The 144,179-nt window shown below is 42.7% G+C and overlaps 1 protein-coding gene and 1 long non-coding RNA gene across 10 annotated transcripts; one reads left to right on the plus strand and one right to left on the minus strand.

Annotated features, from left to right (window-relative positions):
* Nucleotides 1-25,491: 25,491 nt before the first annotated feature.
* LOC108176879 (uncharacterized) lies at nucleotides 25,492-28,428 on the minus strand. Of its 2 annotated transcripts, none has more exons than XR_016231930.1 (2): nucleotides 28,290-28,428; nucleotides 25,492-27,116 (listed from the first exon to the last, which is right to left on the minus strand). It is a non-coding gene; the product is annotated as an uncharacterized LOC108176879 (long non-coding RNA). The 2 variants fall into 2 exon arrangements; XR_001793633.4 differs by lacking the exon at nucleotides 28,290-28,428 and adding an exon at nucleotides 27,271-27,410.
* INO80D (INO80 complex subunit D) lies at nucleotides 26,770-101,697 on the plus strand. Of its 8 annotated transcripts, XM_089329980.1 has the most exons (12): nucleotides 27,216-27,323; nucleotides 46,504-46,560; nucleotides 53,898-53,990; nucleotides 54,110-54,356; nucleotides 58,337-59,082; nucleotides 69,933-70,041; nucleotides 81,615-81,839; nucleotides 85,470-85,579; nucleotides 87,936-88,069; nucleotides 92,376-92,593; nucleotides 93,340-93,497; nucleotides 94,934-101,697. In XM_089329980.1, exons 4-12 carry the CDS (start codon nucleotides 54,139-54,141, stop codon nucleotides 96,070-96,072), a joined length of 3,057 nt encoding a protein of 1,018 aa, XP_089186106.1. In that variant the 5' UTR covers nucleotides 27,216-27,323; nucleotides 46,504-46,560; nucleotides 53,898-53,990; nucleotides 54,110-54,138; the 3' UTR covers nucleotides 96,073-101,697. The 8 variants fall into 8 exon arrangements, with proteins under 8 accessions (XP_051705182.1, XP_051705180.1, XP_051705185.1 ...); XM_051849222.3 differs by lacking the exons at nucleotides 27,216-27,323; nucleotides 46,504-46,560 and adding an exon at nucleotides 26,770-27,173; XM_051849220.3 differs by lacking the exon at nucleotides 46,504-46,560 and having other exon boundaries at nucleotides 27,176-27,323.
* Nucleotides 101,698-144,179: the final 42,482 nt, after the last annotated feature.

The following is a 144,179-nucleotide window of genomic DNA, read 5'->3' on the forward strand; positions in this document are numbered from 1 at the left end:
GCCATGTTGTAAGGACACTTAGCTTTCTCCTTGGTCTCTAGAAATAGTGTTACTTTTGGAGAGGTCCCATACAGTAAGGAAGAGGCTTTTCAGCAACCACATGACTGAGTCCCAACAGTCAAGATTACTGTAACTGAGCATTTCAATGCAACCCAATAAAATTTTTGAGCCAGAAGGAGTCTCAAGCTTCTGGAACCTTTTTTTTTTTTTAAATTAGGCAGAGTTAGAGACAGAAAGGTCTTCCTTCCATTGGTTTATCCCTCAAATGGCTGCTATGGCCAGGTGCTTCCTTCTGGTCTCCAATGCAGATGCAGGGGCCCAAGCACTTGGGCCATCCTCCACTGCCTTCCTGGGCCACAGCAGAGAGCTGGACTGGAAAAGGAGCAAACGAGACAGAATCTGGCGCCCATATGGGATGCCAGCACTGCAGGCGGAGGATTAACCAAGTGAGCCACTGTGCTGGCCCCATTCTTCTGAAATCTTAACACACATTGAGACAGTAAGTGTTTTTAGCCACAAAGTTTATTATGCAGTAATAGATAATTCAAGGAAAACTAATACTTTATGATTATAACTTTGCAGATCATATGGGATTACCCACATGCAGTGACTGCCACACATGGGATTTCAAAGGGTTGACTGTCTAAACTCAACAATTCTGAAGGACCATTTTAGCCCCCTAGCTTGGCTTAGGCTATTGGAATGCACTGGAAGTCAACTTTCCTTTCTGACTGCTCTTGGCTTTCCCTTCTTCACTTGAGTGTTGACCTCCAGGGAACTCTAATAAATACTCAGACTGTTTTCTAGGGAATCCAAGCCATGACAATCATCCTTAATATCTGTGGATGTCAGGTATCTGCTCCAGTCATCACTATCAGCCAGCAAGAAGCAGGTGAAGGAGAAGAAGTAGAGGAGACACACTGAACATTTTATTGACATGACTTGGAAATTGTAACTTCCTCTTGTCATAGGTAGGACTCAGGCTCACATACCTGCAAGAGAGAAGGCTGGGAAATGCAGCCATCTACCCAACTAAAATACACAGGGATTATACAGTTATCTTTTGCTGTGCAACAAACCACACCACAACTTGCTGGTGTAAACAAATATTTTATTCATAAGAACTCATGGGCGCAGAATTCAGAAAGTACAGAACAGAGATAGAGTTGAGTCCTCTTCCATAATGCCAGAGCCTCAGCTAAATGCCAGGAATATTTTGGGATGACTCGAACATCTGGGGACAGTATCCACTAGAACAACCATGGCTGCAGGATCCATTTGCCAGATCTTCACTCATGTGCTCAGCTCCTGGGTTTGAATGGTGGAATGACATGTACAGAGGGGAATGTCTTCCAGAGCTTCTATTTTTAGCCTATCCAGAATGGCAGTCTTGAAGTAGTTGAACCTCTTTTAGGGTGGTTTGGGGCTCTGAGAGCAAGAATATTCCCAGAGACCAAGGAGGAAGAGGTAAGGCATTTTACGATAACAGGAATTAAACAGTATCACTTCCAATGAACTTCATTGGTCAAGCAAGTCTCAGAGCTCACCAGGATTCAAGGGCAGAAAACATACATACATCTCAACTCCTAACAGAAGGACTGTTAAAGAACTAAAACTGCCACAGGGTAAGAACAGATACTGGGGGACAATTAGTCCTTGCTAAAGGCCCTGTAATGTGTATTACAGTAATGAAGAAACAAAGAGCTAAATTATAAATGAAAAAATGAGATCTGTATAATACAGAGTTGAGGCCCTTCCCCTTGGCTGAAATCCTTACAACTTAAATAAAGCTCATAACTGAAATGGTCTTTGTGAGGTTTAGGCTGTTCATAGAAGGAAATGATTCTTTGCTAGGTTGCTTATAGATTGTCCATTGTGAGTTGCTCTAAGTCCAAATGAAGTTAATATTCTTTTAAGATATTTAGTATTATAATTGAATATAAGAATGAAACCCAAACTAGTTTTATAGCTAGTTTGGAACATAGCTAGCTATATTCCATTCCCACTCTGCAGGATTTAGTAGATTCTTCAGTAAGAGACATCTTCCAGACAGTGTACTATACATTATTAATGTAAATTATTTCCTGAATTAAAAAAAGAAAGCAGGGGCCAGCGCTGTGGCTCAGTAGGTTAATCTTCTGCCTGCGGCACCTGTATCCCATATGGGTGCCAGTTCTAGTCCTGGTTGTTCCTCTTCCAATCCAGCTCTCTGCTATGGCCTGGGAAAGCAGTAGAAGATGGCCCAAGTCCTTGGGCCCCTGCACCCACACGGGAGACCCGGAAAAAGCTCCTGGCTCCTGACTTCGGATCGGCGAAGCTCCAGCCATTGTGGCCATTTGGGGAGTGAACCAGCAGACAGAAGACCTTTCTTGTCTCTCCCTCACTGTCTGTAACTCTACCTCTCAAATAAATAAATAAATAAAAGCAGTAAGTCACAAGACACAAACCAAGCCTACTGAGATTTTTTTTTCTTTTTTTTTTTTACAGGCAGAGTGGACAGTGAGAGAGAGAGAGAAAGGTCTTCCTTCTGTTGTTCACCCTCCAATGGCTGCCAAGGCCGGCGCGCTGCGGCCGGCACACCGCGCTGATCCAAAGGCAGGAGCCAGGTGCTTCTCCTGGTCTCCCATGGTGCAGGGCCCAAGCACTGGGCCATCCTCCACTGCACTCCCGGGCCATAGCAGAGAGCTGGCCTGGAAGAGGGGCAACCGAGACAGAATCCAGTGCCCCGACCGGGACTAGAACCGGGTGTGCCAGTGCCGCTAGGTGGAGGATTAGCCTATTGAGCCATGGCGCCGGCCCTATCAAACCCTTCCAAGATTTCAGGATTTTCTTCATGTTCCTACCAGTGGAAGACCTTACCCCATTGTTCTAAAACATAAGCATCTACTTTGCTTCCAGGAAGTCCAGGGATAGTGTTGAATCTAAAAGTCCCCATAAAATATAACTTAATTCCATTAATCCCAATTTCCTCTGCCATGACCAAAAAAACCCTGCCTGGTTTTTTTTTTTTTTTTTTTTTTTTTTTTCACCTTTTTAAGCTTGGATGCAACTTGCTCTTTATCCAAGGTGTAGTGTTACATGGATCAAGTTAAGCAACAATAGGACATAACACCTTCCCTGTAGCTCCCCAAACCACAGTGTTCCAGACATAAAGTGGAAATTAGTTGTTTACTTAGCATAAACTTAGCCATAGGCTTTCATGGATGGGGCTTGTTTTGTATTTGCAAATCCAGAGGGAATAGACTAGGGCAAAGTGTATCCCTGGGCAGCAGCATTCCCTTAGGAAATTGGGATTACTCCTCAGTAATCCCTTGTGTGTGTTCTTTGTGACCTATACCCTCCCCTTGTTTACCCTTCACTTTCCTAGCTACATGTATATGTCTATTTCTTTTCAGACCTTTTGTTCCATAGGAGATGGGATGGGCTGCTTACTCTTACCACAAATGTCTCATGTTTCGCCTCTAATGTGCTTACCTAATAGTTTGCTCTCACACCATTTCCAATCATATGTCAGGTGCATTTTCTAGAGCTTTAAATTTGTCATTGTCATCTCATGTGTAAAAGTGATAGACTTCTAACCAAAGTTTACTTTTCTTATACAGGTCCCTCATTTGGACTCAGATTACAAAATATACTGATTTTTGGTAGAATTGGAATGGTTTCTCATCCAGAAATGGGATAATAGAACAAATATCTTGGAGTGGTTTTAAGAAAGTGTAGGGGGCCGGTGCTAAGTGTAGTGAGTTGAGGCACCTGCAGTGACAGCATCCCATATGGGCGTCAGTTTGAGTCCTGGTTACTCCACTTCAGATCCAGCCCTCTGCCATGGCCTGGAAAGCAGCAGATATGGCCCAAATGCCTGGGCCCCTGCACCCACATGGGAGACCCAGAAGAAGCTCCAGGCTCCTGGCTTCAGATTGGCTCAGCTCTGGCTGTTGTGGCCATTTGGAGAATGAACCAGCAGATGGAAGACCTCTTTCTCTGTCTCTGCCTCGGTAACTCTACCTTTCAAATAAATAAGTAAGAAAGAAGGAAAGAAGGAAAGGAAGGAAGAAAGGAAGAAAAAAGAAAGAAAGAAAAAAAAGAAAGAGTGCTACCCTGTATAAATCTATTGAGAGCCAGAAAAGAGAAATCTAATAATTTTAATATTTTGGGCCTTGAGAGTCCACATCTTATTCCATTGTGAACTGTTTGGTTGGAGTTCGTTTTTCCATTTATGTTTGGGATGTAATTCAATATATACATGTATAAGAGGAGCAATTTTCAGAAATAAAATGAAAAATGGTGTAAATGGAGGGAGGAACATTTTTGTTAGAAAAGTCACCTAAGATCATTAGAAGCTTTTACACTTCAAATACAGCTATTAGCTTAATGGCTTTATGGTTAAGACTACCAAGTAAGGGCTGTTTCTACTCAATATTATATCCTAGGCAGTACCCAACATTCTTAATGTGAACATTCTGATGTTAACTCTGATTATTTCACATGATCCTTATTGCTGAGTAGAACATATCAATGGCTCACTCCTGGGGATAACAGGTAATTTTCCTCAGACACCAAAAAACTGATTCAGGCACTGGGCAAGGAATTTTACTGAGCAGGTCCTGCTGCCCAGGAAGAGCTCACGCCTTCCTCCTTGTGAGCACGTCCCTCTGACTCAGCACAGGTCACACAATGCATGGTTGATAAGTTAGTGTCTCTGCTACTGTCTCTGATGCAGTCTAGCGTATGTCCCATTTAGTGGCCAAAAAGAAGCCAGATATCAATTCCCTATCAAGCCCATAGTTCTTACCCTAGTCCCTTTCCTCTGCACCAAACTAATAGATCAAAGTGCTGGTCAAGGGGCTGGCAATATGACACAGCAGGTTATGCCAATTATGACACTGGTATCCCCTATCAAAGCACTGGTTTGACCCCCAGCTGCCTTGCTTTCTGTCTAGCTCCCTGCTAATGCTCCTGGGAAGGCAGTGGATGATGACCCAAGAACTTGGGTCCCTGCCACCCATGGTGGAGATCCAGATGGAGTGCCTGGCTCCTGGCTTTGACCTGGCCTGGCTGTTGTAACCATTTGGGGAGTGGACTATTGAATGGAAAGATCTCTTCTCTCCAAATGGTGAGTCCACTATCAATTAAATTTTTTTAATTATTAAGCAGGTTTGATCATTAATCAGTTATATTCTTAAAATCAATCACATATCATGCTTTCTACTTTCCTTCTCCTAGCAACACAATCATAATCATTAACTATTCCCATGTATTCACCTGTTAATTCTGGTGATTCATGTCAGCTTGGTAGCTACTGTGATTCCCACATAGTTTTCGCTCAGATATTGACTAGGAAACACTTTCTTATTCTTCAGGATACTACTTTTAATTTTTTAAATTTGTTGAGAAGCAACTTAAATTTTTAAAAACTATTTCCAAGTGATTATTAATTCAGTAGAAAGTAGTCACATAGAAGTAGATGCTGATAAAACTTACTTTCAAATTATACAAATCTACTTTGAATATATCTTGCATTATATGTATTTTATTTGAAACACAGTTACAGAGAGAGGAGAGACAGGTATCTTCCATCTGCTGGAAAATGGCCTGGCACTGAAGCTAGGGGCCAAGAGCTTCACCTGGGTCTCCCATGTGTGTGTCAGGGGCCCAAGCACCTGGGCCATCTTCCACTGCTTTCCCAGACATATTAGCAAGGAGCTGGATCAGAAGTGGAGCAGCCAGGACATCAATTAGCGTCCATACAGGATGCTGGTATATTGCAGGCGGCAACTTAACCATTATGCCACAATGCCAGCCCCACATAAAAAGAGTCTAACACTAGCAATGGTGAACTTGAATCTGTAAGTTCAGCCTGGGCTGTTGCAGCCAATTGCAGAGTAAACCAGCAGAGGATCTTTCTTCCTCTGTCACTCTGCCTTTCAGATGAATCTTTAAAAAACAATTTATTTTTTTCTTTTGAAAGATTTATACATTTTATAAAAAAATTTTTAGAAGATTTATTTGAAAGGCAGAGTGACGGACAGAGGGAGAGATCTTCCATCTGCTGCAAGTTCACTCCCCAAATGCTGGCAACACTCAGGGCTGGACCAGGCCAAAGCCATGAGCCAGAAACTGTTGAACTCTGCCATGAGGGTGGCAGGAACCCAAGTGCTCAGGCCATCATTCACTGACTCCTAGAAGCATTAGCAGGAAGCTGGATTTTAGAAGTGTGGGACTTGAACCAGCAGATATAAGATATGGTATCCCAAGCGGGGCTTAACCCGCCGCACCAAAACACCTGGCCTTCCAACAGAATATGTACAACATTTGGCTGTTTCTGAAATTTCTATTCCTGTCTGTTTCACAATTTTCTGAGGTTATAGTTTTTCAGCTATATTCCACAGTTGGGGAAAATGATCAAGTTATGAGTATGACTTGGAGCAATCACTGTCTCCAATATCACTGAGTAACAATACTATGTGATATTATACACATTGATTGGTGTGTTAGGGGATAAAGCTGTAGAAGCAGCTGTGGCTCTATCACTTACCAGCTCTATAATCTCTTATTATTACCTATGCAATAGGGATGTTGATGATGATATCTACCTTAGAGAGTTGTTAGGAAAGCTAACTTAATACGTGTATAGTACTGTGCGGGAGTAAGTGGTTAACAATTATTAGTTGTTATTGTCACTGTGTCAAACATTTAAAAATTCTTCTAGGAATTTCATCCTTTAAAAAAGAATGAATGAAATTAGATACCAAGAATCCTCTGATAGGGTATGCAACCAATACATACTACAGTACTAGAACAGAAAGTCTTAAACGGCTTTTTGCAAACAATACTTTATATCAAAAATTTAATTTCTAGTCAGTTGAAATAAATAAAAGGGAAAACTTTGCTTTTGAAAACTACCTCCCAGACAGAAAATAAGTATATAAATATTGGATGCTTGAGTTATGTCCTGAGGTTAAGCTACTAAAAGCAATATCCCCATATTTTGAATCATGATTTACTACATCTTGCTGTTCATCACCAATATTTATTGCAGTGTCTGGCACAGTGAGATATAAAATAAACTTTTACTCAGTGGATAAATGGATAAAAAGTAAATGTATTGACACAGGCAAGAATACAAAGAGAACATTTAAGTTTTTTTCATTTAGCTCTGGCAATGTAACTCCCAACCAATAACATGAATACAAGTTATAAAAACTTAGCTCTTCATGGCAAGTTACAATCATTGCTTTACAACTGGGTATAATCCACTGCTTTTACAACTGTGAACAAATCTCTGCTGTTGGTGACAAACATGAAGGAGGACAGACAAACAGATAACAGGAGTTCTTCACTGTTGTGAGGACAGATCAAAACCAGTGTCCTACAAATGGAGGATTAATAACATTTATGAAGGAGTTAGACAAATATGCGAATCTATTACGCTTTTTAAAAAGGCTACTCACTGGGCTAAGAAAAGGTGAAAAGGAGCATGTTCAAAAAACATTTTCTTTGGACTGATTTACATGGACTGATTTCCCATTAGTCCAAATATACTCATGCAGTAGGGAGAATTATGGCTCCCAAAGGTGTCTATGCCCTAATCCCCTGAAACCATGAAGATGCTACCATGTGGATGGCGAAAGGAATTTAAAGAATGTGATTACAGTAAAGATCACAAACTGGGGAGAGGAGCCTGAATTATCCAGGTGGGCCCAATGTAATCAGAAAGATTCTTTAAAGAGTGAGGAGGAGGGTCAGAGTCAGAGGGAGATGGCTGGCTACAAAGATGGACAAAGGGGCCGTAAAGTGAGGGATGCAGGTAGCTTAGATGCTGGACAAAAGAGAGGAAACAGATTATCCCCACAGCCTCCAGAAGTATGCAGCCCTACTGCCATCTGAACGTTAGCCCAGCATAACTCATCTCAGACTTCTGATCTCCAGAGATGCAAGATAACAAATGCATGTTGTTTAAAGTTACAATTTTTGGGGCTGGCGCCCCAGCTCACTAGGCTAATCCTCCACCTTGCGGTGCCGGCACACCGGGTTCTAGTCCCGGTCGGGGCATCGGATTCTGTCCCGGTTGCCCCTCTTCCAGGCCAGCTCTCTGCTGTGGCCAGGGAGTGCAGTGGAGGATGGCCCAAGTCCTTGGGCCCTGCACCCCCCAAGGACTTGGACCAGGATAAGTACCTGGCTCCTGCCATTGGATCAGCGCGGTGCGCCGGCCGCAGCGCGCTGGCCGCAGCGGCCATTGGAGGGTGAACCAACGGCAAAGGAAGACCTTTCTCTCTGTCTCTCTCTCTCACTGTCCACTCTGCCTATCAAAAAAAAAAAAAAAAAAAAGTTACAATTTTTGGTCATTAGGGCAGCAAGTAGAAACTAGTATCTTCAATAACCTACATTAAAGTTATGAAGACATTAATTTGTAGCAAACAGAAGCTTTCTTCTTTTTTTAATGAATCCCATTCATTTTTTAAAAAGATTTATTTATTTATTTGAAAGGCAGAGTTAGAGAGAGGCAGAGGCAGAGAGAGAGAGAAAGGTCTTCCATCCGCTTGTTTACTCCCCAGATGGCCCCAACAGCTGGAGCTGGGCTGGGCCAGCTAGAGCTGAGCTGATCCAAAGCCAGGAGCCAGGAGCTTCTTCTGGGTCTCCCATGCAGGTGCAGGGGCCTAAGGATTTAGGCCACCTTCTATTACTTTCCCAGGCCATAGCAGAGCTGGATCAGAAATGGAACAGCCAGGACTTGAAACAGCACCCATATGGGATGCTGGTGCTGCCGACAGGGGTTTTAACCCACCGGCCCCCAAACAGAAACTTTCTAAATTAGAAAAGTGATTCAGTTGGGGCCAGTGTTGTGGCATAGCAGGTGAAGCCACCACCTGTGATGCTGCCAAACTTCATGGGTGCTGGTTTGTGTTATGGCTGTTCCACTTCTGATCCAGCTCCTTACTAGTGGCCTGGGAAGGCAGGAGATGATAGCCCAAGTGCCTGGGCCATTGCCACTCACATGGGAGACCTGGAGAAAGCTCCTGGCTTCAGCCTGGCCCAGTTCTGCCCATTGAGGGCATCTGGGCGGGTGGGGGGTGACCTAGTGGATGGAGGATGTCTCTCTGACTCTCAAATCTTTTTTTTTTTTTTTTTTTTTAAGTGATTCAGTTATTCTGGGGAGCTGGGGCAGGAAAAACTAGAAGATTAATTTAGAGCATCTTAGGGTGCAGAAAGTAAAGATGTGTTTAAAAGGATGATGGCACAGGCAGATGGCACAGAAAGAAACCAGAGCGAGCTCCCAATGAACAAAGCTAGAAATATCTGAACAACAAAATATGGTTAGGTAAGATGCCCGCATCCCAAATCATAGTACCTGCATTTGATACCTGGCTTGAGCCCCTGACTCCAGTTTCCTGCTAATGTGGGATCCTGGGAGGCAGCTGTGAGAGCTCAAGTAATGGGTTCTTGCCACCCATGTGGAAGACAGGGATCCAGTTCGAGTTCCCTGCTCCTGGCATCCCCAGCCATTGTAGATAACTAGTTCACTGCATGAACCAACAGTGGGAGATCTCTTTTTCTCTGATTCCCCACTCCACCTGTCTTTTCCCCTTTCTGTCCTTCTGCTTCTCAAGTAATTAGTTATTAAATTTTTTTGAAAAAAAGATAGTATTGGATTGTAATTGTCCAAATAAAATACATATCCACAAATCCAGAGTGATATAAATAAAAAATGGAGATTGGACAATTACACTAACAAATGGTAAAACTGGTATATGAAAGTTTAAAGGGGAGCAAAATATCTTACCCAAATAATCATTAATTACATATGGAAAAGCATTAATTTTATAGTGGAGAAACCCAGAAGATACCACTTTGACCACGTAATTAGGGTTTGGATCACTGGTGTGGTAGGCAAAATTCTAAGATGATTACCTCCTACCACTGGTATTTATACCCTGCATAGTGCTTGGGAGAGTGAACATGATTTATTTTAATCCTGTGACCAGGTTATAAGGTATGCACACCTGAGTTTAGGAAGATTGTCAGTTTGGGCTCAACCTGATCATACGAAGTGTGGGTCTGGAAGCAGAGATGTGAATTGGGAGAGGGTTATACACAGGGGAGACTCTCCTGCTGCCTTTTTGATAGAGTGTCCCTGTAGCAAGAACGTGGGTATGGTCTCTAGGAATGGAGCGTGAACTCTAGCTGCTAGCCAACAAAAAGACAGCACAGTGCAGTTCCATGCCATAATCTCCAGGAAGTGAATGCTGAATACTTAGCTATCCCCAAGGACATGGAAAAGGCCATGACTCCGGATGGAAATGTGGCCTCCCTTCACTTCAGCTGCGTGAGGCCCTAAGCAGACAGCCAGCCATACCCTGCCTGGACTTTCGACCTCCAGAGATTGTAAGATAATAAATGGGTGTTGTTTCAGGCAATAGAAAACTACACAACTAGTAATAACACATAGATATTATGTACTCCCTAATAGGACTTCATGTCTGAAAAATCTTTTTTCTTTAGGATTTATTTACGTGAAAGTTAGAGAGAGAGAGACAGAAAGAGAGAAAGATCTCTCTTCCATCTCTTGGTTCACTCCCCAAAGGGCTGCAATAGCCAGGGCTGGGCCAGGTTGTACTTAAGAGCCAGAACTTCATCCAAGTCTCCCACATGGGTATCAGGCCCCTAAGTACTTGGGCCATTCTCTGCTGTCTTCCGAGGCACATTAGCAGGAAGCTGAATTGGAAGCAAAACACCCACTAACTCCCAAGTAGCAACTTAACCTTTGTGGCACAATGTCAGCCCTGTCTGATAGTCTTGCAATATACATTACCTTGGGGGCAAATGTTGTGGCACATGGGTTAAACTGCCACCTGGGATGCCCACATCCCATACTGGAGCACCAATTCAAGTCTTGTACATCAGTTCTGAAGCAGCAGCAGATGATGGCTCAATCACTTGGGTTCCTGCTACCCACATGGGAGACCCAGATGGAGCTTCTGGCTCCTGGCTTTGGTCTGGATAGACATTGCTGTTGTGGGCATTTGAAGAGTGAACCAGTAGATGGAAGATCTCTATCTTTGTCTCTTCCTTTCTATCTCTCTGCCTTTCAAATAAATATTTTTTAAAAGATATATTTATTTATTTATTTGAAAGGCAGAGTTACAGAGAGGCAGAGGCAAAGGGAAAAAGAGCTCTCCCATTTTCTGGTTTACTCCCCAAATGGCCACAACAGCTGGAGCTGAGTGGATCTGAGCCAGCAGCCAGGAGCTTCTGGGTCTCCCATGCGGGTGCCGGGGCCCAAGGACTTGGGCCATCTTCTTCTGCTTTCCCAGGCCATAGCAGAGAGCTGGATCAGAAGTGGAGCACCTGAGACTTGAATCAGCGCCAATATGGGATGTCAGCTCTGCAGGCGGCAGCTTTACCCACTAAGCCACAGCGCCGGCCCCCAAATAAATAAATCTTCAAAAAAGAAAAAAACAGAAAAAACCACTTCAGAGTCTGTAGTTTACTTAACAACAAAATTACAACAAAACAGACCTGGAGTTATTTCTCTCCAGAAATGGGCTAGTCAGTGTAATCATAAGCAATCCACTTGCTAGCACTTCTTGTTTCCAATTGTTAAAATGAAAAGTGTTTGTAATATGCTTTAAGCTTTTCATCTGAAATACTAACAGCATGTTGCTTACTGTTTGCATTTTAATAACTCTGTTTTCTTTTATGATCACTTCATTTTTGAAGAAGTGGTGTGCTTTAACAGCATAACGATTCTCAAGCAATGGGACAGATTAATGGGAATGAATATACTTATGGATGTAATCCAAAAATGAAAACCTGGACAACTCAATACATGGCAGAGACTTTTTGGTATTGCTTTCACGTCTGTTTTTTGTTTTCATTTCCAAATAAAGAATTAGCATGTATGGCATAATATATATTTGAGTTTGTCCTTGGATCCTGACATTAGAACCCCCAAAACTCATGATTTCCTGAGTGACAGGAGTGATGGGAATCTTTTGCTCCAGTATTTGGTCTTCATCCGCAACTCCTGACACAGAGCTCTTAAGGCCCTCTGGAATTCCCTGAGTGACAGGAACACCCTTTCTGCTGATGAGATAGCTCCTCATGGGCTCCTCGACAGCTTCAGCATGCGGCAGTGCACCAGAAGGCCCAAGCCTTGATTAGAAGTCTGGCAACCTGTAGCCCAGCCTCTTCTCTTCTGAAGAGAAAAGAGGGCCTGGAGACTGAGTTAATAATCAGTCATACTTACAGGAACAACCGCCATAAAAATCCCCAAATGACAGTTTGGAGAACTTCTCGGTTGGTGCCCATATCAAGGTGCAAGGAGGGTGGGGTGCCCAGGGTGGACATGGAAGCGCCGCATCCCTCTAGGCCCTCTGCCAGCACCTGCCCTCTGCAGCTCTGCTGCTTGGGCGTCCCTGAATTGTATATTTACAAAATAAACCAGTACATTTAAATAATAAGTACTCCTGAGTTCTGTAAGGCATCCCACCAAATTATCACAGAGAATGCAGGGAAGTTGTGGGAACCCTTGGCTTCAGTTGGACAGATTTGTGAACAACCTGGGGACCTGACTCTTGTGACCGGCATCTGATGGGAGGGCAGTCTTGTAGGACTGAGCCTTTAGTCCTGTGGGGTCTGATGCTAACTCCGGGTAATTAGTGCTAAAATTGAATTATAGGCTACTCAGTTGGTGTCCAGAGTTGGAGGATTGGTTAGAATGAGAAAATCCCCATACATTTGGTGTCAGAAGTTTTGTGAAGAAAAACAGCTCAGCAAGTAAAACTGTAAATATACAAAATCCTTTCACACAGCTTAAAATAATTAACAGATAAACAAAAAAGAATTAACAGAAAAACAAAAAGAAAAAAGAAACCAACCTCAGTAGCATATTATTCTAACAACTTGCTTTGGAGAGAATAGAAACTCTTTTCCAATAGAAAAGAAAGTGACAAATGGTCTTAGAGCTTTCTAAGGATGGCTTGGTGAGTCTACTTCCCTGCAACTTTTTCTTAGCTGCATTTCAGAGATGGATACACGCTGAAAGAACTGAAGAACCATGCATCACATCACCCATGACCACTGCAAGTACTCAGAGTTTACTGCTCATAAATTATAGGTAACATAATTCTTCCCTCCTTCCTCTGTAGAGACAGACAGAATGGCTACCATCCAGATCCAGCCTGGCTTAACGGCCTCCTCTGAGGTTTATGTTAACATCATTGTGGACTGAGCAACAGGAAGCATCTGTGTATCCTACCACAAACTGAGATGACCCATCCTTTCCCCACTGGAAGATAAATTCTGTTAGTATTAAGTTATCTAATTGTTCTTGCTTTATATATATAAAACGCTTAGACATATCATAGTGATAACGTCTGAAATAACTAAAGTGATTTATAATTATGTAAAGATTTTAGTTTTTCCCAGTCGGTCAATACTGATTCTTATTTTTTCTCCTATGATTTAAAGGAAACGTGTTACGAAAGCTATTCTTGCAAATCTTTTGTTCGAGAACAATTGATAGTGGAGTAAAACTCGGGGAGCAATGTTGGTTAACAACTGTTAGGTGACCTAGAGAAGCAGATGGTATAACTGATTGAGTCCTACAAAATGGAGAAAGAGAATACTGAAAGATATTTGCTTTGGGGGCTGGTGATAACGGGTAAAGCTGCTGCCTGTGACACAGGCATCCCACATGGGCACTGTTTCACGTCCTGACTGCTCCACTTCTAATCCAGCTCTCTGCTAATGGCCTGGGAAAAGCAGAAGGTGGCCCAAGTGTTTGGGCCCCTGCCACTCATGTGGGAGAGCAGGATAAGCTCCTGGCTTGGTCACTTATCTCTCCCTCGCTCTCTGCAACTGTGCCTTTCAAATAAATAATACATCTTTAAAAAAATTTTAAAAAGATATTTGTTCAAATATGCTAGTTTCCCCATAAAAGGCAATAATGACAACCATATTTTTTCCCTTTTGTATATTTGCTTTTTACTCCAGGTGATTCTATCATATTCTATTTTCTGATCTGTAAAGTTAGTCATTTAAAAATACCTAAAGGATGCATATATTTAAATATTTTTAGCAACAAAAAATGCAAGATGGAAATATCCCACCAGCAAGGAAGAACTAAATACTTCACATCACTCTCAGATTTTTAAATAAGATTATAACATGGCAAATTAGAATATAAAGCTTGAGTGTTACTGAAATGATTAGAAGTATACAGATATTTTGCTAAATCCCCTTGGACTTCTTTGGTGATACTAATAGCAAGTCCACACTTGCTTCCTCAGAGCCATTCTCGTTTGACCTATCTAGAAGCTCCATCTTAATTATCAAATTATCTCAAAGGGATCGTACTTCTCAAGAACACAAAATCTCGGGGCCAGAGTTGTGGCACAGCAGGGTAAGCTGCCGGCTGCATCCTATATGGGCGCTGGTTCAAGATTCAGCTGCTCCACTTTCAATCCAGCTCCCTGCTAATACAACTAGGAAAGCAGTGGACGGTGGCCCAAGTCCTTGGGCATCTGTACCCACATGGGATATATGGATGAAACTCCTGGCTCCTGACTTTGCTATGGCCCAGCCCTGACCATTGTGGCCATATAAGGAATGAACAAGAGGATGGAAGATTCTCTATCTCTTCCTCTGTAACTCTGCCTTTCAAATAAATAAAATAAGTCTTAAAAAAAGCAAAATCTCAAATATTCATTGATTTGAATAGATATTTAGTAATATTATGGTGCATATTTTGTGCCAGGCTCTGTTCTAGATACTAAGTGAACAAAATAGACAAAATCAAATCAAAACCAAAACCCCTAGACATGGAATGTTTTCTATTTTTGAAGGCAGGCTCTATATAAAAACAAAGCCTCCCTAAAACAACGACTATCTCCTATCTTGACAAATCTAAGCCATGCGAGGGCAGGGGCTATGCTGCCCCAATATCCTCACCACACTGCATGCAGTGCACTGTGGATGATTCATGATACTCCCTGAATATTTAAACAGAAGATTCTTTCTGCTTAAGTTCAGACACCATCCTGGTGCTTTGCCTGTTACATCTGACCAGACTTTTCTGCTCAGCTTTCACAGTCCTGGGAGTTGGAACCTACCCTACTTCTTTATTTCTGCCACCTCCCAGCATGTACCTTCTGGACTGCCAAGACCTGCTCACTCTTACTTGGCTCATCAATAAAAACTCTTCTCCAGTTAGACTGAACAAACACTGACCCATAAGCTTCAATATACTAGTCTTGGGCTGGAGATTTTCAGGCACCTTACTTAATGTACATGGGCACTCTGATTGGTTTCCACAAGCAGTGAGTGAGGCTCAGCTTCTGATAGTGGCCCACTGTCAACAAGCAATTGAGCTGCAGTCCAGGTCCTGTCGCACCCAGCTGCCCCTAGCCTCGGGAAGCCTTCTCTCTTCACTCTGCCCTCTCCACTCCTTACTATGAAACCTCAGTTGTTTTCTGAGTTCCTCTATGTGTTATTTATTCATTCACCTATTTTGCCACTGGATGGTAGCTCTCTGAGCACAACTGCATATTGTACTTTCGTTCACTTCCTCATAGAACCTGCCACCGCATTGTGTCCAGCAAGTACCCAATAAATACTTCACTAACTCATAAAAAGCTAAATGTTTAGTCTGAGTTGTCTATTTTCAACTGTTAAAAGGTTAACCTTTGAAATACTTCCAACTCTGACAATCTTTGAAAAAAACTTCCTATGGTCACAACTTACTATGCAGAAAACAAAAAAAAAAAAAAAAGAAAAAGAAAAAAAATCCACAAAGATACTCAAATACTCCTCTTAAAATTCAAGAGTTATCTTTGACTTACAGGAAAACAATTTAATGCTCATTTGATCTTTCTTAAGATTTTTTTTAAAGATTTATTTACTTATTTGAAAGTCAGAGTTACAGAGAGAGGAGAGACAGAGAGAGATCTTTTATCTGCTGGTTCACTCCCCACATGGCTGCAATAGTCTGTGCTGGGACAGGCTGAAGCCAGGAGCCAGGAGCTTCATTCAGGTCACCACTTGGGCCCTCTTCCACTGCTTTTTTCAGGCCATTAGCAGTGAGCTCAATCAAAAGCGGAGCAGCTGGGACACAAACCAGCACCCATGAGGGATGCCGGCATTGCAGGTGGCAGCTTTACCCACCAAGCCACAATGCTGACCCTTCTCCTTCCTTTCTTCACCTCAATCACAATCCTGTTCAATTTATTTTTTCCATGCATAAAAGCCCTACTATTTCCAAGTTTTCTTCCATTCTCTTCACCATACCATGTCCCTATGGATCTTCGCTGGCTCCTTTGGGTCTCTGAGGTAGGGCAACCTAAGCTGCACAGACATGCTACATTTTGATGAGCTACCTTAGCCAGGCAAATGCATTCTGGTGAGTCAACAAACTTCCCATAGGCATGTTCAGCAAACACCCTAAATAGCACTCTGGTCTCAGAATTAGCCCTTAAGGCCTTCAGATCTGGTTGAAAAGCCCATGAGAGCATTTCAGACATGGAAAGCCAAGACACTGCGGCAAAAAAAATGATCTACATGAAGGATCTCTGTGAGTGAGATCCTGATGGAAAGGTTTTACCTTTCTCTGAAGGGAGGAGAGAACTTCCACCTTGCTTATGGCCCTGTCTAAATACTGAAGGAGTTTGTGGACCCAAAATTTTGGCTTCCATAGCCTTGGCAGCTCATGACAAAAGCCTCGGAAGCCTCGGGTGATCACCAACATCATAAATAAAAGTGTCAATTGTTAAATCAACAACAGGAGTCACTGTGCACTTGCTTCACATGTAGGACCTCTGTCCTTAATGTGTTGTACAATGAGAATTAACAGTAAAACTTGTCTTCAAATAGTATTTTATACTTTGTGTGTCTGTGTGGGTACAAACTGTTGAATTATTTACTTAGTATAGAGTTGATCTTCTGTATATAAAGATAATTAAAAATGAATCTTAATTAAGAATGGCATGGGAGAGGGAAAAGGAAGTGGGATGGTTTGGGGGTGGAAGGGCAGGTATGGGAAAGAACTGCTATATTCCAAAAGCTGTACCTATGAAATTTATTAAATAAAAGCTTTTTAAAAAATGATTAAAAGAAATCTAACAAAAATCATGCACACAAATAGTAAATAGGGTTCTAATTAATCTGATAATTATTATTTAATACTTTTGAAATTTATTTTAGAGCAAGGCTCCAAATTCTTCTCAGTTTTTATCCTGAAGTTCTACTTTGATTCCAGACACTTTCTATTGAGTCCAGTGAAAAGAAACTGGAATTGACAGGTATGGATTGGCTGTTGTGTATTAGGTATTATATTACATGTGAGCCTATAAGTCATCTCATTCAGGCAATGTTAAGAATGAGGGCGGTAAGGTTTGAGAGACCAGAGAACTAGCCCCAGTTTTAGTTAGTACATAAATATTAGCCCCAGTGTTTAGTTAGTACATAAATATTAGCTCTGGGGTTCACTCATGGTATTCTGATCTAGGCTCCATGCTCTGTCTACTATCTAACATTGTATGTGAGGCCGGCACCGCGGCTCACTAGGCTAATCCTCCGCCTTGCGGCGCCAGCACACCGGGTTCTAGTCCCGGTCAGGGCGCCAGATTCTGTCCCGGTTGCCCCTCTTCCAGACCAGCTCTCTGCTGTGGCCAGGGAGTGCAGTGGAGGATGGCCCAAGTACTTGAGCCCTGCACCCCATGGGAGACCAGGAGAAGTACCTGGCTCCTGCCATTGGATCAGCGCGGTGCGCCGGCCGCAGCGCACCGGCCACGGCGGCCATTGGAGGGTGAACCAACGGCAAAAGGAAGACCTTTCTCTCTGTCTCTCTCTCTCACTGTCCACTCTGCCTGTCAAAAACAACAACAACAACAACACTGTATGTGAATTCTAAAATAACCTGGGGCCAGTGTTGTCTCATATGGGCACTGGTTTGAGTTCTGGCTGCTCGACCTCTGATCCAGCTCCTTGTTAACGCACCCGAGAAAGCAGCAGAATACAGCCCAAGTGCTTGGGCCCCTGCACCCATTTGGGAAACCCAGAAGAAGCTCCTGGCTCCTGGCTTCAGGTTGGCTCAGCTAAGCTCCGGCCGTTGTGGCCATTTGAGGAGTGAACCAGTGGATGGATGATACTCCCCCCTCCCCCTGTCTTTACCTTTCTCTGCAACTCTTTCAAATAAGTAAGATAAATCTTATTTTTTTAATTTTTATTTATTTATTTATTTATTTTGACAGGCAGAGTTAGACAGTGAGAGAGAGAGAGACAGAGAGAAAGGTCTTCCTTTTTCCGTTGGTTTACCCCACAAGTGGCCGCTACGGCTGGCGCGTTGCGGCCGCCGTGCTGCGCCAATCCGAAGCCAGGAGCCAGGTGCTTCCTCCTGGTCTCCCATGTGGGTGCAGGGCCCAAGCACTTGGGCCATCCTCCACTGCCTTCCCGGGCCACAGCAGAGAGCTGGACTGGAAGAGGAACAATTGGGACAGAATCTGGCTCCCCGACTGGGACTAAAACCCGGGGTGCTGGCGCCGCAGGCAGAGGATTAGCCTAGTGAGCCGCGGCACCGGCCAAGATAAATCTTAAAAAAAAAAAAAAAAAAAAAAAAGGGAGAAGAAGAAGAAGAGACAGAACAAGAGAGAAAAGAAGAAAGAAAATGGGTGAGAGAGAGAGAGAGAGAGAGAGCACGATCTCTTTACTGGCTCACTCCTCAAATGGCTGTAACAGCCAGGTCTGGGTCAGGCCACAGCCAGAAGCCAGGAGTCAAGAACTCCAACCTGGTCTCCCACATGGGTGGCAGGTGCCCAAGTACTTGAACCATCTTCTGTTGCCTTCCCAGGCACATTAGCAGGGAAACTGGATTGGAAGCAAGTAGCCAGGAACTGAAATGGCATTCTGACATGGGATTGCTGGTGTTGCAAGTGGTGGCTTAACCCGCTGTACCACAATGCCAGCCCCTGCTTCCTGACATTTAGCAGTACTGCCTTTGGGTGTTTGCTAGCAAACAACAAGAAACAGCATCTGACTTTTACACACGTTTACTTACAATGTGCTGGAGACCAAGCCTGGTGCCTTATACCATCATACCATTCAATCCTCAGAACACACCCTGGGAGGTAGGTACTGTTGTTATTCCTATTTTTAAATATGAGGAAACTGAGAGGTTAAGGAGCTTGCACAGAGTCACGTAGAAGGAAAATGGTGGAGCTAAGTTCCTAAGCCCAGATGGCCTTGACTGCAGAGCTCAAACTCCTAACCATTACAGCACCTCTCAGGCAAATAGAAAAAAACCCAAACACCAAATCTCCTCCAAGTCTAGAAAACAGGGAATTAAAGAATAAGGTCACTATAGACTCAGGTTGGCATCAGAAGGCTTTCAGGGACAAGACTCTAAGCAAGGCACAAAGCAGAGTGGGATTTCTTGGGTAAAGCTGAGAACAGAGAACAGCACAAGAACGGAGCCATCCAATCACAGCCACCACTCGCCAGGTGGAGCACAGAAGGCATCAGCCAAAAAGCAGTAGGCCAGCTGATTTTTAGTAGAATCTCAGTCTGCTTCTGTCCCCTTGTTTCCTTCTTTCCGGTTCTCCAGATCCTATGGTGCCCAGATACGTAGAAAACAGAAATTCCAATATAAACAGAGTAAAGCTAAATAGGACCGAACTTTCAATTATTGACTGAAGTCTCTTCTTTCTTCCCAGTGCACTATAAATTTTCTACCTTTGATAACATTTCCTGTTTGAATATAAATCAAGCCATTTGAATTGTGTAATAGTTACTCCTGGGGCCGGCACTGTGGTGCAGTGAGTTAAAGCCCCAGCCTGCAGCACGGGCATCCCTTATGCACACTGGTTCAAGTCCCGACTGCTCCACTTCCAATCCAGCTCTCTACTATGGCCTGAGAAAGCAGTAGAAGATGGCCCAAGTCCTTAGGCCCCTGCACCCACATGGAAGACCTGGAAGAAACTCCTGGCTCCTGGCTTCTGATCAGCTAAGCTCTGGCCACTGCAGTCATTTGGGGAATGAACCAGCAGATGGGAGACCTCTCTCTCTCTCTCTGGATCTAACTCTTTCAAATAAATAAATCTTAAAAGAAAATTGTTACTCCTAATTTTATTGGAATGAGAGTACTTCCCCCTCATGTTCTCACTCTTAACTATTGAATTCTCACGGTATTTATTTATTTATTTATTTTTTTGACAGGCAGAGTGGACAGTGAGAGAGAGAGACAGAGAGAAAGGTCTTCCTTTGCCGTTGGTTCACCCTCCAGTGGCCGCCGCGGCCGGTGCGCTGCGGCCGGCGCACCGCGCTGTTCCGATGGCAGGAGCCAGGAGCCAGGTGCTTTTCCTGGTCTCCCATGGGGTGCAGGGCCCAAGCACCTGGGCCATCCTTCACTGCACTCCCGGGCCACAGCAGAGAGCTGGCCTGGAAGAGGGGCAACCGGGACAGAATCCGGCGCCCCGACCAGGACTAGAACCCGGTGTGCCGGCGCCGCTAGGTGGAGGATTAGCCTAGTGAGCCGCGGCGCCGGCCTGGAATTCTCACTTTTTAACAATTACGTGGCCAAGATGTTTTAGTATAGAGTCCAAACTTATTAATGGGCTATATGCTAAAACATTATTGTACATTAGTTGTTTGGAACTTGTAATTCATTTTCCCATGGAAACAGGAGTCAAGTTCCAAGCAGGTCTACAAAAGCTTGTTTAACCAGAAAGGTACGCAGCAGAAACGAACACTGTCACCTCTATGTTCACCTCTGCCTGGTATCCGGAGGTCTCATACTTCACCGTGTCTGCTAACCACACTTTTGCAAATTTTTTTACTACTAAAAATTATAGAAAAGGCTATCAATTTCTTTAAATAAAAAAAGTAGTAATTTGAAAGGTGAGAGAAAGAGAAATTTTCCATTTACTGGAAGTTCACTCCTGAAATTCCTGAATGGCTAGGACTGGACAAGGTTAAAGTCAGGAGCCCAGAACTCCATCAAGGTCTCCCACCCGGTGGCAGGAGCTCAAGTATTTTGGCCATCATCTGCTGCCTCCCAGACTCATTAACAAGAAATTGGATTAGAAGGGGAGGCGAGGGGTCACTGTTGTGGAGTAGCAGGTAAAGCCTCTGCCTATGATGCTGGCATACCATATGGGTGCCATTTGAGTCCTAGCTGCTCCATTTCCAATCCAGTTCCCTGCTAATAGCCTGTGAAAAGCCAGAGGCAGAGTTACAGGCAGAGAAGGGAGTGAGAGAGAGAGAAATATCTTCCATCCGCTGGTTCACTCCCAAAATGGCTACAACAGGAGGGGCTGCGCCAGAAGATTCCATCCTGGTCTCCCACTTGGGTGGAGTCCATGTACTTGGGCCATCATCAGCTGCCTCTCAGGTACATTAGCAGGAAGCTAGATTGTAAGTGGAGTAGCCAGGACTCAAACTGACACTCCCTGATATAGGGGGTGAGGGTCACAAGCAGTAGCTTAACCCAGTGTGCCACAACGACTACACCAACTTCTTCTTCTTCTTCTTCTTTTTTTTTTTTTGATAGGCAGAGTTAGACCAAGAGAGAGACAGAGAGAAAGGTCTTCCTTTTCTGTTGGTCCACCCCCAAAACGGCCACTACAGCTGGCGTGCTGCGGCCGGTGCACTGCGCCGATCTGAAGCCAGGAACCAGGTGCTTCTCCTGGTCTCCCATGAGGGAGCACAGCCCAAGGACTTGGGCCATCCTCCACTGCACTCCTGGGCCACAGCAGAGAGCTGGACTGGAAGAGGAGCAACCGGGACTAGAACCCAGGGTGCCGGCGCCACAGGCGGAGGATTAGCCTAGTGAGCCACGGTGCCAGCCCGACTACCCCAACTTCTAATCACTTCTAATTCTACCCAAATCCAATCTTTAATATGGCTTTGGGAGTTTCTTTTTATTAATCATTAGTAAATACAGCTTATTGTAGATGGTCATTTTTCTTAACAGTCAGGAGCCAATGTAATGGCCCCAAAACATCTACAGCCTGGGTGGCAATATCACATTCTCTGCCTCATCCATAACATGAGAGGTGGTGCCAGGGACACATTTTGCCCTGCTGCTGACACTATTTGCTCTCTGTTAAATCATATGGCCCTCGTGAGGATTTTTTTAAGAGATTTATTTATTTTTTTGGAAGTCAGAGTTACACAGTGAAAGGCAGAGAGAGGTCTTCCATCGCTGGTTCATTCCCCAGTTGGCTGCAACAGCTGGAGTGCGCTGATCAGAAGTTAGAAGCCAGGAGCTTCTTCCGAGTCTCCCACGCGGGAGGGCCCCTGGCCCTCATCAGGATGTAAAAACTGAAAAACAGGGGCCAGTGCTATCGTGCAGCTAGTTAAAGCCACAGCCTGCAGCGCCAGCATCCAAGGGCACTAGTTCAAGTCCAGACTGCTCTATTTCTTCTTCTTCTTTTTTTGTTTTTTAAAGATTTATTTGTTTGCTTGAAAGGCAGAGTTGGGACCAGCACTGTGGCGCAGCGGGTTAACGCTCTGGCCTGAAGCGCCGGCATCCCATATGGGCGCCGGTTCTAGTCCCAGCTGCTCCTCTTTCAATCCAGCTCTCTGCTGTGGCCTGGGAAAGCAGTAGAAGATGACCCAAGTCCTTGGGCCCCTGCACCCACGTGGGAGACCCGGAAGAAGCTCCTGGCTTCAGATTGGCATGGCTCCGGCCGTTGCAGTCAATTGGGGAGTGAACCAGTGGATGGACGATCTCTCTTTCTATCTCTACCTCTCTGTAACTCTGTCTTTCAAGTAAATAAAATAAATCTTAAAAAAAAAAAAAAAAAAAGAAAAAGAAAGAAAGAAAGAAAGAAAGAAAGGCAGAGTTACAGAGAGGCAGAGGCAGAGAGGTCTTTCATCTGCCGGTTTGCTACCCAGATGGCCACAAGAGCCAGAGCTGCACCAATCCAAAGCCAGGAGCTTCTTCTGGTCCCCCACAGGGATGCAGGGGTCCAAGGACTTGGGGCATCTTTTACTGCCATAGCAGAGAGCTGGATTGGAAGTGGAGCAGCTGGGACTCAAACTGGCAGCACCTTAACTCACTACACCACAGTGCTGGGCCCTGCACCACTTTTGAGCCAGTTCCATAATGCACCTGGAAAAGCAGTGGAGGACAGCCCAAGTCCTTGGGCCCCTGCACCCACATGGGAGACCTAGAAGAGGCTTCTGGTTCCTGGCTTCGGCCTGGCCCAGTCCTGGCCATTGCGGCCAATTGGAGAGTGAACCAGCGGACGGATGATCTCTCTATTTCCCTGCCTCTCCTTCTCTCTTTCTGTAACTCTGCTTTCAAATAAATAAATAAAGCAAACTCTCTTGGTTTCTGGTGTGTAATCTAGTAATAGTTCTCAGGTCTGTGTGCCTCTGGATTAGGTGTTAGAATTTGGAAGACTACCTGCAGAAGGCTTATATATATTTTGATTGTAGCAGATTCTTTATTTCAGACATTTCATACTCAGATAATCTACAGCTATGATGCAAATATCTGCAAATACAATGCTTATCTCAGAAACACTTTGTTGTAGGGCACAGTAACCACAGTAAAACCAAAACCTTTGTTTTAGGTAGAAACAGTACCAATGAATATTTTCAAAACAATAAATGCTTAAAGTTAAAAAAAAAAAGTATGTGTATATCTAATTTTAACTGCATGGTTTTCAGGCTGTGACTGTACCTCACTTCCATCCTGCACTCCCAGCTCCTCGGGAGTTTTTGTACTAGTTAGAGACTCTTGGTGTGGCTTTTGACTCTGCCTTTGGACATATTAAGAAAAACACCCGTATGATTAGGGAAGGTTCATATTCTTACTCCTTCCCTCCAAAAAACACTAAACACTAATAACCATGCCAACTGTCAGTGTTTATTTTAAATACTTGGTGATTCTATCAGCAAACAAACATTCACCAATACAGGCATGACTTCACTGCTTAAAGACAATTCTAATATATTAAACACGCATATGTCTTTCACTTTAAATCCATGTAACAACCTGTGGGTAAGATCTTTTAAGGATCTAGGTGGTATTTTCTTAATAACATTATTATAAAGAGGTCAATTTTACAAGACTAAAAACCATTAATACCAAAAAGCAGAGTCTAATGTAAAAACATGAAGGCAAGTGCTTCCTATTTCAACAAAGGCCCTACAGCTCCTTGTGAAGTTAAGGGACAGCAGAATAAATAAGCCAGTGCTTAACCACACACTGCTCAATGGGATCAGGAAGAAAGTCTCAGAGTACATTTCAAATAACAAATATATTTACCTCTGCATTTCTCAAAACAACTGACAGATTTACGTATTAGACTTCATGAAGGTGAATATGCGACTGATTGCCAACAAGGAATGAAGAGGGCTCCAAGGGCTGGTGACTCAAAGTTTGGTTTAGGCAAAGGACAGGTGGCAGAAACCTAGTACTTCCAAGCAGAGAGCACCGAGTTGCGGCAGGCACCTGGAAAACTCCAGGGCAGGAGAATTTAGAATCTGACAAGAAAGCTTTAGCGTCAGAAGGTCCACCCTCCCTGACAAGGAAAGACAGTTTAATGAATTGTTTTTAAAAAAGAAGAAAACTATTTTTGGGCACTTTTGGGAGAATTAAATGAGAATACATGCATAAAACATCCACTAAGTTTACTAAAATGCATTAGACACTCAATGTTATCCCAATTTGAGTAGTGGGAATTCTGGGTGGAAAAGGCGGCTTCCCAGATGTTTTCAGTAGATCTGGTAGCACTTGCAGCTTTTGGAAATCAGCGATAGCACCTGAAATGAGTTCAACGGAATCCTGAAATAAACCCTGACCAACTACATTCACCAATATTACAAACTTAATGGGATTTCTTTTTTGGCTCAGCTGTAATCCCCCAGGTTTTGGCTATGTGGCTCAATTGATGGTAAGTACCATGGATTGTAGTCGTGTACAACTCAAACTTCACAAAGAGAAAAGCATTGAAATGCAAAGATTATGCAGCATAGCCTTATCCCCTTGATAGACATCATGCAAACAAGTTTCTGAAGTCAAGAAAGGAACTACACAAAAAGGTGCAGACAACTTAATGCAAACAAATACATCTTAATTTCACGAAAAACTCAAAGCACATCTGTAAAGTCATGTCACAGAAAGCGAAAGCAAGTTGTTACCAAACATGATTTTCCAAGTCCACCACAGGCCTATGTTAAGGGAAGTAACTTCCTTGCTATGACCTATGTGTTTATCTCCAGATGTCAAGAAAACATTGTAAATATAACTTCACAACTGACGTTTCTAACGTGATAACATCAGTTAACTCTACTTCAGTTACTTTGTTTTTTTCCCATTAAAGAAGGGAAAAATAATCCACAAAAGGAAATGCAGAATATTGAGGGCTATATTCACATTTAAATGATAAAGATGAGATTCCATGGGCAAATAATAAAGAAATTTAGAAGCTCAAGTTTAAACACTTTGGAATATACTATAAATTAAAGAACTTATTCTACTGATGAGAGCCACTGATATTACAAATTTATTCCCACTAGGTTAGCCACATGTCTCAGAAAAACAACTTTTAGTACAGATCCAATTCATCAGTCTCTGTAGAACACACAAAAAGATAGTCTGGTCATTTTCTATTACTCTTCTCTTTCTTCACAAAAATAGAAATAAAGTCTCTGCCATTCATTCACCTCCAGTAAGAGTCAGCTGGAATTGATGCAAATGGGTAGCACCTTTCTCTCTTCCCTATGTGTTCCCTCCACACGGATTAATAACTTCGATCCTATTTATCTTTATGCCTTGACCATTAAAGAAAAGTAGATGCATGACATCCATTGGAATATATCAAAAGTCTCATACAGGCAAGCAGCACATGTGAGCTTTTGAAATATTTCAACTCTAGCAAAAAACAGACACATTTTTCAATTCTGTGACACAGGAAACAGCAGCAACATGTGTAAAGCACTGAAGATCCAAACTTTAAAAAATCTAAATAAATTTAAAAATCAAGTGTCTGGCTGTAATTTTTTTTCAATGAAATCCTTAATAAGAAATTTTACTTAAAACCTAAAGCTATTGTTAAAATCTATTTCAAGGTTTACAGTAGTCTTTCTTCACTGGCAGACTGTAACAGAATTAGGATTATTTTCAGAAAGGCGAGCAGTTATCCACTGGAGGAGCAGGGATGCATTTATCCCCAGTGATCCCTGCTTTTATTTGCATTGTGAAAAATCAACAGCTGTATTATGCCTTTCTGGACAGTCAATAGGTTTTATTTACATTGCTTTGAGAGGAGACAAAAGACATCTCATTACAACTGTCTCATAGCAGTCTCAGTTTTGAGGGTAATATGTAACACCAATTTTTACAGATAACGCATGGAATCATATATTTACATATACAATAGCAAATAGACAAATAAAGTGATTGCGAAGTCTCTAGAAGTACAAATTTATAAACTGACTACCAGACACCCAACTTAGACCTGTACTGGAGAAAAAAAATCATTATTAGCCTGAGAAAAAAAAATTAAGATACCACATGGGAAAAAATAAAGAGAAAACAGAAAATTATAATCACCGGAAAACCTGTGTCTTGCAAAGATTTCTTTCCATCAGAAGATGCAGAAACATTTTTCCCCCTGGAGCCCACGAAAACGGTTCTCCTGCACCCCCAGTTGCTTCCCTGCTTTCTCCCCCTGTTGCCGGTGTAGACGGCCGGTGTGGACTTTTTTCCAGAGATGAGAAGTCGAAGTTTGTACTTTATCGGCAGCGGGTGCACTTTTCCCCCCGGCCCCCCTTTGCTCTGCCTCCAAGATGGTAGGAAAGTTGTCGTTTCGGAGGGCAGAGGAGCCGCTCTCTGGTGTTATGTCCTCGCAGTGCCTGTAGTGGTGCTGTAGGAGGCTGCTGCCTCTTCTTGTGCAGCCCCGGCAGCCCTGCCTTCTTGGCTGGAGAGTATATTCAGGGATTTCCCCTTAATAATCACCGACCCCGGGAGCACTTTTGAGTTTCCAAAATAAAAATATGATCCTCACCCCTCTTGCTTGACAGGGAAAGGCTCTCTCCGGAGCCCAGGGGGGAGCAGTAGCAGCGGCAGCCGAGCTTCCTAGTCCATTGCCAGCGCCTCTCACTCTGATCTGTCAGCCCAGCCGAGGGAAAGGGGGGAAGGAGAAAAAAAAAAAAGCAGCTGAAAGGTAAGCAGAGGCGGCCCCAGGCCCGGCCCACATCCCCGGGCTCCCGTAGGGCGGCGGGCTGGGCCGCGCAGGCAGGGCGGGCGGCGAGCGCGCTTACGTGAGGACGGGGATTCGCCGGCCCACGCCAGGCCCCGGGCGGAGAATGAAAGGGTGAGTGGGGCCGGCGCCGGGCTGGCCGGGGCCGGGGCCCCGAGGGCCTTGGGGGCGCCCGCCGGCTGCCACGGCTGGCGGGCGGGGGTCGAGCCGGAGCCGGAGCGGGGCGAGCAGCGCGGCCTGTACGGGGCAGAGTCGGGGTGTGCAGCGGGAGGGGGGGCGCCGGCTAGGCCTCAGGCCGGCGGGCCCCGCGGCGGCCCCGCCCTGCCCCCGCACCCCGGGCCTCCGCGAGCCCCCGTGGGTCCCCCGGGGCTTCGGGGCGGGACGGCGGCGCTGCGGGGCCGAATCCTGAGCCGGTCGGGAGGCTCTCGCAACGGGGCGGCAGGCCTGGGCTGCTGGGCGGGGGCTTCAGGGCCTAGGAGTGGGGAATGGGCGCACGTTCCCTGAGCCCCCGGGTCTCTCTCAAACGTCCCCCGGCCCCCCGGATTCCGGTAATAGTTGAATTTATTTATCCCCCTCCTTCGCGCTCCGGGCGGCCAGGCCGGGGCGGGGCGGGCGGCCTTGGCGGGCGTGGGGTGGGGTGGAGGGGCGGTGTGGAGTCAGGTGCAGCCGCGGCCCGGAAAGTTTCCTTTTAGGCCCGAATTGGGGGCCGCCCTCTCTTCGGGGAGTCCTGGTCTTCGCGCTGGGGACCCCCGAGGGCGCGGGGGCGAGCGCTCGGCAATTTGGAAACTCCGTGCCAGTTCCTGTCCGTGGAAGGTACCCCGCCCCTGAGCCCCGCGCCCGCGCCCCACCCCGCTCCCCGCGAGCCCTCTCGGGGCTGCAAACTCCAGCCCGTTCCCCCCGGAGCCCCTCGGGTTGGGGAAGAGGGCCTTCTCTTCCGGTTTGGAAAAGTTTTCAAGGGATTTTTTTTCCCCCTTAGCTTTATTAGTTAGTGACTGGGCTTTTGGGGGTGGGAAGAGAGGAGGTAAATTCAGGTGGTGTTTCTACTGGACGGTCTTCGCCAGTCGCCGTTTTAGCTCTTACCCCACAAACCGGGGCTGTTTTATTCTGGTTGAGTGTCCACCCTCCTTGCATCCTGGACCCCTTTTGGGTCCCCAGTCCTCTTTTCGGGACGGCCCTGGCGGAGAGGAGGATGTAGGGGGCAGCAAGGAGACTGTCAGTGAACAGGGGGCAGGGCCACAGGATTTCTGGAGCAGCCCCCAGATGGAGGAGTGTCCCCTCCTTAAGTGGTCACTGTCCGGTAAAGCCAGCCCAGGATCGGAAGCCGAGTGGAGACCCTGGTTGTCAGAGGGCTGAGACGCTTTCAGCGTTGGGAGGAGGAAGGGGAGGGAGAGGAGGTGGGCAGGGCAGCTCCTGAGAGCAGGTCTGCAGTTGAAGGATCAGTACTTTGTTAGATTTGTGTGATATCCTCATATCCGACCCTGGAAATAGGAGCATGAGGGTTTTAAGGAAATTTCGACATGTTATTGCCACAACTCAGAAGGGTCTGTGCAAGAGCCCCTTGGGGGACCCGAACTTAGCTACATTTTCTGTTGCTGTTTTTTCGTTTGAATGGATTCAATTTTAGTTTTTTTTTTGGTGTCCTGAACTCTGAAAGTTTTAGCAAAAATGTCATTTGAACTTCCAAATCGAGATTTCCCGCTTTTCAGCGATAGGATGTTCCCTGTGGCTCCACTTACCCCCTTCTGCTTGGGTCTTTAGTGTTGGAGTTGAAATGTTAATGTCTCCTGGCCGCCCCCAGGGTGGGCGTGTTGGGAGAGGTTATCTTTACTGTTTGGCCCTCTGGGTTTTTAGGTGAACCCAGGGCGTGTGTTGTGTTGTGTTGTGTAGTGGGATATGTGTATGGGCGCTGCTTGGTAGCAGGCTAGAGGTCCTCCATGCCACTGTGCACTGGTCTGCTGTGAAAAGCTGCCACTCACTCGCCAAGCAACGGGTAACCCAGGACTTGGGCAGTGCCAACACAGTGACACTGCTGATGTGACTCCTATCAAGTGTGTCTGTCTCTTCCTCTTGTATGCCTAGAACAAAGCTCTGTTTCTCCACAGTGATAGCCAGTTAGCCTGTGCTTAAGAAAGTCTTGATATTTGAGATTGTATTGATTGGATACAAAATGCAAATTACATTTCATGGTTGTTTTAACTTTATTGATTAATTGAAATTGCTTATTGACTTGGGCGTTTTCATATGAATGTGTACCAAAAATCATTATTTCTATTTTAGTTTACCCTTTTTAGAACATACTGGCTGGAAAAAAATCATTCTTTGACTCTCTTCCTAGAACATTTTAAGATTTGAAAAACATTTTACTTATCATTGCATAAGGATTTGATATCTTGTGGTGTATTGTCAACTTTGCATTCTGAAGTTTTAGGAAGCTGTGTATGTGTAATGCAAAAAGTTCTATGCTTTTCCCCGTCCAGGTCCCAGGCATAAATTAGTTTCCTAGTCTAACTTCCTCATAGACTACTCTATTCCTGAAGGAATGGAAGACTTGATGTTTTAAAGCTTACATTCTGTTTGAAACTAATAAAAGCCTTTCGGGGCAAGTATTGAATTAATTTGAAATTGCTAAGGAAATATACTATCTTTACTTTTTAAAAAATAGATGTTTTAATTTTAAGTATGAAATAATCAGATTTTTCTTCCTTTGAAAGGTCTTAAAAGGTAATTTGTATATTCCATCCAAACTATCTTTCTCAGCAGATCATGTTGTTAACTATTTTTAAAGAAATGAACATTTTCATTCAGATGGATTTGAACATTTTGGAATACCTCAAATTAAAAATGCCATTTAAAAAAAAAGTGCTGATCCACTCCTTCTGACCTAAGCTGCCCCCCCCCCGGGGGGGGGGGGTTAGCTCTCTGCCCTGGTTTGGAAAGGTGATGATAGATCATGGAAGATCACTGATGGCTGAGTGCAGTTAGAGAGCAGTGTTCTCAACATGCAGCCCCCTCCCCGCAACACACACACACACACACACCTGGTCACTTACAGAAACAGTTGGTGAATAGGGGAGGCTGGGCTGTGCAGATGCCCCAGCTGTATATGCTGTGGAGTTAACATCGAAGTCCATTTAATGTATCCCAGTTCTTCTCCGTGCTTGTCAAAACAGTCTCGTTCCCACTCCTGTCCCAGGGGCCCTGATCATGACTAATTTTAGACAATGCTCTGGGCTATTCCGAGACACTTGGGGAGATACTCAGGTTAAAAGGTGAGGCCGCCCTCCTTGTGCTAAAAGTGACTGACTTCTTGATTCTGATTCTTTCAGAGAAGCCCAGTGTTTGGTGAAATTTTATTTGTAGCCTGGCATCCTGCAGTCAGACATTTGGACTGGGCTTTGAGTTCTGATCTCTTGCTCTTCCACTGGGCTGGTTCCTTCATCTTTGGTCTTTATCTGGAAATGGAAAGAAAATTCTTTGATGTAGGATTAGATGAGATAACCATGTGCTTGGCTTGTAATAGGTGCTCATTAAAAGTTAATTCCCCCAGGCTTTCTTACCTTCAGAATACCATTTCTCTCATTTGTTTGCCATTTTCTTTTCTTCTTTTTTCTTTTAAGATTTATTTTATTTCTTTGAAAGGCAGAGTTACAGAGAGAGAGATCTTCCATCTGCTCCATTACTCCCCAGATGGCTGCATCTGCCAGGGTTGGTCCAGCTAGAAGCCAAAAGCTTCATCCAGGTCTCCCATGTGGGTGGCAGGGGCCCAAACTGTTGGGCTGTCTTCAGCTGCTTTCCCAGGCTGGTTAGTAGGGAGCAGGATTGGAAGTGGAGCAGCTGGACCCATATGGGATATAGGTGTCACAGACAGTGGCTTCCCCTGTTACGCCACTGCGCTGGCCCCAGACATTTTCTAACTAACACAAGCTCATATTATATTTGTTGAGGAGACCTACTCATCACACTCTGGAGATGACCATGTGTTTTCCTTCCCTTATTGTGTGAGCATGGTGAAGAGCCGCAGCATAAGCTTGGGACCTTCCCTGTGAAAGCATAATTTTGCTTTGGTTCAAAGTTTGGACTCCAGAGACAGATTGGCTTTGATTCCTGACTATGTGCTCTTGGGTAATTAAAATGACTTGATCTCACCAGGTCTCAGTTTTCTCTGTGAAAGGGAATAATAATAGGACCTCCTTCCTAGGGCTGCTGTGAAGAGTAATTGCAACTAAAGCCTTTAGAATGGTTCCTTGGGTAACCGTTCCATAATAATTCCCTCTAAAGATTTTAAGTATTCTTGATCTGAATGTTTGATGAGTTCTTAATATATATATATATATATTTTATTTATTTATTTATTTTTTGACGGCCAGCATGCTTTGGCCAGTGCTGCGCCAATCTGAAGCCAGGAGCCAGGTGCTTCTCCTGGTCTCCCATGCGGGTGCAGGGCCCAAGCACTTGGGCCATCCTCCACTGCACTCCCTGGCCACAGCAGAGAGCTGGCCTGGAAGAGGGGCAACCGGGACAGAATCCTGTGCCCCGACCGGGCCTAGAACCCAGTGTACCAGCGCCACAAGGCGGAGGATTAGCCTAGTGAGCTGCGGTGCCAGCCAACTCAATATATATTAATAATACTAATAAGTATCTGAGTACAGATAGGATGTTATAATTACTTCTTTGGCTCAAATAACATTTCTGTGCAAATGAAAGACTGTGCAGTATATTTGTAGACAGTTTCAGCAACAGGAAGTTAGCTGTTGGATTCTGTGAGTTGGCAAATTTAAAGGAATGCCAAGGGTCCTGGGCAAGGGATTGGGCAGGGGTGGCTTCACTCCTGACCCTTCCATTTACGTTTTTGAAGTATCCTGTACGGCTTCCTAGGCGCTGATGTCTTTGGCGTTGGAGTTGAGGCCAAGGCAGGAGTTGGCTTAGGCTGGATTTGCTTGCCAGTGTTGGTTCATTCATTTAACAGACTAGCTTCTTTCTGATAGTTCTGCCCTCAAGGAGCTTTTAGTCTATTAGAGAAATGGGCTGTTATCTCCACCACTGAATGAGAATGAAGACATTAGTCTGGATGGAGGAAACCTATTTTTCTGTTCTGGCCTCAGGGCAAGCCTTAGAGTGAGAGCTTTGCAGGGCTGTTCATCCTAAGTGAAAGGGAGGAGTTAGACATTCCAGGAGGTGTGACCTGCAAGTATGAATAAATGCCTAGGGACAAAAGGCTATTCTGTGTTGCAAATTGTGGCTCAGAGTATATGGCCCAGAAGTTGGAGAGTAGCAGAATAAATAGAGGAGAGGTCAGTCGGGCCAAATCGAAAGGAGTTCGTGATGGGTAAAGGAATTTAGGGTTCTTTTAAATTTATAAGCAGACCCCAAAAGGCCTTTGGCCAAGTAAATTATTTGCAGTTTAGAGGATTTGAATTGAACGGAAGAGTGCAGTAAAGGAGGACCAGGCTGGAATTGGACCAGTGAGGCAGCTACTGAGAAGAGATGGAAGGGCATTTGAACTAAGGTGATGGCAACGGAGATGGGAGGAGGCAAGTGGAGGCCCTAAGCGATGGGGCGGGGGGGGGGGGGGGGGGGGTTGGCTACTGCATGCAGGTGTGGGAATTATCCTCACATAGAAGTGAGGGACCCAGATACTGGGTTAGTGGTTATTGGTCTTGGACCCTCTCCAGAAACGTGCACTTATACACATTGACAGTTGTATATAAAATTTGGATAGTAACCTCTAATCTTGGGGTTGATATAGAATAAGAATTATCATAGAAGCCTGTAGAAATGTTTTGTTTGACTTAGACATTTTGAGTGTGACTTTATCGCTGCTATTTCGTAGAAGGGAAACATTTATAAAATGAATTTGGTCAAGGTCTTAACAGCTTGTGTGCTTAAAAGTTTAAATGAACTGCTGATATAAAAAAGAAATTAGAGATTTTTGTGGGAAAACTTGGGCTTTTATCTTTTGAAAAGTTGGAAGCTCTGGAAATCTTAGGTCTGCATTTTTTTTTTTTTTAATTACAACAGCTTGCTGGAACTTGTTAGAGTCAGAGCCTTGAGACAAGATAAGTTTTAAAGTGCCCCAGGTCCACTCCCGAGGCTCCCATTGGTATTTCATCTTGCACCCCAGTAAAATCAGATTAAAAGAACCTCCAGACATTGACATATAAGTGTAGGGGCAAGAAAGGGAAAGCCACTGACAGAGCAGCCAGAAAGGAGAAATTCTGAAGAAAGGGAAAGTGGTGAACAATGGCAAATGCTGCAGAGAGGTCAAGGAAGGGGAAAATGTAGGTGGAATTTAGTAACAGAGAGCAGTTAGCTTCAGAGTCTTAGAACAAAAGAGTTTTAGGATTATAGCTACAACTTAGTTTTTCTTCTGTCTTCCCGTCCTCCAGTGCAGGGTTTCTGTAACCAAAGAGAGTGACTATGACAAGCATAGGAACTCAGAGAGCATTTATTTGTTAGTATTAACTGGATCTAATAAATGCTGTGACCAAATCAAGCACTGCTCATCCTGCTAGTATTTTCCAAAGAACATCAATGCATAAATTCTCTGTAGAATGTAGAATATATTTTAATATTAGATTTTAATATGGATTGCAGGAAACCCTAGCCCCAGGAAGGTGGGAGGGGCTGAATTATTGGAGACTTAACACTGTACCATTCAAGAAAGCACTAGCAGCTAGAGAGTGCATCTTAGCCCCGCAGATTCCAGATTAAAATGATAATATTAATAAACTACTACTTACTGCTTCTAATGGTAGTTGACAATTAGTGATTGCTGTGTGCTGGGTACCATGCTAAGCACAGTTCATGAAATAGCTAATTTAATTCTCCTAAGCAACTCAATGAGGTATATACAATTATCATCTTACCTTTACAAATGAGAAAACTGAAGCCTGAATAACTTGCCTGAGGTCATATACCTAGAAATTAGCAGAACCAGATTTGAACCACATCTCTGGTACCTGTCAGAGCCAATGAAAGCTGTCCACTGTTGCAAGAATTATCCTTACCTTGCATTAATCAAGTCAGGAACTAGAGTAAAAGGCTGTTCAAACTATTTTAATTTAAATTCATAATGCAGACTTGTAGAGTGCTGTTTGAGCATAGTATTTGGCACATAATAAACATTTAATAAGTATTTCTTTATTAAATACTCTAATTTGAATTTCATTATAATGAATATTGTTTATATTTTTGAGTGATAAGCAGTTTTCTCACCCAATCATATAGATATATTTTCATCACTTTCACTCTAGTTATACTTTTTCATATTGATTAGTGGATGTTAACTTTTTGAAATAAATATTGTTGTCTGCTTAATTGCATTTGCATGTTTGTGCTCCATCAAGTTGAATTAAATTTAATTTTGAAAGATTTCTCATGAAGAAACATGTATTTTGAGAATAAATGTGATTTTTATCAGTAGCTTATTCCTTCTGGAATAAGTAAATATTTTTTTCATTTGTATATTGGGAAACTAATATTCTGAGAGTTAAGGTTGATTCTAGTTTTTAAAAAATTGTAATTTGTGTTGTAGATCTAGGTTCTTTAAAGGTGGAAGAATATAAAATTACAAAGGGCAATTAGGGGAAAGAGCTGTGGCAGTGAAGTGAGCATGCCTGTGAAACAGGATAGTCAAAAGAACCATAATGACACACAGAGAATCCACATGGAGGCAATACAGTAGTGGTCCCAAGGAGAATAATGTTCATATTTTTGTCAAATTGTTTTATGGCTATTATTGGAATACTGAAAGGACTGTTGGCTGCTCTTTAAAAGCTTTTCTTCCCTTTCTCCCTGCTAATGTCTTACTGTGTGTTTGCAAGAAGAAAGAAACTATGGAAATGAATTGTTTTATTTTCCAGTTAAACTCAACATAAAATATCAAGGGAGATTTTTTTCCTTAAAGATTTTACACCTAGCCATATTTCCTCCCCTAAGTTCTGATGTGGATGTGTTTGTTATGGAAATATTCTTTCTGTGGGACTTGATTATTGTCTGTTCTCCCTAATAGTTATTTCTGCTTTTTGGTAATAATTAAATGTGAGTGCATACTCTGCTGCTGCTCTGAAGTACTTAATTGCCTGCATGCCCTCCTTTAAGGGAATATAGATCCGTTTATATTCTAAGCCAGTTGCCTCTAGAGCTGATGATGATAGCTGCTAGACCTGCTAATAAATTTAGTCTAAGATCTTTTTTCTTCCTTTTTAAAGTGCTGTTCATCATGTGCTAAAAGTTACAGTCTACTGTTAGCTTTTTGTCTTCGTTGATTAATGTTGTGTTTAAATATTAGGGTCTGTAAGACATTTGATTAAGATTATGTGGACTTAGGTGTCTCCTTTCTTTATATTTTATACTGACTGACAAGGTGAAAGTGAAGTGAACTTCACCTTGGGGGAGATGTAAGGGTGAAGATGTAGGGGTAAAGAATGAAAAAAATGCGGGCTTTTTCTTGACAACTGCCTGAGGGCTTTTGCCATGAATTTTTTTTTACTTGAAAACCTATGTAGAGAAGACCAGAAGACCAGTTGGTAGACAGAGTGATTTTGTTATTAAGATTACACTCATTGAGAAGGAAGTTAGTGTTTCACACAGAGGTCATTTCCCCTGCATTCCTGCTTTTTGTGCTATATGAAATGAGTCTGAATATTTAAAAATATAAGTATAGAGATTAAATGAAGCTTTTAAAGGAGGGATTTTGCATCTTCAAAAGGAAGATGCAAAAAATAATATAAAGTTGGCTTTTATGTTTTATGTTTGTTTATGTTTATTTATTTGAAAAGCAGAGGGACAGAGACATCTTTCATCCACTGGTTCACTTTCCAAATGACAGCTGGGACTGGGCCAGGCTGAAGCCAGGAGCCAGGAACTCCATTCAGGTCTCCCATATGGGTGGCAGGGACCCAGTTACTTGAGCCATCAACTGCTGCCTCCCAGGTAACATATTAGCAGATAGCTGGATCATAAGTGGAGGTGGGACTTGATTCTAAGCATTCTGATATGAGATTGGGTGTCCCAAGCTGTCACTTAACCTACTGCTCCATAATACCCACCCCAAAGTTGGCTTTTTTTTTTTTTTTTTTTTTTTTTTTTTTTTTTGACAGGCAGAGTGGACAGTGAGAGAGAGAGACAGAGAGAAAGGTCTTCCTTTGCCGTTGGTTCACCCTCCAATGGCCGCTGCGGCCGGCGCACCGCGCTGATCCGATGGCAGGAGCCAGGAGCCAGGTGCTTTTCCTGGTCTCCCATGGGGTGCAGGGCCCAAGCACCTGGGCCATCCTCCACTGCACTCCCTGGCCACAGCAGAGAGCTGGCCTGGAAGAGGGGCAACCGGGACAGAATCCGGCGCCCCGACCGGGACTAGAACCCGGTGTGCCGGCGCCGCTAGGCGGAGGATTAGCCTAGTGAGCCGCGGCGCCAGCTCAAAGTTGGCTTTTAATAGGACTTGACAAATATTAAAAGGGAGCAAAAGGGGGCCGTCGATTGGCTCCGTGGTTGAGTCATCCCTTGGGACACGTGTATCCATCCCATCCAGAATGCCTGTGCTGAAGTCTCTGCTCCGCTTCTAGTTCTTGCTAATGCACACCCTAGAAGCAGCAAGTGATTGCTCAAGTACTTGAGTCCCTGCTATCATTGTGGGTGACTCAGATTTAGAATACTGGGCTTCTGATTTGGGCCTGGCCCAACTTTGACTGTTGTGGGAATTTGGGGAGTGAGCCAGTGGATGAAAGATCTCAATCTCATTCTCCTCTCATATAAAATGAAAATCTTAAATACTGAAAGATAGGAGTTGTTGCACAATGGGTTAAGCCACCTCCTGCGAGGATGCCATCATTGCAATCCAGCCCCCTGCTAATGTGCCTGGGAAGGCAGCTGCCTGGGCTGTTGCAACCATTTAGGGAATGAACCAGCAGGTGGATGATCTCTGTGTAACTCTGCCTCTCAAATAAATCTTTAAAAAAATTAAATATGAAGTGGGAAAGAAAAATTAATCACAGATAGATATAGAAAATTAAGATTGAAGAGAAGTTTTGATAAAGTCTTGAAATTAAACTCTTATAATTTCATAGAAGTAGAGGTGATTAGGGAGAATTTTGGCGCTTTGTGAATAAATGCTCCAGGTAGTTGAACCGATTAGAAGGAAGTTAATTTGGCAAGACTGCTTTAATGAGTTTGAATGTTTCTTTTTCCCCTTTTTAAGCATTTTATTTAAGAGTTTTAAATTTACAAAACAGAAATTGTGAGGTGGTAATACATAGTGTTCCTATATACCCCTCACCCTATTTTACTCTATTAATGTCTCATTTTAGTATCTTTGTCACGATTAATGAACCATACTCTGCTTCCCCTATTTTTGTCTAAAAACCTGTTACCCCTCTCATCCCTCCTAGCCTCTGGTAATCAACACTCTATTTTCAGATTGAGGTTTGTTTTGTTTTGTTTTTTAATTTTAACTCCTACATACGAGGGAGAACGTGACATTTGTCTTTCTGTATCTGACTCGTTTGGTGCAACATGATGGCCTTCAGTATGATCCATTTTGCCGCAAATGACAGGATTTCATCCCTTTTTGTAGTTGAATAATATTCCATTGTGTACACATACAATATTTTCTTTATCCGTTCACTTGATAATGGGCACCTTGGTGAGTCTGAATGTTTTTGAACATTACTTGCTCATAAATATTGGTTTGCAAAATTATATGACATCTTTTTGGTGAAATGTTTGATGTTACTTTATGAGATGCACTAAAATGCTCAAAAATTTTAATGCTTATAAATTATACTTTCTCGTTATGACTGTGGTTATTAGAAATAATTGTATTGACTATCTGAAGTACCAATTTAGGAGTTAAAAATTATTTATAATCAGTGGGTAAATGTGGTAAAACATTTGGGCAGAAAGTCTGTAATTAAGAGTTACTGACACAGATTGTATTTATGTATTCAGCATGTACTTACTGAGTACCTATTAAGCACTGGGATATAGTGATACACAGAGAACTGTTAGTTCTTCTGGGAGTTATTCGCTAGGAGGGAAGACTTCACAACAGCCCATTAAAGTAGAATGTGAAGAATGCCCAAACAGGGAAGCACACACGGTACCTCAGGGGGCACATGACTCAGCTTTGGGCGCCTACATGTGGTGACAACTAAACTGTTCAGAAGCGTTAGCCCAGGCCTGGCCAGAGAAGGGGGCACCGGTTTGAAAATCTGTTATTCTAGACAGATATACCAGGCTGCCTAGGCTTGGTGGGACCAGAGGAACTGGGTGCACACAGAGCTCTGAGTAGGTCTCCTCTTGATTTCCTTTTTTTTTTTTTTTTAAGATTTGTTTTGTTTGAAATTAAGAGTGACTGGAGGAGAAAGAGAGAGAGAGATCTCTTCTACCTGCTGGTTCACTCCCCAAATGGTTACAACAGCCAGGGCTGGGCCAGGCCAAAGCCAGGAGCCTGGAACTAACTTCTAGTCTACCACATGGGTGACAGGGGCCCAAGCACTTGAGCCATCACCTTCTGTTTTCCTGGCCCATGAGCAGGGAGCTGGATCAGAAGCCGAGTCGCTGAGACTCAAACTGGTGCCCCAATATGGAATGTAAACATCCCAGGTGATGCCTTAACCTGCTGTGTCATGATACCCATACCAGTCACTTCCTTTCTTTTGAATGCATCTCATCCTCCAAAGGCCTAAAATTGCTAATATATCCTCCACAGCTACTGGGAAAAATGATGGACTTTTCATAGTGTTTAATAAGTAAACATGTGCCATGTGGATTAGACATGGACAAAAATGCATTAAATCAAGTTTAGCAACTTTTTTTTTAGTTTATTAAAGAATCAGAGAAAGCAAGTGAGCTATGTGCATGCCTATCTGCTGGTTTACTCCCCAGATGCCCCCAATGTCTGAGGCTGTGCAGCCAAAGCTGGGGTGGGAGTCAGGAATTTAATCCAGGGATCCTATGCCATTGTAGGGGATAGGGCAGGAGCCGAATTACTTGAGCCATTACCTCTACCTCCCAAGGTCTGGCATTGGCAGGAAGTGACAGTAAGAGCTAGAACAAACCATCAAATTTAGATATCCTGCTGTGGGTTGTGGGTATCCTACCAGCATGTTGAACCACTGGTCTCAGTGCTGGCTCCAGAGAAGTTCTAGAGCATATTGATTCTTTGAAAATATAGTATGTAAGGGGGAGCAGCATTGTGACGCAGCACACCGCTTTTGATGCCAGCAGCTCATATTGGAGCACCGATTCAAGTCCCAGCTGTTCTGCTTCCCATCCAGCTCCCTGCTGAAGTACCTAGGAAGGCAGCAGGTGATGGTCCGCGTACGTGGGCGCCTGTCACCCGCATGGGAGAGCAGGCTTTGGCCTGAACTAGCCCTGGCCATTGTGGCCATTTTGGGAGTAAACCAGCAGATGGAGGAGCTCGTACTCTGTCTCTCCCTCCCTCTCCACCTTCTTCTCTCTCTCAATGCTACTTTGCCATTCAAATAAATCTTATTTAAAAATTAAAAAAAGTAAGAATATTTAATAAGTTGTGTTGTAAAAATTAGTATATATATGTATATATACAAAAATTCAGAAAATATTTCTGATTAATGATGGCAGAGTTCTGACATCTCTGTTCTCCCCACTGTAAGGTTGTTTGAAAATAAGGAGAACAAGGAGCAAAAGGCTCGAGATCTTTGAGAAACTACCAGACCGTGTAAGAATATATGAATCAATGCTACTAAGCAGGCCCAGTGAGGGGAGCAGCTTACTCCCAAATAGGCTTCACACCCTGAGGCCAAAAAACCAATAACCCCCATGCTTGGAATGGCAAATCTGGGTGTGTAGGTTTGGCTTCCCAAGTGGCAGGAGAGGTGGGGCTGAGTTACAGCCTGTGCAGTCCTACCATTCTTTTCTGGAAGTTCACACAGGAGAGACCAGCAGCAATCAGCCTTATAGCTGCTCATCGTAGTCAGTTGAAGAGAAAGAATGCCTAAATTATCACCCCATTCCACCCCCAAATCTGAGCCTTATAGGCCCTTATGGGTTAGGGAAACTAGTCCAACATGGAATTAAGGCGCAAGGGAAGAGAGTTTGTGATAAGCATTGTCTGAAGCAGCAGAGCAAGTGAAAAGTTGTGAACAAATAGTTCCCAGTGGAGGGAGGTGGGAATGGAGTAGCTCTTCCAGTACAGGAGTTTGAGGATGAGATATCAGAGCTTAAGAAATACATGAAAAGACAACAGAAAGACAAAAAGAGTGAGCTGATAGAACCAAAGTAGATACAAAATTAAAGAAAAACACAGTCATTATAAAATAAAGGCCGCTTTCAAAACAGCAGATATACACAGTAACTGATGATAATGGAGGCAAGGTTGAGAAATCTGAGCAATCCAAAATGGAAAAAGTAAAAATTAAAAAAGTGAATGATAGGTAAAGAGTACAATAAATTTAGAATATCGGTAATGGATACCTCTGAAGGCATCAGAAGAATAAATGAAGCAGGCAGAAAATGTTTTAAATTGCAAGGAAAAATAGGCAGCCTCTATTTTACAGGGAGATTTAGGTTTTTCCAGTGTTATATCTTAGAAGACAGCTTACAATATATACAGTGGTAGCAGACTTAAAAAGTATGACCCCTTGGGGCCACCACTGTGGTGTAATGGGTTAAACCACCACATGCAGTCCCATATGGGTGTTGGTTCTAGTCCCGGCTACCCTACTTCTGATCCAGCTCCTTGCTAATGTGCCTAGGAAAGCAGTGGAAAATGGCTCAAGTGTTGGGGCCCCTGTACCCATGTAGGAAACCTGGAAGAAGCTCCTGGCTTCTGGCTTCAGCATGGCCAGCCCCGGCTATTGTAGGCATTTGGGAAGTGAACCAACAGATGGAAGATCCAATCTCTGCTCCTGGACCTTGTGTAACTCTGCCTTTCAAATAAATACATCTTTAAAAAAAAAAAAAAGTATGACTCAAGAAGTTTATGTCTAGGCATGCTATATTTCATACAGTATCAATTGATTATAAGTATTTGTACAGGAAAATCATGGCATATCATTTCCATAAGTCAGCCCTTGGAGGGATGGAAAAGAGAGGAAGTTATGTTATAAGGTATTGAATCAACAGATGAGTGGAAAAATAAGTAAAGAACTAGTGATTCACATTGAATAAATGTAGAACTAAGTTTAAAATGTTATAAACTGGGACTGGGCATTGTGGTCCAATGGGTTGAGCCACCTTTTGGGACACCTACATCTCATATTGGAGTGCTGGTTTGAGTACCAGCTGTGCCACTTCTGATCCAGCTTCCTGTTAATGTACTTGGCAGGTGGCAGATGCTGACTCAAGTACTTGGGTCCCTGCCATCCATGTGGGAGACCTGGATGGAGTTGACCCAGGCTTTGGGCTATTGCAGCCCTGGTTATTCTGATCATTTGGGGAGTAAACCAGTGAGTAGACGATCTCTCTCTATCTTGCCTTCTTGATTGCCCTGCCTTTTAAATAAAATAAAATCTGTCTTTTGAAAATATTCTAAGCCATGACAGTGTAAAAATTTGAGGGAAAATATCTGAGAGTTGAGGATGGGTAGGTATGAAATTTTTCTCATTGATCATAACATGGATCAAGAGCGATAATCCTGAAGAGATTACTGATTTTCTTAAAGAAATGTTATCTATCTAAAGGACCCTATAAATCTTGCAAGGAAGCAGACGTTATAGTGAGATGTGTAATAAAAAGAATTATCTTTTTTTTTCCAAAGAAACCTTTTATTTAAGGCATACAAGTACAACTTTAGTTGTATAGTGATTTTTCCCACCATACCCACCCTCCCACTCTACTTCCTCCTCCCTCTCCCATTCCCAGTCCCATTCTCCACTAAGATTCATTTTCAATTAACTTAATACACAGAAGATCAACTCTATACTGAGTAAAGAGTTCAGTTTTCAAACACAAAAACACAAAAAATGTTTGAGTACAAGTTTTACAGTTAATTTTCGTAATACAACTCATTGAGGACAGAGGTCCTGCATGGGAAGTAAGTGCACAGTGATTCCCATTGTTAATTTATTTATTGCAGAGTGGACAGTGAGAGAGAGAGAGACAGAGAGAGAAAGGTCTTCCTTTTGCCGTTGGTTCACCCTCCAATGGCCGCTGCAGCCGGTGCACCGCACTGATCCGATGGCAAGAGCCAGGTGCTTCTCCTGGTCTCCCATGGGGTGCAGGGCCCAAGTACTTGGGTCATCCTCCACTGCACTCCCTGGCCACAGCAGAGAGCTGGCCTGGAAGAGGGGCAACTGGGACAGAATCCGGCACCCCGACCGGGACTAGAACCCGGTGTGCCGGTGCCGCAAGACGGAGGATTAGCCTAGTGAGCCGCGGCGCCGGCAACTGCTCTGTAGTATTCTGTAGAGTACATATCCTATAATTTCTTTATCCAGTCTTCTGCATTTAGGTTGATTCCATGTCTTGATATTGTGAATTGAGCTGCAATAAATTTGGGTGAGCAGATAACTCTTTTATTTGTTGATTTCATTTCCCTTGGGTAAATTCCCAGGAGTGGGATTGCTGGGTCATATGGTAGGTCTATATTCATATTCTTGAGATATCTCCACACTGTCTTCCATAGTGGCTTTACCAGTTTACATTCCCACCAACAGTGGATTAGGGTACCTTTCTCTCCCCATCCTCACCAGCATTTGTTGTTTGTTGATTTCTGTATGTGAGCCATTCTAATTGGGGTGAGGTGAAACCTATTGTGGTTTTGATTTACATCTCCCTGATTGCTAGTGATTCTGAACATTTTTTAATGTGTGTGTTGGCCATTTGGATTTCCTCTTTTGAAAAATGTCTGTTTAAGTCCTTGGCCCATCTCTCTAAGTGGGTTGTTTGTTTTGTTGTGGAGTTTCTTGATCTCTTTGTAGATTCTGGTTATTAATCCTTTATCTTGTGCATAGTTTGCAAATGATTTCTCCCGTTCTGTCAGTTGTCTCTTTACTTTCCTGAGTGTTTTGCTGTACAGAAACTTCTCAATTTGAAGTGATTCCAGTTAATTTTAGTTTTGACTGCTTGTGCATCTGGGGGGTCTTTTCAAGAACTCTCTTCCTGTGCCAATGTCTTTTAGGGTTTCTCCAATGTTCTCTAATATTTTGATGGTATTGGGTTGTAGATTAAGGTCTTTGATCCATTTTGTGTGGATTTTCTGTGTAAAGTGTAAGATAAGGGTCTTGCTTCATCCTTCTGCATGTGGAAATCCAGTTTTCCCAGCACCATTTGTTGAAGAGACTGTCCTTGCTCCAAGGCTTGGTTTTAGCTCCTTGGTCAAAGATAAGTTGGTTGTAGATTCTTGGATTGATTTCTGACATTTCTGTTCTGTTCCATTGGACTATCCATCTGTCTTTGTACCAGTACTATGCTGTTTTGATTATAACTGCCTTGTAGTATGTCTTGAAACCTGGTATTGTAATGCCTCCAGCTTTGTTTTTGTTATATAAGATTGCTTTAACTATTTGAGGCCTCCAGTGTTTCCATGTGAATTTCAGCATTTTTTCTAGATCTGAGAAGAATATCTTTGATATTTTGATTGGTATGTCATTAAATCTGTAAATTGCTTTCAGAAGAATGGACATTTTGATGACATTAGTTCTTCCAATCCATGCACGTGGAGGAATTTTTCCATTTTTCGTTTCTTCTATTTCTTTCTTTAATTTTTTGTTAATTCACATCATAGAGATATTTGACATCCTTGATTAAATTTATTCCAAGGTATTTTATTGTTTTTGTCACTATTATATATAGGATTGATCTTAAGAACTTCTTTCTCAGCCTTGGCATTGTCTGTGTATTCAAAGGGTGTTGATTTTTGTGTATTGACTTTATTTCCTGCTGCTTTACCAAACTCTTATGAGTTCCAGTGGTCTCTTGGTGGAATTTTATAGAATCATTTCGCCGACACTGCGGCTCAATAGGCTAATCCTCCATCTAGCGACGCCGGCACACCGGGTTCTAGTCCCGGTTGAGGCGCCAGATTCTGTCCCGGTTGCCCCTCTTCCAGGCCAGCTCTCTGCTGTGGCCCAGGTGTGCAGTGGAGGATGGCCCAAGTCCTTGGGCCCTGCACCCCATGGGAGACCAGGAGAAGCACCTGGCTCCTGCCATCAGATCAGCGCGGTGCGCTGGCCGCAGCGCGCTGGCTGTCGCGGCCATTGGAGGGTGAACCAACGGCAAAAGGAAGACCTTTCTCTCTCTCTCTCTCTCTCTCTCTCACTGTCCACTCTGCCTGTCAGAAAAAAAAAAAAAATCATTTCATCTGCAAATAGGGATAGTTTGACTTCCTCCTTCCCGGTTTGTGTCCCTTTGATTTATTTTCCTTGTCCAATGGCTCTGGCTAAAACTTCAAGGACTATATTGAATAGCATGGTGAGAATAGTATCCTTGTCTGTTAGAGGATCTCAGTGGGAATGCTTCCAGCTTTTCCCCATTCAGCAGGACAATGGCCATTGGTTTTTCATAAATTGCCTTGATTATGTTGAGGAATGTTCCTTGTGTACCCAGTTTGCTCAGCGTTTTCATCATGAAAGGGTGTTGTATTTTACCAAATGTTTTCTCTATTGATATAATCATACGGTTTTGTTCTTTAGTTTGTTAATGAGTTGTATCACATTGATTCATTTAGAAATGTTGAACCATCCCTGCATACCAGGGATAAATCCCACTTAGTTTGGGTGAATGATCTTTCTGATTTGTTGTTGGATTCGATTGGCTAGAATTTTGTAGAGGGTTTTTACGTCTATGTTCATCAAGGAAATTGGTCTGTAGTTCTCTTTCTCTTGCATCTTTTCCAGGTTTAGAAATTAAGGTGATGCTGACTTCATTGAAAGAATTTGGGAGGATTATTCCCCTCTCTTTCAATTGTTTTGAATAACTTGAGAAAAGTTGGAGTTACTTCTTCTTTAAAGGTCTGGGAGAATTCACAGTGAATCCATCTGGTCCTGGGGTTTTCTTTTTTGGGAGGGCCTTTATTACTGATTCAATCTCTGACTCAGTTATGGGTCTGTTTAGGTTTTCTATGTCTTCATGGTTCAATTTAGGTAGGTTGTATGTGTCCAGGAATCTTTTTTTTTTTTTTGGACAGGCAGAGTAGACAGTGAGAGAGACAGAGAGAAACGTCTTCCTTTTCTGTTGGTTTATCCCCACAATGGCTGCTGCGGCCGGCGCACCGCGCTGATCCGAAGCCAGGAGCTAGGTCCTTCTTCTGGTCTCCCATGTGGGTGCAGGGCCCAAGGACTTGGGCCATCCTCCACTGCACTCCTGGGCCACAGCAGAGAGCTGGACTGGAAGAGGAGCAACCAGGACAGAATCCGGCGCCCCGACCGGGATTAGAACCTGGTGTGCCGGTGCCGCAGGCAGAGGATTAGCCTATTGAGCCGCGACGCTGGCCAAGAATCTATTTATTCTAGGTTTCCAAGTTTGTTGGCATACAACTCTTTGTAGTAATTTCTGATGATTTTATTTATGTGGTGTCTGTTGTTACATTGCCTTTTTAATCTCTAATTTTATTGATTTTTGTCTTCTGTCATCCTTTTTTAGTTAGTTGGACCAATGTTGTATCAGTTTTGTTTATTTTTTCAAAAAATCAGCCCTTCTTTTTGCTGATCTTTTGTATTTTTTTATTCGATTATGTTGATTTCTTCTCTAATTTTAATTATTTCTCTTCTACTAGTTTTGGGTTTGGGTTGCTGTTATTTTTCTAGATCCTTGAGGTGCATTGATAGATGCATTCATTTATTTGGTACCTTTCCAGTTTCTTGATGTAGGCTCCAATTGCTATAAACTTTCCTGTTAACACTGCTTTTGCTGTATCCCATAAGTTTTGTTGTTTTTTTTTTAAGATTTATTTTATTTATTTGAAAGACAAGGGTTGCAGAGAGAGGGCTTCCATCCGCTAGATCATTCCCCAAATGATTGCAACAGCTGGAACTGGGCTGATCTGAAGCCAGGAGCTTCTTCCGGGTCTCCTGCGTGGGTGAGGGGCTCAAGGGAATTGGCCATCTGCTACTGCTTTCCCAGGCCACAGCAGAGAGCTGAATTGAAGTGGAGCAGCTGAGACTCAAACTGGAGCCCACATAGGATGCCTGCATTGCAGGCTGGGGATTTAACCCACTGTACCATAGCACCAGCCCCATCCTTTAAGTTTTGATATGTTGTATTGTCTTCATTTGTTTATAGAAATTTTATGATTTCTCTTTTGATTTCTTCTATGACCCCTGCTGTTCATTCAGGAGCATGTTGTTCAGTCTGCATGTTTTTGCCTATGTTCTAGAGATTCCTGATTTGATGATTTTCAGCCTCGTTTCCTTGTGATCTGAGAAGATGTATGGTATGATTTCAATTTTATTGAATTTGCTGAGACCTGCTTTATGTTTTAGCATATGGTCAATCTAAGAGAAAGTTCCATGCACTGGTGAGAAGAATGTGTATTCTGCAACTCTAGGATGAATAGTTCTGTAGGTATCTGTTAGGTCCATTTGGTCTGTAGTGTCAATTTACTCTGCTGATTCCTTCCTGATTATCTGTCTGGTTGATCTATCCATTGCTGAAAATAGGGCATTGAAATCACGCATTACTATTGTAATTGAGTCTATGTCTCCCTTTCAGTCTCTTAACATTTCTTTTAAATAGCCAGATTCTCTGTAATTAGGTACATATAAATTTATAATAGTCACTTATTCTTGTTGAATTGATCCTTTAATCATTACATAGTGTCCTTCTTGTCTCTTAATAGTTTTTGTGTTAAAGTCTGTTTTGTCTGATAATAGGATGGCTACACCAGCTCTTTTGTGGTTTCTGTTAACATGAAATATGTTTTTCCATCCTTTGACTTTCATTCTGGATACATGCTTGTAGGTGAGATGTGTTTCTCATAAGCCTTTTGGCTTATAATCCATTCAGCCTGTCTGTTCCTTTTAACTGGAGAGTTGAGGCCATTTACATTCAGGGTGACCTTTGATAAGTAACTACTTGCTTGGCTCTGCCATTTTTTCTTAAATATTCCCATTTTTTACTTTGGATTTCTGTTGTACTTTTACTGGAAGATTTTCTTCCTTTTCCTTCTTCCATAGTGATGACCATGTTTCTGTGTTTCTGTGTGCAGAACAATTTTAAGCATCTTCTGCAGGGCTGGACGAGAGGTGACAAATTCTTTCAATTTCTGTTTTTTTTGTTTGTTTGTTTGTTTGTTTGTTTTTTAAGATTTATTTATTTACTTGAAAGTCAGAGTTCCACAGAGAGAGAAAGAGAAGTAGAGAGAGAGAGAGAGAGGTCCCCCATCTGCTGGTTCATTCCCCATTTGGCCGCAACTGCTGGAGCTGTGCCATTCTGAAGCCAGGAGCCAAGAGCCTCCTCCGTGTCTCCCCCGTGGGTGCGGGGACCCAAGGACTTGGGTCATCCTCTATGGCTTTCCCAGGCCATAACAGAGAGCCAGATCAGAAGAGGAGCAGCTGGGACTCAAACTGGCACCTGTATGGGATGCCAGCACTTCAGGCCAGGGCTTTATCCACTGTGCCACAGCACCAGCCCCCAATTTTTGTTTGTTATGGAAGGTCTTTGTTTCACCTTCATTCATAAATGAGAGCTTTGCAGGATATATTATTCTGGGATGACAGTTCTTTTCTCTTAAGACTTCAAATATATCTCGCCATTTTCTCCTAGGCCTGTAGGGTTTCTGTTGAGAAGTCTGCTGTGAGTCTAATTGGAGATCCCCTGTAAGTAATCTGGTGTTTCTGTCCTGTACATTTTAGAATCTTTTTTTGTTGTTGTTTGTTTTACTGTGAAGAGTTTGATTACAATGTTTCATGGTGAAGATCTTTTCTGGTCATGTCTGTTAGGAGTTCTATGTGCTTCCTGTACTTGGATGTCTCTTTCTCCAAATTAGGGAAATTTTCTTTTATTAATTCACTAAAAAGTTCTTCTAATCTTTTCTCTCTTTCCATGCCTTCAGGAACTCCTAGAACCCGTATGTTAGATCATTTGATAGTATCCTCTAGATTCCCAACAGTGTTCTTTAGTTTTCTAATTTCTTCTTCTTGTGTTTGGTCTGACTGTATAATTTCCTGTGCTTTAAGTTGGATACTCTTTGTTCTGCTTCACTGATTCTGTTGCTGAGGCTTTTCACTGCACTTTTTAATTTGTTCTATTGAATTCTTCATTTCCAAGATTTCATATGAAGCTTTTAATTTTGTGGGAGAAGTTTTCTTTTATGTCATGTACAAGCTTCTTTAGTTCATGCATTTGCTTCTGGTTACTAAGTAATCAATGTTTTATGTTCAATGTTTTGAATTCCATTTCTGAAATTTCTTCCATCTCATCATCTTCAAAATCTAATATTGAAGTGTTGTGTTCTTTTGGGGTCATTATGTCGTTTTTCTTATTCTCATTTCTTGAATTGGTGTATTTGTTATTCGGCATTTGTAGATACCTGTTGGTTTCTTTGTTTTTTTCACTGTGGTGGCTTTTATCTTTGTACTAAGCCTCTGTAGATTAGTGGAGTGTCTGCTTTCAGGGACTATCTAGAGGTTTGTGGTGGGTATGGCCAGAGAGCTCTTCAATAATCCAGGGTGAAGGGGATGTCTGAGGTGACACACCCACCCAGGTTTGTCATGGTAAGTCTCCTCTTTTTAAAAAAAAATTTTTTTTTATCAGTGGGGAGATTTTTTCTGTTGGTGTAGATTCATCTGAACTCCTCTCCTCCAAGGAGACCAGTACCCCAGTGGGTATAGTATTCATCTCTTCTGCCACTAGGACCACACAAAAGATCTGTCCAGTCCTCAGTGTAAGCTCAGATTCCCCAGCAGGTAACCAGGGAGCCCTGAGTGTGTGGAGCCTCTGACAGTGACTGCCCAAAGTCCCAGCCACACCCAGAGTCTTCCCACGCAGCCTCAGTGTTTTCACAGCCCTCCCACGCAGCCTCAGTGTTTTCACAGCCCTGGCACACAAGCTTCCCATAGTCATGAGCACCCAGTTGCCTGTCTGTTTTCCCCACCAGACTTGGGAGTTTCTGCTTGGCTGGTTGCTGGTGCAGGACCGGGGCTTGCCCATATGTCCATATGTTACATATGTCCAAAATGGTGCCCACTCTGTATCAACTTGTTAGTATAGTTGTTGCAGGGTGATCAGGGAGCGAGAAACATGCCCTCTCTTTGTTTTTTCTTCTCTAGTTTGGCAGGTACACTATCCACCATGCGATTCCAGGCCAGATTCTCTCTAGGTTCTTCCTGCAGCTTTTTCACCAGTGGCTTGGGCTGCTGCAGTCTGGTCTCACCTTACTCTCAACACTGGCACGGAGGCTCTTGGCTGCTGGGATCCTGAGCTGTGCATGGCCATTCCCTCCACGTGGGTCCACTGTGTCCCTCCAGCTTTTATGGAGTTTCCTCTGCCATTTTCTCCTTAACTCTTCCCTGAGACTGCATTCTTTCCAGTTTTTTTAAACTATCTTTTCCTACACTAGAGCAGCAAGCTCCCTCTCTATTCTGCCATCTTAATCTAATAAGAATTATCTTGAAAAGCAAAAAAAAAAAAAAAAAACAAAAACCACAGATCTTCCATCCACAGGTTCGCTACCCAGATGGCCATAATGGCCATAGCTGCACCGATCTGAAGCCAGGAGTCAGGAGCTTCTTCTAGGTCTCTAATGTGGGTGCAGGGTCCCAAGCACTTGGGCCAACCTCACTGCTTCCCCAGGACACAGCAAAGAGCTTGATCAGAAGTGGAGCAGCTAGGTCTTGAAACGGTGCACATACGGGATGCCAGCCTGCAAGCAGTGGCTTTACCCGCTTGCCACAACACCAGCCCCAGAAATTATATTTCACTCTGATATGGGAAGCAATGTCCAAAGTCTTGGGTTAATGCACTGCTGCACCTCAGTGTCTGCACCTGAATGGCTCTCAAATCAAAGGAGAACTTAAAAAAATTCAAATTTAGGGGTGGGTGTTCGGCAAAGTGGTTAAGTTGCTGCTTGGGATGACCACATCCCCTAACAGTGGCTGGTTTGAGTCCTAGCTGCTCTGTTTCCCATCCAGATTACTGCCAATGTGCACCCTGGGATGCAGCTGATTTTAGGGGGACTCAGTTGGGTCCTGCTACCCATCTGGCAAACCTGGATTGTGTCCTGGGCTCCTGACTGCCACTTGGCCCAGCCCTGGCTGTTGTCAGCATTTGGGCACTGAGCCTGTCAGAGGGAGACCTCTTTGTCTCTGTGTTTCTGCCTTTCAAAAATAATAAAAATAAAAACAAATTATAGGATGGAAAATTGAATATAAGATGTCTCTGCTAAGTGGTATGTATATTAATCTGAAAACCTGAGCACAAAAGAAGAACCTTAGACCTGGGCAACCTTTATACATTGTTCAGAAGTATAGAAAGTTGGCGTTTTCTAAATTATTTTTGAAACATATTAATACCAAATCTGACAGCATGCAAAAAAAAGTCTACCATTCTTTTTTTTTTTTTTTTTTTTTTTTTTTTGACAGGCAGAGTGGACAGAGAGAGAGAGAGAAAGGCCTTCCTTTTTGCCGTTGGTTCACCCTCCAATGGCCGCCGGCGCGCTGCGGCCAGCGCACCGCGCTGATCCGAAACCAGGAGCCAGGGGCTTCTCCTGGTCTCCCATGGGGTGCAGGGCCCAAGCACTTGGGCCATCCTCTGCTGCATTCCCTGGCCACAGCAGAGAGCTGGCCTGGAAGAGGGGCAACCGGGACAGAATCCGGTGCCCCGACCGGGACTAGAACCCGGTGTGCCGGCGCCACAAGGCGGAGGATTAGCCTAGTGAGCCGCGGCGCCGGCCCTACCATTCTTAAAATTAAAAAAATCATAAATATTGCTAGGTGTGATTCAGCAACATATTAAGAGGATGATCCATGATGATCAAGTTTCTTTCCTTGCATGTGAAGAATGTAAGAGTTCAGTATCAGGAAATACTAAACACTATTTTAAAATGCAGAGGAAAAGTGATTATCTTCATAGGAACTGTAAAAGAATTTAGTAAAAGTAACCATTAATTCTGAGGAAAGAAACAATTCTTACTAAGGTAGGAATTATGATTTACTTGATAATTTCCTTAACATATCAAGGAATGTCTTTTATTCCTGACATTGACTAGAAGCAATTCTCATTTAAATTTAGGAGTATCCGTGTTACCATTATTATGTAACATTGTTCCAAGCAGGTCTAGCCAATCCAAGGTGTGCAGTGTGCATGAAAACTGGAAAGGGAGAGGCATCAGTCAAGGCAAATGATGTAATTGCATGCCTAGAGTGTGTCAGAGTAGAAAGTGAGCCTTGCTCTTCACATCTTGCATTCCTGCCCCTTTTCATTCATACAGACATTTAGGATTATCTTTCCTAAAGCCGATCAAACTGATTTTACAAGTGACCTTCTTCACTTACTTACATTCAGAGTATTTTTTCCTGAAGTTCATATAGATTTACTTGAACTTCCAGTTGCTGTTAAGATTTGTTTATTTGAAAGGTAGGGCAGTAGAGAGAGGGAGAAACAGAAAGAGAGAGAGATATCCCATCCATTAGTTCACTCCTCAAAAAGGCTACAATTGCTGGGGCTGGGGCTGGGCCTGGCTAAAGCCAGGAGCCAGGAACTTCATCCAGGTCTCTCACCTGGGTTTCAGGGGCCCAAGCTCTTAGGTCATTGTCTGCTGCTTTCCCAGGTGCATTAACGGGGAGCTGGATCAGACAGAAGCCATGGCTTGAATCAGTGCTCTGGTGCAAGATGGAGGTGTCTCAGGCAGCTGGGTCTTAACTTGAACTGCTTTCTGAAAAGTTTATGTATTTGTTAGGTGGATGAGTAGAGCAGAGTGTAGAAGTGAAAAAAAAAAAAAAAAAAACATTTCTTAAAAAAAAAAGTTTATTTAAAAGGCAAAATGACAGGAGCAGGCGTTGTGCTGTAACATGTTAAGCTGCCGCCTGCGACGCTAGCATCCCACATGTGTGCCTATTGGAGTCCTGACTACTCCACTTTCATCCAGCTCCCTGCTAATGCAACCTGGGAAAGCAGTGGAAGATAGCCTAAGTGTCTGGGCCCCTACCACCTACGTGGGAGACCTGGATGGAGTTCCAGGTGCCTGGCTTCAGCCTGGCCCAGGCCCAACCACTGCAGCCTTGGAGAGTAACTTAGTAGATGGAAGATCTCTTCCTCTCCTCTCACTCTGCCTAGCAACTAAAATAAAGAAATCTTTAAAAAAAAAAAAAAAAAAAAGCAAAGAGAGAAAAGTCAACCTTCTATCTGCTGGTTCACTCTCCAAATGGCTGGGCCAGGCTGAAGCCAGGAGCCTAGAACTCCATCTTCCTCTTCCAGGAACTCAAGGACTTTGGCTATCTTTTGCTGCCTTCCAAAGTCCAGCTTTTCTTTGTTACATCCTTGTAAGGTGAACAGGGAAAGCTCTTATTTTGGTTTTATATTGATGTGTGATCAGGTTTATTTAACAATGAGTGATTTTACTAAGTAAGTTAATATTTCATAGTTTTTGTTTTGTTTTATTAGAGAAAGTAAAATGTTTGTCAAGGGCATTACAAAATCTCTACCTTTATCATTGGCAGGTAAATGCAGTAATACAAGAAATAACATTTATGACTCGTAACTTCCATGTGTGTAGTACCTGCCATGTACTTAAGCATGATGCTTGGTATATTGCATGTTTTGGATCATTTGATCCTTACAGCATCTTGATGATAACATAGCTCGTATTATCCCTGTTTTACAGATGAGAAAACAGTTCAGAGAGGTTATCAAGGTAACACAAATGGCAGATTTTACACTTGAATGGCCATGTGATCTGACTCCTCTAGAATTTATGTATCTTGTTAGTTACTGGTGTAATGAATTCTCAGTCCGTTAAAGAGAGTACCTGTTGATTTTTTTTTTTTTTTGGTAGCTGACTTTAAGTATGGAAGAGAGTGGGTTCCACTCCCCTCCCCTCACTAAGACTTACAAAATAGACACAGTTTAGTTGTAGACTATATGGTATAATAGACAGGTAGTGAGTCTTGTGTAATTTCTTCGTTCCTTTTTCTTACTGACTCTCAAAAGATGCATAAGCCATTATTACTACCCAGATTCGTGTGATGGGGAACACCATGTGGCACAGAGTGTTCAACGCAGTGTGCTCAGAGAACTAATCTTTGGGCTCAAGAAGTTTAGAGCTGGGTGAGATAGGTGTGGGTAAATATTAGAAGGGAAGTAAACATTTTTAAAGCAAGAATTTGTTCTATTTTGTATTTCATAGAAACATTTATTATGAATTGCTAAATATTTTGTCAAACTACCAAAAATGTGGAATTTCTGGGGGATGTTTTAGGTCTACAGCTTATTCCATTGGCATTGGAAAGGGACTTGGGTTCTGAAAATATATATAGCATGAAATATCAGTAATGAAATGGAAAGAGCTGCCACCTGTGACAGTCATCTGGTGAAGGAGCTCTGCAGCTTTGAGAAATAGCTTTGCCAGAGTCAATGTTATGTGGTTAAATTTGGGGGAAGGTGACCTAATGTTTTCTGATGCCTCATATTTTCTTGTGTGACCTCATTATTGGGTCGTTGGATTATGGTAAAGCATCCATCACATTAGGAAGGGTGACGTCATAGTATCCTATTTCCTGGGAACTAGCTTTGCATGTTTCTGTTTGTTAACTAGGCCTTTTGATATTTTCGTAGACAATCTGCTTCATCTTGATTCTGCAGCATTCCAAACTGTGGTATCCTTGGGGTTCTCTTAAGATTGCTATGGTGCAGAAGATTTAAAATCAGGTATGGCTGCGGGGCCAAAAGTCCCTCAGTGGAAATTTCAACTTCAATCTGCCTTATACCCTCTGATTTATCATTTGGGTTTCTTTCTTTTTTTTTTTTTTTTTTTGATGGCCTTTTAGCTGATGTTCACAAGGAATAGAGTCACGTGATGTATGAAGGGAAACATATACACTTCTCTGAGGTTGACAATAAGCCCTTGTGCTCATATAGCCCCAAACTGTGCAAGCAGCGGCGACTCAACGGCTACGCTTTCTGTATCAGACACGTTCTGGAGGACAAGACCGCCCCCTTCAAGCAATGTGAATATGTGGCAAAGTATAACAGCCAGCGCTGCACCAACCCCATCCCCAAAGCAGAGGATCGTAGGTAAGACCTAATAATAAGACTCGATCCTGGATTTAATCTGGTAGGCTTATAATGTTTCCTTTTCTTGTCTTCTAATGTCTTTGGGGTGAATTTAATCGGTGAGTTCTGGGGGTCGGCTCAGTAAACTTTGAAAGACTTCTAAAGATGAAAAGATGGCAATTTTTACAAAAGGAGTAGTAAATTTGGGGAATTACTTTAAAAAAATTGAGTGCTTTCTTTTTATTGGTCTCGTAAACTTCTAGAATTGTTTAAAAAAAAAAAGAACATTTTTCTCAAAATTGCTCCTTGGAGTACTGGTACTGATTTATTTGCTTTGTAGCCTTATAAAGTCATGTCTGACTTATTTTCTTAGTTTTATCATCAGCCCAAATGAGAAATATTATAGGACCTACTTAGGTGTTGTAACTAATGATAATAATTTTGAATTTTTTGAATCTGTGCCTGAAAAATACAGAATTAAATATATTACTCGAATCATTCAGATTTACTTCATACCAGATTTCTAAGCAGTGTGTGGCATGGTTTCATAATCTTGCCTTTCTTGATTAAAAGACTTCCAAAAAGTGTATGTTTACCATAATTTAGAAACAGTATTCTCACTGTAAATGTAGTCTTTATCATTAGGATGTTTAATTTACATTTGCTGAATGTAAAGAAATAAAATGTCTTCATATTCCTGAGGAAATTCAGAGTCTTCCCTTATGATCCCATCTTCATGTCTCTTTTTCAGTTCTCTAGAAACCCTACCTACCGATCATTGCAGGAGGTTACAGAGATGAATGCGTGTTTTCCAGAAGCTTCAGATACTTGTTATCTTGAAATAGAAAATGTAAACCTTTTATATCTCTCTTCGAATGCACACAGCCTTCATCATGTTCCTATAAATAAGCAAGTGTCACTTGCATAATTTGGTTGACAAGGAATTTGTATGTTAGGATGAGCACTTTTAACACTTTTGGTGTGAAATAAATAATTTGTGATGATAGAGATCCCACCAAAAGGAGTATAATGTGGTGATTTGGGAATACTCTCTTAGAATTTCTAATGAGCACTGAAGGCTTCAGTTTACAGGGCTTGAAAGTTAGAAACAGCTGCTTAGCGAGGCAAGGAATAAAATTTTAATCTCAGATGAGAAAGGACTAGGGTAAACATACCTGGTCAGTTGGTTTGAGCAGACCAAAAGGGATAATTTCTTGCCCCTCCCCATTTTTAACCTGAAGAATGGATGAACTTGGATGAATTTTCTACTTCAGCCTCTGTTATAAACACACCTCCATGATTTTGTCTTAAATGTGGTGTTTACAGTTGCAGTTGTGAACCTTGGGCTTTTTTTCATTTGATCGAGAGCAAGGGTTATCTTAATAGTGGCAGGATTGAAGTGAGTGTTCTGTATTTCTCGGAAATGTGAATTCTTTGTGGCATTTGTCTTCAAAGTAGTTTCCTCTTTGTAGGGAAAGGACTTCTGTGTCTCCATGTCAAGTGACGTTATGCTTCCTAAATACCAAGTTATACCAAGTTCCACGATTGATGCTTGATCCTGTGGATGAAAATGTCATCATTATTTTTGTTATTTGTAAAGTTATTTGAAAAGAGGTTAAAATGGCTATCAGAAGGATGTAATATTCTTATGTTCCTCAAGAAATCCAGGTTGAATTCATATGCTGATAGGTCTAAACCTGTGCTTAAATGTTAATAGTTTTAAGTGTCCTATATGACATATTGTAGAGAAGAATAGTGTCCCTTTGAAAATAAGCTTTCGTTATTGTTAATGCAGTAACTTCTGAGCCTCTGGATGGGAGGTAGCTTTATGTATTGTTTAGAAAGCAGATTCCCAGATTTTAATTCACAAAGCTATAGTTTCTGTTTTATAACTTTCCTGGTGTATATTATGGATGCTAATTGATAGATTTCTGCATTTTTTAAAAGATTTATTATTTATTTATTTGAAAGAGTTACACAGAGAGGAGAGGCGGCGAGAGAGAGAGAGAGAAGGGTCTTCCATCTGTTGGTTCACTCCCCAATTGGCTGTAAAGGCCGCAGCTGCACTGATCTGAAGCCAGGAGCCAGGAGCTTCTTCCAGGCCTCCCATGCAGGTGCAGGGCCCCAAAGACTTGGGCCATCTTCCACTGCTTTCCCAGGCCACAGCAGAAAGCTGGATCAGAAGTAGAGCAGCCAGGTTTCAAACCGGCACCTGTATGGGATACCAGCGCTTAAGGCCAGGGTGTTAACCCACTGTGCCACAGCACCAGCTCCCGCATTTTTGAGATAGAGTAGTATTTGACTCAGTGGAAGCTAGGGCTGGTGAAGTCCGTTTTTTATACACTTGCATGGTAGGAAGCTAAGGCTTGTTACTGTAGCCTTGCTGCACAGAGATAAGTAATAAAGTTTGTTGGTTATTTTATATAATATTTTAAATTTAAGTTTGTTTTATATATAAATATCTGCCAAGAAATGAATATCTGCCAAGAAATTTTCTTAATCCTTGCACATTTATTCATTTTCTAAACAGATGAACTAGGATGTGATTCCCATACCATACAACTCATCCATTTAAAGTATACCATTCAGTGTTACTGTTCCACAAGGTGGTGCAGCCATCTAATGTTAGGACGTTTCATCCGCCCCAAAGAAACTGTGTGATCACAGCAGTTTCCCTCCTGTATGATTGCTCTGAACTTCATGTTTGTTTGTTTGTTTTTAAAGATTTTATGTATTTATTTAGTTGAAAGACACAGTTACAGAAAAAGAAGGAGAAACAGAATGAGATATCTTCCATCTGCTGGTTCACTCCCCAGATGGCTGCAACAGCCAGGACTGGCCCAGGCTGAAACCAGGAGCCAGGAGCTGCTTCTAGGTCTCCACGTGGGTGCAGGGGCCCAAGGACTTGGGCCATTTTCCACTGCTTTCCCAGGCCATGAGCAAGGAGCTCAATTGGAAGTGGAGCAGATAGGGCATGAACTGGCATCCATATGATATGTTGGTATTGCAGGTAGTGACTTAACACACGACGCCACAATGCTGGTTCTTGCTGTTGATAACTAAGTAAGCTTTCCCAGCTCTAGTTCTGAAGTATTTTCCCTTTGAGAAGATGGAGGCTTTTGGACTGTTGTGATGTGTGATGCAGTGACTAGAGTAAGGAAATTTAGGGAGGACTGCATATACAGGTTGGCTTTAGTGGTATTCATTATGTAGTACATGGTAGCCTCGTGTACCATGGGGCTACCCCATGGAAAACTATTTACTCTTCATTCATTTTTTCCTGTTCCTGGGAAACTTGATGGTGAGTGCAGTCATTCCTGATACCCCTTTCCTGTCCATTCATGGCTCGACTTTATGAGTCTACACTGTTTAAGGGATATGTGAACTACATCTCACACCTGCTGGCCATGGCGTGCATATAGTGTAGAGTCTCTTAACTAGCCCAAAAGCTTTTTCTTAATAGACCTATTTAAAACAAATAAGTGTCTCTGATACCTTTATTTTTAAACAAATCAACAAAATTTTTCTCTGCCTGTCTGTTTCTCCCTTTGAGAATTATGAGGATTTTGAGGATTATGTCATAAAAATCTTTGTGAATCTCCAAATACTTGAATGGCATTGGAACATATATTATTTTCCCCTCAAAAGAGAATTTTAAGTGATCCTTCATGTTCTCGATGCGTCACTCTGTATCCTATCAACAGAGACTGACAAAGCTCTGTGAGAAGCATTAGCTGAGCGTTTGTCCTGGGCTACCTACTAGCCCATGACTTGGCTTCTGTTGGCCATCTGTGCACACGTGCAGTTCCCATACAGCAAAATTACACTGACATTACAGATTGTTCAAGAGTGGGGGAAGTTGTGTATTCAGTTGGCAAATCTCAATGTTATATTGTCATGTAATTTTTAACCTTTGGATTCACATTTAATAATGTAGTTTTATATTCTACTTTTCTCAATATGTATAATGAACATTTCTCTGTGTATGTATATTTTTGAAGGTACTGCAACAGCCACTTGCAGGTACTTGGCTTTATCCCGAAAAAAGAGAGGAAGAAAAAGAATGATCCTATAGATGAGGTGAAGGTCAGACACCAGATGGATACGATGGCCTTCAGCCTGACTGTGCCCACGCTGGCCTTGAAGATGCCCAATGGACTGGATGGAATGTCCCTCTCTCCACCTGGGGCAAGGGTCCCTCTCCACTACCTGGAAACAGAGTTGGAAGACCCATTTGCTTTCAACGAAGAAGACGATGACCTAAAGAAAGGGGCAACTGTCAGAAAGAAGTTGCAGAGCAAGTTGGCCCAGAATCGGCAGCGCCAGAGAGAGACCGAGATTTTGAAAGTTCGGCAAGAGCACTTTAGTCCCCCACCTGCACCTTCACAGCAGCAGCCTCCGCAGCAGCACTCCCACCTGTCACCTTTATCCACTTCTTTGAAACCTCCAGCGCCACCGCAGGGTTCAGTCTGCAAGTCACCTCAACCTCAGAACACCAGCCTACCAGTGCAGGGAGTGGCACCCACCACACACACTATAGCACAAGCAAGGCAGTTGTCTCACAAGAGGCCTCTGCCCCTCCCGCCATCCAGTAGGGCTCCCCTCACGGACCCACCCAGGACTGACCGGGTCCTGATGAAAGCCACAGCCTTCTCTCCACACTTCTCTTGTATAAGTCGACTGCAGAGACTGGTGAAACTGTGCACCCAAAAACATCAGTTGGACACTGATCTCTTTCCCCATTTAGGTGAGTTACCTGTTTTACTGCATCATATGTGTATAATATAAGGAAATGTGTCCAGTCACCTGTGGCCTTCCCTGCTTGACTGCCACCTATGTGCTAGGGTAGAAGAAACTTGCACTGGGCAGCACAGTAACAGGTACTATATTTAGGAAGAGCACTATTAAATAAATATGTTAGTAGAGAGGACAGTGCCTGGTGAATAGGATACAGACATAAGAGTTGGAAATTTAGAATTGCAGTCATAGCTTTATTAGCAGTAAAAGCAACATTTAGAGCCAGTTTGCATGCCTCTGTAGCTTAGTGCTTGTGTGTCTCATGGAGTTCTCCCTAAGTCTTATCATAGGACTTCAGAATAGTGACAGCATTATTCATATCTGCTGACAGTTGTGGGTTTTTTTTTAACACTTCATTTTTTAAAAAAATTCCCAAGACAATACCTGTTCATGATTTAAAATGAGAAAAATACAGATAAAACTTTTGGTGTAGTCAAATGTATTTTTCCTTAGTTGCTTCTGAATCTTAAGTTTATTCAGATTTTCTGTATTTGTATTTGCTATTAATTGGTTGATTGTTTTGTTTCTGATCATTTAATCCATTAACTTATTTGGAGTTTATGCTTAAATGTATTACTAGTTATAATTCTAACTTCAGGAAAAAGTATTACATTACTTGAAAGTATGGAAATATGGCCAAAATTATGAACAGAAGAAATAAATGACGAAACCTCAATCCATAAAGCAGGTAGGGAAATAAAAAATAAAACAAACAGGAATTACCAGATGGACAAAAATTATATTCAGTGTTGGTAAGAACATGTTATCTGGTGAGTAATATAGCAATAACTATTCATTAAATATTGTCAGCAAATTCACTTTAGGGACTCTGACATATGGGTAAATATTGAAATGTAAGAATACACGTGCAAGTATGTTTATGGCAGCATAACTTGCAGTATTCCAAATCTGTAAGCAGCTTCAATGATAGAAAATCTTGGGTAAATCATGCTACATGTGTGGGTTGTGAAATAGTATAGTTAGTAAAAAGAATGAGTGACATTTGTACCCCTTGACCACATTGTCCCATGATTATTAACAAGTAGAAAAAACTAAGAGCTATTGTATTAGGCCATTTTGGTAAGAGTGAGTGAACAAAGTAAATAAGCCAGCAAGGGACATCTTTACATTGATTAAATAAGTATGTGGATAGTTGTTTGCTTCTTTGGTGTGAGCATACATAAAAGGGTAAAAGGTAGTACTCTCCCCAGCTGTGAACACTGCCTAACACAGGGAGGACACACTCAGATGGGATGTGCTTCACGGGATGTGTGTTACGGGAGGTGGGAGTGATGGCTTTTCTTATATAGTCTTGTATAAATGGTTTTACCTGTTGCTAAATTGTTTATGGTGTTGAGTAATAAAAATAATAAAATTTTAAGAATAGAGATAAGCAAAACTAATAAATTGAAAACATCCCCAGTATTATCAATAAGTATTTGTTCATACCTGGGTATATTCATTCAGTTATCTAAAATTGGGTTCCTCCTATACAAAGTTTTACAACCAGTTTTAAATTTTTCATAATATGTTTTCAAGTTGATTTTTTGCATATGTAATTTGTCATAACTGAATTGTTTTCAGTTTCATTCATTTCCAGTTTATATCATTGGAAACTGTGTAGATATATAGTTCTGCAGCAGAGTAGTCACTCTCACCTCTTTAATTTTTCCTTCAAATAGATTCCTAGAAACAGAATTGCCAGTTACAAGCCTCTACAGGTTTTTTTTTTTAATTTTTAATATGTGTTACCAACTTTTTCTTCATTGTTATTTTGTCAGTTTACCCTCCTGCTAGCAGTAGGTGAGAATGACAGTTTCTTCATGTCTTTACCAGCCCTGGGTATCGGTATCTTTGCCTTTGCAAATTTGATAGAAATTTTGCTTTAATTTGCATATCTTAGATAAGTGTTTCTCAAAATTTTGGCCTTAGAATCCTTTACATTTAAAAGTTATTGAGGATACCATAGAACTTTTGTGTATGGTATTGATATTTTTTGTATTAAAAGTTAAAACTCAAAATATATTATTCATTCAAAAGTAACAGTAAGCTCATTACATGTTAACATGGTCTTTTATGCAAAACAAAGATGCATATAAGGAGAACAGCATTGTTTTCCATTGCTTTGCAGATCTCAGTGTCTGGTTGTGTAAGATAGCTGGATTCTCATATCTGCTTCTGCATGCAGCCCATTGTGATACTAGTTTTGGCTAGTAGGATGAAAATACAGCTCCCACATAAGCAGTTGGGAAGGAAGGGGGCGTATTTTAGTAGCTTTCTAAAATAATTATGAGTACTCTTCTTTGCTTCTATACCAAAGCTTGGCAAGTGGTAGTTTTTTAAAAATTAGTCTTTTAAAGATAAGTTTGATGTGGGGTGTGTCCTGTCAGGGGACTTTTATTTCTAGTGTTAGAAAAGTAAAACCCACTAGTCTGCCTGGTGCTTCCAACAGATCTTTTACCCATGGACAATTTTGTATTGTCATGAATTGGTCATTTAGAAAATACTGGTTAACTGAATTATACATATATTCTTATTATTGACATATTTCTTGTAAGATTTTATTTTTTGAAAGGCAGAGTTACAAAGAAAAAGAGGGATATATATATATATATATATACACACACACACACATTTATATATATATATACAGAGAGAGAGAGAGATCTTCTATTTGCTGGTTCACTCCCAAAATGACTGCAACAGCTGGTGCTGGGCCAAGCTGAAGCCAGGAGCCTAGAGCTCTGTCTGGATCTCCCACGAGGGTACAGGGGCCCAAGCACCTGGGCCATTTTCCACTGCTTTCCCAGGTGTATTAGCAGGGAACTGGATGAAAGTGGAGCAGCCAGAACTCAAACTAGTGCCCATAGGGGATGGTGGATGATGGTAATGCAGGTGGTGCCATAACCTGCTGCAGCACAGTGCCAGTCCCAACATATTTCATTATACAAAGTTAAAGCATCACATTCATTAATGGTAGCACAAATCTCATAAGAAAGGTCTGGGGGTCGGGGGCAGCATTGTGGTGCATTGAGTTAAGTTACCACCTGTAGTGCCAGCATCCATCCCATATGGACAATGGTCCCAGTCCCAGCTGTTCTACTTCCAATCCAGCTTCCTGCAAATGTACTTGGGAAGACAGCAGATGATGGCCCAAGTACTCGAGACCCTACCACCCCCGTGGGAGACCCAGCTGGAGTTCAGGGATCCTGGCTTTGGGTAGGTGCAGCCCCAGCTGTTGTAGCTATTTGAGAAGTGAACCAGTAGATGGAAGATCTCCCTCTCTGTAACTCTGCCTTTCAAAAAATTAACCTTTTAAAATAGAAAATGCGAAAGTCTTTTGGGAAGTTGTCAGGCTATTAGTGAAGTGTTAAACTTTTTCAAAAACCAAGCTTTAAAGTGAAATTTTTGAAGTTTTTTCATCAACAACAATAAATACAGTGTTCATTTCAGGGAAATTGCCAAATATTGAAGGCAGTCTTTCAGATAAAAGTAATGTGGAACAACGTGTTCAGAATCAGTTGAAACAACCATTATACTTTTTGTGTTTGTTTCATGAAGAGAGAGAGTAGGTATGTATGTGAGCTCAGTTTTGGTTCACTCCCCAAATGCCTACAGTGACTGGGTCAAGACTGAAGCTGGGAGCTGGGAACCCTGTTCAGATCTCCCACATGAGTGGCAGGGACCCCATTACTTGAGCTGTCACTGCTGCCTTCCAGAGTCTGCATTAGCAGGCAGCTGGAGCCAGGTGTTGAACCCAGGTACTACATTGTGGGACACACCCAGGGATCCAAACCAGATACTGCAATGAGACACAGCTCCGGGGCTGGCACTGCGATGTAGTAGGCTAAGCCTCTGCCTGTGGTGCTGGCGTCCCATATAGGCACTGGTGTCCTGCTGCTATGGCCTGGGAAAGCAGTAGAAGATGGCCCAAGTGATTGGATCCCTGCACCCCTGTGGGAGACCTGGAAGAAGCTCCTGGCTCCTGGCTTTGGATGGATTCAGCTCCAGCCGTTGTGGCCATTTGGGCAGTGAACCAGTGGATGGAAGACCTTACTCTCTGTCCCTCTCTCTGTAATGCTACACTCAACTAAATAAAATCTTAAAAAAAATTAAGACACAACATCTTAAATGCTAAGCCAGAGGCCTGCCCCAAGAAAACCATAAGCAGCAGAGGCACTTTATGTATAAATGACATTTAATCAACGAGAATTTTATAAAGGCTCAAAGGTTGAGGTTTAATAAAATAAGCAGTCCTTGGAGCCAGCGCCATGGCTCACTTGGTTAATCCCCTGCCTGCAGCGCCGGCATCCCATATGGGCTCCAGGTTCTAGTCCTGGTTGCTCCTCTTCCAGTCCAGCTCTCTGCTGTGGCTCAGGAAGGCAGTGGAGGATGGCCCCAAGTGCTTGGGCCCTGCACCCGCATGGGAAACCAGGAGAAGCACCTGGCTCCTGGCTTCAGATTGGCTTAGCTCCAACTGTGGTGGCCATTTGGGGGTGAACCGACGGAAGGAAGACCTTTCTCTCTGTCTCTTTCTCTCATTGTCTAACTCTATCTGTCAAATAAATTAAAAAATAAAATAAGCAATCTTTAATGAACAGGTACTTCATAAATAAAACTTACTTTAAAAAAAAAGATTATTTGAAAGGCAAAGTTACAGAGGGAGAGGGAGCGATCATCTACTCACTGGATCACTCTCCAAATGGCCACAGTGGCCAGAGCTGGACTGATCTGGAGCCAGGAGCCAGAAGCTTCTTCCAAGTCTCCCAAGTGGGCACAGGGTTCCAAGTACTTTGGCCATCCTCGCTGCTTTCCCAGGCACACTAGCAGGGAGCTGGATTGTAAGTAGGATAGCTTGGGACTCGAACCAGCACCCATATGGGATGCTAAGGCCACAGGCCACAGCACCGACCCCTAAAATTTTAAAACCTAAAGGCATAATATGAAGAAGATCCTGCAGTTTTACCCATCATCACTTACTTTGTTTAGTTTTGAGAGAGAGCATATTCCCACAATAGACAAGGGCCAAGACCAGGTTCCAGGAACTCAAACCAGGTTCCTCTTGTAGATAGCAGAAATCCAACCTTTTAAACCATTTCACTTCCTCCTATAGTCTATACTAATGGGACTCTGGAATCAGGAGCTGGAGCTGGGTATCAAACCAAAGCTCTCCAGTGTGGGTATGGGTCTCCTAACTAGGATCTTAAATGCCAGGCCAAACACCTGCTCCCCACCATGGCTTTTATATCATCCATATAAATGTCAAAGCAGTGTAAAAGGCAAGTAATATCATAGTACTATTTTGAAAAAGTGTTTGACCTAAGGAACCCCGTGAAAGTATTTCAGGGAGGCTCACTGCCGCGGCTCACTAGGCTAATCCTCCGCCTTGCGGCGCCGGCATACCGGGTTCTAGTCCCGGTCGGGGCGCCAGATTCTGTCCCGGTTGCCTCTCTTGTAGTCCAGCTCTCTGCTGTGGCCTGGGAGTGCAGTGGAGGATGGCCCCAAGTACTTGGGCCCTGCACCCGCATGGGAGACCAGGAAAAGCACCTGGCTCCTGGCTCCTGCCATCGGATCAGCGCGGTGCGCTGGCCGCTGCGGGCCAGCCGCGGCGGCCATTGGAGGGTGAACCAACGGCAAAGGCAGACCTTTCTCTCTGTCTCTCTCTCTCACTGTCCACTCTGCCTGTCAAAAAAAAAAAAAGAAAGAAAGAAAGTATTTCAGGGGACCTCTGGTGATCCGTGAACTATACGTTGGGAACTGCTGTTTTGGATTAATATTAGTAATGTAGTTGAGGGGCCGACGCTGTGGCATAGTAAGCTAAGCTTCCATCTGTGATGCTAGCATCCCATATGGGCGCCCGTTCGTGTCTCGGCTGCTCCACTTCCCATCCAGCTCTCTGCTATAGCCTGGAAAAGTAGTAGAAGATGGCCAAGTGCTTGTGCCCCTGCAACCCACTTGAGAGATCTGGAAGAAGCTCCTGGCTCCTGGCTCCTGGCTTCAGATCAGCTCAGCTCCAGCTGTTGCAGCCATTTTGGGAATGAATAAGCAGATGGAAGACCTTTCTTTCTGCCTCTACCACTCAAATAAATAAAATATTTAAAAATAATAATAATGTAGTTGAATATTTGTCCATATGGTCTTTGATCATTGTTCTTATATTTGCCTTTCAACTTTCACTTTTTTGAAGTATTTCTCCTTTGTATTGATTTATAATAAGTTTTTGTACATATTTTTAAAAGATTTATTTATTTATTTATTTGAATAGGAGGAGGGAGTGAGAGAAAGAGATCTCCCATCAGCTGGTTCACTCCCTAAATGGCTGGCTGCAACATTTGGGGCTGAGCCAGGCCAAAGCCAGGAGCTAGGAGCTCCATCTGGGTCTCCCACATGGGTGGCAGGGGTCCAAGCACTTGGGCCTTCTTCCTCTGCCTTCCAAGGTGCGATAGCAAGAAGCTGGATGGGAAACAGAATTCTCCCATGTGGCGTGCCTGCACTGAAAGTGGAGTGTTAACCCCACTGTGCCTGCCCCACCCATATTTCTTGTTGCAAAGTCTCTCCTTCTCTTTTGTTGTCTGTTTTCAAATGTTTTATTTTAATGATTTTGGGGTTTAGAAGTTAACATTTTTTTAATGTATACCCTTTCTTTAGAATTTTTTCCTTTTGAAACAGGTTTTTGTTTCCTTTTTAGGTTGTCTTCATTACAATGTCTTCATATACAATGGTATATAAGTATAATCACCTACATTTTTTTAAGATTTATTTTATTTATTTGAAGGACAGAGTTATAGAGAGAGGTAAAGACAGAGAGAGAGGTTTTCCATCCGCTGGTTCACTCCCCAGATGGCCACATCAGCTGGAGCTGTGCCGATCCGAAGCCAGGAGCCAGGAGCTTATTCCGGGTCTCCCCATGAGGGGATAGGGGCCCAAGCACTTGGGCCATCCTTCACTGCCTTCCCAGGCCACAGCAGAGAGCTGGACTGGAAGAGGAGCAACTGGGACAGAATCAGGTGCCCCAACTGGGACTAGAACCCGGGATGCTGGCACCGCAGGCGGAAGATTAGCCTAGTGAGCCACGGTGCCGGCCTATATTCTCTTATTTCTCTAAAATAACTTTTTTTTGAAATCTTAGGCTTCTAATATGCTTAAGTTTTTTTAAAAATAAAATAATTTTTTGTTTTTGCACAAAAATGATAAAATCAGCAAATATAACATAAAATTTCATAGTTTGTAAAGCTGTAAAATTATGAACATTAAAAATAATTGAAATTATAAATAAAAATTCGGCAGGTGATATATGTAAGTATTAGAATTAGAGGCAAATATTAGAAAAAAAGTTACCATTCTACCTCAAAATCAGCATGCAAATGAGTTCCAGATAAATGATTAAAATGTGAATAATGAAATAAAAAGACTAAAAGAAAATGTAGGTGTTTGGGGCTGGTGTTGTGGCGCAGCGGGTTAAAGCCCTGGCATGAAGCCAGGAGGAAGCACCTGGCTCCTGGCTTCGGATCTGCGCAGCATACCAGCCGCAGCAGCCATTTAGGGGGTGAACCAATGGAAAAAGGAAGACCTTTCTCTTTGTCTCTTTCTCTCTCACTGTCTAACTCTGTCTATAAAAAAAAAAAAAAAAAAAAAAAAAGGAGAGAGAATATAGCTCATTCTTATAACCAAGCACAGTCTGCATCTATGACAGCAAAGAATAAACAAGGACACATTCATTCTTTTAATTAGCTTTCACAGTTCTGTCTTGGCTGGTTATATCAGCTAGTTACAGTAAAACTAGTGATAATAAACCCAAGATCAAAGGTTTGCTTTATTGGCAGTTAATTTCACAGCATGAGAAACAGTTCTTAGTTCTTATTGAGTTAGACCTTGACTTTTTCAAAAAAAAGTATAAATGTCTTACAGAAGTCATTGTTGCTTCTGCTGAAACAGTTAAAACACAACTTATGTTCTCATTTTTAAAGGTACCTCAAGTCGCTTTGAAGGACCTCACCTGAAGTTGATACTGTTGTGATTTCTTAGTTTTTTAATCTTTTTAAAAATTGCATGTTATTTTAAATCATTTATTTATTTGAAAGGCAGAGTGAGAGACAGGTGGAGGATCTCCCATCTGCGTGTCCATTCCCCAAAATGCCCGTAACAGGGAGCTCAGTCTGCTTCTCTCGTGCAGGTGGCAGCGACCCAACTACTTGAGCCATTTATCTCTGCCACACAGTGCGTGCGCTCATTAGCAGGAAGCTGGATTGGAAGCTTAGCAGGGACTCAAATCCAGGCATCCTGAGCAGCATCTTGACTTGGACCAAATGCCTGCCCTATTATTTTAGTTGAGAAAAAGTAACTTTTTAAGATGACCTGACATTTTAGGTAGTCATCTTAGAACAAGATTTGAATTTCTTTATGCTAGTGGGAATGTGTTACTTAATTTTAAGCACTTATTATTTGCATTTCAGTTAACCTTTTTATAGTTTCCCTATTGGCCACATGTAAATGTATTTAAGCTATAGAAATCTGTGAAGTCCTTTTCAACCTGCTTTAGGTCCTTTTTAATATTACTAATGAGAATGGCCTTTTGAATTTTTTTAAAAAATCTAATTATGGGGGCCGGTGCCTGCCTACAGTGCCGGCATCACATATGGGTACCAGTTCAAGTCCCAGCTCTTCCACTTCTGATCCAGCTCTCTGTTATGGCCTGGGAAAGCAGCGGAAGATGGACAAGTCCTTGGGTCCCTGTACCCACATGAGAGACCTGGAAGAAGCTCTTGGCTCCTGGCTTTAGATGGGCCCATCTCCAATTGTTATAGGCATTTGGAGAATGAACCAGTAGATGAAAGACCTCTCTCTCTCTCTCTCTCTCTGCCTCTCAAATAAATCAATCTAAAAAAATATATGTATATATATATACACACACACTTACTTATTTATTTGAAAAACAGTGACAGAGAGAAAGGGGGAGAGAGAGAGAGCTTTCATCTGCTGATTCACTCCCGAAATGACTCAACAGCTATGTCTGGGCCAGACCAATGTCAAGGGCCTGGAACTCCATACAGCTCTCTTATGTGGATGGTAGGGGTCAATACTTGGTTCATCCTCTGCTGCCTTCCCGGGTACTTTAGAAGAAGCTAGATTGGAAATGGAGTAGCCTGGGCTCTGCATAGCAAGTGGTGGCTCAACCTGTTGTGCCGCAAAACTGGTGCCAGTGGTCTTTGGATTTTTATTTTTTTATTTTTTTTATTTTTGACAGGCAGAGTGGACAGTGAGAGAGAGAGACAGAGAGAAAGGTCTTCCTTTTTCCATTGGTTCACCCTCCAACAGCCGCCACGGCCTGCGCGCTGCGGCCGGTGCACCGCGCTGATCCGGTGGCAGGAGCCAGGTACTTATCCTGGTCTCCCATGGGGTGCAGGGCCTAAGTACTTGGGCCATCCTCCACTGCACTCCCTGGTCACAGCAGAGAGCTGGCCTGGAAGAGGGGCAACCGGGACAGAATCCAGCGCCCCGACCGGGACTAGAACCTGGTGTGCTGGTGCCGCAAGGCGGAGGATTAGCCTAGTGAGCCACGGCGCCGGCCCCGTCTTTGGATTTTTGAGTTATCAAGAAAGAAGACAAAAGACTTGTTATCAAGGTGTCTAGTAAGTCTCATAGTAGTCTAAGTGTGTTCAAGTCCTGTAGATCCACTTACTGTTGTAATTTAGGCTGTGTAATGTCAGTCTTTATCGAAAGCTCTTTAAGAGGTAAGACTTTTAAAAGGGTAAAACCTTTATTTTAGGAAATAACAGTTACTCTGATGTTGAAAATTATAACATTATTAGATAATCATTGTTCATACTGTATTTCTCCACTTTTCCTTATCACACAAAATGTAGCAGCTTTTATTTAAAATACTTGAAAGAAATCCCAAACCTCATTAGATATATGGGGCTAGCACTGTGGCACAGCAGGTTAAGCTGCTGCCTGAGATGCTGACATCCCATCCGTATCAGAGCACCGGTTCTAGTCTTGGCTGCTTCACTTCTGATCCAGCTTCCCACTGAAGTGCCTGGGAAGGCAGCAGGTTTTGGCCCAAGTACTTGGTCCGCAGCTACACACACAGGAGACCAGGATGGATTTCCAGACTCTTGGCTTCCACCTTGACCGTTGTGACCATTTAGAGAGTGCCAGCAGATCTCTTTCTATATCTTCCTCCCTCTCTCTCTCTCTCTTACTCTGCCTTTCAAATAAGTAAAAATAAAATATTTACCCAAGAAAAAAAAAAAGGAACTATAACATTGCCATCCTGCCTTCTCCTTCTCTCTTCCTATAAAAGCCAAGAGCCAGGGATGACATTACCTAATCCATGGAGCCCTCTCCTCCAGGGGTGCTTGACGATTTACTCCAGGGCCTTTCTTTGTTAAAGAGTAGAGTGACGCTCTTCTTTCCTGGACGGTTGTTCAACTTCTTTTCTCACCCTCTTGACCTCTTGAATGTATTTCTCTGAAATTTTTGTGGTATGTGATGCTTTGATACTTAAGAAATTCCACGTTTTTTGTTGCCTGACTTCTTGTGCCATTTTTCCCCCGTCAGTGAAGTGTCTGACAAAAGAGGTTCATCCTGAGATAAACCTTTTCATGATAGTGTCATCTGTTTTAAACCTTATTGATGTCTCTCTAGGAGCAGAAATGAGACTCATCAGGAGGTGTTTGTTCACAGTATGATACGACTTGGCAGTTGGTGTTGGGTTGTGTACTTCAGACAGCTTTTTTTCTGCCATGTTTTGAATAAGAGCAAATGTTTTCTAACTTGGCAATATCTCATCTGTCCCAGGATTGGACTGGTCTGAAGAGAGCGGAGAGGAACTGGAGGACTCAGAGCAGGCCTCTCCATACCAGGTTGCATGGTCCATCCGAGAAACCCTAAGATATGAAAGACACATGTAAGTCATCTTTTCCATTTTTATTCTTAACACCGTAGCTGAGTGAGGTTCTTTCTTATGTCTATTCATGGGATTTTTGTTTTTGTTTTGTTTTGGTTTTGATCTAATTTTATTGTAATGGAGGTTAAGTAGATTCCCATGGGAAGAAATGTACTGTATTGTTTGAGCAAAGCTACTCTTAAGTTTTCTTGGTAAATTTGTTTCTCTACATTTGGCATTCATCATTGAGCGTGCCAATTGTAATAGAATTTAAAATTGAGAGGGCCCTGATGCAAAGTCTTCATTTACAGAAGAGGAAAGCAAGGTAGGTTTATGAATGTGCTCGTGTTCACCTAGAGGTCTGTATCTCCCTTGGTCCCATCCCTGCAGTAGCTAGAGATAGTGCTTTTATTTCACCTCTGTCTTCTACACTGATCCATTCTTAAATATGACTTCAAAATGAGTGTTTTTCTCAGATCTGTGGGAGATTTATGAACTTTTTTCTTCAATGATAGTGAGGAATCTAATTTTCTTTCTGTCAACTGCTTTGTCAGTTTTTAGGGAGAAATATACTCATCAAGTAGTACAGATGGTCACTGAACATAACTACCTAAGAAGCAAAAGCTTCTTTGGGCATGAAATTAGAACAAGATTTGGTTGGATTTTATGAGTGGCCAGTATCATTAAATTTCAATAGTGTGATGCATCCATTTCTGTCCTGGGGGTTTGTCTTCTCTCCAGTTGCCCTTGCCTCACTTATCTCCTAAATTGGAGAATACTATACTGTTTTTTTTTCCTTGAGGTTCCATTTTATATCTGTTTAAGACTGTTTCCTTATCATTAGTATGTTCCTTATTTTAGATAGAATACAATAGAGATAAATAGGATTAAGGTTTTATTTTTAAAAAAATATTTTATTTATTTTTATGTACTTGCAAGGTTGAGAAACAGAGACAGAGATCTTCTATCCATTGGTTCACTCCCTACATACCCTAAACAGCCAAGGCTGGGCCAGGCCAAAACCAGGAGCCAGGAACTCAATCCTGGTCTCCCACATGGATGGCAGGAACCAAAATACTTGAACCATCATCTACTGCCTCCCAGAATGCACATCAGCAGGAAGCTGGGTTGTAAGCAGAGTAGCTGGAATTTGAACCAGTCACTGATATATGGGATGTGGGCATCCCAAGCAGTGACCCAACTGCTGTGTCAAATGTCTACCCCCATCTTTAGGAAAGTTTTGCATTTAAAATTACTTAGTTCATTTCATTTTTGGAAGAAAAACTGAAAGTTGAATGGTCATCATGTTCCTACCTGAAGAACTAGGATTTTACTTAAATTTTTTGAGGATCTGGCTTTGTTTTGTCAAAGGTTTTTTGGTGATTCCACTTAGTTATATGTGGATACTCCAAAAAGTTTGTGTAAAATGGGAATTAAAAGTTCCGTGTCAGGCATTTGGTCTAGGAGTTAAATCACCTGGCATCCCATAATAGAGTACGTGGGTTCAAGTTGCTGCTCCACTCTCCATTCAGTTTCCTTTTTTCTTTTTTTTTTTTTTTTTTGATTTATTTATTTGAAAATCAGAGTTAAACACACGGGGTGAGGGGGTGCCTTCCATCCACTGGTTCACTCCCTAATCAGCTATAACAGCCGGAGCTGGGCCAGTCTGAAGCCAGGAGCCAGGCAGGAGCTTCTTCCAGGTCTCCCACATGGGTGCAGGGGCCCAAGGACTTGGGCCATCTTCTACTGCTCTCTCAGGCCATAGCAGAGAGCTGGGTTGGAAGTGGAGCAGCTGGATCTTGAACCAGCGCCCATAGAGGATGCCAGCACTTCAGGCCAGAGCATTAACCTGCTGCATCACAGCGCCGGCCCCTCCATTTCAGTTTTCTGCTGATCCTGACCCAGGGAGGCAGCAGGTGATGGCACAATCATTGGATCCCTGCCATCCTAGCCCAGTTCCAGCCATTGCTGGCATTTGGAGAGTGAGCCAGTACAACAAAGCTCTTTTTTTTTTTTTTTTTTTTTTGACAGGCAGAGTGGACAGTGAGAGAGAGAGACAGAGAGAAAGGTCTTCCTTTGCCGTTGGTTCACCTTCCAATGGCTGCTGCGGCCGGCGCACCGCGCTGATCCAATGGCAGGAGCCAGGTGCTTCTCCTGGTCTCCCATGGGGTGCAGGGCCCAAGCACTTGGGCCATCCTCCACTGCACTCCCTGGCCACAGCAGAGAGCTGGCCTGGAAGAGGGGCAACTGGGACAGAATCCGGCGCCCCGACCGGGACTAGAATCCGGTGTGCTGGCGCCCCAAGGTGGAGGATTAGCCTGGTGAGCCGTGGCGCCAGCCCAACAAAGCTCTCTCTCATTGTCTCTTCCTTTAAGTATTTAAAAAAAAATAAAGTTTATTTTGATGCAAAAATTGTTTTAAAATCCATGGGTAAATGTTTCAATTTACTCATTTTCTATGAATTTTATCTCTCAATATCAGAAATAAGTTACTGTCTTAAATGTATGAAGGGACAGTATTACTGCCATTTCTTTTTCTTTTTCGTTTTTTAAAAGATTTATTTATTTGAAATGCAAAGTGGCAGAGAGAGTCAGAGAAGGATACATCTTCCATCTGCTGGTTCACTCTCCCAAGTGGCTGTAGCAACCTGAACTGGGCCAGGCAGAAGCCAGGAGCCAGGAACTCTGTCTGGGGCTCCCACATAGGAAGCATGTGTCCAAACACTTAGGTCATCCTCTACTGCCTTCCCAGGCACAGTTGAGGGAGCTGGAGCAGAAGTGGAGCAGCCAGGAATCAAATTGGTGCTCTGATATGGGATAACAGCATCATGGGCAGCAGCTTAACCCCCTATGCCACAATGCCAGCCCCACAAATTTTCTTTGAATTTGTTGAGACAGAGAAACTAAGAAAGCAAATTCCCAACTGCTAGTTGACTCCCCAAATGATCACAGTGGTCTTTGACTGAAGCCAAAGTTAGTAGCTGAGAACTTACTCCCAAGTCTCCCACATGGCAGGTGGTAGGAATCTAAATACTTCAACCTTTACCTGCTACTTCCAAGCGTAGGAGGAAGGTAGGAAGCTGGGATTGGGAGTAGAGCTGAGACTCTACTCGGGAATTGCTTTTTTAAAACCATTTATTGAAAACACTGTTATTGTTCCCTTTCATTGAAATCCTTGGTATAAATTAGGGTGATGTGTGTGTACGTTTGCATGTGTGTGTGTCTATTTGTACACTTTCTTTTTTTTACAGGCAGAGTTAGACAGTGAGAGAGAGAGACAGGGAGAAAGGTCTTCCTTTGCCGTTGGTTCACCCCCAAAGTGGCCGCTACGACCAGTGCGTTGCGGTTGGCGCGCTGCACTGATCCGAAGCTAGGAGCCAGGTGCTTTCTTCCGGTCTCCCATGCGGGTGCGGGGCCAAGGACCTGGGCCATCCTCCACTGCACTCCCAGACCACAGCAGAGAGCTGGACTGGAAGAGGAGCAACCGGGACAGAATCCAGCGCCCCAACCGGGACTAGAACCTGGGGTGCCGGCGCCGCAGGCAGAGGATTAGCCTAGTGAGCCGCGGTGCCGGCCTATTTGTACACTTTCTGTTCTGTTTCATTGGCCTATTTGTCTGCATGCCAGTAGTTTTAAGTAAGGTTTTACTCTTACTTTTGGTTTATCTCTTTGTGTCTTTTTTATTTCATTGCTTTATGTTCTAATCTTGATTATTTTCTTCTTATTTTAGATTTAATTTGCTCATCTTTTTGTAGTTAAATAAATTAGTATTTATATAAAGGAAACAAATTTCATGTGCTTCATATATACAGTTTTAACAGCATAATGATAGTCCTCAGCCTATTCTCCCTCACTCCCACTCTCCCTTCTCCTTTTTTTTTTTTTTTTTTTAAAAAAAATGTATTTATTTGAGAGGTAGAGTTTCAGACAGTGAGAGGGAGAGGCTGAGCGAGAGGTCTTCCATCCGCTGGTTCACTCCCCAACTGGCTGCAATGGCCAGAGCTGAGCCTGTTTGAAGCCAGGAGCTTCTTTCAGGTTTCCCGTGCAGGTGCAGGAGCCCAGGCACTTGGGCCGTCTTCTGCTTCTTTCCCAGGCCACAGCAGAGAGCTAGGTTGGAAAAGGAGCTGCCGGGACTAGAACTGGTGCCCATATGGGATGCTGGCACTGCAGGTGGAGGATTAACCTGTGCCATAGCACCGGTCCCTCGATTTACTTTATAATCATGAGCTTAACCCTCCAGTAAATAAAGAATTCAGCGAGTACTACGTGAAAAGACCACTGTTCCTCAGAAATATAGACAAGGGCTATAAACAATAATCAAATCTCAAAATGTCAATTTCACTCATGTGTTACTTTTTTTTACTCTGTTTATTACCGTAGTTCAGGGAAAACATATGGTATTTGTTTTTTAGGGACTAGCTTATTTCACTAAGCATAATGGTCTCCGGTTGCATCCATTTTGTTGTAAAAGGCTATCACCTGGGCCTGCGCCGCGGCTCACTAGGCTAATCCTCCGCCTTGCGGCGCCAGCACACCAGATTCTAGTCCCGGTCGGGGTGCTGGATTCTGTCCTGGTTGCCCCTCTTCCAGGCCAGCTCTCTGCTGTGGCCAGGGAGTGCAGTGGAGGATGGCCCAAGTGCTTGGGCCCTGCACCCCATGGAGACCAGGATAAGTACCTGGCTCCTGCCATCGGATCAGCGCGGTGCGCCGGCCGCAGCGCGCCGGCGGCAGCGGCCATTGGAGGGTGAACCAATGGCAAAGGAAGACCTTTCTCTCTTTCTCTCTCTCTCACTATCCACTCTGCATGTCAAAAAAAAAAAAAAATGCTATCATTCTTTTTTATGGCTGAGTAGTATTTAATTTTGTATATTTACCACAATTTCTTTATCTAGTCATCAGTTGATGGATATCTGGGTTGATTCCATATCTTAGGTATTGTGAGTTGAGTTAAACACGGGGGTACAGATAACTCTTTGATAGCTTTCATTTCTTTTGGGTAAATTCCCCAGGAGTGGAATGTCTGGGTACTGTGGTAAATCTATTTTCCAATTTCTGAGGAATCTCCATATTGTCTTCCAAAATGGTTATGCTAAGTTATAGTGTATTAGGGTACCTTTTTCTCCATATCCTTACCAGCATTTGTTATTTTTTTGCTTTTGGGATGCTAGCCATTCTAACTGAAGTGAGGTGAAACCTCATTGTGGTTTTTATTTGCATTTCCCTGATGGCAAGTGATCCTGAGCATTTTTTTGTGTGTATCTGTTGGCCATTTGAATTTCAACCTATAAATCTGGGTTCATACCGAGCCCCAGGAGCCAGCCATGTGGAGGAGCATGTAGACGAGGAAGCATGGGGCAGGTGGCCCAAAGGCCACGTGTCCTGGAGGTGCAGGCTTTGCCCATTTCTTAACTGGCTTGTTTGTTTTGTTGTTGAGTTTTCTGAGCTCTTTATAGATTCTGGATATGTTTTTTTAGAGATTTATTTATTTATTCGAAAGTCAAAGTTGCACAGAGAGAAAAGGAGAGGCAGAGAGAGAGAGAAGTCTTCCATCCACTGGTTCACTCCCCAAGTGGCCACAACGGCCAGAGCTGTGCTGATCCAAAGTTGGGAGCCAGGAACTTCTTCCGAGTCTCCCACACAGGTGCAGGGGCCCAAGGACTTGGGCCATCTTCTGCTTTCCCAGGCCATAGCAGAGAGCTGGATCAGAATTAGAGCAGCCAGGACTTGAACCGGCACCCATATGGGATGCTGGCACTTGAGGCTAGGACTTTAACCTGCTGCGCCACAGCGCTGTCCCCAGATTCTGGATATTAATCCCTTATCTGTTGAATAGTTTGCTTTTCCTGGCCATTAGCAGGGAGCTGGATCGAGGTGGAGCAGCCAGGACTCAACCCTGTGCCCATATGGGATGCCAGTGCTGCAGGCAGAAGCTTAACCTATTACACCACAGCACCAGCCCTGATCTTTGGGTTATTTAGAAATGATAGTTTCTTTTTTTATATGATAGGCAGAGTCAGACAGTGAGAAACAGAGAGAAAGGTCTTCCTTCCATTGGTTCAATCCCCAAATGGCCGCCACAGTCGGAGCTAAGCCGATCCGAAGCCAGGAGCCAGGTGATTCCTCCTGGTCTCCCATGCGGGTGCAGGGCCCAAGCACTTGGGCCGTCCTCCACTGCCCTCCCAGGCCACAGCAGAGAGCTAGACGGGAAGAGGAGCAACCGGGACTAAAACCCAGTGCCCATATGGGATGCCGGTGCCGCAGGCGGAGGATTAACCAAGTGAGCCATGGCACTGGTCCCAGAAATGATAGTTTCTTAATATTTTGGAATTTTGATGACTAATTTAATTCTAATGATATCAGAAACCACCTTTGAATGTAGTATTCTATAAATATCAATTAGTTAATTGATAGGGTTGTTTATGTCTTCTATAGCTTTGATGATTTTGTTATTTTATCAGTTACTGAGAAAAGGTGTTGAAATCTATTTGTAGATTTTATTTCTTTTTGATTCTGTCAGTTTTACTTTCCATATTTTGTAATTGTTATTAGATGTGTAATCATTATCAAATGATCTCTATGTGATGACACTCAGATGAAAAAGAAAATACCTGAGGTTTTATTTTATGGGCATGCATAATAGCCACTTTGTGGTACAGACTCGTGAGCAAGATGCCTGCATCCTATATTTGGGTGCCTGGATATGAGTCCTGTTTTTGTTCCCAATTGCTGCTTCCTGATAATGTGTACCCTGGGAAGCAGCAAGTGAAGGCTCAAGTAGTTGGGTCCCTGCCACCTACATGGGGAACCTGGATTGAGTTCTCAGCTCCTGGCTTCGACCTGGCGCAGCCCCAGTTGTTGTGGGCATTTGGGGAGTAAACCATCAGCTGAGAGATCTCTCTGCTTTTCAGATAAATAAATACATTGAAAAATTTGAAAGTAAAAGTAACTATTTTCTGTTTCTTCTTGAGTCAGATTCAGATGCTTCTGTCACACTTAGAACTTGTCTGTTTATTCTTTATTTTCTAGTATATTAGAATAAAGATTTTTATAGTATTCCCTGTTAATCTTTTTATTCCCTTTATGATATACTATAGATTACATCTATTCTTTGATTCTTAATTTTGGTAATTTATGACTTTTTCTAATTGAAGGGGTTACTAGTTTTGTTGAACATTTTAAAGGACCAGCATATTACCGTTTTTTTTTTATATTCTCTGTCACTCTCTTTTCATTTATTTATTCCCTATTCTTTATTATGTCTTCTATTCTACTTGTTTTGGGTTTAGTTTTCTCCTCTTGAAGTGGAAAGTTAACTTACTGATTTGACATCTTTCTTCTTTTTAAACATAGATAAATATAGCTATAAATTTCTCTCAAAGCTTCATCAGTAAGTTATGGTATCTGTATCTTTTTTGCACTTACTCAAAATATTTCTTAATTTCCTTTGTGGTTTATTACAAAGGGTACAGATGAAGAGATGCATGGGGTGAGGTATGGGAGAAGGACTCGGAGTTTCCATTTCTATTCCTGGTTTCACCACCTTCCAGGAGCTTGCATGTGTTCAGCTATCTGGAAGCTCTCTGAACATTATCCTTTTTAGTCTTTATGGAGACTTCATTGCATGGGCATGATTGAAGCCTGGACAACTGTGTTGAAGTGTGATTGGACAGAAAGGGTGTGATCCAGTGCATATAGCCTGGATGAGGAATCCCAGCGAGTTCTGTCAGATTCAGCATTCTTGTTGCCCTGTCTGTGCAGCATTCCTCCCTCCAGGGTGTCTGGCACAGCCCCTTGGGAATGCAGAGGGTCTGTGAATTTGTGGCAAAAGTAGATTAGAGAATTTCTTTATGGCCAGCTACAAGACAGAAAGGCAGGGGAGGGTTAGAGTTCCTGTGACCCACCTTGGGGAAAAGAAATTTTAGTTTCTGTGGCCTTGCCTTGATAAGGGAGTTAGGCGACATGAGCCAAGGATGAAGACCCAGATTTCTTGGAATAACACAGCCACTAATGTATTTTCTGTCTCTATAGATTTAGCTATCAATTCTGGACACTTTTTATAAATGCAGTCATACGTTTAGTCTTTTGTGGAGGATGTACTTTGTGTAATTTTAGTCTTTCAAATTTATTGAGACTTGCTTTATGATCCAGGACATCGGCTGGGGCTGGGGCTGGGGCTGGGGCTGGGGCTGGGGCTGGGGCTGGGGCTGGAGCTAGGGCTGGGGCTGGAGCTAGGGCTGGGGCTGGAGCTAGGGCTGGGCCAGGCCAAAGCCAGCAGCAGGCACTCAGTCTGGATCTCCCATATGAATAGCAAGGACACAAGTACTTGAGCCATCACCTCCTGCCTTCCCAGGATGTGCTTTAGCAGAAACCTGCATGGGGAGCAGAAGCAGTACTGGGACACACGTGCTCTAATATGGGATGCAGGAGTCCCAAGTGGTGTTCCCCTCCCTCAATAGTTTTAGTTATTCATTTATCTTCCTGTGAATTGTTTAACATTTAGGATGTGTTATTTTATGTACATTGCATTGTAAATTCCGTGAAATATGGGCCTCTCTTTAGTGCTCAGCATAATAGGCACACAGTGTGAATGCTGACTAAATGAATGTTTGATGTTGCACTGGAGAAGAATGCATATTCTGTTGGTGGTGTTTTAGATGTCTGTTAGGACTGGGTTGGTTTGTGGTGTTGTTTGATTCTGTTCCCCTTGGTTATATTTTGTTGTTCTATCCATTATTGCAAGTAGGATATGGAAGTATCCAATTGTTGTTGAATTGTTGAATTGTCTTATTTTTCTCTTCTGTTCACTTAGTTTTTGCTGCATGTATTTTGGGCTATTACACATGTGTGTACTACATTTCCTTTTGTAATGATGCTTTTATCATAGAATACCCATCTTTATCTCTGAGACATCTCTGTTTTGAAAATACATTTTGTCTGATATTAGTATAGCTACTCTCTTTTCCATTGCTTTCAACCTTATTTGTGTCTTTGAACAGAGTATGTGCATGCAATTTTTAAAAAATTGTATTCGTGTCTTAATGAAGAATGGGATCAGATGGGAGAGAGAATAGGGGGTAGGACGGGAGTGGGGCTGGAAGGGTGGGTATGGGGAGAAGAACTGCTATAATCCAAAAGCTGTGCCTATGAAATTTATTGAATACAAGCTTTTTAAAAAAAATTGTATTCTTGGGGCCGGTGCTGTGGTATAGCAGGTAAAGGCTGCAGTGCTAGCATCCCATATGGATACTAGTTTAACTCCCGGCTGCTCCACTTCTGATCCAGCTCTCTGGGCTTGGGAAAGCAGTAGAAGATGGCCCAAGTGCTTGGGCCCCTGTACTCATGTGGGAGACCTGGAAGAAGCTCCTGGCTTCAGATTGGCACAGCTCTGGCTGTTGCGGTTATTTGGGGAGGAACCAGTGGATGGAAGACCTCTGTCTCTCTCTGCCTCTGCTTCTCTGTAACTCTGACTTTCAAATGAATGAATAAATATTTTTTAAAAATTTATTGATTTAATTTTATTTGAAAGGCAGGGAGAGAAAGAGACAGATTGAGAGAGATCTTCCATTCACTGTGTCACTTCCCAGATACCACGGCAACCAGGAATGGGCTGAACCAGGACAAAACCATGAGTCTGGAACTTAGTCTTCCACATGGGTAACAGGGGATTCAAGTACTTGAGCCATCACTTTCTGCCTCCCAAGGAGCCCATTAGCAGGAATCTGGTTTGGAAGCAGAGTAGCTGGGAATTGGACCAGGCACTTTGGATAAGAGATTGAAGTAAGATCTTCATTTAGAGAAAATGTGCTGAAGAGAAGAGAAGATATGTCTCTTAGGAGAGATGCTAACAGAAGTTTATAAAGTAGCCTGGTACCAGCTATTCTGAAAGAAAGTGGTATAATGCCATTGAAGCAAAGAGGAGAGATCAAGCAACGATTTACACATGACTAATAAGGTAGTAGATAGGGGCCGGCACTGTGGTGTAGCAGATAAAGCTGCTGCCTCTCTCCCTCCCTCCCTCCCTTTCTTCCTCCTCTCCTCCTCTCCTTCTGTATAACTCTGACTTTCAAATAAAAATAATAATAAAATAAAAAGGTAGTACAAAGTCTATGGTGTGCATGTGTGGAATTTACTTATTTTACGATAGAAGAGGAAGAAGATGAAATAACACTGACCAGTTTTCATGTCTATTGTGTATTATTTCTAACAGTAGAGAGAGACCACATTGTTTCATAGAAAAATGACCTTTTTACTCTCGCTGATGCTGGATATAGCTAACTAACCACAGCAGTGTGGCATGGCTATGTCCTCAGCACCCATTCCACGTGGCAGGGACCAGTGGTCCATCACATCAGCACATGATGGGAAAACTGTGTAGTCTCTCGTCTATGAAATGCTGCTTATGAGACCTCTCTGGTTGTACTTTTAAAAATACCTTAGATTAATGTGACTTCCACAATCAAAATTCTTTAAATGTTGCGAGAAAACAGTAGTTCAAAACCAGAATGTCTAATAGGGCAGCTGTTGGATAATGTACTGCTAGAATCTACTGCTGTATCTGTGGTATGTCCTGTATCCGGGGCGAAATTGTGCTGCATGTTTCCTCATAACTACCATGCCCTTTACACAGACTTTCTAGTAAGTAAAAGAAAAGGAATGATTATTTTTTACCCAACAATCTCTAGTCACTTAACGTGTAAAAGGCACTGATAGCCAGCGTCGTGGCTCAATAGGCTAATCCTCCGCCTTGTGGCGCCAGCACACCGGGTTCTAATCCCGGTCGGGGCGCCGGATTCTGTCCCGGTTGCCCCTCTTCCAGGCCAGCTCTCTGCTATGGCCCAGGAGTGCAGTGGAGGATGGCCCAAGTGCTTGGGCCCTGCACCCAGGGAGACCAGGAGAAGCACCTGGCTCCTGGCTTCGGATCAGCGCAATGCACCGGCTGCAGCGTGCTGGCCGCGGCGGCCATTGGAGGGTGAACCAACGGCAAAGGAAGACCTTTCTCTCTGTCTCTCTCTCTCTCACTGTCCACTCTGCCTGTCAAAAAAAAAAAAAAAAAAGACAAAAAGAAGGCACTGATGCGTTGTGTCTAATGCTGGCATATCAAGAAGGTTAAGCTTCTTAAAACATTGGCTGTTCCTACAATCTTGCTAATTGTTGAAATATTTTGCTTATTTTCAGCTGTATGGGAATTCTATTACTCTAATTTTGTTAAGTATGTGATCATGTAAGATAAAAGTTTTATTTATTTGAAAGGCAGAGAGAGAGGGAGACCAAGATCTCCCACTTACTGGTTCTACCCAAATGCCTGCAACAGCCAGGGCTAGGCCAAGCTAAAGCACACCCCGTAATGCAATCCAGGTTTCCCACCTGGGTGGCTGGGACCCAAGTACTTGTGTCTTGCTGTCTCTGATGCTGCTCATTAGCAGGAAGTTGGTGACTTGTGCCCAGGCATTCTGATATAAGATATGGGATCACTGTGCCAAACACCTGTCTCAGAGACAAAGTTTTTAAACTCATGCATCCAACACCCTATTTTATTTGTCTTTTCCCTTTTCTGAAATGAGCCTAATCGTTTTTTCACTTCTGTCTGCCTTCTAGGTCAGATGACGATGATACGGAGAGTAGGAGCTCCAGGGTGACCCAACTTTGCACTTACTTTCAGCAGAAATACAAGCACCTCTGCCGCCTGGAGCGGGCAGAATCTCGTCAAAAGAAATGCCGGCATACATTCAGGAAGGCTTTGCTGCAGGCAGCCAGTAAGGAACCAGAGTGCACTGGGCAGCTCATACAAGAACTGCGGAGAGCTGCATGCAGTCGAACCAGGTTAGAGCCAGCCGAAGCCACCTGTTTTTAAGGAATTTGTCTCCACTTGTTTTTTGTTGTTGTTGTTTTTCTATACTTTTTTTTTTTATTTAAAGATTTATTTATTTATTTGAAATGTAGAGTTGGAGAGAGAAGGAGAGATAGATCTTCCATCCTTTGATTCACTCCCCAGATGGCCACAACAGCTGGAGTTGGGCCAGGCTTGAAGGCAGGAACCAGGAAATTCTTTCAGGTCTCCCACTTGGGTGGTACGGGCCCAAGCACTTGAGCCATCTTTTGCTGCTTTTTCAAGGCCATTAGCAGGGAGCTGGATTGGAAGTGGAGCAGCTGGGACTCGAACATTGCCCATATAAGATGACAAATTCGCAGGTGGCAGCTTCATCCACTATGGCACAAAGCTGGCACCTATAATGCTTTCAAGTATAGAATTTCAGTAGAGTGACCAACGCTATGGCATACTAGGTTAAGGCTCCACCTCCAGTGCCAGCATCCCATATAGGTGCCGGTTCTAGTCCTGGCTACTCCTCTGCGGGTCCAGGTCTCTGCTATGGCCTGGGGAAGCAGAAGAAGATAGCCCAAGTCCTTGGGCCCCTGCACCCACATGGGAGACCCAGAAGAAGCTCCTGGCTCTTGGCTTTGGATCAACCCAGCTTGGTCCATTGTGGCCATTTTGGGGGTGAACCAGCAGATGGAAGACCTTTCTCTCTGTCTCTCCCTCTCTCTGTAACTCTACCTCTCAAATAAATAAATAAAAATGTAAATTTAAAAGAAAGTTTCAGTAAAAATTGTAGGTTTATACAGCATGTGGCAATTTGTATGTAAACATTATATACTTTGAGTCTAGTATATTATGATCTTATCAAAGATGTGTCTAAACTATGAGTTTTGGGTAATTTGGTATTTATGTGGAAAACTATCGGTGAATCTAAATTTGTTGTTTTCAGAACATTTCCCAAGCCAGTTTTAGTGATGCTTAATGAAAGAAATTAATGATAACTAAATGTCATAAAATGTAAAAATAGAGCACCAAGATGGACTCTATTCTAAAGTTTTCATTGATTTGATGTCATTTGATTATGTCAACAATGATTAATGTAAAGTTTACTGCATACTACGTCATTGATAATTGTACGACCATGCATCACAATCATGATTGTAGTTCATTACCGTACATTGTATTTTAGGGTCACAAAAGATAGCTGTTCTATAATACCCTCTGTTTGGTATTTTTGTTAACAGCTCTAGTTCCACAAAAGGCATTTAATTAAATGTTTTAGAAATTAAAACCAAAGTTGCTAACTTTTGATATATATCCTTTAAGATATTTCAAACTATATCTGAATAATGTTAAAGTATTCCTTCTTCTTATCTGGTAACTTGGTCAAATTTATTGGTAAGTGGAATAACCGATTAAAATCAAATTTACATATTACAGAACCCACACTCCCACACTGACTGGTGTTTATGGAAACGTTATTGTTTATGGAGGATACTATAGGGAGTGCGAAAGGAAAGTGCAAAGAAAACCTAGACTTTTTTCAATTTCCAACAACATTAGAAAGTTTTAGTCATTTTTTTTGCTTTGAGGAATTATTTAGATAATCAATATATCTAACTTCATATTAAGCGTTTTTTGTCTATGAGGATATTGAATTCTGCCTTTGAATTTATTTTTAAGAGATAAATTGATAAGTTGGACTATAAGATTTTTTTAAAAAATTGAAACCAGTGATTTCTTTGGAGGTCTAAAATAAAGAAAATGAGGGAATGTGTTGTGCACTAGGCTTGGTAGATGACTGAGGAAATTACTAAATTGTTAATTGAAAATTACCCCCTCAGTGTGGAAATCTAGACCAAAAGAATTAAAGTTTAGCTGCCAAAATAGTGAAGTTTTATTTATTGGGAGTTGTGTATCCTTTTTACAGTGTGAGAGTTAATAGTGTAGACACCCTTTATGGGGTATTGTAGAGACTCTCAGGGGTACACTGTTGAGCTCTGCAGTGGCCCACTTCTCCACTTGGGATCCTGACAAGTCTTGCAGAGCTCTTAATTAAAGCAAGTGCTGTGGCTGCACTTGGGTGTCTGTTTGCATTTACTATCTCTGAGAGTGGTAATCAGAACAGAAGTATTTTGTTTAGATTTTATGTAAATTCACATGGAATTTAGTTTCTGTATGACTTTATGTAATTAGTATAAGTAATTCCATTGAAACCCTTAGAAAGATACTAGGAAACAACTCAAAAGATTTTTTTTTTTTTTGAAGGGAGAGTGGATAGTGAGACAGAGAGACAGAGAGAAAGGTCTTCCTTTGCCGTTGGTTCACTCTCCAATGGCCGCTGCGGCCGGCGCACCGCGCTGATCCGATGGCAGGAGCCAGGTACTTCTCCTGGTCTCCCATGGGGTGCAGGGCCCAAGCACTTGGGCCATCCTCCACTGCACTCCCTGGCCACAGCAGAGAGCTGGCCTGGAAGAGGGGCAACCGGGACAGAATCCAGCGCCCTGACTGGGACTAGAACCCAGTGTGCCGGCGCCGCAAGGTAGAGGATTAGCCTAGTGAGCCGCAGCGCCAGCCAAAAGATTTATTTTTATTCCTAGCTCATGATTTTCCCATACTAAACAACATGTATAAATGTCAAATAGTTGGTGATACTTTATGGAGTCTCATAGGTGGGAGTGTTTTGTACTCGCAAAATTTAAATGTTATTAAGTGTTCAAGATGGGAGGATCTGCAAACAAATGAAATGGGTATGTATTATGGCAGGAGTGGGGCCTGGCTAATCAGGGACAAGGGCAAGAAGGAGATTCATCACTGCCTTGCTTTCTGTCCTTAGTTTCTTTTTTGAACCACATGAATGCATTGTGTATTTGTGAAATTTAAAAATGAGTTAAAGTATTTTATGTGATGTACAAAGTAGAGATTGTATTTAAATAATGAAAGATAGAATTGCACATGTAATAGAAAGTTTCTAAAGGTTAAAAAAAAATCTCCGAGATAAATACATTTTGGTGGATGAGAGGAACGTGGCCATTTCTGCATGTCTGTGTCCTCCTCAAGATCGGGTTTCTTGCAGATTTACTGTCCAGCAGCACAAGCAGTGACCAACAGTTACTGTGCACCATGTGTCATAGTGTAGATTGTGTGTAAGTGGTTTATAGATATATTAGATTTTCCCATGCCTAAAACAGCACTGCCAGTGGGAAGACCCTTGTCTGCATTTTACAGGTGATACGTGAGGCTAAGTAACTTGCCCAAGGTCACACGTGGAACACGTTCAGATCCAGATTGTCTGATTCCCATCTAATGTTCTTCATCACTTTTTTGCCTCTTTGTTTCTTTGATTAAAAGGAAACCAAAATATCACTTGAAAAATAAAAACAGGAATAGACATAGTTGAAACCTATTCTGAACTAACTAATTTGCTTTGAATGTCATAGCTTGGAGAAATAACACAATTGGTAATTGTAATAATACTTGCTTTTTTTTGACTCATAATTGCATTTTATTTAATGACTATAGATACTATAAATAGGAAAAATGTGGGAGTTACAGAGTAGTAGCATAATGTTGAAAATTGACCCTGAATTCTTAAGCATTTTTTAAAAATTTATTTTGGGTTTTGTCTTCCTTAGCATAAGCCGGACCAAGATGAGGGAGGCGGAAGCAGCAGCATGCAGTGGGACGGTAAAGGGTGAACAGTGCACTAACAGAGCCCTGCCATTCACCAGGCATTGTTTCCAACGTATCCTTTTAACTACGTTGACAGTGCCCTGAAAAAAGTATTCGTTCATCTGGGGCTGGGTACTTAATTTTCAAAACAAGTTAATGGCTTTTGAAATTGTAACTGATGTTTAAAATGATTTTTATCTAACTTCTAATTTTCATGAAGTTCTCTGAGTAATTTTTTCGTTCTTATGTCATCATGATTATTCATTCAAGAATCACAACAAAATAATCAGAATTGATAGGAAGTAGTAGGTTCTTTCAATGGCTGTCAGTTATATTTTGTTAATAGAATTCTGGTTCTTCAGGTGGTTGCTGGAAGCTTGAAAGAAGCAGCTTATATATAACACTCACTGATGGCAGATCACACCTCATTATTTTAAAACTGATTTTAGTGTTCCAAGACAGTTATATAATTCTTTTTTATGAAATATTTATTTATTTATTTGAAAGGCAGAGTTATAGAGAGAGGCAGAGAGAGAGAGAAAAAGAAAGTCTTCTATCCCCTGGTTCACTCCCCAAATGACCACAATAGCCAGAGCTGGGCCAATTTGAAGCCAGGAGCCAGGAGTTTCCTCTGCGCCTCCTCACATGGGTGCAGGGGCCCAAGGACTTGGACCATCTTCTACTGCTTTCGCAGGCCATAGCAGAGAGCCAGATCATAAGAAGAGCAGCCAGGACTTGAAATGACACCCATACAGGATGCCAGCTCTGCAGGCAGTGGCATTATCCACTACACCACCATGCTGGCCCCTAGACAGTTCCACAGTTCTACAGATGCCTTTTACTGTAGAATTAACTTACTATTATAGCCAGTACAGTGTTGATTTGAAATTAATCAGAGGAAATACACATCACTGAGGAGGAAGGAAGACATGTTAGAACAGTGAACTTGAGGGAAACCTGTGCTGGGGAGCTTCAGGCTGGTGATGAGGTCTTATTACTGTCACTTCCATTAAATATTTAAATTGTGTTGCATTTAAAAAAGTTTAAATTGTAACAATTACTCGTTATTTGTTTGATTTTTGCCTTCCTTTTTTTGGAGTTGTATTTTCACAGCTCTTCCAGTAGTAGTTCCTATGTAATAATAAAGGCTTTATGAAATAGCCTTAATTATAAACAGTAAAAGAAAAACACAAAACTATTTCTTAACTAGATATGAAAGGAATTTTATGGAAATGTAGTGGCTAAATATATGAGTGCTTGAAAATGATGATGTAAAGCTGATATTGCAAACTTAATAGTAAAGTTTGGATTTAAAACTAATTTCTTAAGTTGCAAGTTTGATTTTAGTATTAGAATAGTGAAATGAAATTTTCAACTTTGGACAGATTATTTTATAATTATGTCTTTAAATTTCTACTTTTTAAAAAAAGATTATTTATTTGAAAGGCAGTTACAGAGAGAGAGGGAAAGACAGAGAAAGAGATCTTCCATCTGCTGGTTTACCCCCTAAATGGCCACACTGGCCAGACCTGGGCATTTCCAAAGCCAGGAGCTTCTTCCAGGTCTCCCACGTGGGTGGCAGGGGTCCAAGCACTTGGGTCATATTTTGCTGCTTATCCCGGGACATTAGCAGGAAGCTGGACAGGAAGTGGAGCAGCAGGGACTCAACCCAGCACCCATATGGGATGCCGGCGTCACAGGCAGCAGCTTTTCCTGCTGTGCCACAATGCCGGTCCCAATTTGTGTTCTCTGTGATGAGTTACCATGAGCAGAAAGTTTTTCTTTCATTTTTATTTTAATTTTTAATGGAGAAGTAGGGGTGAGGGATTGAGAGCAAGAGGCCATGTGAGTTCTTTCTGCTGGTTCACTCCCTAAATGCCCACATTGGGCTGGCAGTTAAAGCAGGGCTGGGACATCAGTCCAGGTCTCCTTTGTGGGTGACAGGAACCAACTCCTTGAGCCATCCTCACTGCCTCTCAGGGTCTGCATCACAGTCAGGAATGGAGCTGGGAGTGGAACCCTGGCACCCTGATATGGATGTGAGTGTCTTAACTGCTAGGCCAAACAGCACCCCAGAAAGTTTTCCTTGTAGAAGTCTTAAACCATCATAGTGGAACTTCGAGGAATTAATACGGTATAAAGGATTTGATTATCCTCCTCGAAACAACAGCCATCTGCTTTAGAATGGCTGTGAGGGAGGCTGGTGTTGGGAGCTGATTAGCAGAATAGACTTTTCCAGAAATATCATCAGATGACTGATGACAATAAATGCAAACAGTATCATATTCCCATATCAATAGTTGGGTTAGTTCTTTGGCTTTTTTAAATTCATATTTAATTGAACATCATTAAAGAAGAAGCAAATTTTATATAGAAAATGGAAAAATTAGACCATTTCACTGTATTTTATTCTTAAAAACAAAACCCAGATATCCTCTTGAACCGCTCTCAGCAGCTCTTCTCAAGTTGCACAGCCAAGTTTGCAGACGGGCAGCAATGTTCTGTGCCAGTTTTTGATATTACACACCAGACACCTCTGTGTGAGGAACATGCCAAAAAAATGGTAAGTTTGCATTTCGTTTTCTGCAGCAGAGGTTTTCAAACTTATGCATACAGCTGGACAGCCACCACCATAAATCAAGACCCAGAAATGCTGTCACTTCCCTGAATTCTTTCGTGCTACCCCTGCACTTCCTCCCCTGATCTGTGTTTTGCCCCGATAGCTTTACATTTTTTCAAAATGTCATATAAATGGGATCCCAGAGTCTTTAGAGCAGGTCTTTTAGAATATACATCTGATCATTTTAGTCCCACAATCAAAAACCTTCTACGGGCTTCCCCTCACATCTAGGATCAAATTCGGATTCTTTTCATGGTCTGCGAGGCCCTTTCTGTTCTGGCCCCTGCACCTTCCTCACTTCATCTCATATCCCTTGCCTCCCCTCCCTGGAGTTGCTGCAGCATTGTCCTTTTGATGCTGCCCGGAGACTAAGTATGCGCCCACCTCAGGGTTCCTGACCTTGCTTCTCTGTCTTCCTGAAATGCTCTTTTCCCAGGTTTCTGCATGGCTTTCTCCACCCCCCCCCCCAGCCCCCCGTAATTTCATTCAGGTCTCTGATGAAATGTCACCTCACCAAAGAAGTCTTCCACTGCCTGCTCCCTGTCAGTTTTGTCGTCATATTCTACCTTATTTTTCTTCCTATCATTAATACAACATTACATTATTAATTTGCTTATTTGTTTATTGTCTGTATTCTCGTAATAGATTGTAAACTTCACAAGACCAGGAACATTTTTTATTCATTGCTGCTTAGAACAGAGATGCTCAGAAAGAAATTGTTGAATAAATCAATGGTTAGGCACATGGCAAAGATAGGCTAAGATTCAGAGCCAGAGTTGGCCCACAAGGATGGGACAGTGGTTGGTAGAAGAGGTTCAAACTGTGGGCAGTGCAGGCTGGCAGGTGGCACTTGGTGTTTCAGCAGGAATGAGATCATCCAGCAGGTGGTTAGCTGGCAAGTGCATTGTCCTGACACAGGTAGACTGAGACGAGGAAGTTGGGGATGAATGCTGGTTCCACTACTCACTAAAAGCTAGAATGAGCACTTGGCACTGAGAAAGCCTCTAGTGCAGGGGTGAGGAAGTCCAGCCTTTGAAGGCATTTGGTCTGGCTGTGCCAAGACAACTGCAGGTAGGGCTCAGAATTCAATAAATCTGTAGCAGGCAACTTTTTAAGTTGATCATCTTGTATGGCCTGCTGATGATGGGCTTTGGCACAATAAAGGTTCCATACCCCCTGCTCTAGGAAGTGGGGGTTCTAGCTCTCTGGTGGGGCTAAGTGAGAGACTGAGGAGAACAAGGCAGGATGTGTTCCATGGGCAGTTCCTGGCATATGGCCAAGGGTGTTGCAGGGCTATAGGGCATCAACCTAGAAGAATCATGCAGGAGCCTCAAAGCAGAACCAGGTAGTCACTGGGAGTCTTACAGCTGAGATGTATTGTGTACTGGGGCTACCTCTCTCTAACTTCTTCCTTTCTAATTTTTGCCCTGGTGCTGAGGGAAAGCCTGAGATGGTTGCTCAGCACAAGGTTGGATACTAGTAGTTGTTCCTTCACTATTTCTTGAATTTCATAATAAAAATAGACCTCAACTGGTGAGCCAAAAAGAGCTTCAGCTCCAGGAAGCAGCCTGTTTGTTTTATAAATTCATGCAATCTGCAATTTTTTGTCTACATTCAAGTATTTTAGTAGTATTAAAGTTCTTTTAGATTGTCTGAATTTATTCTTTCTTATTTTTATTTTATTTGATGCTAGTGATAGTTATTGGTCTTGAAATATTGTCTACAGGCTTCTGATGATGTATCTAGTTACAAGCCTTATCACTGATTGCATCGAGTCAAAGATGGCATCAATTGCAAAAACAAGCCTTATATATCACTAAGGGAGGGAAAATGTTACTAAGGATGCAATGCTTTCTTATTGGTTTAGTTTTGTGCTTATTAAAAAAACTTTGTTAAAATTGACTTTGAGAGATATTTTTATCTTTAAAGTCATAAAGATTTCTGTGTCACTTGATAAGTGAAAGGCAGTGTTTTCTACCCTGATCAGCTATAACATAACTTCATCTATGTTGGGGTTATTTTCCTTTCTTACTTTGTTGTTACTTAGCAAAAAAGAGTAATGACAGTCAGTTCTTCATTAATAACTATTTGATACACTAATATCAATTTTATACCCTGCTGCTCTTTGTGCCTTTCTGCATACACAAATATTTTTCCACCACATGTAGCATCAACAATGCACATACCTCAGTTTGAATGATACCAGTACAAAGAGCTGTAGCCTGGTTGGAGCATGTGTAGGCAATTTCCACTGTAATGACAATCTCCTGGCTGACAGCGTTTATAAGATGCCAGCAATTGTAAACTTGTTGCAGAGATATTAAAATGTATATGTTAGGATTGATAAAGATGGTATCTTTTTCTGTGTGGGCTGTTATAACAGCATACTGTTGACCGAATGATTTATAAACAACAGAGTTTATTTCTCACAGCTCTGGAGAGTGGAATCTGAGTGCAGGATGCCCGCATGGTTGGGTTTTGGTGAGGACCCTCCTCCAGGCGGTACCCTGCCAACCTCAGATCCCTATGTAACAGAAAGCCCGCTCTCTGGGGCCTCTTTTATAAAGACACTAGCCCATTCATGAGGGCACCACTGTCCTACTGAAGGCCTCACCTCCTAATACCATCACATTGAGGGGTTTAGAGTTTAATACATGAATTTTGAGGTCACTAGCCTTCAGTCTATGACATATAATAGACACATCTTGTGTGTCTTCTCTCTCCTTTTGCCTGCAGCAGGTATACACAGCTGTGCCCTTATTGTCCTCTCTCTTTATCTTGTCTCCCTGGCCCATGGAAATTACTTGAGGGGCTTTTCTGTGTCGTAGATTTCCAGCTCCACATCTCTAGCCCTTTATTTCTGTGCACCGGATGCTTTCTTCTGCCTCCTTAGCCATCTGCATTTCTCAAACCATAAGTAAGACAAAGTGAATTCCTAACTTCTCTTCTGAACCTATTGATGATGTGTCATCTAACAATCAGCTCAACCAGAAATGCTGAAAACATTTTAGTTTTGTAATCCCTTCATCCTCACCATATCCCAGCAGCTGTCAGGTCTTGAGAATTCTATTTACAAAGGCTCTTTGTTTTACATTCCTATTCCCCTTGTGCTTAGCTATTTATTTGGGTTGATTATTGGAACAGGCCTTTGCTTGGAACTACTGCTTCTGTTGCTTGCCTCCTCCATCTATCCCCTTGTAACCTTAACCTGGAAGCTAATCATTTTAAAACATTCATTTGTGCTCTTCCTCTCATTAAAAGTGATTCCCATTGCCTTTTTTTTTTTTTTTTTTTTTTTGACATGCAGAGTGGACAGTGAGAGAGAGAGAGACAGAGAGAAAGGTCTTCCTTTGCCGTTGGTTCACCTTCCAATGGCCGCCGCCGCCAGCATGCTGCGGCCGGCACACTGCGCTGATCCAAAGGCAGGAGCCAGGTACTTATCCTGGTCTCCCATGGGGTGCAGGGCCCAAGCACTTGGGCCATCCTCCACTGCACTCCCTGGCCACAGCAGAGAGCTGGCCTGGAAGAGGGGCAACCGGGACAGAATCCAGCGCCCCGACCGGGACTAGAACCCGGTGTGCCGGTGCCGCAAGGCAGAGGATTAGCTTGGTGAGCCACGGCGCCGACCACCCCATTGCCTTTTAAATATAGTTTAAAATGTGTAACAGGATTTCCAAAGTCATACATGCTACGGTGTCAAGTTTCTTTAGTTTACTTTTGTATTTCATCCCCTATTATACCCTAAGCCATCACACCTAGTTATTTGCTGTTTCTTTTCTCTTGTTTGTGACATTTCCTTTAGCCTAGGTTGATCTTCACCTTTCTGCCAGCCATTTATAGTCTTAGTTACCCTTTAATTCCACAAAACTAAAAATAATTTTCCTTGTGTGAATCCCTAGGAGGTGTTTCTATCATCATTGCCATTTTTTTTTTGTACTGTATCTATGTATACACTCATGCATGTTTTTCCCATAGGAAAGCAAGTTCTTTGAGAGCACAAATTAGATTGTCTCTCTCTCTCTTTTTTTTTTGTTTGTTTGTAGTATGGCACTTAGTATAGTGGCCTTAGATGCAGAATGAACTCTTTGTGTTGAATTTGAGAATTAAGTCAATATTATTTGTTTTTAAGTTATTCATATGTGTAGCTTTAGGAATTGCATAGAGTATTAAGAAATATAACAAGTATTTTTAATAGATTATTTTCCCCCAGTAATCTTGGTTTCCAAAAACCAATTTATTCATCCCAAAGGATAATTTCTTGAGAGGTGATAACTCCCGTAAAGTTCAGCACCAGCAGCAGAGGAAACCCAGGAAAAAAACCAAGCCTCCTGCTCTTACCAAAAAACACAAGAAGAAGAGAAGGCGTGGACCTCGTCGACCCCAAAAGCCCATTCCCCCTGCAGTCCCCCAAGGGAACCTCAGCATGCCCACCAGCGTCTCACTGCCAGTGGAGGCCTCTCAGATCCGGTCAGTGGCAACACTGGGATTTGCTTTTTCTTTGTGTTTTCTGATTGTGCTCAGAACATCAAGTGTCACATGGTTATCGTGATATTGATACTAGGGCTACAGAAGCCATTCTGTGAATCAGTCCAGCCTTTTGACAGATTGGGGTACAGATTTTGCTAGTATCTGAGTTAGATCTAAAATAAAGCAGATACTAAATTTGAGAATTTAATTAAGTTCAAATTTTTCTGTTTGAACAGAAATTACATATATATTCCAACAGAAACAGTCCATCAGAAATATGGTGTATTATTAATCTTGGTAAGGTTAAGTATTTTAACTGGATGAATGGGGCTTCTGTTTCAGCTCAACATTTAGATTTTCACCGTTTATTTCTTTTTTAAAAATTATTTTTACCAGATTTGAAATCCTAAAAAGAATTAGATATACTCAGTCCACCAAAGTGATTCATTCTACTGATTTGCAGTAGAGATACTGTCTGGTAATGATTGTCTTCTCTTAGTAAATGGAAGGGTTGTACAGATATGTGCATGCTCATGCTGGGGTCTGGCTTTGCAGCGACTCTGCCTTCACATTTCCTCCCCTTAAGATAGGGACAAACACATTTTCACTTAGTGTTTCTCATGTTTGCATCCAGTATCTAAAAATCTAAAAGGCATTAGGCTCTTTTCATTTTGGATGAGCTTGTCTTGGTGGCATTGGTGTGAAGGTGTAAGGGTTGTAGTGGTACAAGTGGTCATCTTTGCCAGGAGCCCATCCACGCCAGAGCTGAGTGCTGATGAGTTGCCGGATGACATTGCCAATGAGATCTCCGACATTCCACATGACTTGGAATTGAACCAGGAGGACTTTTCAGATGTCCTGCCGCGGCTACCTGACGACTTACAAGATTTTGATTTTTTTGAAGGTATGATCATATTTTGATTCAAAGAAACTGATTTTTAATATGAGTTTATAAGAAGGGACAGAGTTTTTTTGAGATGTGTTTTTCTTTATATATGAAGTCTTTGAAAATAAATGGAAAATATAACACCACTAAAGCTATTTTACCTTTTTCAGAAAGTAAAATATAATTTGCTTGACTGTATTATGGACTTAGTAGATTCGTAGTTTGCTAGCTAGGCAAGCTATTCCTGTAAAATGAATAATTTTACTTGAGTTTATTTTTGAAGAAAGACATTTAAAATATGAGTTTACTGAAGTCTTTTAGAACTGGCCCTGCTTCAAATACCCCATCCTGAATAGAAATTAAAATGCACTTTTCCAGAAGTTTAGAATTCCAAGGTAATTTCCCTGGTTACACTTTTAGAATGTTGCTGTTGCCATTAAAAATGGAATACTCTCATAGTGATTTAATCAAGTTCTTAGAAGTAGATTTTTTTATATATTGGAAATAAAATTCAAGTAAGTCTTCCTTTTTATGAAATGTAGTTGGAAATGAGAAAAGGTTGAGGGGGAGAGGATTAGAGAATAAAGCAAAAGCATTTTGACAGATAACTCAGGGCGTGTAGTGAGAGCTTTGTACTGTGCTTGTTGGTGTTCCCTGCAGCTGGGTAGGGTCTAGGCTAGAAAAGGCCAAGTGGACCACTCTACACAGCCTTGTGTCTCAAATCTGAATTGATGCTTTCTATCTTAATGCCATTACTATAATTTTAGGTAGAAACCTGTATGATTCAATGGTCACCACAAATTTAAACTGGTACTCCTTAGAGTTCCTAAGAATTTAATACTTGGATAAAATAGTTTTGGAAGAGTGTTATAAATAAATTGAAAGTGGTGATTCAGCTTAATATCAAAACAGCTGACATTTCAGACCTGTCTTTACTTTTCCCTTCCCAACTCAATTCTTGGAAACTTTTTTTTTTTTTTTTTGACAGGCAGAGTGGACAGTGAGAGAGAGAGAGACAGAGAGAAAGGTCTTCCTTTGCCGTTGGTTCACCCTCCAATGGCCGCCGCGGCCGGCGCGCTGTGGCCGACGCGCTGTGGCCGGCGCACCGCGCTGATCTGGTGGCAGGAGCCAGGTACTTATCCTGGTCTCCCATGGGGTGCAGGGCCCAAGTACTTGGGGCCATCCTCCACTGCACTCCCGGGCCATAGCAGAGAGCTGGCCTGGAAGAGGGGCAACTGGGACAGAATCCGGCGCCCCGACCGGGACTAGAACCCGGTGTGCTAGCACCGCAAGGCGGAGGATTAGCCTAGTGAGCCACTGCGCCGGCTGGAAACTTTTCTTTTCAAGAAGGACTCATATCCAATAGACTGTTGTTAAAAAATAACCTAAATATGTGATAGCAATGGATAGAATGGATCAAAGCTCTACTGACTTGATGGCTTTTGTTGACTCAGGAAAGAATGGAGACCTCCTCCCGACTACCGAAGAAGCTGAGGAGCTTGAGCGGGCCTTGCAGGCTGTAACTTCTCTCGAGTGCCTGAGTACCATTGGAGTCCAGGAGTTGTCGGATAGAGGAATAGGGGTGTTCTCCACAGGTACTGGAGCTTCGGGAATCCAGTCCTTGAGCCGAGAAGTCAACACGGACCTAGGAGAGCTGTTGAATGGGCGTATAGTACATGATAATTTTTCTAGTCTAGAGCTGGATGAGAACCTGCTCCGTTCTGCTACCTTGTCTAACCCACCTACACCCCTGGCAGGGCAGATCCAGGGGCAGTTCTCTGCCCCAGCCAACGTTGGCCTTACTTCTGCCACTCTGATCAGCCAGAGTGCACTTGGGGAGAGAGCCTTCCCAGGACAGTTTCATGGACTTCATGATGGCAGCCATGCCTCCCAGAGGCCACATCCTGCCCAGCTGCTGAGCAAGGCAGATGACCTGATCACCTCACGACAGCAATACAGCAGTGACCATTCACACTCCTCACCCCATGGAAGCCATTATGATAGTGAGCACGTGCCGTCTCCCTACAGTGACCATATCACATCTCCCCATACAACATCCTACTCTGGTGATAATATGGCAGCTACCTTTTCAGCAGAGATGCCCATCATGGCGCAGCACTTGCTCCCAGCCCAACTTGAGGTGCCACTTGGAGGAGTGGTAAACCCCAGAACTCACTGGGGAAATCTCCCTGTCAACCTTGGAGATCCCTCTCCGTTTAGCAACCTTCTCGGCGCAGATGGACATCTTCTTTCCACTTCCCTATCCACGCCACCCACCACTTCGAACTCAGAGACCACACAGCCTGCCTTCGCCACCGCAACCCCCAGCAGCTCCAGTGTGCTTCCGGGGTTGCCACAGACCAGCTTCAGTGGCATGGGGCCTTCTGCTGAACTAATGGCCTCCACCTCTCCCAAGCAGCAACTCCCTCAGTTCAGCGCAGCCTTTGGCCACCAGCTGAGTTCTCACAGTGGCATTCCTAAAGACCTGCAGCCCAGCCACAGCTCGATAGCCCCTCCCACAGGCTTCACGGTAACAGGTGCCACAGCTACAAGTACCAATAATGCATCTTCCTCTTTTCCCTCCCCTAACTGAGTGTGTCTGTGCATTTGCAGGCAGGTGGGGAACCCGGCATTTTCTTTGTTTCCTCCTTAGCACCCGTGTCCCCTTTTCCTAAAGAAAATTTTAAAAATACCAGGTGGGGATTCGAGGGGCACCCCTTTCCCAGTTCAGCAGGTGGCCCTGCGGTGGACCTTGCTTCAGTGTTCACGTGTGCTCCTTAGCACTGGTGCTCATTCCCTCCTGGCAGGTCCACGCAGTCCCGGTGGTTTTCCTAGTGGTTCAGCACAGTGACTGGATAGGAGTGATTTTCAGCAGCAAGTCCTAGAAGTGGAAGATACCTCAGATAACCAGTGCCCTTTACTATTTCCTAGTATTCAGATCAGTGCTTTCCATTCTATTGCCAGGTTTTTACGTAGGTGGTTCGAGATAGAATGATCTATTGATTGAGTTCCTGGGTAAGAGGTAGCAGGTGGTGTGTACTGGAGGCAGGTCAGGGCAGTGACTTAGCACTAATTGTTAAACACTGCAGTGAGGCTGGGATGCCATTGCCATTCGCAATTGTGTTTAATGGAAAGGAAAAAGTCATCTTTGACTGGCTGTGAGTATGCATACACCCACACATGTATTTTTGTGCAGTACAGAATGCAGCTGTCCTGTTGGTTTGCTCCCCCCCCCCCCCCCCCGGAAGGCTCTTTCCTCCTTTCCTACATCTCACAACCCTAATAAGGATAGTCATTTTCCCCACTCAGTTAGCCGAAGTTTCCTGAATAGGGAGGTGGCAGTCTGATCATGTGAGTAGCACAACTCTTTTCTGCTAAAAGTTGGCCCAAGAAGAAATGGACCACAAAAGGCTGCATTTATGTTGGCGGCGTGGGGTGTCAGGAGAAGCTTGCCCGGAGTGACTGCCAGGCTGCAGAGGTTCTGGGGTCTGGTCACTTGGCCTCTTCAGACATGCATTTGTTTCTAAATCTCTGTCATGAAATACATTTGTGAGATGTAATTAAAGAAAATATTTTGATGTGAAAAAGCAGGATAGGTCAGATAGATTTGAGAGATGAAATCTGTGAACTCCTTGATCCACTTTTTGCTTTTGAATTTTTCATGTTTACAGTAGTGATTCTTTGGTGAGATCTGTAAACTGTTGAAGACACTTGTAGAATCAGTGAACCAGTTGTGAAGTGGTGTGTAATATCTGAAGGATGCACATTTTAAAGTTTCTTTCAAAACAGAATATGGAATTTAGACATAAATTTTACCCACCCTTTGGTACTTTTAAAATAATTTAAATACTTAGGTTTAAACAAATTTGGACATAGTTTTGGGAAATTTTTTTAAAGTACCACGATTTTAGGTTTAAAATCATGTTGGATAGTTTAGCAAGTTGGTGACTATGAAATGAATATGTGAGGTTTCTTCTTGCCTGCCTTCCCCCCTCCCCCAGAGAAGGTAAAGCTTTTAAAGGCATCTCTATTCTGCTTTTGCTAAGAAGTTTCACTGTCCTTTGAGATACCATTGGCTATTTATACCTGAGTCTAGTCTAATTTACATACATATATATCTATATTTTAAAGGATAGTAGAGAGACATATCTATTAATGATGTGGTACAATAATTCATTTGTCAGGGAATATTTGATTTTAATTCCTTTCTCATAGGTAAAGATTTGGATGTATTTTCCTACTTCCTGTATGTATTCTCTATGCCATGCTAGTTCTAACCAGTCCCTTCTTTTCAAAGCTTTTCTTTCTCTGCTTTTTAAAGGAATGATGGTGATCAGCAGGCATTATGCAGATACCATGTGCCTGATATGGAGGGGAAATGTCACATAACTGTATAAATAATCATTATATGCCCTATTTTGTATTTATTGAAAGTTTTTTTTGGGGGGGGGGGCCAAAAATATGTTTGTAATATATTTAGTTTTTTTTTAAATCATGATAATTGATTGGAAGATTTATTTTTAATAGCTTTGCCTTTTTTGCAGATTGAGAAATTTCTAAATTATAAATTATGTCACAAAGCAAAATTATATTTGGTATCACCATAAATTTCTATTCTGAATGGTGAGAACAGATAATTTGAATATTTCTCACCTGTAAACTTATGTTAGTAAGCTTTTTTATTTTAATGTACTGTAATGAAATGATTAAGAGTAGTGACCTCTGCTCAAAAGTGTCATTTAGTTTGCTGATCTATTTTCACATCCCATTATAATCATCACTAGAGAACTGTTCCTTACCAGCTATTTGGTGTAGTCTGCGTTGTGCACTAACTAAAGGTTGTGGCAGAGCTGCGTATTGACTGCCTCATCAGCCCTTCTTTGACAGTGAAGGGAGTCGTGGGTAGTCAATTGGAACTTTTTCTGGCTATGTGTCCGTCTTATTAGCTGCTTAAAATTCTTCAGTTATGAAAACTGAGTTTGCAGTAAGTTGCACATTTTATTGTTTGCAATTTTCTGTTTTATGTGCATTTAAAAGCCCTTCTCTGCTTTCTAGTAAGGAGGCATGAAATGATCAGGAATGTTGCCAGTTACAGCTTCACACCAAAAACTTTGACTCAGTTCATTTTTGTTTAGATGCCCAGGGTGATAGCTGAGGAAGGGGCGGTCTTAGAAGGCACCAGTGTAGAGTTGAGGACTCAGCAAAAACACACTTCTCTGCTCATTTCATCTACTTCAAATCAAATATCCAAGCTTGCTGTGTGCTTTGCTCTTGTTTCTTTTGAGCCCTCTTTGGAAGAGAGAAGAACATCTGTAAGCCCAGAGATATCATTATGTTTTTCTTCCAGCTAATGGAGCAATTCTAGTCTATTAGTAGTAGGTTTGTTATTAATATATAAAGAAAGGAATGAAGTGTCTTTTATTCCAGAAATATGAAAATTAGGGTCTTTTAAAATAGCACTTAAGCTTTCATAAGGCAATACTGGAATCAAAAACAAATCTTGGGTAAGGTCCTAATTAGATGGAAACTAGCTTTTATTCTAGGTTTAAATGTATGAGAAACAGTGGCAAAGAAGGCTCACTCTGTTTCTGCAGTTCTCTGGGACCATTTCTAAAGGCCAGTTAGATTGTGTCACTGTGAGTTCATTTACAGAGTTGCTGCAGGTAATGGGTGCATTCTGTCCCCTGAGAATCTGAATTCCAATCTAATGTGTGATAATCCCTGGCTCTGAACTATAGCATCTGAAGAGAAGATGGGCTTTCTTTCCCTCACTCTCTACATAGCTATTTATATTATTTTAATAAAAGTACTTAAGACATCATTTTTTTTCTTCTGTAAAAATAGCTTAGCGATTTGCACATCGGGGTAGGTTGTGTAGCTACAAAACAATTGACAACAGTAAGCATCAAGTACACTTATCCGACCAAGAGACAGACTATGCAATGGAAGGAATTTTCTAATTATTGTGGCATAGCTTATACAGCAAGGATTATTTTCTCCAGTAAGCCTACCCTGTGTGATATAACTGCTTTGTAAGTGACTTTCTGAGCAATTTCATGTTGAAAGGTGGTGTGGTGTGTCTAGTGTCCCCCTGTGAAAAGATAATAATTTAATGAGAAGCAAATAGTAGGTATGGAAGTCAATCTGGAAATTTTTTTAAAGTTATTAAAAATTAATGCTGCCGTCATTAGTGGCTTAAGGCTGAAGAAAGTTAATCTTTCTCTTTGCCAAATACTTATTTATGATTTATTTCTTAAATAAGCCTGGTCTCTCAACTAAAGATTAAGAGTCATCATCTTCTGTCACCAACACTACAGCTTTTCCTTCTCAGAGCTTACTCTCAGCCAGGATCACAGTCCCCAGGAGCAAGGGCAGTGCTTTGGCTAGGGAGGAAACCATCTCTATGAGACACACAGCGCCCTGCCAGTGCGGTGCTCGTCCATGGAAGAGCTGACATTGCTGTCGAGCTGTGCCATCCGGTTTTTTGGAGATTGGCGTTAGAACGTGAGCATGTGTAGGCCACTGCTGTGCTATGGGTTCACTGATCCCTATCTGTTGTCCTGCCTGTGCCCTGGAGTCACCAAGGAAGTAGTGGTTGAGAGAGTTCATTGGCAGTGCTCATGGGGCTCTTTCCTTTGCTCCAAGTCGGTTCAGAAGGTTGTGGATCGGTATTGCAGAAAGATGAGGCTGTTAACACTAAACTCACTACTTAATAGATTTGAAATTCATGGAAAACTGTTTTCAATATTTTGTTTTCAGTTTCTTCATCCTTATGAGCCTCTTAAAATTCCATTAAATTCTGTTCTTAATCTGGTAAGTGAGGAATAATAGAGTAGTCTACTACATGGTCAACAAAATCTCCAGTTTAATGAGGCAATTTAGAGGATTCTTTGAAAGAAAATTTAGTCATACTAAACAGTATTCTCTGTATCTCATTCATTGCCAATACCTGCATTGTTCCAAGGATATTTTTCCTGACAAAAAAAATGCATTTCTGGGGATATATATATATATAAAACATCTATATTATATATAAACATAGTATATACACACACTATATATCTACACATATACACATATATAGGGTGTGTGTGTAGATATGAAAAAACATCCCCCTCCCCCCAGTAAGTTGAAAATACTGAAACTTCATTGTACAAAAAAGTAAAACAACGTAATGACTACTTAATATCTTGACTTTTACGGCTTTCCTATAGGACATTCTGGAGGGAACCAAAATCATGTTTAGTGGTAAAAAAGTAACATTTTACATGCTATCTTTGAAGAGATTTGTAAGAAAATGCCAGTGAAGAACGTATTCAGGTATCTCTTAAGCATTTTCACCTGACCAGCGAGTTAGGGAAGAAAACATAAAACACATGAATAGTTAACATCTTTTCTAATAACCAGTGTCTTTGATGCTATGATTGTGGGTTAGACTTAAGGAGCCTTATTTCTAAGTAGCAAAAATCCTTTTTCACTCCAGCTCTTACTTTGAGTTACCTTTCCTGTCTGTTATACAGAGCTAATAAAAGGAAATGTAGCATTTCAGAGAGAGAGAGAGAGAACAAATTTGGTGTGACTTTCTTTACCTGTGTCCCTGAATATTGCGAATATTCAGCTAGTTTGAATGACAGAGTTTTTGGTGATGTCAAGTTTAGTCTGAAAAGCATTCTTAGGAGAGAAGAACTTAACTTGTGGGAAACCATGCTGGGCTGCACAGCTTTTCTCCTCCCCTTCTGCCTACTTGCCTCTCCCCGGCCCCAATACAGACATGTACGTGCACACACCTCATCTGTGCTCATCTTGGCCGAAGAGTAATGGAGTCCTCTTTTTTCACTTGTCCTGTTTTAATTTGTTTGTTTCTTTAAGCTGGGGACCACTGAAGTAAGGTCTATATGCACCCAAAGTTCCCCTTGGAAAAATTTTCAACATGCAATGGAGAAGGCTCGAGTGCAACTAAATGCCACACCATTGCTTTTACTTGGGGAACAGACTGATTTGCCCTGAAATGACTCCAGCCTGCATCGTTAAGGTACAGTTGGTTCCAACGAATTAGTGCTGAAATGATGGAAAGTTGGACACTTGTTGACATTGTCTCCGTCTGTCTGGAAGGGTTGAATCAGTTCCTCTCAACAGTGACAGTTCTTTTCACTGTATAGTATTGAGTATGTCTCAGGGATTCCTTGTGGAAATTAGGGCAGTTTTTAAAATAAGACAATAGTTTTAAAAGAAACTAAAGGTGACTCATCATTGAAGAGAGCGCAAGAAAGAGAAAACATTTGGTTTCATTGCCCACAGTGTCTTGCATAGGACTTTTTCCTTTCTCCTTCAGGCTCTCATCTCAGCTTCAGCGTACAGAATCCTTTCCCATCATGCACAGCTTTAAAACTTTTATTTAAAAATTTCCTTCCCCAATGAGCTTTCAGAATACTTATTGTAGATTTTAAGAGAAAAAGGTATATTAATTTATGCTATTAACATCACCTCATAAATTATAAGTTTTATACTAAAGCTGTATTGAGTGTAATGAATTATGTTGCCTATGTGTTTAATAGCTAAAAAGTTATATAAGAGCTTCTTTTTTTTTGTTTTGTTTTGTTTTTGTTTTTGTTTTGACAAAACAAACTAGTGAAGCACCTTTTTACACTGGATCTCTGCCGTGTCAAGGTGTATAGCTATCCTTTGCTACCTTGCAGATATATAAACTGAAAGGATATCCTGGGGCCTCAAAATGTAGAACACCTTTAGACCATTTATTGCTCATACAACTGTTGAGAATCATGTTCTTTAGTAAATGATCTGTGGTTTACACTTAAGATGACTAAAAGCTTAGTTACAGGGTAAGTAAAAATACATAGATCAAGAAAACTCCAACTACTGTAGCTGGAATTTGTAAACTAAGTTTTTAAGACCTCTTTTATTTCCTATGGATTTATTTTTTAATTTACAGTTCATCCTGTAAGTTGGGAAGTAAAATAGAGAAAACGATAAATCTAGATGTTCTCAGTGTCTTATTCAGGAAATTTTTATCCCTCCTCACTAAGGAATTCCCACTGTGACTTAAAAATAGAATTAATTAAATAACTTGTGTGCATGTATATGTCTGTGTTTTTACACACATGCAAAAATATACATCGGGGGCACGTGTGTGAGAGTTATGAATGTGTGCTTATGTAAAAATAGAGAATGGTAACCAAATGTATTGTAGAAATATGATTTATTTAGTTGAGGGTATTAGAGTTACTTTCTCATTGTCTCTGTTGTATAAATACACCAAATTCTTATGTTAAAAGGCTAGCTCTGATATCATGTGCATTTTATTTTAACCTTTGGATTAATTTATGCTATGTTTTTAAATTGATGGTGAGAAACAGTAGATTCTAAGACCAGCCTCTCATTTTGAGCATAAAAATAAGAGGGGTAAAGAGAGAGAAAGGGGTGGGGGGAGGGAGAGGACTCAGACAGGAGCTGTGTTTATCTGTTGGGGTGATGGGACCAGAGACCTATTAAACTTTTTTATGTTAGTAATAGATTTCTTCATATTCTGAGTAATAAAATGTTGTCAATTGTCTTTTCTTGGTAAAGTTAGAAGGAGTCTAGGACTTTTATAAAGAATTCTTTGAAGGGGCTGCTTTGTTTAAGGAGTTGGTGGGATCATTTCACTGTGCATATTTCAAAACAGGTGATTTTAATTACTTCCAAAATGTTTTTTTTTTTTTTTAATTTACTCATTTGTGTTGTAATTTGCCCCACCCCCATACTTTGGCTATAGGAAAAAGTATGCTACCCTTGACTTTTACCTAATTCATGTGGAATTTTTAAAAATGCATTCCTGTATTTTAAGTGTCACTTTGCTATACATTCATTACTGGGATATCTGGTTGTCTCAAACAGTGAAAACTAGAGTTGTTATTAAATGCTCCAATCACATTTATTTTTAATATTAAAATCAAGTACTTGGAATATGTCAAAACAACTTCTGATAGTACAGCTGAGTTTGTAGTTGTCTTTTGAAGCTCCATTTACTTCATCTTAGATATGTTCAGGATCTTGGAAAGCTTTATATGTTGCTCTTTTTTACACTTGTGTTTTTGTAGCATCTCCACTTTCATTACTCTTGCTTTTGGATTTTAGAAAAATCTGCATATTTCTTGTACATATGCATGCAAATGAAAGAAGGGAGTTTGTACTGGTGCCATTTCTCCCTTCAGTTGCTGGTTAATGGGATTTGCTAGAATAAATTCTCCCTGATTGAAGGGTGAAAACAGACCCTTTTGTGTATATCTGTACAGAGATGTGTGTATGGGATGTGGTGGCACTTTGCTGAATGTGAACTTGCCTTGTCAATGGAAAGATTGAAAAGTATTATGTTTATTTATACATTTGTATAAATCTATATATACACGTATGTATATGTGTGTGTATAGATAAAGCTATATACATATATTTCCCTAAAAAATGTGTGTGTATAATAGGTAAACAGACTTTGTCAAACTCTGGATTATTCTGTAAGACAGAGGTGATGGTATAAACACGTCATCGGAGCATACTAAAATGGAAGTCCTGTGGGTTATAGTCTTGTTGCTGGTTATCCTAAATGAACCTCTTCTAACTCCTCTCACTTCAGTTCTACGTTCCATCTTCACTGCATTGTTCTGGTCCATCTCAGTTAAAAAATAAATTGTCCCCCTCCCAAGTTATGTCCTTTCTAGCTAGAAGCGCTTGGCTTAAGCACATTTCATTATTTCTTGGTTGTTTTCTTTCAAAGATCTTTATCTCTGAAATGTTCCCTGAAGATGTTAAGTTGTAGTCATGTTTCCTATAAGAATCTAGTGAACTGAGTAGTCATCTTTGTCTCAAAAAAACAAACAAAAAGCCAACATCCAAACAAAACCTGTTTGAAAGTTTTACCTGGATGATTTTGGGATATTTGACCAAAGCTGAAAAAGAATACAATTAGGACTTTATGATGGATATTAGTGCCAGGTTTATTTTCATACTTAACTGTCATTTAAAGTTTGATTTACTTTGTGGTTTAGTTAGAATTTTACCTCTGATTTTAAGAAAAGCATACAAAATCATAGGTAAGCCTCGTGAATTCTGGAACTAATTCATTTTTCTCATGATGAAACTGCTTTGATGAATTCTTGTGTAATGACTTCTGCTCTATTTCCTTTTGACTTTTCTCACAGTTGTGACATTCTGTTTTAACTTTGCTGCAGCTCTCTAGAAAACTTGCATCCCTATATATTGTGCCTTTAAAGCTCTTATGCACACACAGACAAAAGTGTATATATACATGTTGGGGCATGTGTACATATACTTTGGTATATACTCACACAGTATGTCTCATATATTGTGGGAGTGGATATATAGATACTCAGAGGCAATGCAGTGTTGCTCTCTGGATATATATGTATATAAATAGTGTTGATATGGCTGTATATACACATGTATATGGATGAGTTTTAAATGGCAATCTTTTACATTTAGCAAAATGCTGCCCCTACTGGAATATTGTCACTGCAATGGCAGTTGTATGTAATGACTTAAAATACATTATCAGAAATTATTTAAGAACATTTAAAAGTCTCATCTGAAGACACCCACACATTATTTATTTATCTTCCTTTTCCTTTTTTGTTATGTATTTTTGACTGAAAGGGAGACTTTTTAAAATGCCATCTCTCCCATGAGAGACAAAGTTCACTTAAGGAACTCTGTGCATTTTTCCTCTTTTTGACATGGAGATGTACCGGGAACCAGCCTGTTTACTTCAGTCATAAAGTGATCCTAATATTTCCATTAGTGTGTATCATCCACCATCTCCTAGATCAACTTAATTCACCAATTTGCCTCTTCCTTTCATTAATAAATAATGATCATTAAGATCATTTTGCCTGGGGGGAAGTTAACTACTCTCTTGCTGCAGGGAAATATATCACCTAATTGTTATTCTGCCTTGTTCAAAATTCAACTTTGAAAAAAGACAGCTCTCTCTTTAAACTGTCTTAAGCACATTTTGCATTTATTTGGTTAAAGGTCTTCCCAAACTGTTTATTTTTTTCTTTTTTGAAATTACTCCAAGTTGCGTGTACTTGACAGAGATTTAATTCTTATTCCTCACAGCTTCTAGTATTTTTCATTAGTGTATCAGTGTAACACACTGAGTGCAAGAACATGAAGGGAAAAAAACATTAGATATCATTTTATTTGTGATGATTTGGCAGCAGATTCCATCTCAAGACCTTGCAGAGAGAGAAGGATAGATAGATGGTCCTAAATTCCAAGATGTTACAAAAACTAGTGGAGTACGAGTACCCCAGAAGACTAAATTACAGAGGTTGGGGTCTGAATGATTTCACAGAGCACCCGAGCTGGTACTTGATATCAGAAGCAGCCTTTAACAAAACGCCTCCTGACTCTTGTATGGTACTAACTGGAGGGCTGACGTGTAAGTTAACACCAAGTTGCAGTGGGAAATCAAAGGTGAGGTAGCTTATTTGAAACCAGTAAATGACAGACAGGTTGGACAGTTTTCAAGTCGCTTCTAAAAAAGTAACTGCATGGTAGCAAGGACTAGCAGTTCTCAAAGCCTTTCTTTTTTCAGTGTTCTCATTCACCTTGGCACACGTAAGCTTAACAGGCCATACATTAAATCTATCTATCTATCTATCTATATATATATTTAAAAAAAAAGCTGCTTAAAGGGAACTTACAAACTGAGCATCTTCATTTCTCTATTTAATAGTGGCTGCAAGCTTAGATATATGCACAAAAACCAGGAGCCACTTGTTTCTGCAGACGGGAGAGGGTGAGGAGGAGTTGGGCAGGTCTTGATAGGAGCCCCCAGTTCTGGTGGAAGGGCCTATCCATGGCATTGGGTGCGGTGTTGCTTGGGGGGACCACTTCTTGGGAGGTGATGGGCTTTTCGTTTGTAATTTCCCTTTAAACAAGAAGAGACGGCTCACATTTTCCATCTATATCTCAATGAATGTACTGTATTACTGTTTTAAAAATTTGATGAATAATAATGGATTGGTCTCCTTTTGTTATCTGGTCCTTGTTTAATTTGTTTAAGGGTTTTTGTATACAAAAGTTTACATTTTTATGTATATTTTTCTTGTGTAAAAACTGATGTAATATGTGTATAAAACTCTGTATGTATTATCTGTATATAGTGTGACAAAATGATTTTTCTTTCTTTCTTTTGGATGTATTAATAAATCTTGCTGTGAAGTAGCTTTGTGTTCAGTGTAATTTCCTTTTCCTAGATATTGGTGGATTCTGCTAATCCAGGGTAGGTATTTCACCCTCTTCTTATATGTTATATTTTGTTATATATGTTATATTTTGTCAAGAATCCTAGGGAGATTGAGGCATGGGCTTTTGTAGTCTAACAGTGATTAATATTTATAATAGTTGTGGATCAATTAAAAAACAAAAAAATCTTGGAAGTCAGAGTTACAAAGAGAAAGGAAGATACACACACACAGAAATAGAGAGATATTCCAGCCACTAGTTCACTTCTCAGATGGCTACAATGACCAGGGCTGGGCCAGGCCGAAGCCAAGAGTTCCATCCTTGTCTCCCACATGGGTAGCAAGGGCACAAGCACTTAGACCATCTTCTTCTGTCTTCCCCAGGGCATTAGTAGGGAGCTGGATCAGAAGTGGAGCATCTGGGACACAAACTGGTGCCCATGTGGGATGCCAGCATTTCAGGTGGCTGCTAAACCCAGTATGTTAAAATACCAGTCCCTCAAGGTGACTTTAACTGTGGTATCCATCCCTGAAGTCAAACTGAAGTTGTATTTGAAATTGTTAATGTATGGTAATGGAGGTCTGACAAGGCAATTTCTATTTCACTTAAGCAGAAGTCCCATCTTTATTTTCATAACTTTACAAATATAAGATCAACTTTTTGCTATGTAACCAATGTTTAAAAAACCCAAACAGCTTGAAGAAACACTTTTCTTCTTTAAAGCATTGCCAAGTGCCTGCCTTATATCTCTTAGGAATTGAATTTTTTAAATAAATTGGAATACTTCATTTCCTGTGCTTTAGTTGTAAAGTGTAGGACACAATTCATAAAGAAAAATAGAGTTTTACTATTTCTTAATTTGGGGGAAACATTTGGACTTATTTCACTTGGTCTGTAATTCCAAAATTGTACTTTGAATCCACAAGCAGATGCTCACAGCACTAGTGAAATGGCCACACTAAAAGAAATTCATCCATCCATTTCTCTTCCTTTGAAAATGACAACATATGGAGAATAATGCATAAAATTGTCCATTTCTTAAGTTATATAGCAGTTGAATTTAAACTCCTGCTATTTTCTACCTAAGAATGCTTCTTTTCAAAATATGTGTACAAATCTTTGAGATTATGCCTGGTAAGTTAAAGATTTGAGTAAGAATTACTGGCCGTTAGGGACCAACCTGTTAGTGTAGTGTTTGCATTGATGCAGTACCTTTAAAGGGACTGGGCAGAGATCCTTCAGATTGTTTTTTTGTTTGTTTTTTGTGTGTGTTGTTTTTTTTTTTTTTTTTTTTTTTTTTTTTTTTTTTTTTTTTTTTTTTTTACAGGCAGAGTGGACAGTGAGAGAGAGAGAGAGAGAAAGGTCTTCCTTTTGCCATTGGTTCACCCTCCAATGGCCGCCACGGCTGGCGTGCTATGGCCGGCACACTATGCCTATCCGAAGGCAGGAGCCAGGAGCCAGGTGCTTCTCCTGGTCTCCCATGGGGTGCAGGGCCCAAGCATTTGGGCCATCCTCCACTGCACTCCTTGGCCACAGCAGAGAGCTGGCCTGGAAGAGGGGCAATTGGGACAGAATCTGGTGCCCTGACCGGGACTAGAACCTGGAGTGCCAGCACCACTAGGCGGAGGATTAGCCTATTGAGCCGCGGTGCCGGCCCAGATTGTTTTAAAAGCTGCTTACTTGAAGTCAATGCTGTGTCCTAGCAGGTAAATCTGCTGCTTGCAGTGCTGGCATCCCACATGGGTGCCAGTTCAAGTCCCGGCTGCTCCACTTCCAGTCCATCTCTCTGCTATGGCCTGGGAATGCAGTAGAAGATGTCCCAAGTCCTTGGGTCCCTGCACCTGCGTGGGAAGACCTGGAGTTAGCTCCTGGCTCCTGGCTTTGGATCGGTGCAGCTCCAGCTGTTGTAGCCAATTGGGGAGTGAGCCAGCAGATGAAAGACCTCTCTCTCTCTGCCTCTCCTTCTCTATGTAACTCAAACTTTCAAATAAATAAATAAATCTTAAAAAAAAAAAAAAAAAAAAAAAAAAAAAAAAAAACACTGCTTACTTGCATTAATTTGTACCTTCCAGCAATATGTGGTTCTGAGCACTAAGGCGCTTCTTTGTTCCTTTCACAGCCTGTCGTCTTGTCCAGCTTTCCATTATTTTTGCCTATTTGAAAAGCAGGGAGAGAGAGCTTCCATTTGCTGGTTCACTCTTCAAATGCCCGCCACACCAGGGCTGGACCAGGCTGAAACCAGGAACCAGTAACTCCATCTGTACCTCCCATGATGTGATTGGCAGGGACCCAAATACTTGAGGCACCATCTAATACCTCCCAGGCTACACGTTAGCAGGAAGCTAAATTGGAAGTGGAGACGAGACTTGGCCCCAGGTATGCTGAGGAAGGCATCCCAAGTGACAGCTTAACCCGCTGCACTACAACACCCATCCCAATGTTTTATTTTTAAAAAATTATTTTATTTGAAAGTCAAGAGTTACATAGGGAGAGGAGAGAGAGGGAGACAGATATCTTCCATCTGCTGGTTCACTCCCCAATTGGCTGCAATGGCTGGAGCTGCGCCAATCCGAAGCCAGGAGCCAGGATCTTCTTCCAGGTCTCCCACGCAGGTGCAGGGGCCCAAGGACTTGGGCCATCTTCTACTGCATTCCCAGGCCATAGCAGAGAGTTGGATCGGAAGTGGAGCAGCCAAGACTGGCGCTCATATGGGATGCCAGCACTGCAGGGGGTGGCTTTACCCGCTACGCCACAGTGCCGGCCCCCATCCCAATGTTTTGTTTTGTTTTGTTTTGTTTTTTGACAGGCAGAGTGGACAGTGAGAGAGACAGAGAAAGGTCTTCCTTTGCCGTTGGTTCACCCTCCAATGGCCGCCACGGCCGGCGCGCTGCGGCCGGCACACCGCGCTGATCCGATGGCAGGAGCCAGGTACTTCTGGTCTCCCATGGGGTGCAGGGCCCAAGCACTTGGGCCATCCTCCACTGCACTCCCTGGCCACAGCAGAGAGCTGGCCTGGAAGAGGGGCAACCCGAGACAGAATCTGGTGCCCCGACCAGGACTAGAACCCAGTGCGCCGGCACCGCTAGGTGGAGGATTAGCCTAGTGAGCCGCGGCGCCGGCCTCCAATGTTTTATACACTAATATTTTTGAATAGTTTTCGTTGGAGACACATGAGAGTGAATCACAACTAGATTCTATACTCAGACTTTTTATTAATATAAAGAGCACAGACCTCATGCATTTCATAGGTACAATTTCCTAAAAGACAATTGTACTTCCCTCCCTCCTTCACCCTTCCTCATTCCTTTTTTTAAAATTTTTGGAAAACCACAATTTTCAGTCCATTCCACAATCACAGGCTTAAGACACCAGTAACCGTAATATTCAAGAAGTAAAAAAAAAAAAAAAAAAAAGACCACAGTTCCACAAGAGTATAAACAAGGGCTAAAAAAACAATGAAATCTGGGCCGGCGCCGCAGCTCAATAGGCTAATCCTCCGCCTAGCGGCGCCGGCACACCAGGTTCTAGTCCCGGTTGGGGCGCCGGATTCTGTCCCGGTTGCCCCTCTTCCAGGCCAGCTCTCTGCTGTGGCCAGGGAGTGCAGGGGAGGATGGCCCAGGTGCTTGGGCCCTGCACCCCATGGGAGACCAGGAAAAGCACCTGGCTCCTGGCTCCTGCCATCGGATCAGCGCCGTGTGCCGGCCGCGGCGGCCATTGGAGGGTGAACCAACGGCAAAAGGAAGACCTTTCTCTCTGTCTCTCTCTCACTGTCCACTCTGCCTGTCAAAAAAAAAAAAAAAAAATCTCAAATGTTTTGTTCCTATACATTTTTTTAAATTCTATATTAATTATATAACAGAAAACATATTTGTCTTTTTTGGGACTGGCTTATTTCACTAAGCATAATGGTTTTCATTTGCATACATTTTGTTGCAAAAGACAGGATTTCATTTTTATGGCTAAGTAATATTCCATATGCCATATTTTCTTTTTCCAGTCATCAGTTAATGTACGTCTGGGATGATTCCATATCTTAGCTATTGTGAATTGAGCTGTTATGAACATGGGGGTACAGATAACTTTCATATGTTGTGATGGAATGAGAAGGCCATGCCAAGATGGCCACTGGCAATGGAAATTGCCCGGCAACAGGCTGTGATTGGTAAGAGCATAGACCACCCCTTGACCGAATTGGCTGCCTTGGCTATTTAAGCTGCTGTACCGACTGAAACAAAGGAGTCTGCAGGCTGCTTGCCTCTGGCCTGCTTTCACCCGGCTCCCGGGGTCTGTGTGGTGGCTCCGCGCCTCCTGCCCCCACTGCGCTTCTCCTCTCAGAACAAATCCACAGCAACAATATGTTTATTTCGTTTGGATAAATTCCCATACGGTTGTACTAGTTTATATTCCCACCAACAATGTATTAGAGTACCTTTTTCTCCGTATCCTCAACATCATAAGTTATATTTTGATTTTTGGATGATAACCATTCTAACTGGAATGAAGTGAAACCTTATAGTTTTTATTTGCATTTTGCTGATAGTGATCTTGAACATTTGTATTTCAACCTTTGAAAAATGACTGTTCATGTCTTTTGTCCATTTTTTTCAAGACATTATTTGAAATGTGGAGTTATAGAGAGGGAGAGGTATAAGCAGAGAGAAGTCTTCATCCACCAGTTCACTCATATGGCCACAACGGCCAGGGCTGGGTCAGTCCAAAGCCAGAAGTTTCATCAAGGTCTCTCTCCCACATGGTTGTAGGACCCTATCCAGGCAATTGGGCCATCTTCCATTGCTTCTCCAGGCACATTAGCAGGGAGCTGGATCGAAAGCAGAGTAGCCAGGACTCTAACCAGTGCACATATGGGATGCCAGCACTGCAGGCAGCAGGTTAACCCACTATACCACAGCCCAGGCCCCTTGCCCATTTTCTTAACTGGATTGTCATTGTCAGTTTTGTTGTTGTTGAGTTTTGAGCTCTTTATAGATCCTAGATATTAATCATTTATAAGTTGCATATTTTGTAAATGTTTTCTCCCATTCTGTTGATTGCCTCTTTGCTTTGTTGAATGTTTCCTTTGCAGTGCAGACACTTCTTAGCTTGATATAATCCCACTTGTCTATCTTTGCCTTTATTATTCTGTTTCTGGGATCTTTTTAAGAAGTCTTTGCCTATGCCAGTGCCTTGCAGGGTTTCCTCAAGTGATTTGATGGTATCCGATAATAGATTTAGATCTTTGATCTATTGTGAGTTGATTTTTTATAAAGGTGTAAGGTAGGGTATTATTTCATACTTCTGCATGCAGAGATCCAATTTTCCCAGCACTGTTTGATGGAAAGACTGTCCTTTCTAAGGGATTGATTTAGCTCCTTTGTCAAAGATTAATTGGTTGTAGCTGTGTGGATTACTTTTTGGGATTTCTATTCTGTTCCATTGGTCCATGTGTCAGTTTTTGTGCCACTACTAGACTGTTTGGATCATAACTGTGCTGTAGTATGTCTTGATATTGTGATGCCTCCAGCTTTGTTTTCATTGTATAAGGTTGCTTTACAATCCACACAGCAGACTCATAGAATGACAAACACTTTAAATAGCACTCTTACCTCACAATCAGCACTTAAGGCATTCTGATCTGGCTGAAAAGTCCACAAGAGCATTTCAGGCATGGAAAGCCATGGCAGTGTGGCAAAAAATGTCCTGTATGAAGGACCTCAGTGGGTGAGACCCCAGTGGAAAGAAGCGGTCATCAAAGAAGGAGTTACTTTTCTCTGAAGAGAGAAGAGAACTTCCACCTTGCTTATGGCCTTGTCTAAATACTGATGGAATTTGTGGACTCATAAGGCTTCCATAGCCTAGGCAGCTTATGTCAAGAGCCTTGGGTGATCACTGATGTCATAAATAAGAGTGTTAATTGTTAAATTAACAAAAGTCACTGTGCACTAACTTCCCATGCAGGACCTCTGTCCTCAAAGAGTTATTATAATTATGTCTAAGTGGTTGCAAAATATGTATCATTCTTGGTTTGCTTCTAATGTCAGGATGCAATGACTTTGAACAGCCCTTGTCTCAACTGTTGAGAAACAGTATTTTTTTGTCTTTTGTTTTTTCATGAAAATTGTTGAACTATTTACTTAGTATAGAGTTGGTCTTCTGGGATAAAGTTAATTGAAAATGGATCATAGTGGAGAATGAGACTGGGGATGAAAGAGGGAGAAGGAGGAGGAGTGGGAGAGTGGGTATGGTGGGAAGAATCACTATATTCCTAAAGTTGTGCTGATGAAGTTTGTATTCCTTAAATAAATGGTTTCTTTGATGGGGGGGGGGGGGTGGAGAGATTGCTTTAGTTATTTGGGGTCTCTTGTGTTTCCATATGAATTTTAGCATATTTTTTTATCTGAGAAGAATGCCCTTGGTATTTTGGTTGGGATTGTACTGAATGTGTAAATTGCTTTGTAGTATGAGTATTTTGATATTAATTCTTTAATGCACAAACATGGAAGATTCTTCCATTTTTTTGTGTCTTCTATTTCTTTAATATTTTGTAGTTCTCATTGTAGAGATCTGTCACATCCTTGGTTAAATTGATTCCAAGGTATTTGATTTTTTTTTTGTAGCTATTGTGAGTGGGACAGACCTTACAAGTTCTTTTTTTTTTTTTTTTTTTTTTTTTTTTTTTTTTTTTGACAGGCAGAGTGGACAGTGAGAGAGAGAGACAGAGAGAACGGTCTTCCTTTGCCATTGGTTCACCCTCCAATGGCCGCCGCTGCAGCCGGCGCACCGCGCTGATCCGATGGCAGGAGCCAGGAGCCAGGTGCTTTTCCTGGTCTCCCATGGGGTGCAGGGCCCAAGCACCTGGGCCATCCTCCACTGCACTCCCTGGCCATAGCAGAGAGCTGGCCTGGAAGAGGGGCAACCGGGACAGAATCCGGCGCCCCAACCGGGACTAGAACCCGGTGTGCCGGCGCCGCAAGGTGGAGGATTAGCCTAGTGAGCCACGGCGCCGGCTCTACAAGTTCTTTCTCAGAGATAGTATTGTCCGTGTATACAAAGACTATTGATTTTTGTGTGTTGATTTAATATCCTGCTACTTTACCTAATTTTGTTATGAGTTCCAGCAGTCTTTTGGGAGTCTTCTGATTCCTGTATATATATATATAGGATCATATAATCTGCAAACAGGGATAATTGGACTTCTTCCTTTTCAGTTTGTACTACTTTAATTTTTTTTTCTTGCCTAATGGCTCTGACTAAAACTTCCAGAACTATATTGAATAGCAGTGGTGATAGTGGGCATCCTTGTCTGGTTCTGGATCTTAGTAGAAATGCTTCCAACTTTTCCCCATTCAATATGATGCTGGTTGAGGGTTTGTCATAAATTGCCTTGATCATGTTGAAGAATGTTCCTTCTATACTCAACTTGCTTAAGGATTTTTTTTTTTAATCATGAAAGGATGTTGTATTTTATCAAATGCTTTATCTGCATCTATTGAGATAATGATGGTTTTTATGCTTCAATTCAATTATTCAATTTTATTCTTAAAAATGTGATATATCACAATGATTTGCATATGTTGAACCATCCCTGCATACTAGGGATAAATGCCGCTTGGTTGGGTGAATGATCTTTCTGATGTGTTGTTGGATTCAATTAGCTAGTGTTTTGTTGAGGATTTTTGCTTTTATGTTCTTTGGGGATGTTGGTCTGTAGTTCTGTATCTTTGTTGTATCCTTCTGGTTTTGGAATTAAGGTGATACTGGCCTCATACAAGGAGTTTGGAGGATTTCCTCCCTTTCAATTGTTTTGAGTAGCTTGAGAAGAATTGGAATTAGTTCTTGTAAAAGTTTAGATTTCAGCAGTGAAGCCATCCGATTCTGGGCTTTTTTTTTTTTGTTCGAGGGGGTCTTTTATTACTGATTGAATCTCTGTCTTGGTTATTAGTCTGTTTAGGTTTTCTATGTCTTCCTGACTCAGTTTTGGTAGGTTGTATATGTCCAGATCTATGCATTACTTCTAGATTTTCCAATCTGCTGGCATATATCCACTTGTAGTATTTCCTGGTTCTTTTTATTTCTGTGGTATCTATTGTAACACCTCCTTTTTCATCTCTGATTTTATTAATTTGAGTCGTCTTCCCCCCTCCCTTTTTTTGGTTAATTGGGCAAATAGTGTATCAATTGTTTTCCTTAAACTTCATTTGAAGGAAATGAAATTCATTTCTCTTCATTTCACTGATTTTTTTTAATCTTTTTTGTCTCAATTTTATTTCTTCTCTAATTTTAATTATTTCTCTTTTTTAGAAGATTTCTTTATTTATTTGAAAGGCAGAGTTACAGAGAGGCAGAGGCAGAGAGAGAGAGAGATGGGTGAAGCTGGACCAATCCAAAGCGAGGAGCCAGGAGCCATAAGCTCCCTCCAGATCTCCATATGGGTGCAGGGCCCCAAAGACTTGAGCCATCCTCTACTGCTTTCCCAGGCCATAGCAGAGAGCTGGATCAGAAGTGAAGCAGCCAAGTCTCTAACCAGCATTCATAAGGAATGCCAGCACTGCAGGTGGTGATTTTACCTGCTACAACAGAGTGCTAGCCCCCTCTAATTTTAATTATTTCTTTCCTCCTACTAATTTTGGGTTTGTTTGTTTGTTTGTTTTCTAGGTCCTTGAGATGCATTGTTAGATTACCTGATGCCTTTCCAGTTGCTTGATGCAGGCACTAATTGCTATAAACTTTCCTCTTTTTTTTTTTTTTTTTTTTTTTTTTGGACAGAGTGGACAGTGTGAGAGAGAGAGACAGAGAGAAAGGGCTTCCTTTTGCTGTTGGTTCACCCTCCAATGGCTGCCGCAGCTGGTGCATTGCACTGATCTGAAGCCAGGAGCCAGGTACTTCTCCTGGTCTCCATGTGGGTGCAGGGCCCAAGGACTTGGGCCATCCTCCACTGCACTCCTGGGCCATAGCAGAGAGCTGGCCTGAAAGAGGGGCAACCGGGACAGAATCCTGCACCCCAACTGGGACTAGAACCCAGTGTGCCAGCACCGCAGGCAGAGGATTAGCCTATTGAGCCACGGTGCCAGCCATAAACTTTCCTCTTAACACTGTTTTTGCTGTATCCCATAAATTTTGATATGTTTTGTTATCATCTTCATTCATTTCTAGGAATTTTTTTAAATTTTCTGAATTTTTTATGACCCACTGTTCATTCAGGAGCATGTTGTTCAGTCTCCACCTGTTTGTATATTTTCTAGAGTTTCTTAAGTTGCTAATTTCCAGCTTTATTTTGTTGTGGTCAGAAAGATAGATGGTATGATTTCAGTTTTTTTTTAATTTGTTGAGATTTGCTTTATGGCCTAGCATATGCTCTGTCCTAGAGAAGATTCCATGCACTAATGGAAAGAATGTGTTTTGTGTGGGTGGGATGAAGTATTCTGTAGATATCATTTAGGTCCATTTGGCCCATCATGTCAGTTAGCTCTGTTTTTTGTTGTTGTTGTTGTTTTTCTGTGTAATCTATCCATTAATGAAAGCAGGGTGCTGGAGCCCCCATTATTATTGTATTGGATTCTGTGTCTCCCTTTAGATCCATTAGCCAGGCACCCTGGTATTGGGTGCATACACGTTTATTATAGTCACATCTTCCTGTTCAGTTGATCCCTTAGTCATTAGATAATGCACTTCTTTGTCTCTTAACAGCTTTTATGTAAAGTCTATGTTGTCTGATATTAGGATGGCTACTCCTGCTCGTTTTTTGCTTTCTGTTAGCATGGAATAGCTTTTTCCATCCTTTCACTTTCAGTTTATCTGTCTTTGTTGGTGATGTATGTTTCTTATAGGCAACATATTAATCAGTCCACTCAAAGACTTAGATAGGTAGGACAGAGAAAATTCATAACTGGATACACAGAATGCAAACCCAAGTGCTAGCAAGAGTGATAAAATGCTATGTGAATTCTTATCAGGAGGAGATGACTTCCAACCCAAGGGAAAGTTTCCTGGAGAATACATCTAAATGAAGCAAAGATGGGCAGTGTTTGTGTGTTCAGAAATTGAGGAAGCATTCAGGTGGACAGAACACCATAAGCACCCAGGGTGCCCTGGTTTGTGTGAGTATAAAATAAATGAGGGAGAGGAGAGATGAGAGGGAAAGTAATAGGGGCCTGGCATAATGGGTCTGCAAGTCTAGGATAGATAGTAAGCATCAGTTGTGACTCAAGAAGACTAGTCTGGCAACCCCATTTGAGAGACTGAGGTGAGAGACCAAGGTTTGTTGCATGAATCTTGCTAGTTCATGAAATTGGACCTAATTGGAAGTAAAAACTAAATGAAGGGGGAATAAAGGACATGGAAACAGGGATGCAGGGCGAGGGTGAGGAGGAACAGGAAGATTCATCACATCTGGGTTTTCTGGGAGCATGGTGGGCCCTCTCTAAACACTTAACACATGTGGGAGCCAGGAAGCTTTGTGTACAGAAAGTTTGGGAGCAGGATACAGGGTGAGATGGCCTGCTGGCGGTTGTAATTGAAGCCTTTAAGAAGGCTCAAGTTGAAGACACATGAGGAAATGGTCAGCAGATAGTTGAATGTTGAAGCCAACTGAAAATGATCAAGGAAGAAAGATACAGATGTATTTGAGGGAACAATTCTGTTATCTGTTATTATTATTTACAGTTCTAAACAGTTTAAATCGTTTTTCCAGAAATCTAGCAACTGTAGATTATACAGCTGTTTTCAAATTCTGTCAGGCTGGCTCCCCTAGGTTGATGATATTGAGGATGTCACCCCCTCCCCGAACTCTGGCCTAGGTAAGACCTGAGGATGTGCAACTACTCCTCCCACCTATTTATTTATTTGAAAGGCAGAGTAACAGAGAAGAGACAGAGATCTTCCATCTGTTGGTTTACTCCTCAAATACCTGCAACAGCTGGGGTTGGGCCAACCAAGAGCCAGGAACTCCACCCAAGTCTCCCATATGGGTGGCAGAGACCCATGTACGTCAGCCATTACCTACTGTCTCCCAGGATACACATTAGTAGGAAGCTAGATTGGAGATGGAGGCTGGTCTTGAACCCAGGCACCTTAATATAGGATGCAAGCATCCTATGTAGCATCTTAACCCTCTGCACCACAATGTTCACCCCATGTAATGATGTTCTGCTTGCCTCATCTTCTGCACTGTATGCAGCAGTCTCCATCCCTAACTCCTGAAATCCTAGTCCCTAGCACTACATGCTTGCCCATAATCAGCACACAAATATTACTGAAGTTAGTGCTCTGAAGAAATTTATGAATAGAAGCATTGCAGAGTTGTAGAGACTTGGAGGCCCTAGTGGGAGGCTGCAAGGATAATAATCAGTTATGGCTGTGGACTTTGGAGCAGGGATTCCTTGATTCTAATCTTGACTGTTATTTATAAAGTATATGACCTCAGGCAAGTCTTTTAACCTCTTTGCGCCAGTTTCCTCAACTATAAAATACATTGAAACTTCACTAGGAGGGTCACCTGACACAGCACATGTAAAGAAAGCACTTAGAATCATCCTTGGGGGTCAGGAGTTGCACATCCATTAAGATATTACTTGGGACACCACATTCCATATTTAAGTGCCTGGTTCAAGTCCCAGCTCCAATCCAGTTTTCTAATAATATGTACCATGGATAATTCTTTATCATCCAGGCAGGCACTGGATGATTACTTGATTCTTTGTGTCCCTGCCACTCATATGGGAGACTTTGTTTGAGGTCTGGGCTCCTAGCTTCAGCCTGGCCCAACCCTGGCTGTTGTGGGCATTTAGGCAGTGAACAAGCAGATGAACATCTCTCTCTCTCTCTTTTTCTCTTTTTCTTTCTCTCTTTTTCTCTCTTTCTTTCTCTCTCTCCTCTGTTAGGTGCATTTCTCTTTTTCTGTGTCTGACTGCCTTTGAAACTGAAACAATTTACACACACACAGAAAGAGCAGTCCTTGGCACATCCTAAGCTGTGGGTAAATTTTAGTAATTGTGAGAAACAGCCTCACCATTCCACTCAGAGGATGGACTTAGACTCAGGAAGTGGAGCAGAAATGAGACTTTATTAATGATCTTGTAGGATTGGATGCCTGGTAGGCCAGCACACCCAGGGTAGATTACAGCAACCTATTTATTTCCTATTATGTATTCCCTGCTCCAATTCCTCACTGGCTGAGTAATTACGGGGTTACAATCTCTAGCATTTGCTTCAGCTGTTTTGTCCACAAATAATCTTGCTGTTAATGCTAGCTAGTTTTCTACTCACAGCTAAACATCTTACTTTGAAAATGAACCAAATGTTTACTTTTCAGAATCCCTTCTCTTTTTCTTTTTACAAATTTGATCTCATTTTTATTTCTACCTGACAACTTTTTTTTTGAAAAAAAAAAAATTATTTGAAAGGCAGAGTTAGAAGGGTGGGGGGGAGACAGAGTGAGAGAAAGAGGGATCCTCCATCTGCTGGTTCACTCCCCAAATGGCCACAATGGCTGAGGCTGAGCCAGGCCAAAGCCATTAGCTTCTTCTGGGTCTCCCACATGGGTGGCAGGGGGCCAAGTACTTGGGCAATCTGCTGCTTCCCTGGGTGCTTTAGCAGGAATCTGGATCAGAAGTGGAGCAGCCAAGATGAACCAGCACCCATATGGATGCCAGTGCTGGAGGCAGTTTAACCCATTGTGCCACAGTACCAGCTCCCAAAGATCTTCTCTTTACCTTCAGATATTTTGTGGAATGCCAGGGTGAAGGGAATGGCCAACTGAACTAAAGCACACATCCTAGTAACAGGATATGGAGATGCCTCCTTCTACAATACCACCAGACATCAGCCCAGAGTATGAGGGCTGAGTAATTACCACTGTCAGGTTCACCAGTTACATTCAAATTAAATGTGCAGGTCAACAGTTCTCCCGTGGTTTATTGAACTTAGTTCCTTGATTGGAAAAGCAAGAGGAATAGTTCATCTTTCCTATGGAAAAAGAGTGCATTGCCCTGGTGTCTGGCCTTTGCCATATAAGGAAAACCTATGACAGGCTTTTGCAAGTCTTCCTTGCCCATGTCTCCTCACCCTAGTATAGGCCAGCATGCATCAGGATCGATATCCTATCCACAGGAATCACCTGTGCCTGTGGTGAGGGCTTGTCCTGAAAAGTTGACCTATTCCACACAGGCATTCCTATCTGCACCCTGTTGTAGACATCCTAGCTGATCTCCTTCCCACAGTTTACTGAAACTTTCCTCGGAGTCACTTTGAAGGGCTCTTTGGGTGATCTACACATTTCCCACTGGTCTTTTACCCATCTTGGATTTGTTTACCAGTTCTTTAGCCTGAGTGCAGTGAGTCTGCCCTTTCTCTGCTGTTCATACGGCTGTCTCAGTAGTCCGGAGCACTTGGTGTGGGCCCTCCCAGGATGCTTGCAGTCTTTCTTGCAGGTCTTAATCAGCAGTGACCCTGGTTGAAAGTGATGAACCATGAACTCCAGAGGTGGAGTCTGGGCAAAGAGTCTTTTTAACCTTAGGGATAATAAAGTAGAGGATATGGCCAGAACATAGCTCCTTAGAAACTGATCTTTGGTTTCCAAAGTGGAGAGAGACAATCCCACCTTCAGGCCTTTTTAATCTAAGGAGTGCTATGGGGAAGCATTTGGTCCAAGGTAGCTTAGTTTCCAAGATTAGCTTAGCAATCTACTTTTTAAGAGTTTGATTCATCCTTTCTATCTTTCCTGAAGAGAGAGGATGCCAGGGAGTGTGGTGGTCCCACTTAATATCCAAACTTTCTGTAACCCCCTTCAGTGTTGTTGATGTAAAATGACTCCTGTTGTCTGAATTGATATTCTCTACAATGCTGAATCTAGGTACAATTTGTTCTAATATTAGTCTTCCTACTTTAGGCATTTCTGTAAAGTCTACTTGAATACTTTGAAATGGCCTTAACCCAGGAGATCTTCCACCTGTGGTTTGTTTTCTAATTCTTTATTCACCCACAACCTCCACACACCTGCTTTAGCAATAGTATAGATTTCCACACACCCATAGTCTCTTAGGATTTTTTTTTTTTGACAGGCAGAGTTAGAGAGAGAGAGAGAGAGAGAGAGAGAGAGAGAGCGAGCTCTTCCTTTTCCATTGGTTCACCCCGCAAATGACCACTACGGCCAGTACGCTGCGCTGATCCGAAGCCAGGAGCCAGGTACTTCCTCCTGGTCTCCCATGCGGGTACAGGGCCCAAGCACTCGGGCATCCTCCACTGCCTTCCCAGGCCACAGCAGAGAGCTGGACTGGAAGAGGAGCAACCAGGACAGAATCCGATGCCCCAACTGGGACTAGGTCCCGGGGTTTCGGCGCCACAGACGGAGGAATAGCCAAGTGAGCCGAGGCGCTGGCTGTCTCTTAGGATTTCATCACACATAGCCTTGGGACCCCAATGACTCTCTTTATGTAATATGGACATTAATTCCCTCATAAGCACAATCATAAATTTAGCATCACTTTATAACCTTACAATGCATTTTTAGGGGTTCAGACCATTTGCCCAAAACAATCCATTTAAGACTGTTTTCCCCAATCAGGGCTCAATAATGGCAACAGAAAAACACATGAAAGCTTTATATGGGTTAGTTACAAACACACAAGAAGACTTTAATTAGCATGTGATCTAAGTGTCATGAAACCAAGAGACAGGGAGTTAGGTAATTCAGCTATTTCGGCTTCTAAGATCCAACCTAATTTCACACAGCATTTAACTTCCACAAACCTTCTGTAATATTCCTTCAGTTTCTCTTTGTGTCTTAACATTTCTCACCAGGAATACATTCTCATTCTTATAGTTTTCTTACCAAAAAGTTGCAGACTCTAGAAACCTCAAGAAAACCTTTAAGCCTAGAGACAAAACATTTAAGTATCCTCTTTAGGAAACTGGGGCCTTCATGTTAATTTCTCCTACTGTTTATAAGGCACCTCTGTGTCCGCATTTTTTTTGTTTTTAATTTTTTTTTGACAGGCAGAGTGGACAGTGAGAGAGAGAGAGAGAAAGGTCTTCCTTTGCCGTTGGTTCACCCTCCAATGGCTGCCGCGGCCAGCGCACCGCGCTGATCCGAAGGCAGGAGCCAGGTGCTTCTCCTGGTCTCCCATGGGGTGCAGGGCCCAAGCACTTGGGCCATCCTCCACTGCACTCCCGGGCCACAGCAGAGAGCTGGCCTGGAAGAGGGGCAACCAGGACAGAATCTGGCGCCCCGACCGGGACTAGAATCCGGTGTGCTGGCGCCGCAAGGCGGAGGATTAGCCTGGTGAGCCGTGGCGCCGGCCTTTGTTTTTAATTTTAAAGCTTGATTGATAGCATAAAATTCACAGGTTTGAGCTGACCAATTGCTAAGTAATCTTCTGCCTTCACATAAGGATCAAGCAATTTATTCTCTCTGTTACTGGTTGTAAACCCTTTTTGGCTGTCAACTCCTAATCCTAAACCTAATCTCATAATCAGATTTCGGCCCAGGATATTAATTTCTACCTCAGGTGCAATGACCCTTCAATTTGTTCTGATCCTAGTCTGATTAGCATTTTTTTTTTAAATATTGAAACTTCAAATATGTCTCCTTTCACCCCTAACACCATCATTTTTTCCCGCAAAAATTCTGTACCCTTTGTTTGGTATGTCAGGGAAGAACAGGCTCCAGTATCAACCAAAAATGTATTTCTTCCCCTTCAGGTCTCGCCCTTAAGTTCTTTCCACATCTGTTTCCCTCCTAGACTTTTGCTGAAATTTGCGATTTCCTTCACTTTTTGTGAGGGGGATTCTGATCCGAACACTTTTTAACTACCTCTTCTACAGTGGGAACATGACTTCTGCTTTTTGTTTTGTTTTTCTTCTTCTCACAAAATCTGGCTGTGCTTCCCTTAGCAGTTCCTCAACTGACTTCGCATTCCCCCCATCAGTCTTTTGTTATCTCTTTGTGGTATCTGGAAAGCTCATAGTTACCAAATTAACTTTTAAAAAGTATTATAAGGATGGGGTTTCATAGACAATTAGAGCCTGGCACAATCAATCTTCCTCTGGACCAAACTTGGGCCAAAAGACCAAGGGTTCCTGAATTGGATCTTTAGGCCAAATAAGACAATGTTAATCATTTTTTTGCTTTTCTTTGTTCCTGGTCTGATGGGCGTCCTCCCTGGGACCCCAACATTCTCCTCAATGGACTACCCTGGGGAATGTCAGAGGGAGCCTCCTTGTCCCTTCTTTCCTAGGTCCAGAATTCTTATTTCCCATTTTTGACCAATCTGTGCCCGAGTTTCCCTGTGTGCTCAATCTCCCATAATGCAGCTGTCTTGCATACCACCTTGAGCTTTCCTATGAACTGAACCCCTCATAGCTGGGTTTCTTGCACACTCTGGGACCCGCTTTGTCTGTCTCTGGCCATTTCCTTATTGGGAGCACAAAACCGCAGATCAGGACTCCACACTTACTTTGTATCTAGGATTTGTCTCAGTCGTACAAACTTGACCTCTGAAAGTACTCAACCACCTGGGCAGTATTTATAGTTCAGTTTTCCCCTACCATGTCTCATGCCTGAGGTTGCCTGGTTGCCATGGCACCTACTTTTCTTCTCTGTGTCACCTCTGCCATCTTCTGAATAACAGTCCTGGGCTTTTCTGTGGCTTCTCTCGTGAGACAGGACACCTGGACAGAGCAAGCCACCAGAAACTGGGAGGGACATGCCTCCCCCTCTACCAGAGCCCCCGCTCCATGCAGGCACAGAGATCTCAGACAAGCCCTCAGATTATGAGAGACAGCCTCACCCATCCACTCAAAGGATGGACTGAGACTCAGGAGGTATAGTGAAAGCAAGCTTTATTAGTAATCTTGCAAAACTGGAAGCCTGGAGGGCCAACACATCTGGGGTAGATTATTCTTAGTATGCAGGTCCTCCCCAGTTCCTCACTGGCTGAGTAAGGGTAACAAACTTCCCAGCATTTGCCCCAGCTGTTTCAGCCACTAACATCCTATTTGCCTAAAAACTTTCAGGTAAATGTAACCTAGCTGTTATGCTAGCTAGCTGTCTTCTCACAGCTAAACATCTTCGGAAATGAACCAAATGTTTACATTTCACAGTAGTTATGCTAATTTTATGACTCAGGGGAAGATTGAAGGTAACCAACATAGGCTAAAATGAACAAGGGAACAGCGGTTAGCTGTGGAGGAGTGTGCAAATAGGCAAGGAGTTGAATGAGAAGTCTGTGATGATAAGAGATTGGTACTGACTTTGGTGATATAATAGGGCATAGACAGAACCAACACATGCCATTCCTTTCACCCAGTGAAGTTCCAAAATTCTCAGAGGCATTCAGTTCCTGAAACCCTGTTAACTGAGATACAGATTTGCCTTTATAACTTTTAACAATTTTTATTTACAGCTTATTTAACATAATTAAGCATCATTTCACGGAATAAAATATATCATTGTATCCTGACTTGGGAAATACACTCTGAGTTCAAAATTACTTAATAAAATAACATAAAATACAAGTATAAAGAATTAGTAGCTGGTGCTTTGTCAAAAGATGTGCCTATCACCTGCTAAACTGAAAAGCAGAATTTTAAGGAGCCTGGCTATGTGTTACCTCTATGGTACTTGGAGGCCAGATGCAGTGCCCCACGTACTTAACCTCTGTCCCATGTGTGTTCTTTAAGACAAAAGCCTTCTATCTGCTTTCTTGCACCTGTAAATTGCAATCCCTCCTTTTCACTTACAATACTCCTTAACCTATTGCAATGTAGCTGTCGTCGGGCTATTGTCCTGAAACTACTCTTTCTAAGGCCATCCATGACCTTTGCTGTCACTGGCTTTGACATCTCTCTAGCTTTGAACCACCCCACGCCACCCCGCCTTTTTAAGAAGAAACACTTTGTTCTTCTCACTTCTCTTGCTTTTGTTTGTTTGTTTGTTTTAAGATGAATTTATTTGAGGGGCTGGTGCTGTGGCACAGGGGGCTGGCCCTCCACCTATGGCACAAGCATTCCATATGGGTGGTGATTCTAGTCCCGGCTGCTCCTCTTCTGATCCAGCTCTCTGCTATGGCCTGGGAAGGCAGTAGAGGATGGCTTGAGTACTTGGGCCCCTGTACCCATCTGGGAGACCCAGAAGAAGCTCCTGGCTCCTGGTTTTGGATCAGCCCAGTTCTGGCTGTTGTGGCATTTTGGTAGTGAACCAGCAGATGGAGGAACCTTCTGTCTGTCTGTCTCTCTCTCTCTCTGTCTGTAACTCTACCTCTCAAGTAAATATATAAAATCTAAATAAAAATGTGTTTTTAAAAGATGTATTTATGGGGCCAGCACTGTGGTGTAGTGGGTAAAGTTGCCGCCTGCAGTGCCAGCATCCCATATGGGTGCTGGTTCAAGTCCCAGATGCTCCACTTCCAATCCAGCTCTCTACTATGGCCTGGAGAAAGCAGTAGAAGATGGCCCAAGTCCTTGGGCCCCTGCATGCGCGTGGGAGACCCGGAAGAAGCTCCTGGCTCCTGGCTTCAGATCGGCACAGCTTCGGCCGTTGCAGCCACCTGGGGAGTGAACCAGCAGATGGAAGCCATCTGGGGAGTGAACCAGCGGATGGAAGACCTCTCTCTCTCTCTCTCTGCCTCTCTTCTCTCTGTGTAACTCTGACTTTCAAATAAATAAATACATCTTTTTTAAGAAAAAATATTTATTTATTTGAAAAGCAGATACAGAGAGAGGAAGAGACAGAGAAAGGTCGGTCTTCCATCCACTGGTTCATTTCCCAGGTGGTTGCATAGGCCAAGGCTGGGCCAGGCTGAAGCCAGGAGCTTCATCTGGGTCTCCCACATGGGTGGCAGGGACCCAAGCACTCTGGTCACCCTTTGCTGCTTTTTGCTGGCCATCAGCAGGGAGCTGGATTGATTGGAAGTGCAGCAACTGTAACTCAAACTGGCGCCCACATGGGATGCTGCACAGCAGGTGGCACCCTAACCCACTACTCCACAATGCCAGCCCCTTAACCTCTCTTGAAGCAAGCAACATTGATGACATCATATTCTCTGTTCTCCACTTAAGCTCCAGATTATGCTTGTCTGGGTTCTTTGCAGTTCTGATTCATACTTCATTCCTCAGCCTTTGTCAGCAATTCTCACTCTGTATGTGAGCTCCGAGTTTACGGGCCTTCTGTTGCCCTGGTTTCACTGTAACCTCCCTGGAGAAGAACTCCCTGCCTGTATCTACAGCTTTGCTTGGTCTCAGACTTTGCTGTCACATCTGTTGCTTCCCCTATATTCAGCCATTGCTATATTTAGCTTGTCTAAACCTAAATTTAACATCTTCCTTTTAGATATATACAAATATATTTTTTTAATTATTACTATTCAAAAGGCAGAATGACAAAGGGATAAATCTTCCATCCACTGGTTCACTCCCCAAATGACCACAACAGTGAGGACTGGGGCCAGCTGAAGCAAGGCATCGGGAATGTCATCTGGGTCTTCCCCAGGGGTAGCAGGGGCCCAAGTACTTGCACCATCCTCCACTGCCTTCCAGGTGCATTAACAGGGAGCTGGATGAGAAGTGGAGCATCCAGGACTCAAACACAGTGCTCTGATATGGGGTGCTACCATTGTAGGCGGCAGCCCAACCTGCTGCACTACAACACTGCCCCTCCCCGCCCCCCACATCTTGATTTTGTCAATCAGCCCTCATGGAAGTTTGGATCTGGTTCTTTAGTTCATTCATTCATTCAGCAAATATAAAGGCTCCCAGTCGCTCACACTTCAGTTATTTTGGTTTCTCTGTGTCCCAGATTTTCATCACTTAAAGACTAAACAAGAGCAGTTTCCCAGCTGGTATCCCTGCCCCTCATCTCTGCTTTCTGAAATCTTCACTCACGCTCCTGTCACTGCTGTCCCCGGGATACCCACAAGCTGGGCAAGAGTAGTGTCTGATTTCAGCCCTGAGTTGGCTTCATGAAATCTCCTTTCGCCCCTCATCAGGAGCTCCTCCAGGTCGGTTTCCAGGGCTTTTCCTCCGCACCCCAATCGTGTCTCATTACTTGTCCAGACCGTTTTATTGTGTGGTCATCCAGGGCAGATGTTCTTCCTTGCACAGCCCCCGTCTTCCAACTACATTTGTGTGCACACTCATCTGTGCACACTCACAGTCCTGCCTGGACCTCGGTGGCCCATGCTGTGAGTGTGCCCCCTTGCTCAGCTACCACCCACTTTCTCCAGACCACCTTCGCTCTAGAAGACTCCCCTCCCCAGAGAACGCCTTCCTCATTTTCCCTGGCAGCACTCACTGCCCACAGCAATGCTTTCACACAGAATATGCCTTCTGATTTTTGTAAAACAAATATTTATTTATCAAGATTTATTTATTTGAAAGAGTGACCCAGATATCTTCTATCTGCTGGTTCATTCTCCCAAATGCCCACAGTGGCCAGGACTGGACCAGGCTTAAGATAGGAACAAGAAACTCCATCTGGGTAGCAGGTTCAAGTACTTGAGCCATCATCCACTGCTTCCCAGGCATGCTAGCAAGAAGCTGTGTTGGAAGCAGACAGCTGGGCCTCAAACTGGCACTTCAATATGGGATTGAGTGTCTCAAACAGCAGCTTAGCTTACTGTGCTACAAAACCTGCCCCGTCTATTCTTATTTATGCATGTCCTGTACCCCTACAGAAAGACCAAGTCAGATTAGGATAGCAAGGTGCTTATTGCTTGAAATAATGGTCCTGTACATACAGCAGAACCTAGATAAATTGTTCCTTATGATGCAGAAGCCAGATAGTACATCTGATTTTGCTGGATGAGGGAAGATAAGGAAATTTCAACTATAAACTATATCTTGATATTTAGAAGTGGTGATCTTGTCTATAATACTCATTTGTCACAACATTGCATTTCATTTATCCATGTCCTTTCTATTGTCAAAAATATGCATAGAATATTAGCCATTAAGAATGTGTATACAGGGGCCGGTGCCATGGCTCACTAGGCTAATCCTCTGCCTATGGCGCTGGCACACTGGGTTCTAATCCCGGTCGGGGCACCGGATTCTGTCCCAGTTGCTCCTCTTCCAGGCCAGCTCTCTGCTGGGGGCCCAGGAAGGCAGTGGAGGATGGCCCAAGTGCTTGGGCCCTGTACCCACATGGGAGACCAGAAGAAGCACCTGGCTCCTGGCTTCGGATCTGCGTGGTGCACCAGCCGCAGCATGCCGACCGCAGCGGCCATTGGAGGGTGAACCAACGGAAAAGGAAGACCTTTCTCTCTGTCTCTCTCTCTCACTGTCCACTCTGCCTGTCCAAAAAAAAAAATGTGTATACAGGGACAGCTTTGGGGGCAGGAGGCTAAGCTTCCACTTGCAATGCCACCATTCCATATGGGGGTGCTGGTTTGAGTCCTGTTGCTCTGCTTCCGTTCAGATTCCTGCTGGTGCACCTGGGAATGATGGTGCTCCTGGGATGATGGCCTAACTACCTGGGACCTGAGCACCCAAGGGGAGACCTGGATGGAATTCCTGGCTCTGGACTTGGGTCTGGCCCAGACCTGGCGGTTACAGTCATTTGGGGAAAGTGGGCTAGTGGGTGGAAGATCCCTCTCTCTATTTCTTCCTCTTTCTCTTTCTGTCACTCTGCCTGTCAAATAAATAAATAAATCTTTAGAAAAATATGCCCACAATGTTTTTTTTGTTTTATTTAATATTTATATAGTGATAGTGAATTTATTTGAATTTTGGTATTGAAAATATAACATTTTCAGGGCTAGTGCTGTGTCATAGTAGGCTTAGCCTCCACCTGTGGTATTGGCATCCCATATGAGCACTGGTTCATGTCCTGGCTGCTATTCTTCCAATCCAGCTCTCTCCTATGGTCTGGGAAAATGCTTGGGCACCTGCACCTGCATGGGAGACCCAAAAGAGGCTCCTAGCTTCTGGTTTCGGATTGGCCCAGCTATGGCTATTGCGGCCATTCGGGGAGTGAACCAGCAGATGGAAGACCTTTCTCTATGTCTCTTCCTATAGTTGTAACTCTACCTCTCAAATAAATAAATGAAATATCTTTAAAAAAGAAAATATGGGCCGGCGCTGTGGCTCACTTGGTTAATCCTCTGCCTGCAGCACCTGCACCCCGGGTTCTAGTCCCGGTCGGGGCGCTGGATTCTGTCCCGGTTGCTCCTCTTCCAGGCCAGCTCTCTGCTGTGGCCCGGGGGGCAGTGGAGGGTGGCCCAAGTCCTTGGGCCCTGCACCCCGGGAGGTCAGGAGGAAGCACCTGGCTCCTGGCTTCGGAATGGCACAGCTCGCCAGCCATAGTGGCCACTGGGGGGTGAACCAACAGAAGGAAGATCTTTCTCTGTCCCTCTCTCTCACTGTCTAACTCTGCCTGTCAAAAAGAAAAGAAAAGAAAAGAAAGAAAAAAGAAAGAAAGAAAATATAACATTTTCTGTTTCTGTTTGTTGTTCCCACATTTTTCTTTCAAAATAACGAGGTTCAGAGGGTGCAGCAAAGAAGGAGCTGCTTGGGAAGCCCTCGTCCCGCACTGTAGCTTGTGTTTGAGTCCCAGACCTACTTCCTACTCCAGCTTCCTGCTAATGTGCTTCCTAGGGTCCAGCAAGGGATGGCACAGGTAGTTGGGTCCTCGTCACCCATATGGCTGACCAGGATTGAGTTCTGAACTCCTGGCTTTGGCCTGGCCCAGTCCTGGCTATTGTGGGCTTTTGGGAAATGAACTGGCAGATGGAAGATAGATGGATCTCTCTCTTTCTGTCTCCCTCTCTCTCATCTTTCAAGTAAATGAAAATAAATTTTAAAAAGTTAAATAAAATCTTGTCATATGAAAATAAATATGAAGCTTGGGGCTCTAATTTACTTGTGTTAGTCTCATTTATTTCTCCCATCTCACTCTTGTTTAATTTAGAAGCTATTTGACAAAATAAGTTAATTCCTCAAAAGTTGGTAATAAATCTGATTTATATTAATTAGTTATATTTTGTTACTGACATAAATCACCAATTTGAGATGCTCACTTTGGGGAATTGTTTTGGTTCTAACACTAAATAAATTGTTCCTAGGAAATGCCATGAAACATTAAAATCGCATATTCTTAAATTTCTGATGAAAGTGTTTCAAATAAATTGTTAAGAATGAAAACTACTCCTGATGCCATTGAGCTAGTCTGGTGGAAAAAAGTGATTTTTTAAAAACAGGCATGATTGGAGTCTTAGTAGAATTCTCAGTAATAGTCTCAGTTTTGTCTTGGGGTAGCTTCTAACTGGTGTGATTGTGTGTTGGTAAACCAAAACGTGGAGCACTTTAGAAGTAGAGGCCACTGGAACCTACACACCCAGGGGTCCATGCTGCTTCCTCCGCCCTAGAAGTTTAACCTTGGGAGAATAAACTCATCTTTCTGGAACTTTGCTCAGAGAACATTCGAGGCTCCCAACGCTGGCCACTGTTCATTTTCCTTTTGCTGTGTATGTAAGCAATAAAGTGAATCTAACAAGGCTGGTTGATTCTCTGCTGGTGGAACATACCAGCCTGCTGTGTCCCATGGCAATAATCAGTGGATGTGTTGTAGTAGCTCTCCTTGCCATCCCCAGTTCTTTTCCAAGTATGCTGTGGAAGAATCAAAAAGTACAAACATTTTATGGGACAAACTAGATTGGAGAGCAGATTGTATTTCAGAAGATTGACATATTTACTTGAAAGGCAGAGACAGATGCCCCATCTGCTGGTTTACTCCCCCCAATGCCTGCAACAACCAGAGCTGTGCTAGGCCAGAGCCAGGAGGCTGGAACTCTATCTGAATCTTCCACATGGAAGACAAGAACCCAACTACCTGCTGCCTCCCAGGGTACTCATTAGCAGGAAGCTGGAATCTAAAGAGGCGCCAGAACAGAGTTGGTATCCAGGTACTCCTATATGGGATGCAGGTATCCCAGGCAACAGCTTAACTGTTGCACTGTAAATTGTATTTTAGAAACACTTTCTCTGCTATAGCCATTCCTATTTATTGGAATAGCAACTTATTCATCATTTCTGTACAGTGTTTCCTTTGGAACAAACTTGTAATCTACTCACTGGTTGGCATCAGAAAAAGGTTTGGATCAGTTTTAGTGCCATTAAGAATGTTTGTGGAATAATAGCCTTGGTGCCCAAGCTCATCTATTATTCAAGAGCTAATTATCTGTTCTGTTTATTGCCCAAGCTCCTTAGTTCTAACTCCTCTGCTGGCTGCTTGTCTTACAGACATGTCATGCTGTATAAGCACGTGTACCACAGTGAGTAGGGCACATACGTACTTCCTAAGTTCCAATTCTTCAAACATTGTAATTGAGGAACTTAGAAAGAAGAGGCTTTTTAAATGGCTTATGAGCCTTAGTTATTCTGGTAATGTTGACCCTGCCCCTGGTATTATTTTTTTCTTCTTTTTCATCTGGTATTTTTTTTTTAATAGCCAGTGCATAATAGTCTGGAGCAAATTTATGTCTGTTTGAAATATAGGACATCAGGAGCCAGTGCTGTAGTGTAGTGGGTAAAGCCACCACCTGCAGTGCTGGCATCCCATATGGGCACCGGTTTAAATCCCGGCTGCCCCACTTCCAATCCAGCTCTCTGCTATGACCTGGGAAATCAGTAGAAGATGGCCCAAGTCCTTGGGTCCCTGCATCCATGTGGTAGACCTGGAGGAAGCTCCTGTTTCCTGGCTTTGGATCAGCATAGCTCCGACCATTGCTGCAAATTGGGGAGTGAACCAGCGGATGGAAGACCTTTCTCTCTCTCTCTCTCTCTGCCTCTCCTTCTCTCTCTGTGTAACTCTGACTTTTGAATAAAAAAATATTTATTTAAAAAAGAAATATAGGACATCAGAGTTGGAAGGGTAATTTAGATTAAATCTGTGATGCAAAAACTGCCCTTCACAACAAGTACAGTCCTCTACCTTCATTCCCTCTTGAGTAGCCATCCTAAGAGAGCTCTATTAACGACAGCCATTGGTACACATTCTGCATTTGGAGGACACACCATGTATTCGTTTTCTTCCCTGCAATGAAGTCTTGGTTCTGCCACTAAATTCATTAGGGACCTTGCTTAGCAAGTGTTTCTTTTCCCTGGTCTTCCATTTCTTTCTCTATGAAAGCAAGAAGTTCAATGATAGTATTTAAAGTATCTTCCAGTTCTAAAAATGTAGGGTCCCGTGATTTTAATAGCTAACCCAGTATTTACAATTACTGATTTCTAGTTATTCTTAAAAATGAAATTATAAATAGGCAGTCTTGAGCATGATTTTATAATCACTGATTTCAAGCATACCTTTAAGGCTCCTTAGCAAACAAATGACCCATTTACTCTTTTCCTCTCCTAGATGGTATATTTGTACTTTCTCCTCTTTCCTCAAACCTCACCTCCTAGTTCATCCTCACCTTTGACAGATATCTTTGTTTCCTATTTCACTGAGAAAATTGAGTAGAGAAACTTTATTTTCCTACAGCATTTCTGCCATTGGTAGGTGTTTCTGTTACATTTCCCCAGCTTCTTCTCATAGATAATGCCTCTGCGCTCCTAGTGGGGATGGATCCTCCCATTGGTATGAATCCATGCTCTTTAACTTACCCAAAGACATGGTTTGTACTCTGACTGTTCATGTCCCCGTAATTCATATTTTGAAATCCTTACTTCCAGTGTTATGGTTTTAGGAGGTGGAGCTTTGGGAGGGTGTTGAGGTCGTGAGGGTGAAGACCTCTCGGTGGGATTAGTGCCTTTAAGAATGATGCCTAAGGGAGCTTGTTTACCCCATCCACCATGCGAAGACACCATGAGAAGGTACTGTCTATGAAACACAAAGTACATCCTACTGGACACTAAATCTGCTAGCCTGTTACACTTAAACTTTCTAGCTTCCAGAACTGTGAGAAATAAATTTCTGTTGTTTATAAGATACACTATTTATGAATTTTTTTTTTTAGAGGTAGAGTGGACAGTGAGAGAGAGAGAGAGAGAGAGACAGAGAGAAAGGTCTTCCTTTGCCATTGGTTCACCTTCCAATGGCTGCCACGGCCGGTGCGCTGCGGCTGGTGCACCATGCTGATCAGAAGGCAGGAGCCAGGTGCTTCTCCTGGTCTCCCATGGGGTGCAGGACCCAAGCACTTGGGCCATCCTCCACTGCACTCCCTGGCCACAGCAGAGAGTTGGCCTGGAAGAGGGGCAACCGGGACAGAATCCGGCACCCCGATGGGGACTAGAACCTGGTGTGCCGGCGCCACTAGGCGGAAGGTTAGCCTATTGAGCCGCAGCACTGGCCTTGTTCATGAATTTTTTAAAAAACTTATTTATTTACTTGAAAGGCATAGTCACAGACAGAGGGAGAGAAAGAGAGAAAGGTCTTTTCATCTGCTGGTTCACTCCCCAAATGGCTGCAACGGCCAGAGCTGAGCTGATCTAAAGCCCGGAGCCAGGAACTTCTTCTAAGTCTCCCATGTGGGTGCAAGGGCCCAAACACTTGGACCATCTTTCACTGCTTTCCCAGGCCATCAGTAGGGAGCTGGATCAGAAGTGGAGTAGCCAGGACTCAAATTAACGTCCATATGGGATGCCAGTACTGCAGGTAGGTGCTTAACCTACTACGCCACAATGATGTTTATGAATTTACCATATAGTGGAACTCTTCCAATATTGATAAATTTATATCTTCATCATCATTGTTCTGGGTAGTCTTCCAGTTTTTGGATGTATTACATTTTACCTAATGAATCCTCATTCTGGAGAATCCTAATGCCATATACATATATATATATATATATATATATGATTTATTTAAAGGTGTAGGCATATTTGAACAGGAAGGGATCTAGGACAAACATATGCAACAGCTGCCTTCAATTATTTAAAGAATCGAGATGACATATATTTCATATAGTTCTGGAAAACAGGCCTTGGGTGAGTGGCTGTTAAAGAGATAAATTTCAACCTGTTGGAAATAACTTTGTAATAGTTCTTAGAAATGGAAAAGGATATTTTATTGGGGTAGTCAATGCTTTCTGTAAATTTTCAAGAAAAAGTTGGCTGCCCTTGTTTCAGAAGGAATTCCTGTTTGAAAGGAGTTTGGAATAAATAGTCCTACAGTTCTATGACTTCCATAAGCAAATTTTATGGCAAAGAGTGTCCAGAGTGTTCCTCTCATGCCATTTTATGCGGCTAAACAGGTGGCATCGAGCCTCAGCCTGTTTCTATGGTAAGGCAGGAACCCCAAGTCTCCAAAATTCACCTTTGTGTATGCCTGGGAGCCAAGAGTAAGGAAGTGAGAAAGCAAACACATGTTAAGTGTTGAGTGAGTTCACTTTTCTTTTTCTTATTTTTCCCATAGACTTATTTTCTCCTTTTCTTCTCTGACTTTGCCTTTGATACTCCATGCAGCCCATAGGATTGGTCTGAGTTATGGGCCCAGGTTGTGCCCAGTCAGGGAAAAGCATGAGAAGTCAGGCACCAGAGCAGCTGTAGGACTCTGCGAGTCTTCTTCCCTCCACCTCTCACCTACAGCATGGATGACCTCTCAGTCTCCCCTGAACTTGCTGCAGTCCCTCTGAGAAAGCTTCATCTGCAAAATCCTCCTTCTCCTTTTGGAATCATGCCCACCCCACCCCCACTTCTAGGACAGGTGCTTGGCCTAGTGGTGAAGATTCCTCTATACCACATTGGCTCTGTCTCCATCTCTCTCTCTTTTTTTAATTAATTAATTTATTTGAAAGGCAAAGTTACAGAGAGGCAGAGACAGAGTGAAAGAGAGAGAGAGAGGTCTTCCATCCGCTGGTTCACTCCCCAAATGGCTGCAACAGCCAGAGCTGGGCTGATCCAAAGCCAGGAGCCAGGAGCTTTCTCCAGGTCTCCCACATGGGTGCAGAGACCCCAAGCCCTGGGCCATCTTCTACTGCTTTCTCAAGCCATACCAGAGAGCTGGATCTGAAGTGGAGAAGCCATGACTTGAATCAATGCCCGTATGGGATGCCAGCACTGCAGGTGGTGGCTTTACCTGCTGTTTCACGGTGCTGCCCCATCTCCATCTCTTAACTCCAACTTTGTGCTAAAGCAGATGCTGGAAGCCAGTGGTGATGGCTCAAATCACTGGATTCCTGCCAGCTATATAGGAAAGAGATGCGGATTGCTTTCCTGACTCCTAGTTTGGGCCTGGCCCAGTCCTTGCAGGCCTCTAAGATGTGAACCAGTGGATAAGTGCTCACTCTGTCTTCCAGCTTCTCAAAAACAAATAAATAGATAAAAGTAAACAGATAAAGGATATGATGTTTCTTGTCTCCTTTCATTTTTAAAAAATATTTACTTATTTTCATCTTGAAAAGCATAGAAATAGCACAAGAGATTTTCCAAGTGCGGGTTCACTCTTCAAATGCCCACAACAGCCAGACCAGGACCATATCAAAGCCAGGAGCCGGGAACTCCATTCGGGTCCCCCATGCGAGTGGCAGGGGCCCAAGCGCTTGAGCTTCCCAGGATGCATCAGTAGAAAGAAATATTGGAAGCAAAATAGCTAGGATTTGAACTGTCACTCTGATATGGGATGTGTGCTTCCAAAGTGGTGGTTTCACATACCCACCACATTGCCTGTCCTCTCTTGTTTCCATTTCTGCGTCTCCATGACCTCTTAGCAGGCTCTCATTGGGAACAAGTAGAGGAGAATAAGAACTGTCCCCTTGGTAGATTTGCTTTGGTGGTGTGCCTGATTAGGGATTCCAGGACCACTGGAGACCCTAAGAACTGGGCCATCCTGTCCACAACCACTCGCCTCCTGGAACACGGGAACCCCAAAATGTGAGATATGCTGTTAATGTAAAATATATGCCAGATTTTGAATACTTAGTATGAAAAAGAATGTAAAACATGCCATAAATTTTTGTGAGTTCTGGATTGAAATAACATTTTTTGATGTTTACTTATTAATTTATTTTCATCTTATTTGAAAGGCAGACTAACAGATGGACAGAGAGACAGAGAGACAGAGAAAAGGAGAGATCGTTTATTTGTTGACTTACTTCCCAAATGCTTGCAACAGCCAAGTCTAGCCAAAGCCCAGAGCCAGGTCTCCCAGATGGGTAGCAGGGGCCCAAGTACTTAAGCTGTCTTCTGCTGCCTCCCAGGATGCATTGGCAAGAAGCTAGATCAGAATTGGCGTAGTCAGAACATATACTGAAGGTGGAGCAACCAACACTCTGACATGAGATTCGGGTATCCCAAGTAGTGGCTTAGTCCTGAAATATTTTGAATTATTGGGTTAGATTAAAAATATATTATTAAATTAATTTTACCTGTTTCTTTTTACTTTTTAAATGTGGCTGCCAGAAAAATTTAAAATCATGATTGTGGGGTAGGTATTTGGTACAGTAGAGACTGATCCTGGAATGCCAGCATCCCACATTGCAATGTCTGGTTCCAGTCCAAGCTACTCTACTTACCAGCCAGCTTTCTGCCAGTGTGCACTGTGGGAGGCAACACTGATAGTTCAAGTACTTGGGTACCTACTACCATGTGGGAGGCCTGGATTGAGTTCTGGTTTCTGGCTTTGACTTGGCCCAGCCCTGGTTGTTGCTGGTATTTGGGGAGTGAGTCAGTGAATTGAAGATTCTCTCTCTCTCTCTCTCTCTCTCTCTCTCTCTGGTCCTCTTCTCTTTCTGTCTCAGCTTTTCAAATAAAAATGAAAGTGATTAAATTCTTTAAAGTAAAGTAATTAAAAATAAATAACTTAAATCATGAATGTGGCTCACATGTTTGCCTTGTTTTGTGTTTCCATGAAGTGGCACTGCTGTAGGATCTTGCTGTTGAAAGTGTGGTCCCTGCACTGGTGGCAGCAGCGGAGTTTCTGTCTCTTCTTAGAAATGGAGAATCTCAGAGCCCACTCTGGACTTAAAGGATCAGAACCTGTCTTTTAACCAGCTCCCCAGGAGTTTCAGGTGTAAGCGCAAGTTTGAGAAGTGCCTCTGTAGAAGACTTCTGGTTTAGAGGACGCACCTGCTCCCAGGAGTGCATTCTAGTCTGGCCACAGCACTGTGGTACCCTATCCTACCCATAAAAGTTTCTCAAAATGTTGCTGCTGAGTTGAGTTGAACTTGTGGAGGGAGACTGGTGTCCTATAGCATTTAACAAGTTGGATTGAGAGGTGCCAGTAGGGTAAAAGAGGGTGTGGCATAGGAGACCCAGAGCTTCAGAGAAAAAGACAAAGTCCTTGTTTGTGCATTCCAGTAAATGATTAACTTCACTGTGGAGAAGGAAGCTGTTGAGACGATGGACTTTACTTTCTGGCTCTTTTTCTCAAAAATTATGGGAACTTGGTTTAATTATCCTTCTGTCGTGGAAAATGGCACTACTTGGAATAGATTGGGCATTTAAAAACATTTATTTGTTTTTATTTTATTTTGAAAGGCAGAGAGACAGAGACAGAGATATTCCATCCACCAGGTCACTCCCCAAATACCAGCAACAGCTAGGACTGGGGCAGGCTGAAGCCAGGGGCCCAGAACTCAATTTTGTTCTCCCGTATGGTTGGAGGGACTCAAGTACTTAAGGCATCATCTGCTGACTCCCAGGGTGCACAGTATCAGGAAACTGGAATTGGAAGCAGAGCTAGGACTTGAACCTGGACACTTTGATATAGAAAGCAAGCATCTCAAGTGGCATTTTACCCACTGTACCAAATGCCTACTCCTAGATCACGTCCTTTTATACTCATGTCTCAAGAACTAGGGGACTGAACCAATTAAAGAAAGATTTGTGCTTTTCATTTGTGACCTGGATTTCTCCTTCTCTGAGTAAGAAGAAAAGTCATTTAATTACATGGAACCTTAGTAAGATGTCCCACCTGTAAATTATGCATTTGTTTTTTTTTTTTTTTTTTTTTTTTTTTTTTGACAGGCAGAGTGGATAGTGAGAGAGAGAGACAGAGAGAAAGGTCTTCCTTTTGCCGTTGGTTCACCTTCCAATGGCCGCCACGGCTGGCGCGCTGTGACCAGCACATCACGCTGATCAGAAGGCAGGAGCCAGGTGCTTCTCCTGGTCTCCCATGGGGTGCAGGGCCCAAGCACTTGGGCCATCCTCCACTGCACTCCTTGGCCACAGCAGAGAGCTGGCCTGGAAGAGGGGCAACCGGGACAGAATCCAGCGCCCCGACCGGGACTAGAACCCGGTGTGCCGGCGCCACTAGGTGGAGGATTAGCCTATTGAGCCACGGCGCCGGCCGCATTTATGTGTTCAAAATAGGAATGAGATGGGGCAGGCCTCTGGCCAAGCAGTTAAGATACCTGTTAAGATGCCCACATTCCATATCAGTGTGCCTTGGTTCAATAGCTGGCTCAGGCTTTTGACATCAATTTCTTGCTAATGCAGACCCTGGGAGGCAGCAGATGATGGCTCAAGTAATTGGATCCTTGCCATTCTCCTGGGAGACTAGGATTGTACTCCCAGCTCCTGGCTTTGACCCTGGCCCAGGTGTGGCTATTGCAGGCATCTGGGGAATGAATTAGCAGACGAATGCTCTGTGCTTGTGTCTCTGGCAAGGGCAGGGATAAAGAAAGGAGGAGAGGAGAGAAGGGAGGGAGGGAGGAAGGAAGGGAGGAAGGATAGAAGGAAGGGAAGGAGGGAAAAAAGAAAAAGAAAATGAAGGGAGAAGGAAAAGAACTAGTAAATGAGTCAAGTAAAATGTTCAGCAGCTTTATTGAGCACAACTTTCAGGCCATAAAATTCACCAATTTTAAGTGTACGAATTGAGCAAAATCTTTTATTATAACCAAGTAGAAAAGTAATGACACTTTTCTCGATCCTCTCATATTAGATTGGATCATATGAAATTGCGGACGTTTAACTGTCGCTGAGCTACAATGTGATTTAAACTTAAAGTGCTGTTTTTCAAAATTCAGAGTAGGAAAATATTCTCTGAGATAATTTGCTGGTTAATGTGATGGCGTTCCATATTTCATCCAAGAAAACTGACGTAGAAGATATGTTACACTAATCTGGGTTTGATAATTCTGTTTCCAAATAACTTTTCATATATTATAATTTGTTTCAGACTGGGAAAATAAGTCTTTTCATCCAACAAATACGTCAAATCAACTTTTTATGACAAAGATTTTTCTTTTTTTTAAGATTTATTTTATTTATTTGAAAGAGTTACAGAGAGAGGTAGAGAAAGAGAGAGAGGTCTTCCATCTGCTGGCTCACTCCCCAGATGGCCTCAATGGCCAGAGCTGCACTGATCTGAAGCCAGGAGCCAGGAGCTTCTTCCAGGTCTCCCACACGGGTACAGGGACCCAAGGACGTGGGCCATCTTCTACTGCTCTCTCAGGCCATAGCAGAGAGCTGGATAGCAAGTGGAGCAGCTGGGACTAGAACCGGTGCCCATATGGGATTCCAGTGCTTCAGGCCAGGGCGTTAACCCACTGCACCACAGCGCCAGCCCCAAAGATATTTTTCAATATTTAGAAAAAATATTAAGAGAGTTGAAGAACTAAACATGGATAATTTGCTGTGTTAAAAGCTATAAATTTCATAAGGAAAACATACATATGATAAAAGGCAGTTATAAACAGAGAAATGAATAATACTCATCAAGAAAGAAGAAGGGGCTGGCATTGTAGATCAGCAGATTAAGCCATTGCTTGCAATGCCTTCATCCTGTATCTGAGAGTCTTTCAAGTCCTGGTTGCTCTGCTTCTGATCCAGCTCCCTGCTAATGTGCCTGGGAAAGCAGCAAATGATGGCCCAAGTGCTTGGAACCCTATCACCCATGTGGGAGATCTGGATGGAGTTCCTAGCTACTGGCTTTGGCCTAGTCCAGCCCCAGTTGTTGCGGCCATCTGGGGAGTATACCAGTGGACAGAAGAATGATCTCTCTAAGTAAATAAATAAATCTTTTTTTTTTTTTTTGACAGGCAGAGTGGACAGTGAGGGGGAGAGAGAGAGAGAGAGAGAAAGGTCTTCCTTTTGCCGTTGGTTCACCCTCCAATGGCCGCTGTGGCCGGCCTGCTGCGGCCGGTGCATCGCGCTGATCCGAAGGCAGGAGCCAGGTGCTTCTCCTGGTCTCCCATGGGGTGCAGGGCCCAAGTACTTGGGCCATTCTCCACTGCACTCCCTGGCCACAGCAGAGAGCTGGCCTGGAAGAGGGGCAACCGGGACAGAATCCAAAGCCCCAACCGGGACTAGAACCTGGTGTGCCAGTGCTGCAGGTAGAGGATTAGCCTAATAAATAAATCTTACAAACGAAAAAAAGTAGCTCACTTTGCACATGCCTAGTGAGCGCCTCAAACTGCAGGTGAAATGTGACTGTTAACACTGTTTTATCTCCTACTCTCAATTTCTTAAAAATGTAAACAAGAAACTCACGCTTAATGGATGCAAACATTCATTTATATGTGTGTGTGTGTGTGTGTGTGTGTGTATTCCTTGTTGTGGGGACTCCACCCCCTCGCTGGGCCTGTTCCAAGTTCTTGTCTGCACGTGAGAAAAATATTCAAGGAGATGTGTACAGGGAACCAAGTTTTACTGACAGGGTGAGTACCCACCCAGAAGTGAGCGAGGGCAACCTCTCTTCATGAGGAAGGAAGGGCTACCTACTCCAAGGAAGGGCGAGGTACCCAGAGAAGAGCCCTATTAAATACTCAAAGGAGGTGGAGTTTGAGCGAGGCTTGAGTACAGCTCCCTCCCTTGTCCCTTTTTTGGAAATCTCCGAAGAGCCATGGCATCTCAAAGTAGGGCTGGAGCACGCACGTGGTCACCTCCAGAAAGGTGTCATGGTGTCTCGGGAATGATGGGCACTGAGGCTCAGGGGCATGATGGGAAACAGGAGCACTGAGCCTGCAGTCCTGCTGTAGGCTTCCAGGCGGCGGAGGTGGAAGGGGGCGGGTTTGGGGCGCCCCCCTGTACAGGTGCTGCTGGGAGTCCTCAGCTTCTGCTCATTCACTGCTACCGCCTTGCCGACATCATCTTAGTTGGAAAGAAATTTCTTTTTCTGTCTTCCAGTTGTTTCTTGACAACTTTTAGTCTCTTTCTCATAAGCCATTAGCCACAAAGTAAAAAAAAAAAAAAAAAAAAAAAAAAGACATGGTTAGGCATGTGGAACGTCCTGCAACTCCAGTGTGCCTCAAATGCCTACCCACACACCCACACTTCTGGAAGCCAGGCTGTCCATGCTGAAGTTCCTGGCCTTCCAAATCTGAGGTCACGCTGTCAGGAAGTCAGTATCGGACTCCTCCCCACTTCCCAACCCATCATTCATTGTTCCTTCCTTACTCCTCACTATTGCAAAGTTGGGGCAAGCTTGCAGCCCAGTGCCTGGCACCTGTGTCCCATACTCAAATAGGTGAACCACGCAAGTGTGTAGAATGGGGACCAAAAAGCTTGTTGACTCAGGCATGCAGTGTACAGAAGGAAAGCCTGAAAGCTAAATGTCAGATAGGAAAAAATTGGTTCAGAACAGTGAGACGGAACAGCCTCCTGAAAGCTTAGTGGGAGAACTACACCTTGTGTTCCTGGCCTGAGCGGGGAAGACTCTGGAACAGAGAGGTGCTGGGCTTTCCTTTTCCATCTGGATCGAGTGCTCCGTTGCTACCCTTTGACCTCGCCCCTCTGGAGAACTGCTCTGAAGGAAGCACTGTGGCCTTTCTCTTTCTTGCGGCTGATCATTTGTAGAAGAGGAGAAGATCTGCAGACAACTGTTGCCCGTGGAGACTTTGCTGGTTTTTAGAACTTGCCTTTCACACATACCAAAGATTAATGTATTGCCCCTTTTATTTCCTGTGAATCAAGCTGAGGAAACCCTCACTACCTGATGATTACCAGGAGGAGTCAGAGATTTGCTCTGTGGATTTTGTGAATCTTCCCCCAAGAACACCTCAGGGCTTCATTTCCATCGAAATCACTGAGTATGTCTAATTATTACAAAGGTTTGACAAAGACAAGTGTTTCGTGGCCACTTCACACCCAGGAGGGTGGATCCCGCTCAGATATCAACCTTAATGGAACTATATCATGCATTCAATTAGGTGATTTTCCCCTTGACTCTTGAAAAAGAATACTCTTTTTTTTAAGATTTTATTTATTTATTTGACAGGTAGAGTTATAGACAGTGAGAGAGAGACAGAGAGAAAGGTCTTCCTTCCTTGTTTCACTCCCCAAATGGCCACGATGGCTGGTGCTGCGCTGACTTGAAGCCAGGAGCCAGGTGCTTCCTGGTCTCCTGTGCAGGAGCAGGGGCCCGAGCACCTGGGCCATCCTCCACTGCCTTCCCAGGCCACAGCAGAGAGCTGGACTGGAAGAGGAGCAACCGGGACTGGAACTGGCACCCATATGGGATGCCGGCACTGCAGGTGGAGGATTAACCAAGTGAGCCACGGCACCGGTTCTGAATACTCACTTTCTATGCTTTAAAGCTAAAACCAAAATATTGATTTATTTGAGAGGCAGGGAGAAAGAGTTCCCATCCCCTGGTGCACTCCTCAAATGCCTGGAAGCCTGGAACTTACTTCCTGTCTCCCAGGGGGTGACAGGGACTCAACCACTTGAACCCTCAATCACCTGCTTCCTAGGTGTGCTTCAGCAGGAAGATGGGTCGGGAGAGGAACTGAGACTCAAACCCCGGTATTGCACCAAATGCCTGCCCCTATTTTCCTTTTCCTTTTTTTTTTAAATTTATTTTACTTATTTGAAAGGCAGAGTGACAGAGAGACAGACAGACAAGTGAGAGATCTTCCAACCACTGGTTCACTCTCCAACGGCCAGGGCTGGGCCAGGCAGTAGTCAGGATCCAGGAACTCCATCCAGATCTCCTATGTGCTTATAAGGGGCTCAAGCACTTGGGCCATTCTCCACTGCTTTCCCAGGCTCATTAGTAGGGGCATCATTAGTAGGGGGCTGGATTGGAAGCAGAGCAGCTGGGCCCAAACCCAAGCTCTGATTTGGGATGGCAGCATTGTAAGTGGTGGCTTAGCCCACAGCACCACAACACTGGCACCTATTTTCCTGTTTCTCAATACTAATACTCCTTTTCCTGCTCTCCTCTCTACTTCTCCCCCACCATTGCCTCACTGTCAAGTAGCATAAACTCAACTCTCACAGCCTTCTGTACTCACAGGTGAGCACACACGTGTACACACCTGCACACACGCAGGGGGAGTATGCCAGTGTGTGCATCTTACTTTCTGCCTTGGCGCACAAAGTCAGGAAAGATTTGTGGCGACTTGCATGGCCCCAGGGTTCTCTCTGGAGAACAGGGGAGGCTTCTGGAAACCTGCTTTCCCCTGACATGTGCCAGTGTTCGCCTGTGGCGCCCTGCAGGGCAGAGCTCCACTTCTGGGCTCTTTAATGTGCCTGGAGGATGTTTCAATTATTGATCGGAAGAAACTGTGGCTGGTAAGAAGGGCTGGAGTTGGAGAATACAGGATTTGGTATCTTGTTTCAGGCTTATTTTGGATAGGTTGGTGTTTTTCTTTACTTGGTAATAAATTTTTATTTTGCTATTTGAAACTACTAACGTGTACTAGCTCATCAGAATTTAATATAAGGTGTTGTAGTAACTCCAAGAGTTTTCTCTTTGCTGGTTGCTTTTAGTACCAATTCTTTAGTATTTTAAATCTTGCCAACTCTTTTTGCCACTCTTTAGATGTCAGTGTTATTTTCCTAAACATTAAAAAAATTCTTATGCTAATTTCAAGGCAAATTCACTAGAAAAGAATTTAGGTTAAGAGACTTTATTTCAGGAAGCAATTTGCAAACTAGGGAGGTACAGCCTTCCCTATAAAATTAAAGTACAGAGGCGGGTGTTTGGCCTTATGTGTAAGACACATTTTGGGGCATCGCATTCCATGTAGGAGTGCCTGGGTTTGAGTCCTCACTCTGCTCCCATTCCAGCTTCCTGCTAATGAGCGCCCTGGGAGGCAGTGATAATGGCTCAAGTAGTTGGGTCCCTGGTACCCACATGGAGGACTCTGACTGAGTTCCAAGCTCCCAGCTTTAACCTAACCTAGCCCCAGCTGTTACAGGCACTGGGGAGTGAACCAGAGGATGGGAGCTGGTTTGCTGTCTATCTCTGTGTCCCAAGCAAACAAAAACTTTTTACAAAAGGGCAAAAAGCACCAAAGATAAGAATAAAGGAAGGGGGGCCAGTGCTGTGGCGCAGTGAGTTAAGCTGCCATCCACAGTGCAGTCATCCCATTTATGCACTTGTTTGATTCCCGGCTGCTCCACTTCTGATCCAGCTCCCTGCTAATGCACCTGGGAAAGCAGCAGAAGATGGCCCAAGTCATTAGGCCTCTGCATCCACAGAGGCGACCCAGAAGAAGCTTCTGGACCCTAGCTCAGCCTGGCTGAGCACTAGACAGCTGTGGCCATCTGGGGAATGAACCAGTGGTTGGAAGATCCACCCCCCCCCCAACTCTGCCTTTCAAATAAATAAATAAATCAAAGATA

The sequence above is a fragment of the Oryctolagus cuniculus genome, chromosome 3, assembly GCF_051225735.1.
Source record: "Oryctolagus cuniculus isolate XC-2025 breed Fujian yellow rabbit chromosome 3, ASM5122573v1, whole genome shotgun sequence".
NCBI lineage: Eukaryota > Metazoa > Chordata > Mammalia > Lagomorpha > Leporidae > Oryctolagus > Oryctolagus cuniculus.

Excerpts from the sequence above, each read along its gene's own strand:
- INO80D (XM_051849222.3), top strand. The coding sequence starts at position 54,139 with ATGTATGAAGGGAAACATATACACTTCTCTGAGGTTGACAATAAGCCC. Across the intron at positions 54,357-58,336 it reads CCCAAAGCAGAGGATCGTAG|GTACTGCAACAGCCACTTGC; the intron begins GTAAGACCTAAT and ends ATATTTTTGAAG. Across the intron at positions 70,042-81,614 it reads CTAAGATATGAAAGACACAT|GTCAGATGACGATGATACGG; the intron begins GTAAGTCATCTT and ends TCTGCCTTCTAG.